This window comes from Phascolarctos cinereus, unplaced genomic scaffold, assembly GCF_003287225.1.
Source record: "Phascolarctos cinereus isolate Bilbo 61053 unplaced genomic scaffold, phaCin_HiC Scaffold_4;HRSCAF=312, whole genome shotgun sequence".
Lineage (NCBI taxonomy): Eukaryota > Metazoa > Chordata > Mammalia > Diprotodontia > Phascolarctidae > Phascolarctos > Phascolarctos cinereus.
The window spans coordinates 727,718,888-727,863,066 of NW_027555847.1; the positions used below are offsets into that span (position 1 = coordinate 727,718,888).

A 144,179-nucleotide genomic window follows, 5' to 3' on the forward strand; every position below is an offset into this window, starting at 1 on the left:
ATTTTATTGAAAGAATTCTGGCACTCAACATTCAGATGTACAGATGACCCTGAAAACCTGAAACAAGAAGAATGTTTAGCAAATGCTTCCTTGGAGACTTTGCCTTTACTTTACTTTGACATAACCATATCTGACTTGAGTTACACCATCTACAATGGTGTTTATGCTGTGGCTTGGACCAGCCATGAAATGTTCCTGATGAAATTAGAAAAAGGATCCATGGTAGAAGAAGAAAGCTGGGTTCCTCATCCGTGGCAAGTAATATTCCTTTAAAATTGTGTGTTTTCCATTGCCAGGCAATGGAAGTCTGACCAGAGTTTGCATAGGCTGGGATCCTCAAAGAGTATTTCAGTTAGGAATCATTCAGCCAACAATAACTTATTAAGTGCCTGCTATGAGTCAGGTACTGTGTTAAGGGCCTGGGATAAGAAGAGAGGTTAAAATAGTCTCTGATTTCTAGTATTTTAGCCCAATGGTGGATATTACTTGCAAAGAACTGTGTATAAGTAAGATACATACAACATAGACTTGAAATAATCAACAGAGGGAATGCATTAAATTCAGGGTGATTATGAAGTGCCCCCTACAGAAGGTGGAGTTTTAGCTTCGACTTGAAAGAATCCAGAAAATCCAGGAAGCATAGATGTGGAGCAACAATACTCCAGGCATAAAAGATAATGGGAAGGCCTAAAGCTAAGAGATGAAGTGTCTTTTTTTTTTTGAGAAAAAATGAGGATGCCAGTGTCACTGGATGCTGGAATATATTTTTGGAAAGTAGGGGGCAGGTTGTGGAGGACTCTGGAGTAAAACAGAGGATTTCATACTTGATGCTGCAGTTTATAATCATGTGAATTAATGTAATAGCTATTTATAAGATCAGATTTGAAATCTAGGAAAATTCCTTTGACAGCTGAGTGGAGAGAGAATAGTCAGAAATCTATAGTGGGGAAGACTTATGGAAGGCAGACCACCCATCACACTATTGGAAGAGTCCAGGTAGGCAGTGTTGAGGACATGAAACAGAGTTGTGGCAATGGATGCAGAGAGATGATGGCAAATATGTGATACGAAGTTATATCATCAATATTTGGTAATAGATTGGATATGAGAGGGTGAGAATGAGTGAGGAGTTAAGGATAATACTTCAGGGCCCGGGTGATTGGGAATAAAGTGGTACTCTCAACTGTAATAGGGAAGTTGAAAAGAAGGAAGGGTTTGGGAGAGGGAAGAAGACTCACATGGAGCCATACAAGGACACTCTCAAGGTCTCTCTGAAGAACATTGGTATTGATTGTGAGACAGGGGAGACATCTGCTTAAGGCTGCCCAGCATGGGATGCCAACATCAAAGAATGCATTGTGCTCTCTGAAGAAAGTATGATTGGCAATCGCGGTGGTTCAAAGGAAAGATGGTATGTGTAAATTTAAAGACATCTCCACTTCAAATGTTCATATGAACTATGCGCCTGATCTGTGATAGAACCTTTCAAACTTATGTTGCTCTAATTAGCCACAGCCAGACATAGTGATGTCATGTTGGTCCACTTTCAGCAGGAAACAACAATCTTACTAGTATTTTATTTAAAAATTTTCATTAATATTCATTAGAAAACAGGCCTACAATTTTCTTTCTTGGTTTTTGTTCTCTTTGGCTTAGGTATCAAAACCATATTTGGCTCATAAGAACAATTTTATGTGACTATTTTTTTAAAACCTATTTTTCCAAACAATTTATATAATATTGGAATTAATCATTCCTTAAATTTTTGATATAAATTCACTTGTAAATCCATCTGGTCCTATAGTTTTTCTCTCAGGGACATCATTCATGGCTTGTTCAAATGCTTTTTCTCAGATTGAGTTGTTTAACTATATCTTTTTTCTGTGGTTTTGGAAAATTTATGTTTTTTGAAATGTTCATCTAGTTCACTTAGATTGTTAGATTGTAGCACATAGTGGTTTAAAATTTTTGAATAATTGCCTTACGTTTTTTCTTCATTGGTGGTGAAATTGCCCTTTTCATTTTTTGAGACTGGTAATTTGCTTTTCTTCTTTATTTAAAAAAAAAGTTAGCTGATACTGTAGCAAGATGGTAGAATAGAAGCAGCAACCCAGATGAACGCCCCCAACATTCCCCTTCAAACGACTTTTAAATAACACCTTATTTCAAATTTTGGAGTGGAAGAGCCAACAAAATGTGAGTGAGACATTTTCCAGCCTAAGACAAATTTTGGAGATCAGCAACAGAAGGCTATGACACTGTGGTGGGGGTTTTCCCAGAGCACATGCAGCAGCAGCAGCACTAGCATCAGAGGCTGGCCTTGAAAGTGGGATGACAGCAGCAGATGCAAAGACATCCACTTGAAGTTTGAACCCTAGTGACAGTAAGGGGGAAAGACAACTCTTAATACAGAGATCACAAGGGGCCCTTTGCTAGCACTAGGTGCAGCTGGCATTGCTTAACATCTCTGAATAAACTAGAGATAGAGAGCACAGTTACAAAGGTTCTCTACAAATAAATGTAGCCAAGATCAGGGGGAAAGCAGAAAAGTGGGAAAACAAGTTTTATAGTCAGTTTATCAGACAAAGGTCTCATATAAAAATATTATTTAACCATCAAATCTATAAGAATACAAGTCATTTTATGGCCTTTTTTCAAAAAGGATTTCTTATTGTTCATCTCTTTCTATCACATCTAGACCCTCCTCTGATTTATGATGCCAATAATTATCTGGGGTTTTTTCTGTATTCTTCATGCTGTTAAATTTCTAATGTATCTATCTGTTCTGGGCTCTGCCCTCTAGGAACTTTCTGCCACTGCCTCATAGGGCTTACTCTCATATATTTCCCTCTTCCAGGGGTGGAGAACTTCTTCCACATGAAAGTCATTAAAATACTTGAAAAGATAGTCATCATGGCTCCTCTAAGCCTTCTCTTCCTGGAATAAACAGCCCCAGTTCTATCAAAATCACTCTTGTATTTTGAGGTTTAAATAGACCTCACAAGCATGGTTGTCCTTATCTGGACCATCTCTAGCTTGCTTATTCCCTTACTAAATTTTATGACTCATAAGTTATAATGACCAGAATTTGTTTAGCACAGCAAAGAGTACAAAGCACTTCAAATGCATTATTTCATTCCATCCTCAGGAGAACCATGACAGTCAGTTGCTATTATTATTCTGATGATGTAGATAAGGTAAGTGAGGCAGAGAAAGGTGGAAAAGGTTGCCCAGGTGACAGAGCCAGTTAGTGAATAAGGCAGGACAACAACTCAGGGCTTCCTGATTTTATCCTCAGTACTTTGTCCACAACATTACACTACCTCAGACCAAAGGCCCAGATTCACAACTGGTCCAAGCAGGGCAGAATGCACTGAGATGGCTCTCCATCATATTCAGGAAATGAACTATGGTATGTAAGTAGAAAATGTCTCATTCCAAGAACTTCCCAAAATAAGTGTAGCAGCAAAATCAGCTGGACCAGATTGTATCTAGAGACCTGAAGATGAGCAATGTCTGCATAAATATCCTGGAAGTGAACAAGTAGAATAAATCTGTTTTAACTCCAGTAATATTATCTGCCCATAGCTGAGAAGAATGACAATCAGTCAGTTTTTTAATCTGGGTAATTCAACAAAATATAAAGGAATTTTAAAATCTGAATCAATCCAGTTAATTTGGCAAAAATCAATTTTGGGCTTAAAATCTCAATAGATTTTTAAAATATTTCATTTTAGGTTATGTTTGCATGGAGACAGTATAGTCCTTAGTGTGAGGGGATGAAGATGACTTTGGGGAGTCATCCTAATATGCTGAAAAATTTTTCCCTCCCCCACATTATCCCAGTGACTGAAATTCCAGAATTACATTCACTATTTCAGGCTGTGAATTGTCTGTTTTTAAGGAATATGTATTTTTTAAAACTAATTTATTTTTAATTTTCAAAAATCACTTCCAGAAGCTTTTGAGTTTTACATTTTCTCCCTCTCTCTCTCCCCAAGATGACGCGCAAGCTGATATAGTCTCCACCTATACATTCCTATGAAAAATATTTTCACATTAGTCATGTTGTAAAGAAGAATGAGAATCAATAGGAGGAACCACGAGAAAGAAGGAACAAAACAAAACAGAAGAAAAAAAGAGAAAATAGTATGCTTTGATCTGCATTCCAATTCCATAGTTCTTTCTCTGGATGTACATAACATTTTCCATCACGAGACCTTTGGAGATGTCTTAGATCCTTGTATTGTTGGGAAGGATTAACTTTATCAATATTAGACATCACACAACATGGCTGTTATTGTGTACAATGCTCTCTTGGTTCTACTCATTTCACTCAGCATCAGACCATACAAGTCTTTCCAGGTTTCTCTGAAGTCAGCCTGTTCATCATTTCTTATAGCACAATAGCATTCAATTACATTCATATACCACAACTTGCTCAGCCATTCCCCAATTGATGGGCATCCTCTCCATTTCTAACTCTTTGCCACCACAAAAACACCTGCTATGAATATTTTTGTACACGTGGGTCCTTTTCCCATTTGTATAATCTCTTTGGGATTTAGCCCTAGAAGTGCCATTTCTGGGTCAAAGGGTTTGCATATTTTTATAGCCCTTTGGGCATAGTTCCAAATTGCTCTCCAAAATGGTTGGACCTGTTCACAACTCCACAACACTGTATTAGTGTTCCAAATTTTCCTGCATCTTCTCCAACATTTCTTATTTTGCTGCTTTGTCATGTTAGCCAATCTGATAGGTGTGACATGGTACCTCAGAGTTGCTTTGATTTGCATTTCTTTAATCAATAGTGATTTAGAGCATTTTTTATATGACTATAGACAGCTTTAATTTCTTCACTAAAAACTGCCTACTCATATCCTTTGAACATTTGTCAGTTGGGGAATGACTTGTATTCTTTATAAATTTCATTCAGTTCTCTCTCTCTCTCTCTCTCTCTCTCTCTCTCTCTCTCTCTCTCTCTCTCTCTCTCTCCATATATATATTAGAAGTGAGGTCCTTATCAGAGACACTGGCTGTAAAAATTCTTTCCCAGTTTTCTGCTTCCCTCCTAATCTTGGTTGCATTGGCTTGTTTATGCAAAACCTTTTCAATTTAATGTAATCAAAATTTGCCATTTTGCATTTCATAATGTTCACTTTGTTTCTTTGGTCACAAATTCTTTGTTTTCCACAAATCTGACAGGTAAACTATTCCGTGCTCTCCCGGTTTGATTATAGTTATCACCCTTTCTATCAAAATCATGTACTCATTTTGACTTTATTTTGGTATGTGGTATAGATTTTGGTCTGTGCCTAGTTTCTGCCATACTCTTTTCCAGTTTTCCCAGCATTTTGTCAAATAGTGAGTTCTTACCTCAGAAGCTGGGGTCTTTGGGTTTATCAAACAGTAGGTTACTTTAGTCATTGACTACTGTGTCTTGTGTACCTAACCTATTCCACTAATCCACCATTCTATTTCTTAGCCAGTACTAAGTAGTTTTCATGATGGCTACTAAGAACATATATTCTTGCCCATATCCTTTTCATTATTGTATTTGCCCTTCATTCTTCAAGAGGACCATGACACGAGTGATCTGATGACATGACTTGCAATTGACTTTGATTTCAGTGAGAGAGGGCTGTGCAAGATCACCAGCCTCACTTTCTCCTCCACAGCCATCTGAGCCCAGTGGCCAGATATTCATCAACAAGCCTGGAGTTGGCTCAGGATACAATAGGAGACTTTGGTCTAAGTTCTTTTCAGGTTCTCACTTTGAATGAGATAATGCCCATTCACTGAATTGGCCTCTTTAAGAAATGAGTCAAAGGATGGCCCTTTTAATAACAAAACTCAAACTGGGAGGGGAAGACCCTCAAGCTTGTTGACCAAAAGAGAAACACTTATTATTTACAGTCACTCTGAGCTTAGAAGGCCCAAAAGATAGACATTAAGTGGTGCTTGGGCAGAGACCTATTGTTGTCCAATAGCCTTAGGATCCAGCTGGCTATCATAATAGTTAAGTGAGATCTGTAGTTTGATGGGTTTAAAGCAGAAGTTTGTACTGACAAAAAGGAACTAATTTAGTAATATGGAGTAGTCCAATGAGTGCAGAGAAGTTTGAGGAGGTAAGCAAGACATGATGGCTTAAAGCAACATATCAATGAAGTCTGGGGCCATTTGTTCTGAGAACTCACAACAGCAGTGTGTGGAGCAGTAGGGCAGTACATTGACTAGACCTTTCCAGAGGCAATGATAGTGGTGATATAATTGCAGTTTTCAGAGCAAAACGTGGAAAATGCAGACGGGTTTGGGTTTGCAAGGCAGCAGGACAGAACAGTGCCAATGTGAAAAGGAGGCAAATGCTTTAAGAATGAATGCACTCTTCCTAAGAATTGAAGTGATAAATGGGAAAATAAAACCTCATCCCTACTTCAGGGGATAATGCTTTGTAACAGCTATTCCTATTATAACTATAGAGTAAATTCCCTTTTGTAAAAGTTAACTGATGTTAATACGTTAACTGTCATGGGACATTAATCACTGGTGGTTACCTTTGAGGAGGGCACAATAAAATAGAGGGACTTGAACTAATGGCACTGGAGAGAGAAACCAACAGCTCCTCAGCAACCTGCCTGGAAGCTTGAGGGGTAGATTTAGTCTTCTTAAGAACATGCAAGGATGGGAGTTTGGACAAAGCTTGTAGAGATGACTTCTGTTTTTATTTGCATGCATCTTCTCTCTCCAATTGGGATATAAGGTCCTTCAGAATAGAGAATCATTTTATATCCCTCTGTATTTCAATTTCTCCACATATGATGAAACAGTTATTAGATACTTAATTTAATCATTGTGACAATGGACTGACTTCCTGAACAACTCATAGGTCTTCATTCTGGAGATTACTGACCTTAAGCACCAGGCAGTGACTGAGATTTCTCTTCTCTTATAGCTCTACTCATTTCTAAAGAAGATCCAATTTAACAACAGTGCAGGTGATCAGGTGTTTATGGATGAGAACAGAAACCCTGAGGCTCAGTATAAAATCCTCAACAATGTAATGTTCAATAAGGATGCTGCAGCTCTACTGAAAGTTGGACAGTTTAACCCTAAGGCTCAGCCTGGTGAAGATTTTACCATCAATGAGGAGGCCACAGTATGGACCTAGACATATACCAGGGGCAGAAACAATTGCAATATCAACCTTACTCTCTAATCATGGCAACACATTTTACCCTCCTTAGCTCACTCCACATTCTTTTTTAGAGGTAGACAATCCTCCTGCATACTGATTTCATTTCCCTTTGTAGGAAACTGCTAGGTGGGAAAAAAAGTCAAATAGGCAATCTATCAGAAGATTTTAAACTTGGGATCATTAGCACTATTGGAGATAGTGGTGGAATGGACATTGAAGCTCATCTTGCTCAGCCCTGTCATTTCTCATAAATAAGACACTGAGACACACAAGGGTGGTGATTGGCCCAGTGTCCTCTGTTCCCAAGGTTTGTGCTTTCATCAAATATCTAGCATTTTTCTGAATGATGACACCCAACTGCTTATGTAAATTCAGTAAAAATAAGCTTACATTTAATCACTAAAGGACCTTACATTTATGGAGCTGAGCAACAAGTTTGACATCTAATTTCTGAAACTCATTGGATTTCTGAACCCAACAAATTCTTTCTCTATGGGATATGGAACTCACCTTTTCAATTATAATGAACAGTCTAATCAGTCTCATCTTTGAGTTACCTATGTCCTGCATCCTTCATGCAGACAGATTAAGTCTATTTCAGATAAGTCACTTCCATTTCCTTCAGTCACTTGGATCATAACTATTAAAAAGCCATAGCTGATACTGAGAATTACAAAATGCTAAAAAATAAGGACTGTGGGGTAGCATTGTATTCAAATTCCTCTGCTTAGAAATGACTAAAATCGACAAAATTTAAAAGGTTCAGTCAGTTTCCCACAGCTAGTGGCAGAAATGGGACTAGCACCCAGGTCTCTGTTTTCCACCCAGTGCTCCTTCTGCCTCATGCTCCATTGCCATATGAACAATTCTCTTATTTCTCTTACAAAATAAGATCACTTTGCCCCAAATCAGTATCATTCACCTTCTGATAATGACACACCATCCTCTCTCCTGTTTATTATGAGAGCCATCATGCTTTTTTACTCCCCTGTCACTAGGTTCCCTGTGCCACATGCAGTGAGAGCTGTCAGCCTGGATTCAGGCAAACCCCTCTGGAGGGATAGCCCATCTGCTGTTTCAACTGCTCCCTGTGCCCTGAGGGAGTGATTTGTAATCAGATGACTAAGTGCCTGCAGGTAGCTTTCCTCCTCCATCCCTTGAAGAGAATAAACTAATGTTGTACTCTAAGGTCACAAACAACCTCATCACTGTCTGTGCAATAGGATATCCAGGAGCAAGGTGAGTCAGCAATGAGTTCTGGCCAAGGACAAGTGGATTGGATTAATGATACATGGTTAAAACATGGTGTCCACCTTTACTGTACTATTAAAAATGGGACCTACAAAATAAAAAAGTAGTTACCTTGCACAATCTCTTGTAGAATGTTATTTTATGGTCTTTTTAGGGTTTCACATGCAATGGAATAGTGTTAGCTAGAGTGTGGAGGAGTATGTACTCTGCAAAATATGTGTGACAAAGGGAAGCTGAGTTCATATGTGTTGGATACATTCATTAGGAACTTTAGACAAGTGTTGGTTTGGGAGAACTCTTCCCAGAGGAAATGAGTACCCATGGTATATGGTGGATATTCTGTCATCCCAACCCCTTGCTGTATTTTAAAATTAAAATTTGATAAATGATCTAGAAAGGTAAGTCTACCATGAATTCTGTGGAAGAGACTCTGTATTCCCTCCAAGCCATCTGTCACAGAAGACCTTGACCTTCTTTTCAGAGTCAGTGTGGACTGGGTTACTTGGGTCATTGACTATGCAACTTCACTAGTGTGACACCCTATTATATATTTATAGACTGTGAAAGTGTCACACTCCAATACTAAAAACATTTAAGGTTTTAAACAATGTAAACAATCAGTGAAAGGTCACATGTTAGAATCATTTTGGCCTCTGCACACTAATGACTTCATAGTACTAAACCTCATGAGATGAGCACAGGATTAGAGGATGAGAGGGAAGGGTCCTCCACAGTGGATGGGAAATAATACACCTGGGAATGACTAATAGTTCAATGGGGAAATTTTTTCTTAAGTACTTGAGAAGGTTGGGGTAAGGAAACTCAATAATTCTACTGATATGACTTCAGTGGTTGCCACTGATATCTAGTACATTTCATGGGGCTAGATGGACTGACCAAGGTGTCAGCTCCCTTCTTCTGGGTTCAAACTCTTCCATTTTTCTTCCCATCTGTTGCATCTGTTTTTCTTGACTTACATTGATCCATAGAGAAGGCAAACAGTCCATGGAATACTAAAAGCAATTACAATTTTCTTTTCTTTTTCCTGTGGCAATCCAGGGTAAGTGACTTGCCAGGGTCACACAGCTAAAAAGTGTTGGAGGCCAGATTTGAACTCAGGTCTTCCTCATACCAGGGATGTTTACAAGATTCCCTGAGCCAAAGAAGGGAGAACTAGTCTGTGACCAAGTCTAGGACTCAACACTCTACTCTTGTGCAACCAATGCATGACATTGAAGAGGCTTATTTGGAATAGTCTCTCCTCTCTCCACTACCAAAAACGAGTTATTCTGAGCCCAACTATGGCCTTCAAATTGTACAGCTCCTGAAAATGAGGATAATCCCCTCAACAACCCCAATCCAGTGTCCTGTCTCATATAGAATGTTTCAAGGTGGAGCCAAGATGGCGGAGTGAAAGCAGTGACTTGCTTGAGCTCTCCCCCAAAGCCCTCCAAATACCTATAAAAAATGGCTCTAAAGAAATTCTCAAGCAGCAGAACCCACAAAAAGACAGAGTGAAGAAAATTTCCAGCCCAAGACAACCTGGATGGTTGATCAGAAAGGTATATAGCACAGGGATGGGAGAGGAGCTCAGTGTCGCATGGGTGTGCATAACATAGTGAACCTGGATCAGGACTCAGACAACTGAATCAGGGCGGCTGTGGCGGTTTCCAGACCTCTCAACCCAGGAAAACCAAAGATAACTTAGAAGGTCAGTGGGAAAAGGCTGTTTAGGAGGGGAGAGAGAAGGTAGGTCTCAGAGCCAGTTGCAGAGTGCAGAACACTGAGCACCAGTCCCTGGGCAGTGGCTGTGTCCTGAGCTTCCAGCCCACAGACTGAGGGGGAATCGAGTGGCTGATCAGAGGGGGACTGCAGGGATCTCTTTGCCAGTGCCGAGGCAGGAATCTCTTGCTTTGCTCATGCTTGGATCTGGGTCACAGTTCTGGCTGGCAGTCCTAGGGCAAGGCATGGTGCTGGCGTGGTGGACCTTGTAGTGGCTGCGGAGAGAAAACCATCCTCACAGGGAAAGGAGTGCTTCTGGTCACTAACAGACTAGACCATAGGCCAGGAAAAGAGTAAACACCTCATCCATTATCATACCACCTTGCAAGAACTGAAAATTTACAGGTCTCTACAAGTATCTCTGAAAACAGCTATACAAACCCCCGAAGCTTGGGACAGCACATTCTCCACATTGGAAGCAGACTCTTACCTTAACAAAGAGTTTATAACTCAAATAATTGGCCATGATCATGAGCAAGCAGTGCAAAAACAGTCAGACCATATTATCTTACTTTGGTGACAAAGAAGATTAAAACATACAACCAGAAGAAGGCAACGCAGTCAAAGCTCCTACATACAAAGCCTCCAAGAAAAATATGAATTGGTCCCAGGCCTTGGAAGAGCTCAAAAGGCATTTTAAGAAGCAAGTAAGAGAAGTAGAGGAAAAGTTGGGAAGACAAATGAGAGAGATGCAAGAAAATCATGAAAAACAAGTCAACAGCTTGCTAAAGGAGACCCAAAAAAATACTGAAGAAAATAACACCTTAAAAAATAGCCTAACTGTAATGGCAAAAGAGGTTCAAAAAGCCAATGAGGAGAAGAATGCTCTAAAAAGAAAAATTGGTCAAATGGAAAAGGAAGTCCAAAATAATACTAAAGAAAATACTTCCTTAAAAATTAGAATAGAGCAATTGGAAGCTAGAGACTTCATGAGAAATCAATATTGTAGAACAAATCCAAAAAAATGAAAAAATAGAAGACAATGTGAAATATCTCATTGGAAAAACAACTGACCTGGAAAATAGATCCAGGAGAGAGAATTTTTAAATTATTGGACTGTCTGAAAGCCATGATCAAAAAAAAAACAGAGCCTAGACATCATCTTTCAGGAAATTATCAAGGAAAACTGCCCTGATATTTTAGTACCAGAGGGCAAAATAGAAATCGAAAGAATCCATCAATCTCCTCCTGAAAGAGCTCCCCAAACGAAAACTCCTAGGAATATTGTAGCCAAATTACAGAGTTCCCAGGTCAAGGAGAACATACTACAAGCTGCCAGAAGGAAACAGTTCAAGTACTGTGGGAACACAATCAGGATAACACAAGATTTAGCAGCTTCTACATTGAAGGACCGCAGGGCATGGAATATAATATTCCGGAGGGCAAAGGAGATAGGATTACAGCCAAGAATCACCTACCCAGCAAAACTCAGTATAATACTTCAAGGGAAAAAATGGTCATTCATTGAAATAGAGGACTTTCAAGCATTCTTGATGAGAAGACCAGAGCTGAATAGAAAATTTCACTTTCAAATACAAGCTCAAGTGGAACACGAAGAGGTAAAAACAGGAAAGCGAAATCATAAGAGACTTATTAAGGTTGAACTTTTTACATTCCTGCATGGAAAGAAGATATTTATAACTCATGAGACCTTTGTCAGCATTAGGGTAGTTGGAGGGGAAAAATTACCATCATGTAGATAGATAGATAGATAGATAGATAGATAGATAGATAGATAGATAGATAGATAGACAGATGGCACAGGGTGAGTTGAAGATTAAGGGGTCATATCTGGAGAATAAAATTAAGGGATGAGAGAGGATTATAGTAGGACAAGAAGAAAGGAGGAGGCAGAATGGGGTAAATTATCTCACAAAAGAAAAGAAAAGGCTCTTACAGTGGAGGGAAATGGGGAAGATGAAAGAGAATGAGTGAATCTTATTCTCATAGGATTTGGCTTAAGGAGGGAATAACATACACATTCAATTGGGTATGGAAATCTATCTTACCCTACAGGAAAATAGGGGGAGAAGGGGACAAGACAGCAGGGGATGATAGAAAAGAGGGCAGATTGGGAAAGGGGTAACCAGAAGCAAATGCTTCTGAGGAGGGACAGGGTCAAAAGAAAGAATAGAATAAATGGGAGGGCAGGATAGGATTAAGGGAAATAGAGTTCGTTTTTCACAACATGTCTACTATGGAAGTGTTTTGCATAACTGCACATGTATAACCTATGTTGAGTTGCTTGCCTTTCCAATGAGGGTGGTGGGGAGGGAGGAAGGGAGAAAATTTGGAACCCAAAGTTTTAAAAACACGTTTAAAAAAATGTTTTCACATGCAACTGGGAAATAAGAAATACAGGAAATGGGGTACAGAAGTCTATCCTGCCCTACAAGAAAATAGAAGGGGAAGGGGCTAAGAGAAGGGGGGGAGAGATAGAAGAGAGGGCAGACTAGGGAAGGGATATTCAGAATGCATGCCATCTTGGGGTGGGGGGAGGGCGAGATGGGGTGAAAATTTAGAACTCAAAATCTTGTGGAAGTAAATGTAGAAAACTAAAAATAAATAAATTTATATTAAAAAGAAAGAAATGTTTCCATGCATCAATTACACCTAGTGAACAGTTGAGGTGTATTGTCACCAGATCAAGGAATCAGGGAGTAACTCATTATCATTTAATTTATTAAGGGTGGATAACTTGACTGATTTACTCATTTGGCTCCAACTTACACTGACATATGGAAATGAATAAATTCAGGAAAAGATGAGATGTTGTACATTACCTATATCCTATTAGAAGGTAAGGCCCCTATCTGTAGGTATTGCTTAATTCTTTGAGTTTACAACTAAATATCTGGCCCACAGCAGATACTGAACTGTTGATTTATAGCTTTGTATGTAGCAAACTTATCATACATCTCAATGTAGAGTTATTGCTATAACATAATGGAGTCAGAAAGAATTGAGAGAAGGAAGGGCTCCACTTTCTATGTCATTGTACTATAACAATAGACCCATAGGAAAAGCTTGTATTCAATTAGGAAATCTGAATACTAGAAAAACAAAGTCAAATTTAACACTAATGACTATAGATAGAATTAAGCCAGGACTGGGCACTAGGTTACTTTTCAATGACCATCTCCAGCACAGAAAGAGCTATTATGTTCTGAAAAGAAATAACTTTTTGAGCAATTTTACCTATTTTCTGTATATGGGGGTGGGAAACATTTGTTGCATTTAAAATCCTAAGACCTTGTTTGTCTCTTGCAGATATGAAGCATTGTGTGAAGTGCCCAGAAGATGATATCCAATAAGGAAAGAAATCAATGCTCCCCAAGGTATGACTTACCTGGACATTTCAGAACCTTTGGGGATAACTCTGATCTGTGTGGCTCTTTCCTTTTCTCTAATGACATCTTTAATTCTCTGGTTTGCCTGGATGAGCAATTTTGAAATTTAAAGACACCCCCATGTAAAAGCCAACAACCGGCTCTCAGCTACCTCCTCATCTCCCTCATCTTCTGTTTCCTCTGCTCCTGCTCTTCATTGGCCATCCTACTTCAGTCACCTGCCTCCTCTGACAAACAACATTTGGAGTTGTGTTTACTGTAGCCATGTCCTCCATTTTGGCCAAAACCATCACGGTTGTCTTGGCCTTTAGGGTTAAATACCAGGAGCAGGAGCAGGCTATAGGTGCAATCCAGGGTCTCTAACTCTGTTGCCATTATCTGTTCTGGGATTCAAGGGGTTCTCTGTGCCACCTAGCTGGGAACCTCTCCCCCTTTCCTGATGGACCCACACTCTGAACCTGGCCACATCATCATGAAGTGCAATGAGGGCTCTCACTTTGCCTTCTGCTCTGTCCTAGGCTACATGGATTCCTATCACTGTGCAGCTTCACAGTGGCTTTCCTGGCCTGGAGCCTGCCTGACACCTTCAATGAAGCCAAGTTCATCACATTCAGCATGTTGGTGTTCTGCAGTGTGTGGGTCTCCTTCCTCCCCACACATACCAGAGCCCAAGGGCAAGGCCACGGTTACTGTGGAAATCTTCTCCATCCTGGCACCCGGTGCTGGTTTACCGAACTGCATCTGTATTCCCAAGTGTTACATGATCCTGCAGAGGCCTGACAAAAACACCCAGGAAAGTATAAAGAATAAAGTAAGTTCCAGGGGCGGGAAACATTCTGGATCATTGTCTGCTAATGCCTCTCAGAGGTATAATCAATTTCCAGTATAAGCATCCAATATGAAAGGGTCCCTATGACATTTCACCTCTTCCCTGCTGTCTAGGACCTCAGAATTCTACACATGCCTTCTCTTTTCGTGCCTGCCTTCAAATGAGTTTTCTGACTCTTTCCAAGACATGGAAACCACAACTTATGATGAAATCACCATGGAACAATGACACTGACATTTCTAATCACCTGTCTTCTTTAGCAGACATCTTGCCATTCACTGATGTCCCTTCTAGACTATTAATAAAATGTTTTAGACACCTTCATCCTCTTTTTTTTTTAATAATATCACTTATACTGAAGTGCCAGGTTCCAAATACTACCCCCCCTCATCAATATCATATATTTCCTTCCTCACTGTCATCTTCCTCAATTCTCCCATCAATATCGACTCAATATTTGATACCCCATTCCCTGCATTCTTTGGAATGCCTGTTGCGTAACTTATAAAGTTTTTTCATCTTAAACTTCAAACTTCTCACTCTTTCCTGTTCTAACACTCACTAAGACCTACTTGCTTTCACATGAAACTTGTTCCTCCATAACATGTTCTAGTACAACCTACACTTTCTGTCATGTTCCCCCCTCCCCCAATGCCTCATTAATTTTTATAGTGGCTGTTTCAGAGTATTTTTTGCTCCACAGTGCTGCTCTTGGCTTTCTCGCAACATCTATCATTCAGCAATTTCTCTCTCTCTCTCTCTCTCTCTCTCTCTCTCTCTCTCTCTCTCTCTCTCTCTCTCTCTCTCTCTTCTCTCTCTCTCTCTCTCTCCTCTTGATGTCCATATTATCCAAAATCAGTCAGTGAATCTCCATTTCCCTGGCTGTTATATGACATTATCCCTGCCTTGAACATTTTCCCTTCTTCATTACTGAAATCCAGTGCTTCACTCACTTTTGTTTTTCTGCACCTCAATTCCTGATACTACCATTTGTTTCAAAAGACCTGTTGATAATTCCTTTAATGCCATAACTCATCAATTCCTCAATTTACATAGTCTGTTTCTAAACTCCACCTCACCTATAAAAAGAGACAGTAACTACTCCTGTCTTGCTGACATCCATAAGTTTTACACTCATTTGTGAACTGCAATTCCTTCATCTGAATGTATTCTTTTGGTTTTATTTGTACCACAAAGTTTAATTCCTTATTTTTAATCTTATTTTTATTTTCAGTTAAAAATTCACTTCTTCCCTCCATCCCTGCATGTATTGAGAAGGCAAAACATATTATCCTGTTATATCTATGAACCCACAAAAATATATTTTCACTTTAGCTGTATTCCAAAAAAGCAAGAATAATAACTAGGAAAAAAAATGCTTTAATCTATTTTCTGAATCTATATTTTCTCTATCCAGAGGTGGATAATCTTTTTTCTTTAACAGTCCTTTGCAATTGTGGTAAATTATTGCATTGCCCAGAGTTTTTAACTCTTTCAGGGTTATTATCTTTACAATATTGCTACTACTGTGTACTGTTCTGGTTCTTCTCACTTTTTTGCATCAATTCATACAAATCTAGGTTTTTCTGAAACCAGCCTTTCCTCATTTCTTATGGCATAAAAGTATTGTTCCAGAGTCTTCCAGTGCCAAGATGGAGGAGTGAGGAAGGAACCCTCTGGAGCCCTTCCAAATTCTCCTGCAAACAAGGAGAAAACCACCTCAGAATTGATGTAGGAGCAGGAACGCAGCTTAGCAGCATGGCAGGAAAGGTCTGTCTCACTGGTGTGGGAATGGAGCAAGGTCCAAGAGCAGCAACAGAAGACAGCCTCATAGTAGGGGACCTTCATCAAGGCGCCAAGCCTGAGGCAATCCACCAGGGATCCCCCATCTTCCTGCAAACCAGCAGCTCCCTAGGCTAGTGAGCAGTCTGTGCAGCATAGCATGTCCCCACCCTTGCAACACTACCCCCAGCTACTAGTGACGCTTTGACCCCACTGAAGTAGAGAAACCCTATCCTGGGGCTGGCCAACATCAAGACCCACCTCTGAGTTCAACCAGTATAGAGACCCTGGTTCCATAGCAACCTAGTGGCAGGCCCCATCCCTTGGGCACATCAGCAGCAAAATTACTTCTCAGGGCCAGCCACCAGAAAACTTTGTTATCACAGCACCCCAGCAGTAAGCTTGCAGCAGGCCAGCAGCTAAATCCTACCCTAGTGAGGCCAAAGGGATTTCCACACTCTATACAAGCAAATAGGGAAGCCTACCCTTCTCAGAGAAAGCAATCAGCTAAGCCTTAAGCCCAGTGAAAGCCAGCAGTAAGACACAGAACCCCAGCACAAAAAGCTTGGGTCAGTGCAAGACCAGAGCCCAACTTTCACATAAAAATACCAAGTCACAAAAAAAGGCAGAATACATGAGCAAAAAAGACCAAAGAAAGAAAGAGCTTGACTATAGAAAGTTACTATGGTGATACATAGGATCAAGGCATAAACTTAGAAGAAGACAATAGTGTCAAAATGGCTATATGTGAAACCTCAAAGAAAAATGTAATTTGGTCTCAGGCCAAAAACAGTTCTTGTAAGAGGTTAGAAAGCATCTAAAAAACAAATGAGTAAAGTGGAAGAAAAATTTGGGAAAGAAATGAAAATAATGGTCTAAAAACCAAGAAAAAACAGTCAACTTGTTGGTGCAGATTGAGACATGAGTAATGCCTCTAGAGGTGAACTAGTTGAATCATCTGTGTTCCTAATCGCTACCTGAGATCATCAGATTGACAGGCTGAGAGCAAGTGTCTGTAGCAACCAACAAGGGAACAACCGTGGCAGCATGAAGCAATATCTTGTGAAGACTGCTCTGGGCAGGATGCTGAGACCTAGATTGCAGCTCAAGTTTTAACGTGCTATTTACTACATACAAAGCTCCATACTCTGAACCTCAGTTTCCTAATTTGTAATATGAATAATAATTGCTCCTACCTCCCATGGTTGATGTGAGGATCAAGTGGGATTGTTTTCAACTGCTTTGCAAACAATAAAATGCTACCCCAGTGTGAGCTTTTATTATTGCCTCTTCATGCATATTCAGAGGTCTAAGGAAGGAAAGAGGCTCCTCCACATTATTTCCAAACAGAATTATAGAGCTCTGCATTTATGATTTTTAATAGCACATTTTTAATTAATAACACATTTCCCCTTGTTCTTTTAGAAAAATTGTGAATGTATCTCAAAACAAATGATCAGAACATTCTTCTTCCTTAGTATCAATGCCCTGTTCTCTGTGCATTGACCACCTCCCCTTTCAGAGTGAGTCACATTACCAGTTGTGAAACAGTAACAAATTCTTCACTTTGCCCCAGAATCTGTGAAGTAATATAATGAATGAAAAACATTTGTGAGACTCATTTTGTACTAAGCACAATGCTAAACACTTGCAATAGAAATACGAAAGTGATACTATTCATGTCCTCAAATTGTCATCATTCTAATAATAGTGGATGATGACACATAGAAGGGATATGCCTGTATGGAAGGCAGGTAAGGGAGTTTTGATCTGAGGAGTCACAAGAATGGGAAGTATATAAAGCAGTGGTTCTATAACATGCCCTTGAAAGGCAATAGTAGTGGGGAATTGATTGCATTTCTCAAGGAAGAAATGGAAGTCAGCAGAGGGATCCCAAAGCATTAGGGCAGAACACGGTGACAGTGAACACAAGGCTGCATGGTCCCAGAGAGTACCAAGCTCAGCCACCAATCTCTCCTCAGGCATGGCTCCTTGGGAGTTTGTGCCCTGAGCTTCCCTGTCAACACAGCTCCTTTTTATGGTCAGGTTTTCTTTTTGTGGCTGTTTTCTCATCTTTACAGCCAATTTTTGATTTTGGACTTTTAGTTAGAGGTGGGATCTGCTCACCTGGCTGGGGGGAGGAGTCACTGGCCTGAGCTTCAGACTTTTTCACCCTGATGTTTTCATAGTGAGCTCAGGAGGTCTGTAATTTTTTAGTACTTCTAAGGTAATATGATCCAGCTACAGTTGTGCTTACCACTCTTCTCACTTACACTCTTGTCCTTACCCAAGTATGGTCTCTACTCTCTGGTGAGCACCACTGCCCCTCCCCAGAAGTAGGACCTCTACTCAGATAGGGCCACTACACCCTTGGCACAGACCTATGACCCAGAACTCAGTAATGGGCAAAGTGACCAATGGCCACTGCGTCCAGCGTTAGCACAGGGACACCCCACAATCCCAATTGTTAATAGCCACGTGAAACCTGCTCGATATCACTAAGAACTACAGAAATGCAAATTAAAACAAGTAGGAGATACCACCTCATACCCACCATATTTGTCAAGTTGGCAAAAAAGATGATATGTGCTAGTGAGGTTGTGAGAAAATGGTACTAATGATGCACTTTTAATATAACTGTGAACTTGTCTATCTATTTTGGAAAGAATTTCAAACTACTCCTAAAAGCTATTGGAAACCTTAGACTCAGTGATACATTGGTATGTCTGAATAACAAAGAGATCAAAGAAAAATAAAAAAGAATCATAGGTACAGAAATATTTCTACCATTCTTTTTATGATGAAATAAAAATAGAAAATGAGGGATGATGGTCAATTGGGAGATGGCTGAACAAATTGTGGCACATCAATGTGGTGGAATATTATTGTGCTACAAGGAATAATGAAGGAGTTGGTGTAAGAGGAACCTGGAAAACCCATGTGAACTGATACAAAGTGAAGCAAACAGAACTGAACTCTGATGAACACAATGACAAACTGCAATTCTAGAGGACTCATGGTGAAACATCATGAAGCTTCAGATAGAGAGGTGGTGGACTGAGAGTAAAGATTTGGGCTTTTGTGGGTATAGGTAAATACACATATGAGTGTATGCAAGAATATGCATGTATGTGTATATACAGGCACATAAGCATATATATGTGTGTGTGTGTGTGTGTGTGTGTGTCAATACATACGTACATAATTCTGTGTGTCTATACATATGTACACTACTGTATGTGTGTGTGTGTGTCTCACATGGCCAATGTGCTAATTTGTGTTGCTTCATTGTCCATGTGTAGTGAGTTTTGTTTGTCTCTTTCTCAATGAGGGAAAGGAGGGGATTTGTAAAGAAGAGAATTTAAACTAGGAAATAAAATCAAATTCAATTTAAACAAGTACCATATGTTCCTGTACTATTCAGACTATGCTGTTAATGAGCCCGCTGTTGTGTTATCTTTAACGTGCACTAAATTCATTAATCCAATGAAAAGCATAAGTTTAAAAGTGAAACTTAGAGTTGACACATTCTCTTACATTTCATGCAGAGTCTAATGATCACTCCACCCCAGTACATACACCCTTCACATATACACACATTGTTTCTTAGAGATGCTTGTAAAGGAGAACTCGTTTCACTTTCACATTTATTGCCAGGACTAGTGCTGCCCAAACACACTTCGGAATTCCAAATACATTCTTGATGACTGGTTGATTGATGGTGCTTAAAGGTTTGCTGGGATATAATGTGTCCCAAAGGAAGAATCCAGGAAGATAAAACTGCAGTCCCTGACTAGAAGCAGGTCATTTGCAGAGACTGAGGTTATGTAGCAAAAAAAAGAGCAGAAAACTTTGGAGGGACAAGAGTCCTAGATGGTAGAACTTGGAGCAATGACTTCAAGGTGCAGAGATAGATTCCTGCATGACAGAAGGATAAAGCTCCTAACAGTTGGAGCCATATAAACAGTATAATGGACTGCTTTGGGACTCAGTTTGAGTATTGGAAAACTTTCACTGGGGCTTAAGTGCAAGTTTGTTTAAGATGTTCTGTCCACATTTACCCCTTCTATGCTTGAAAGGCACTTTGTAGATGACTAGATACATTGTTTTCCCTGTTCGAATGAAGGCTGCCTAAGAGGAGGGAATGTTTCATTTTTCTTTTTGTATCTCAAACACAGTGCATTGGCAAATAGCAGATACTTCTTAAACATTGTTGACTAAAACATTTATGTTAAAGGGGAAGTGTGAAGAAGCATGTATTAAACACTTACTGTATGCCAGGCACTGTGCTAAGACCTTTACAAATATTATACCATTATATTTTCAAAAACCCAGACAGATATGTACTATTTCTATAGCCATTTTTCGTTGAAAAACATGAGATAAACAGAAGTGTGGTGATTTGCCTATGGTCAGACAGCTGTTATCTGTGAGGTAGGATTTAAACTGAAGTCTTCCTGAGTCCAGGTCCACTGCTCTATCCACTGTACCACCTCGCTATTAAAGTTGTATATGTGCATATGTGTGAGTGTGTTTCATTGAAGTTTGCAGAGCTCTAATTATGATGAAGTGACCTGAGTGTTCTAGGGCTCCAAAAACCAGGGAGGGCATGCCTTCTTCTGCTAGCCCCTTTTACCTACTTGTTCAGTTTCCATTTCCCTGGCCTTGGCCCACCAAGGTTTCAATATCCCTTTACTCGTTACATCTGTGTCCAACGCCCTCTTTCTTCATAGATTTGCCTTGTCTGTAAGTCAACAATGCTTTCACTGATTTTGCTATAAGTTTTAATCCTGGAGTTCCCCTCTTCTACAGAGGACAGAAATGGGTTATAGGTACAAAGCAGAACCATTCTGAGAAGTAAATATACCTTTCTCTACAGGCAACAATAATGTAACAGATAATGTCAAATTTCAATTTCAGACTCCAAAGACTCAGGGAGACCTGTGTTCAAATCCTTCCTCACTGACTATGAGACCAAGGCCAAACACTGAAACTCTTTATAGCCTGTTTCCTTATCAGTTAAATGGTGATAATAATAGTACCCATCTCACAGGGATGTTGTGGGAATAAAATTTCGTAGAACATACATAAAGTGCTTTAAAACCTTAAGGCATGATATCAGTCCTCGGTAGCAATATTAGTAGATCGAGCTATTTCTTAACAATGTGACCTTAGTCAAATACTCTTGCTTTAGATTGCTTATCTCTAAAAAGCACATGTTGGACTAATTTAATCTTTAAGGTTCCCTTTCATTCCAAATCCAATAATCCTAGGATTTGGAGAAAAACATGCATTCCCGGTGCATGTCAGTATGGCAAGGTACGAGGGTACGGGGTCAAGAGAGCTGGGAATGTAGAAGGTGATTCTTTTCAGCCACCTCTTGGACTAAGAAGTCTCTGATGCCCCATTTTTGTTTTCTCGGGCTCTGTGATTCTAGGAAGCTCAGAATGGGGAGAGCCCGGGCTTGTGAGATCATCAAAGGCACAAGATGGATCCAGGCCATGAGTGCTGCAGACTCTCAGCCCCGCTGCCATCTATGAAATGGTGTTATCTTTTCTGTTCACATCAGATTCTACCTGAAGCAACATCTGCCAGACCCAGGAGTCTGCAGCCCTTTGGGGACACAGGGACACAAACCCTTCCTTGAGGACAGCTGTGCAGTGTCTCTGTGGTAACAAGGACAGAGATTTCCAAACATGTTTTTCCACTTGTGTTTTCCTTGGATGCAGGGACACAGCGGAGGAGTGGTCTCCAGAACTCCTCTGGACCTGCATGGCTCTGTGGAGACCATTGTCAGTGACTAACCACAAGGTCAGTGACAGACAGAAGACAGTTTAGGGGCCAAGGAAGCCTGTGATCACCCCCTTGATCTTACATCACTGGGCTTGTCCTGGATGTGGGCACAGCTAATGTCCCTTTGTGATTCCTCAGGTGTGGAGGGAGGACTAGACATGGCCATCTGCCCAGAACAAAACATTGTAGCTCCAGGATTTTTCTTCAGCAGGCAAAGCCTAAAACATTTGCCTTCACTCTTATTCTTACAGCTCTTGGGCTCCTGTCAGGCTTGGGGCTTTTTCCAATGTTCAGAGAATTGCAGCCTCTTATACGGAGAAAACTATCTCTGTTGTTTTCTGTCCTGCTCCTGTCACTGCTGCTGAAGCTTCCAGTCCCAGAGAAGCCACCCTGCCTCCCTCAAATGAGTCCCAGCCTTGTCAGAAATGGGGATCTTGTGATTGGGACTTTTCTCTCCATGTATTCAGTTGAAGTGAGCTGTGTCACAGGAGCAGAACTCTTTGGAAGTAAACCTGACAAGGATTGCTAGAATTCTAAGTGCCTGCCTGCCTGTGCCTCTGAGAGGGCTAATGCTTACAGAGGTCTTTATGAAGGGGCAGGCAGGAAGTTGGGCCCTTGCCTGCTGATTTCAGGGTCTCTTCTACCCTCTTCTGTGCCCATGGTCAGTTAACATCCACCTGGTTTTCTTTTAGAGCTAAGGAGTGAAAGGATTCTCTCAGTCTCTAACCTCCTCTATTTTTTCCCCATCTCTTCCTGTCTGTGTCTATGTCTGTATTATATCTCTCTCTATGTGTCTGTCTCATCTCTAACTGTTCACAAGCAGTGGAAATGTCAGGATCTTTGTCTTGGCTCTGCTCCTGTTGTGAACAACTCTAGTAAGCACAACAGGCCAGTATGTAGCAAGGAAACCTCAAACATAATCATTAAGTACCTTTACAAAAGAAAGGGGATTTAGACCCCCCACACACACACACACATTCCTTCTAGTGATATTCCTGCCTAATGCCACTGGGAGGCCCCTGAAAGCCATAGGTCTGACAAGGCGTTTGCAGTAATGGTTTTGGGAGATGAAGAATGGGACATGGAAGATGACAGTTCTGACTCCTCTGCATGTCTCTGTGTCTATGCATCTCTACTGCTTTTGAGTTCTTTCTACATTTTACATTGCTTTTGTGCCTTTCCTTTCCCTCCTCCATATTTTTTAATCTCCATTGGTCTAAAATAAGGAAATATTTTAACGATGGCTCACGTTTCTTGTATATTTTAAAATATTTCCAAGTTTTTTCTTTTTCGTCATCGTTACCACCTTGGTGAGTGGATGATAGCTGGCAAGAGGCATACAACTCACCATAGGAGTAGCATTGGGCAAAAGCCCATTGTGAACCAAATTTCTTCTTTGTTTCTAAGTAGCCTTTGCCAGACTTTTCCTTGAAAGCATGTTTCTTCATGTGGACAGGAAAATTCGGGTGTTTCCCTTCTACTTTTAGCAAGTGTGAATGAAGAAAGAATAGACAAAGGGTTTAACATTCTCAGAACACAGGCAGTGAATAGAAGGGAAGTACATTTGGCTGTTCATGATAGAGCAAATGAGAAGGCTTGAAGATTCCTTGTTCTTGCCTGCCACCTTCTGGAATACAGCTCTGAATTACCTTAAAGATGAGAACTGCTAGAGAAATATTTCTGGGTTTTAAATATTTTGGAGCATATTGACATGAATATGAGATCTATTTCACTATGACTTTGGATTAGTTGATTAAATTCTTGATAGTCATTTTTCTCTCTTTTTCCTTCTTTTCTCAGTCCCTACCATAGAAGGGAAATGGTGAGGACAGAAGTTGATAGGGCAGAGTGAATCCTCTAGATCTTCACCTTAATATTCTGAGGCAGCACCTGCTAACAGAGTCTGTGGGTACAAATTTGGAAAGCTTCCTATCCCTCAAACATGTTTCTGTGCCCTTGTACACTGGTGTCTCTCTCCTGCAGATCCTCATTTCCACCCATGAAAATCCCTGTTCTTCCTGGGCTATGATTTGCTTCATGATGTCTTCCTCTACAGGAAGGTGCTTCCCCCTGCTCAGCATTCCTAACTCTCTTGTACCAGTCACAGGCCATATATTCCCAGTGCCTTTTATTACAGGTCCGTGGGCCTATCATGCTTCCCTTATGTATCCTAAGCATTCTGGAGACAGGATATGCTTGGATAAGTTATGGGAGCATACCCCTCTCAGGTATTGTCCTAACAGCGAGTCAGGAACATCCATGATACCACCCAGGCAAGACAGCAATACTCCTTATCCCTCATTTTTATTGCTGGAGAAATGTTATGCTGTTCTGGATAAGATGCCTAGGTATAGCCATGGTGTCAAGGAAAAGGAAGGGGCCTGTGGCACTGGAGCACATGTTCCCAATTCATCTCTTGTTCTTTATGTTCCCTGACTCAGAAAGTTTAGGAAGGAAATGTAGATACTGAATTGTCAGTCACCCATACTTCTCAGAAGAGAACTCTACAACAATTGGCATGTCTGGAAGGCACAGCAGCATGGGACCGAACCAAAAGGAAGCAGAAATAGTGCAACTATAAGAGCATCAAGAGGATGCTCACAAAGGAACAGAGTGAGAAAAGGAGGTACACTTCAGGCTTCTGGGGTCTTTGATAGAGTTAGTTCTCTAAGGAACATAAGAAGCGATAGAGTTATATAGGGTTTTTGTCTGGGATGAGCAAAATTGGTCTTTGGGAGCAGAGACTATGGGAGCTCATACCTGGGTGTGGGCCACAGTTCAGGACTAGTGCTGTCTATAGCTCAGTGAGGGCAGTGGGAATTGGGAGCAGTTGATATTCAAACACAGCCTCCAAAAGAGAGTATGGCTTTTTGCAGTCACTTCTGGTCTTACTCTTGAAGGATAACTTATAAGGATTATTCTTAGTTTTTTGAACTTTCCAGGATCACTTGATTTATCTCTTACAGGAAGCTATTATATTCATTATAAGAAATGTTAGAGTACAGATCCCTTGTAAGAACATGTTACATTAGATGACTTCTAGTCTGTTTTCAAAATCTCAGACTCTATAATTCTGAAATGGTAAGTGTTCATTATATCTTTCTTAAAGGCATGAATGAATTAGTGAGTGAGTGATTGCATGAATGAATGAGTGAGTGCCTCTGCAGGCAGAGCAAACTAGGAACTCAAATGAATAGTTAAATATTCCAATCACAAGAAGGAAACAGCATATGAACAAAGGAGGCCATTATTAGTATACCAAAATGGCTACAGTCCTTAGGTCTAACCCTCACATGGCTTGAACATCCTCCTTCCTTAAGCACATTCTTTTTACAGACTTTGTAAATGGTTTCTGATTATCTCCATCTGAGGTGGCTGTATAAAAATTACTAACACCCTGACCCTAATGTTTGCTGTAGAGGAGATCAACAGGAACCTAACCTGTTGCCCAAGCTTACCCTGGGATTCCACCTCTACACAGTGATGAAAGGACCTTGGAGAGCTCCCTGCTGGTGGCTGTCAGGGCAGGGCAGCTCATCCTAACTACAGTTGCTGGGGGCAGCACAAGTCTGTGGCTCTTACTGGAGGAGCCACATCAGCTCTGTCTGTCCAGATGGAGACCCTGCTGGAGCTCTACAAGTATCCACAGGTGGGTGATAGTGACCCTGTCTCTTTCCGAGGCTTTCAGATCCTAGAGGCAGTGGATCAGGAGGCCCAAGGTAAAAAATCTACCTCCTCTACATAGTGGCTATGTGACCTTGGCTGAGCCCCTTAACCTCTCAGTACTCTAAAGCTACTCTCAGAGACAATACATTTCAAAGAAGGTAAAAACTTGGATTGGGAGAAGTTGCATCTTGCCTAGAAATTCCTACCACAATGACATCACCAGTATAATTTTGAAAACTTACTCATGGGAGAGAGTGGGCCTGCCCTTGAGCACTGCACCCCCTCTATTATCAAAGACATAGTCAATGTCATCTGACTTCTATTACTGAAGTAATCCTAGCGATTTTGCAGGTCTAATTTCCCACTAACCAGAGAAAGTGAGCATCAGGGGGATGAAACAGCTTCCCCAAAGTCTCAAGTAAAATTGATGGGTGGGCTGGGACTATAACCCACATGTGTTTCATACTTGTTCATTGCTTTAAGCACTATATCACATTATCTGTGTTTCATCCTTATGTGATATATTGTCTATGAATATTATTATCAGTTTTCTTTTCCCAAAAGATTCTTTTATCAATAGAAGGAATAGTGAGTGTTGATATGGAAAGTGCAGGTTCTAGGTAACAATGATTAGAGTGTCTTTTAATTGTTGGAGAGGGGAAAGGAAGGGCACCTTAATGAGATGACCTACTCCCTAAAAAAAGAAGAGCTTACTAATACAAATTTCCACTCTCCCTCACACTACTAAATGCATGACAATATGAATGTCTGATTATGCTCCTCAAATTCTACTTTGGCTTTCACTTCAAAGACCAATCACTGTAACATTGCCTTCAGGCTGCTGTGAAAGATTATGACTCACCCTTAACTCACAGCAAAATTAAAGTTTTCTATTAATACTCTCAAATGCTTCCCTGACTTGGAGAAATCTACTTAGTCATGGATAGGGAGAGAGATGAAAGAAACTTTTTATTTCTACGTTGAATACATAATGGGTATTTAAAAAAGACTGAAACACTGTTAGTGTTAAATTTGAAAATTGTAAAGCCTATTTAATGAAGAGAAATGTAACCAACTTTCAGAAGTACACAAATATCGCAATGGAGTTATTGAGGTAGATGCAGCCATGACACAGTTTGCATTGATTATTTTCCAAAACTTTATATCATAATATATTTTATTATGTATTTCATTATTATATAACACATTATAATATATCATATTATTTATTATATCATGATAATTTTCATAATACATAAATACTTTATAAATAATTCCTATTTAAAATTTTGAGTTCCAAATTTCCTCCCTCCCTTCTTATCCTCTCCCTAAAATGGTAAGCAATTTGTTATAGGTTATATATGTGCAGTCATGTACCACCTATTTCAATAGCTGTCACGTTGTGAAAGCAGAAATAGTCCAAAAGAAAAGAACCATAAAAGAGAAAGTGAAAACTGTATGCATTGATCTACATTCAGATTCCACCAGTTCTTTCTCTAGATGTGGATAGCATTTTCCACTATGATCACTGTGTTGCTGAGAAGAGCTAAGTCATTCATAGTTGATAATAGCACAATGTGGGTGATATTGTATATAATGTTCTCCTGGCTCTTCTCACTTCACTTTACATTAATTCATGTAATTCTTTCCAGGTTTTTCTGAAATCTGCCTTCTCATCATTTCTTATAGCCCAATAGTATTCCCTTATATTCGTTTACTACAATTTGTTTGGCCATTCTTCAGTTGATAGATGGGCATCTCCTCAATTTCTAATTCTTTCCCACCATAGAATCTATAGTAATGAGTAGAATTTATAGTAATAAATATGTTTGTACATCTAAGTCCTTTTCCCTTTTTTTGTGATCTCTTTGGAGTATAAACCTAGTGGTGGTATTGCTGGTTCAAAGAGTATGTATAATTTTACAGACCTTTGGGTTTAGTTCTAAATTGCTCTCAAGAATAGTTTGATCAGGGGGCAGCTAGGTGGTGCAATGGATAGAGCTCTAACCTTCGAGTCAAGAGAATTTGAGTTCAAATCCAACCACAGTCACTTGATACTTACCAGCTGTGTGACACTTGCCGACACTTAATCCCAACTGTCTCACCACAAACAAAACAAAACAAAAATGGAATAATTGGATTAGCTCACAACTCCACCAACAGTGCATTAATGTCTCAATTTTCAGACGTCCTCTCCAACATATATTATTTTCTTTTTCAGTAATATTGGCCAACTGTTAGGTGTCATTGTTTATTCTAAGAATATTTTATTTTCCCCCAGGTACATGTAAAACAAATTTTAACCCTCTTCTTAATTTTGTGTTTCAAATTCTATCCCTCTATACATCTTCTCCTCTCTCCCTGAGATGGCAAACAATTTAATATAGGTTATACATGTGCAATCATTTCTTCCTTCCTTCCTTCCTTCTTTCCTTTCTTTCTTTCTTTCTTTCTTTCTTTCTTTCTTTCTTTCTTTCTTTCTTTCTTTCTTTCTTTCTTTCTTCCTTTTTTCCTTTCTTTCTTTCTTCCTTTCTTCCTTCCTTTCTTTCTTTCTTTCTTTCTTTCTTTCTTTCTTTCTTTCTTTCTTTCTTTCTTTCTTTCTTTCTTTCTTCTTTTTCTTCTTCTTTCTTTCTCTTTCTTTCTTTCCAAATCTTCTTGGACAAAATGACTAATATTGGAAATGTATTAAATGATTCTGCTCACTTCACTTTGTATCAGTTCATGAAGTCTTTCCACATTTTTCTCATATCATCCTGCTTCTCATTTCTTATAGCACAATAATATTCCATTACAATCATTTACTATAACTTGTTCAGCTATCCCCCAGTCGATGCACATCCCCTCAATTTTTAATGCTTAGACACAACAAAAAGAGACATTACATTTTTTTTGTACAAATACATTTTCCCCTCCCCCATTTTAAAAATCTCTTTGGGATACAGCTCTAGTGGTATTTCTGGGTCAAAGGGTATGTATAATTTTATAGCCCTTTGAGCATAGTTGTATACTGGTCTCCAGAATGGCTTTGATTTATTTCTCTGAAAACTGTCTATTCATAATCTTTGACCTTATCAGTTGGGAAATAACATGTGTTCTAATAAATTTCATTCATTTATCTTTATGTTTCAGAAATTTCCTGCAATTGGAGATCACCTTGTCATAAGCATTTCACTCGGTTCTTTGGGGAGGTAGACAAGCTTGTAGACTAGATTAATTTTGCTTAAAACCTATACTGGATTCACAGTACTAGCCTTCAGTATGGCCACTCCAGGAAAAAAAAAATGTATCTAGCTCTTACTTCTGTAAGCTGGTTTTCATTTGCCAGCCTTATTTCACCCAGGACTGCTATTTTCATATGATACCTGCCGAGGTATCTCTCTCAATAAGAGGTATTTGTCTTTCATGTCTACTATGTTTCATATTGTCCATAGATATGCACACATTCCATGTACCAATAGCAAGTGGAAACATCTTCACAAAAGTTTTTGTACTTTTTCTTTTGTTTAGACCACAGAATGGGATCCCCACCTGCCATGGTAATTAGGCCAGAGTTAGGTTAGGGCAGGGGTGGGGAACCTGCAGCCTTGAGGACACATGTGACCTTCTAGATCATTTTGGATTCAGTCAGCAGGCTATCCTTAAGTATTTAGAAGGCCACATGTGGCCTCAAGGCCACAGGTTACCCATCCCAAGGTTAGGTGAAGCAGACAATTTTTAGGCAACCTTTTCTGCCCCTTCCTCATGCCAATGTCAACAGAGCAGTTCTTCTAAGAGGCTACTCAGACACCCAAGGGACTGCTGAATTGGACACCCCCTTCAGTCTAGTCAGATGACCACACTATGCCCTGGGCCACCTGTGGACATGGTTGTAACTACTGCTCCCATTCTATCCACAGCTATTGGTTCATCATTTGCTTATCAGCACAGGATTTTGAGGCAGGCAAAAATGGTAAAAATGGTATGAGTTATATCTTGTGCTTAAATTGGATATATATGCAACAATTATTTTAGGTCCTCAGCACCACTTTTTTTCCCAGTCATCAGATAAGACAAATATCAAGATGACTGGTGATGTCAGAGGATGTAGTGGATGACCTTGGTGTCTTTGATGGCTAATCAAACTCTGAGCACTCCCCATAGCCTTCATGCCCCATTACAACAAATTATTTCCATCTACCTATTGCACTAGGAGAAATCTTCACATGTTTAGGCTGGACATCCCTGTAACCTATTGAAAGGTTTGAGACAATTTTAGTTACTATCAATCTGGTTTAACTTCTCTGTAGAAATGGTTTACCAAGGTGTGGCCACTGGGCATGCTGCAGTTTCTTGGAGCCAAAGGTGAAAGTTAGATCAATCAGGCAGACACCAAAGTTGGAAAGCAGCCATGAAAAGGGCTCAGCAGCCCTCACAGCAGAGGTGCTAGTCTTCCCTGAATACACCTAAACCCCTTCCTTTAAATACGGCTTTGGCTGTATCCCATAAATTTTAGGTTTGTGTTTCATTGTTGTCATTCTCCTTAATGTAATTAATAATTGCATCTATGGTTTATTCTTTAACTCACTTACTGTTTAGGATTAGATTACTTTCCACTTAAATTGTAATATCTCTTTTCACTGTGCTTCATTGAAGGTAATTTTTATTGCATTATGATCTGAAAGGGATCTATTTAATATTTATGCTTTTCTCCATTTGGTTGTGAAGTTTTATTCTTTCATACATGCCCAATTTTTGTGTAGGTGCCATGTAACATTGTAAAAAAGTTTTATACCTTTCTATCCCCATTCCATTTTCTCCAGACATTTGTCATATAAAACATTTCTCAAATTCTATTCACCTCCCTAAATTCTTGTTTGTTTAATTTGTGGTTAGATTTATCTAGTTCTGGGAGGGGAAAGTTGAGGTCCTCAGTAGTATAGTTTTATTGTCTTTTTCCTCCTGTAACTCACTGAGCTTCTCTTTTAAGAATTTGGATGCTATCCTACTTGGCATATATATGTTTACTATTCACATTACTTCATTGTCTATGGTACCTTTGAGGAAGATGCAGTTTCCTTCCTTATCTCTTTTAATTGGATCTATTTTGGCTTTTGCTTTGGCTGAGATCAGGCTTGCTACCCCTGCTGTTTTTACTTTAGCTGAGGCATAATAGATCCTGCTCTAGCACTTTACCTTTATTCTGTGTGTGCCTCTTTGCATCAAGGGTGTTTCCTGTAAACAACGTATTGTAAGATTCGGTGTTTTAACCCACTCTGCTATCTGCTTCTGTTTTGTGGGAGAGTTCATTCCATTCATATTCACAGCCATAATTACTAACTGCAAATTTCTCTCCTTTCTCTTTTTTCCTCCTGTTTTTGCTTCTCTCTCCTTTCACCTGTTTCCTCCTTGTCACTGCTTTTCTTCTAACCACTGCCTCCTCCAATCTACCCTCCCTTCTGTCAGTTCCTTCTGCCTTTACTTAACTCCATCCCATCCTAATTCCCAGTAGGGCACGACAGATTTCTATCTCCAACTGATTGTCCCAGTTATTCCCTCTTTGAACCAATTATAATGAGAGTAGGGTTGAAGTGATGCCCACTCCACTCCCCTATCTTCTCCTCCACTGTAATAAGGTTTTTGCACCTCTTCATGTGAGATAATTTATCACATTCTATCTTCCCTTACCCTCTTCATCCAGTGCAATCTTCTTTTTCCCTCCTTAATTTTTTTATATCATCACATTACAGTAATTTCACACTCATACTGCCTGTCTTTGTAAACACCTTCTAATTCTCCTTACAGTGATAAAGTTGTTAAGAGTTACAAAGATCTAGGAAAATAACCAGTTTAACCTTATTGAATCTCTTATATTCTCTATTGTTTCTTTTATTTTTACCTTTTATGTTTCTCTTGGTTCTTGTATTTGAAAATCAGCTTTTTAAATGTACTTCTGGTCTTTTCATTAGGACTACTCGAAAGTCTCCTATTTTGTTATATGTCCAATATTTTCCTCCTGGAAGATTATACTCAGTTTTGTTGGGTAGGTGATTCTTGGTTGTAATCCTAACTTCTTTGCCCTTTGTAATATCATATTCCAAGCCATCTGGTTCTATAATGGAGAAGCGGCTAAATTCTCTGAAGAAAATAGTCTTGCTCTCAACGATTTCACTAGATAATGGGTTGGGCATGCAAACAATTATGGATAAAGTAGAGTGTGGAGATTATAAATTGGAGATGGCATCAGAGGGAAGGCACTTGCATCAATATGGACTTCAAGAGTCATGTGGTAAAAGGTGAGATTTTAGCTAGGAGTTGAAGGAAATCAAGGAAGTCAGACAATGGAAATAATTACAGAGAACATTCCAGAAATAATAACACAACAACTTCTTTTTCTCCTCCTACTCTTCCTCCTCCTTCTCCATCATTCCAGTGATGCATTTTCCCATACTTGACCAGTTTCACAATCTATTTGTTTCTAATATCAGATCACTTAATATTTTATTTTTTCAATCTTTGTATTGTTTTCTAATATTTTTTGCTCTCAGTGTCATTGACTTCTGATTGCTCTAATTTACTTTTCATGGATACTTACTTGGATAGGGAACGCCATTTTCTTTTCTAAGCTCTTTCTTTTTCTTTTAATTTCTTTTCCCAATGTTTCAATTTCTTTTATTTTTTTTAAAACTATTTCATTAGTTCTAGATGCTTTTTGTGGTCTGTGGGGAAATCTTCCCCCCATCCTACTCTGTATAACTTTTTTTGCAGTTGTTAGGGAGTTAATGTCTCTTTCATTTGGAGTCTCTCTGCACCACCAATAATTTTAATACTGCATTGTGTTTTCTTTCATTCCCTCATCTCTCCAGTCTTAGTTTTTTTAATTGAGCACTATACAAAAGACAATATCTTCTCCACTGTATACATATGGAAAGAGTGGTCAGCTCGGATTTATTTTGCCTAATTCTCCCCAGTTCTTCTGCTGAGCTTGACTTCCTCAGATTAGACACCCTTAAAAAATTATTAGGTGTCTAACTGTTATTACTCTCTCCTTCATAATTAAATTATTGTGTATATGCTTATCAACTTCCATGCTTTGTCTCTCCAATAGAAATTTGAGATGGGGACTTTTTCTATTTTATTTTCTTGTATCCCCAGGTACAAAGACTAAATAGGCAGTTAATATATGGATTTAGTTTGGTTTTCTTCCTAGAAACTTCATGGATCACAAAGTCCAACCTCATAGTGAGTAAAGCAATGGATCAATTAACAATCACTAATTAAATACCTGCTATGTTCCTCTGATTATGTTAGGGTTTGAGGAAACAAAGATGAAGTCTGCCCACAAGACAGAGACAATATAAATATATGTGTGTTCATATGTATTTGTATATGTACATGTGTGTCTTACACACACACTCACACACATACACATGCAATAGATTTGAGTATATATGGTAGGAAAGATGTAGCAACTCAGACAGTTTAGTAAAGACAACCACGAAAGGTGGGGTGCTGGGTATTTAGGGAAGATTAATACCACTATTTTCAAAGCTGTGAGACCTTTCCAGGGCTGCTTTCCACCTTTGGTGTCCAACTAATCACCCAATTGTCACCTGTGGCTCCAAGACACTATAGTACATATAGCGCCCACAATCTATTCAATTGTTTCAGCAGAAAGGCTAAACCAGGTTAAGGATACCTGAGGGACATTAAATCCATCAGTAAGTTAGGGGGATGTCTGCCCTAAGAATTCCACCACATCCTTTGTGGAATAAGTGGACGTGACCAATTTGTTGCAATGGTCCATGAAGGAGATGGAAGCAGGCACTATGGAGTGCCTAGAGCTTGGTTATACATTGAAGATGCCAAGGTCACCCAATGCACCTGCAGATAACAACAATTGTATTGATTTTTTCTTGCCACTGGATTGTGATGACTCTGGAAGAGAAAATGAGGCCAATGACTTCAAACAACTCTGTCTCACTTAAACCCAGTTTATACATGAGTCAAAACATGAACCCATACTATTTTACAATTTTTACCTAACTCTAAGTCCTCTGTTGAAGCAGCCATTGCAAAAACAATGGGAGCTGTAGTCACAACCATGCACATAGGTGACCTAGGGCAGAGGGTGGTCATCTCACTGGACTGAAGCAGCAGTGGGATTCTGAAGTCCCTTGGGTGTCTGAGCAGTATGAAGGACTACCTTGCTCACCTCTAGGCATTAGGAAGGGACTAGAAAAGGAGGCCTAAAAATTGTCTGCTTCACCTAACCTAACCCTGGCCTGCTTACCATGGCAGACCTTCACCTGTGGTCTAAATAGAATACACACACACACACACACACACACACACACACACACACACATACACACACAAACATATACACAAACTTTTGTCAACATGATTCTACTCATCATTGGTAGATGGAATGTGTGCATACTCACAGACAACATGAAATCCAGTAGATATGAAAGATGAAAGGCTCTTGTTGAGAGAGAATTCAGCAGGTGTCCCATCCAAATAGCAGCCCTGAGTGAAATAAGGCTGGCAAATGAAGGTTAGCTTACCAAAGTCAATACACATCTGGCCTCACTGATGAGGAGTGCCATAAATCTGGCATGGGTTTTGCAATGGAAACTAATCTAGTGAGCAAGCTTGTACGCCTCATCAAAAAAGTGAACGTCAGGCTCATGACAATGCAGTTACCACTTGTAGCAAAGTGTCACACCATCATCGTCAGCGTCTAATGGTCCCATGATGAACCCTGATGAGATCAAAGAAAAAAAAATATGAAGACCAGGTGACCTTCAGATAATCTTGTAATTCTGGGTGACTTTAAGGGCAGAGTAAGCATACACTATCAGACATGGCAAGGATGTCCCTGAAATTAATAGAGTCAAAATGAGCAACAGCCACGGTCACAATACTTTGACCCCAACATAGGGATGTTATTTGGGTCCTCTTGGAGCATGAAGGGCAAGAGCCAAAACCACCAGAATAAGGCTGCATTTGGCTTCAGCCTTGATGAAAACAAGAGAACCTAAGAGGCAGAGGTGAAAGGACAGAACATCTCAACTAGGGTGACAGCCACTGCAAAAGCCCAGAGATTGGAGATGGAATGTCACGTATGAGGAACAGAAAAGTCAGCTTGGTTGAACTTTCTTGTGCATGAAGGAAGTTATCTGTAAAAATTCTGGAGAAGTAGGGAGGGACAAAGTTGAGAAGGTGTTTAAATGCCAAGAAGATGTCTTAATACATGATCCTAGGGTAAAGAGTGAGACATGAGTTCATTGAACGAGAATGACATGTTCACAATGTGCTTCAGGAAATTAACTTTGGCAAGTGAAGCAAGGATACATCAGAGTGGGAGAAAGGTGAGACAGAGATAAATTAGAAGATGATTGTGCTGGTTCACGTGTGAAGTTGTGGGGGCCTGATCTAGAGTGAGGAACAGTGCACCACCAGCCGTTCTGGAAGTAGAAGCCATGTTGATATCGTTTTCAGTTGTTTCAGTCATGTCTGATTCTTTGTGACCCCATTTGGGGTTTTCTTGGCAAAGACACTGGACTGGTTTGCCATCTCTTTCTCCACCTTCTTCTACAGATGAGGAAACTGAGGCAAACAAGGTTAGGTGACTTGCTGAGAGTCACACAAATAGTAAGTATCCAAGTTGGGATCTGATATCAGGTCTTCCTGACCCCAGGACCAGTGCTCTGTCCACAGCACCCACTAGCTGCTCCTAAATACATACGTAATGACATTTGGCAATTGATTCAAGATAAGTAGTGACAAAGGTCGAGGGCTCAACGATGCCACCAGGGTTGAGAGCCTGGCTGTCTGGGATGATATTGATGCCTGTGACAGAAATAGGGAACTTTGAAAGACGAATGGATTTGTGCAGAGAGAGAATTCTGCTTTGGACATTTTAATTTTGGGACATCCAGTTCAAAGTGTTCAATACAGAGTTAAGGACATTTTCTAGTAATCATCCAGACCAGGCTGTGCCCTGATTACCCAGCATCCCTGGCACTCTTTCTAGTGCTGGCTGTACCTTCACTCATTTCCTTTGGCTCACTGGTTGAGATACAGGAGTTGGAAGAGTCTTTGCTCCCCTTTATGAAAGCAGAGAAAATCACATAATGGAAAATCAAGAGACTATTCTTATTGGGTTCACCACAAATTCATGTTAAACAGCCTCAGTTGCACCCTTCTACACTTCTCTTATCAGTACACTATCACACTCTCCACAGCAGCTCTTCCAAATCTTTTCATCTGTCCTCAAAGCTCCCATGATTCCTCTTTCTCTAACCTCTCAGATGAGAACATTACCTTATATTTTACCAAAAAAAGTTAAGACATTCACTGTGTGCTCCTTTTTCTCCTTCTCCTCATCCAAAACCATCACTGCCTTCTCCCACGATGTCCTCCACTCCTGTCTCACATTAAAAACTGCCCTACTCTTTCCTAAGGCAAACTCTGCTCTCCGCACAAGTGCATTCCCTTTCTTCTTCTACAGCACACTTCTCTTGCTGTTATTCCTACTCTCTAGCCCATTTGTCAATTTCTTCTTGTCTACTGGCTCCTTATCCACTTCCCTACAAACACGCACATATCTATCCCCTCCTCAAAATGCCCTTACTTCACCCTTCCATCTCAGAGTCCTATAAGTATTCTGCTCTTTGTGGCTAAACTGTTTGAGAAGCCCATCTGTTTCAGGTGCCTCCATTTTCTCTTCTCACACTCTTCTTTACTCACTACAATCTGGATTCTGACTTCATCATTCCTCTGAAATCTCTCCCTTCAAAGTTACCAGTGATTTCCTATTTGCGAGATCCAATGGCCTTTTCTCAGTCCTCATTTTTCTTCACCTCTTTATAGCCTTTGACATGGTTGATCACTCCATCCTTTCTGCTTCCTTTTTTCTGATTTTTAGGACATCAGTTTCTCTTGGTTCTTCTACCTATCAGAACACCCCTTCTCAGGATCCTTTATGGAATTCTCATACAAGGTCATGCCCTCCAATTGTAAGTGCCTTACAGGGGTCTGTCCTAGGTACTCTTTTCCCTCAATATTATTTCACTTTGGTGATGTCTTTAGCTCACAATAATTTAATTAATGACCTCTAATTATGCATCTCTAGCTACCTTTCAGATATCTTGGAGTGGATGTCCAATATTTCCAAAATTGAATTCATCAGCTTTTCCTCATTTATCTCTCTCCCTCCAAACTTCTTTATTACTGTATTGGGCAGGAGCATCCTCCCACTCCCTTAGGCTTGCAACCTTGACTCCTTGCCATTTCTCACCACCTACATCTTATCTGTTGCCAAGACTTGTAGGTTTCACTTTGCATCATTTCTCAAATATGCCCCCTTCTCTCCTCTGATACTGCTACTACCCTGATGCCACGACCTGCATCACCTCACACTTGGACAATTGTGGTAGCCTGCTGGTGCCTCCACCTGCCTCATGTCTCTCTCCACTTCAATTCATTATCCATTTAGCCACCAAGGTCATTTTCCCAAAACGTAGTTTTCCAATGTTATCCATCTACTCTGCAAACTGCAGTGGTCCATATCACCTCCAGGATGAAATCCAAAATCCTCTGTTTGCCTTTCAAAGTCTTTCATAACCTAGCCCTTTCTAGTACTTTTCCAGTCCTCTTATACCTTACTCCCTGTCAAATACTCTTCAATCCAGTGACACTGGGTTTCTTTGTGTTCCATGATGAAGACACTCCTTATCTTCTCTCCAGGCATTTTCTCTGGCTGGTTGTCTCACCTATCTGGCAGTGCATTGTCATCTCTTCTTACTGGCTTCCTTCAAGTAACAAGCACAAAACACTTTCTATAGGAAGTCTTCCCCAACCCCTTTTGATTCTAGAGCTTTTCCTTTTTAATTGTTTCCTATGTGTCTTGTGTATAGCTTGCTTGTATATATTTGCTTTCTTCATGTCTCCACCATTTATCTATGAGCTTCTCTAGGACAGAGACTGTCTTTTGATTCTTTTTATATCCTCAGTGATTCACATATAGGAGGTTCTTAATAAACGTTTTTTACCTCAATGACCTACTATATTAATCCATCATATAGTCATTCAGGAATTTCTTTATCCTTTCTGGAACGTGTACTTCCATTCTTTTTCAGGCAAACTTTCCACTGCTCTACACAGCTAATTTTGATTATGTTCATAATGAAGTTTTGTAGTAAATCTGCCTCCATGTAGCTTCCACTATTTCCTCCTAGTTCTGCCATCTAATATAATGCAGAACACGAGTAGGGCTTCTTTTATGTAGCAATCTATTTGATACTTGTGGACAGCCATTATTTCTTGCCAAAACTTTCTTTTCACAGGATTAAAGATTCTCAGGCAATGCACAATTTATGATATTAAAGGGATTTAAGTCTGCCCCACATCTGTGTTGCTCACTCCTGTACACATTCTATTTTGTTAAAGTCTTTCTGAAATCTGGAACTGAAATGCATACTGTAGATGTAAAACTGAGGTATTTTGTGAGACCATACTAGGGATTTCATTCTTATAGAGAATGTCCCTTGGGGGTGGGGGACTCTACCAGTGCAGGAAGGCAACTATTATTCAATTTAAAGTACTGAAGAGCTGACTATCACTGACAGATTAAGCAGTTTAGCCAGAGTCACCTCATGATTATATGTCAGAAGTGAGCCATTATCCTGAGTCTCTCTGATTCTAAGGCCAGCTCTCTCTCCTTTATACTAGACTGCCTCTCAGGTTCACAAAACAATGAAATTGTTAAGTCCAGTTGTCTAAAGATCTACAGGAATTAAATTAAAATATCGTTTAGGTCTTTATTTTAGAACATTGTAGTCAAGTAAAAACTCCAAAGGGTTTTCCCCATAAACCACTAATAAATACAGTTAATAAATATAGTTTCTCTCTCCTTCTGCCCAATCTGTTTGGCTTTACTTTTTTTCTTCAAATATTTTTCCTACACAATTTGAAATTCTTCCATTTTAAGTTTTATTTTAATAATCCTTGCTAGTAAACCTAGTTTGGGAATGACATTTTGATCATGATTTTTCCCTTTATCTGTGCCTTTATACAAGCCATGAATTAACATATTGATAGGGCAAGTACAATGAGGGAGTTCTATGGGCCTCTGTAGATATCATCTTCCAGGCTTATCTTCATCAAACAGCCAACAGATGTTAAATATGATTGTCCACCCAACAGTAAAAGTACAGGGTACCCACATCAATCCACCCTATTCCATCATTTCCCCAACAAGGATATAATGAAAAACTTCAGGAAATGTTTGTTGAAGTCAAGATAAACTACATCTATTACATTTCACTAATCCAGTAGTCAGATAATGTTATTTTTAAAGAAAGGAGAGGTTATTTGGACATGATTTATTACTAGTGAATGTTTACTGTTTCTCAGTGATCACAATATTCTTTTTAAGATGAGCACAAACCATCTCTATACCAATCCAAATGATTATATATATATATATATATATATATATATATATATATTATATTATATATATATATATATATATATATTTGAATGCATACATGAATCATTATGGGGTGTAGTTATTACATGATAGATACTAGCATTCACTGTGGAATCTACAATGTTCAGAGTTTAACGATATCTGTTGGAAATTAGAAAAAAATTGTGTTTTCTAATGGTAATAACCTGATTTCTCAAGCTCAGTAAAGGTCCAACACAATATGACATGCTTGTTGTAGTGGAATGTAACTTTGAAATTGAACACAAGATGGAATCATTGTCCAGTGTCCAGATACTCATGGATTTCTTAAATCGTTGGTTTAATATTTGGTGCTCAAGTACACACAGTCTGAGTACAAACACGGAAAGTAACATGTGAAGCATCATAACCACAGAATTTGAGTACACTCCACATTTCTACATTGACATTATTCCCAAGTGTCTTTGAATAAGGCATATTGTAATTTCAATGAAAAAATCATGGGACTGTCAGATGAAGCACAGAAGCTAAAGATAGCAAACATAGATATTATTGATCATGATGTTAGCCTCATCAAAATATAGAGACATCATGAATTTTTTTTTACATCTAAACATGATTACTCTTAACAATAAGGCAAAATCATAATAGTCTGACAATCAATCCTTCCGTAAGAACTATTATAAGGAGTAGCAACATAACCAGGTGTCTTTGAGAAGTAGGGTGGAAATACTGTCATGAAAGCCAAAATAACAGAAGAATTAAAGACTTTCTCCCTAAAGTAAAAGTTTTCTTAGCTCTCTCAGAAAAAGAGACAAATTTGGAGGTCTGAGGAAATTAAATTTTCCCATAACAATGAAAGTATCCTGAAATCCACACTCTTTCTTCAAACAAAAAGAGGATGATGGTGAGACTTTGTTGGTTTCTATAATTCATTTATAAAATTCTTTTACAATACTTGGCATCTTTAAGCCTACAAGGAAATATAATGGACACTAATCGACACATGATTTCTTCTTATTCAGTTTTAGGGAGTTTATTTAGATAAAACATTGTGAATTCAGTCACAATTTCAACAAGCCTCAATCTAGGAAAATTCCAAGGAAAAGTGCCTAACTTCACATTTATATCTATCTAGCTCTAGTTAACTTGAGTTCTTTTTGCTTGATGCAAAATTCTAATTTTTCAAGTTCAGTAAGTGTCAAACACATTGTGAATCAATTTTGGGGGGTAAGGAACTTTTGAACTGAATGTGAAATTGAACCCTTGCCCAGTTACTCATGGTTTTCTTAATAAGCTGGCTTAATATTTTGCATATGAGATCTGAATATAAATGCATAAGCCACTACTTTCAGAATCATAGTGATGCTATTTATATTAGTCTCAGATCTTCATGTACAGACTTTTTCCTAAATGTCTTATTAAGGAAAAATCTGTGTTCCACTGTCAATGAGAAAAACTGCCAGCCTGGACAACTCTCAGTGCAACACGTTGTTTTTCATTCATTTCATTCATGACTGACTCTTCGTGACCTTATTTTGGGTTTTCTTGCTAAAGATACTAGAGTGGTTTGCCATTTCCTTCTCCAGCTCAGTTTACAGATGAGGAAACTATGTCCAACAAGGTTAAATGACTTGCCCAGGATCACACAGCTAGTAAGTGTTTGAGGTTGGACTTGTACTCAGGTCTTCCAAACTCTTGACCTGCCATTCTACCCACTGTGCCACCTAGCTGTCCCAGTTCAACATTTAAACCCTGCAAATTTGCTTTGATATTAACCACGCTCTTTGTCTCATGAACATACACACACACACACATGCAAGCACAAACACATGTGCACATGCTGTTCAACTTTGTTTTGTTTTTTGCATACATATATCATACCCACTACAAGTAAAGTGTAACAATTTTATCCTGGGAATCTAGCATAGCAGAAAAACCAAGACAAGAACTAGGAATACACTCTCAGTGCCATTTGGCCTGCAGATGTAAAGCACCCGTTATAAAGCAGATAACATAGAAAAATCAAATTTTTCTTCAACACACAGTTGTCTTTTAGATAGCTCAGAGAAATGAATAAATACAAAGGTTTAGGGGAAACAAAATGCATTTGGTAACTCAGTGTATTCTGAATCTGCAGCCTTTCTCCTCATAAGGACAGAATGACATGAGCAGAATAGGGACTTTGACACACTTAATTTTTGCACCAATAAAATAATTGGTCTGTTTAAATGTTCCTGTGGTTTCTTCCTTTTCATTTTTTGAGTTTTATGAACAGCTATGATAAGCTAGTTACAATAGACAATAGTACCCAGTTCCAAAACAAATATTGATATATAGAAGTAAGTTGCCTAACATTACATTTATATTTAAATCTAGTTAACTTCTGGCCTCTTTATGGTTGAAGAAAATTTAGGCTTACTGAAAACCTTTGGGTAATGAAACAATACTTTATATTGTAGGTCTCTGGACAGACAGGTACATGAAGGGGTAGCAGACGAAAGAGCCAATATTTTCTTGGCATTTCCCACAGTGTGAGAACCTATGACTCTCCTTGATTTCCCTCTTTTTTTTTCTATGGCTCATTTTTGGCTTTGCATTGCAGAGGTTTGCTGACAATCACCCACTACAATTTCTAGAATTACTTTCTCCTCTGAGCTCCACTGACAACCTATAGATGATCTCTAGAGGCATGAACCCGTTCCCCAAGCTATCAAAATAGATTTCCTGTTTAGCCTTATTTCATTTCAATGATGTCAAAGATAATTCACAATTAGTCTAATGTTTTGATTGAGACATAGTCTGACCTAATTAAAATATCAAATCTAAAATAGAGTTGATTGGTTTCAATCCCACATTTACACTTACATCATGATCACATTCTTATATCGCAGAGTTTCCCATTTCTTTCACATCCAGATCACCTTTGGGCCATTTGATCCCATCCTGAGTGACAAGGTGCAGTTTCCTTCTCTTTACCAAATGACCCCTAGGGACTCTTCCCTACATACAAGTCTGGTCAGATTGATGACTCACTTTGAGTGGACATGGGTTGGTCTGGTGACAGTTGATGATCTGAGAGGTGAGGAATTCCTTCAGGAACTGACAATGGAGATGGCAAATAGTGGTGTCTGTGTGTCCTTCACAGAGAAGATCCCTGTCAGAGAGAGAAGACATGCAGAATCACACATGGCATTCATGCCCAGGGTCATGGCATCACCAACCAGAGTGATTTTCATTCATGGTGACAGAGATTCATTAATGATCTTGAGATATTCACAATTTCCTGTTCTTGCAAATTACAAGGTGTGGGTCACCACTTCTCACTGGGACATTACCATGAGACCCAGAGATATTGATGGATATTCCATGGGGCACTTACATTTTCACATCTCACAAGTGAAGTTCCTCGTTTTTTGTTGAATTTTCTCAGGACAGTGAGCCCTGCTAAGTACTCAGAGGACATTTTGTTGAAAGAATTCTGACACTCAACATTCAGAAGTACAGATGACCTTGAAAACCTGAAACAAGAAGAATGTTCACTAAATGCCTCCTTGAAGACCCTTGTCATTGCTTTACTCTGACATGACCATGTCTGACTTAAGTTATACCATCTAAAATGGTGTTTATGTTGTGGCTTGGACCCTCCATGAAATGTTCCTGATGAAATTAGAAAAAGGATCCATGGTAGAAGAAAAAGCTGGGTTCCTTATCCATGGCAGGTAATATTCCTTTAAAACTGTGTGTTTTGCATTGCTGGGAATGGAAGTCTGACCAGAGTTTGCATAGGCTGGGATCCTCAAAGAGTATTTGAGTCAGGAATCATTCAGCCAACAATTACTTATTAAGTGCCTGCTATGAGTCAGGTACTGTGTTAAGGGCCTGGGAGAAGAAAGGTAAAATAGTCTCTGATTTCTAGTATTTAATCCACTGGTAGATATTACTTGCAAAGAACTGTGTATAAGTAAGATACATAAGGCATACATTTGAAATAATCAGCAGAGGGAATACATTAAATTCAGGGTGATTGTGAAGTGCCTCCTACAGAAGGTGTAGTTTTAGATTCAGACTTCAAAGAATCCAAAAAATCCAGGAAGCAGAGATGTGGAGCAAGAATACTCCAGGCATAAAAGATAATGGGAAGGCCTAAAGCTAAGAGATGAAATGTCTTTTTTTTTTTTTGACAAACAATGAGGATGCCAGTGTCAATGGATGCTGGGATATCTTTTTGAAAAGTAGGGGGCAGGTTATGGAGGACTCTGGAGTAAAACAGAGGATTTCATACTTGATGCTGGAGTTCATAATCATGGGAATTTATGTAATAGCTGATTAGAAGATCAGATTTGAAATCTAGGAAAATTCCTTTGACAGCTGAGTGGAGAGAGAACTAGAGTCAGAAAGATCTATAGTGGGGAGAGACTTATGGAAGGCAGACCACCCATCACACTATTGGAAGAGTCCAGGTAGGCAGTGTTGAGGGCATGAAACAGAGTTGTGGCAATGGATGCAGAGAGATGATGGCAAATATGTGATACGAAGTTATATCATCAATATTTGGTAATAGATTGGATATGAGAGGGTGAGAATGAGTGAGGAGTTAAGGATAATACTTCAGGGCCCGGGTGATTGGGAATAAAGTGGTACTCTCAACCGTAATAGGGAAGTTGAAAAGAAGGAAGGGTTTGGGAGAGGGAAGAAGACTCACATGGAGCCATACAAGGACACTCTCAAGGTCTCTCTGAAGAACATTGGTATTGATTGTGAGACAGGGGAGACATCTGCTTAAGGCTGCCCAGCATGGGATGCCAACATCAAAGAATGCATTGTGCTCTCTGAAGAAAGTATGATTGGCAATTGCGGTGGTACAGAGGAAAGATAGTATGTGCAAATTTAAAGGCATCTCCACTTCAAATGTTCATATGCACTATTTGTGCCTAATCTGTGGTACAACCTTTCAAACTTATGTTGGTCTAATTAGCTACAGCCAGACATAGTGATGTCATTTTTGGTCCACTTTCAGCAGAAAACAACAATCTTACTAGTACTGTATTTAAAAATTTTCATTAATATTCATTAGAGAATATACCTGCAATTTTCTTTCTTGGTTTTTGTTCTCTTTGGCTTAGGTATCAAAACCATATTTGGCTCATAAGAACAATTTTATGTGACTATTTTTTTGAAACCTATTTTTTCAAACAAGTTATATAATGGCAGAATTAATTATTCCTTAAATTTTTGATATAAATTCACTTGTAAATCCATCTGGTCCTATGGTTTTTCTCTCAGGGGCATTATTCATGGCTTGTACAAAGGCTTTTTCTCAGATTGAGTTGTTTAAGTTTATCTTTCTGTTGTTTTGGAAAATTTATATTTTTTAAAATGTTCACCTAGTTCATTTAGATTGTTAGATTTTGGGATATAGTTGTTTAAAATTTCTGGATAATTGTTTTAAGTGTCTTTCTTGACCGATGGTGAAATTGCCCTTTACAATTTTTAAGACTGGTAACTTGGTTTTCTTTTGTATTAAAAAGCCCAAATTAGCTGGTAGTGAAGCCAAGATGGTGGAATACAGGCAGCAACCCAGATGAACCCCTAACATTCCCCTTCAAACAGCTTTAAGATAACACCTTATGTTCAACTGTCTGTTCATATCCTTTGACCATTTATCAATTGGAGAACGACTTGTATTCTTACACATTTCACTCAGTTCTCCATATATTTTAGAAATGAGGCCCTTATCAGAGACACTGGTTGTAAAATTTCTTTCCCAATTTTCTGTTGCCCTTCTAATCTTGGTTGCATTGTTTTGTTTGTGCAAAAACTTTTAATTTAATGTAATCAAAATTATCCATTTTGCATTTTATAATGTTCTCAATCTCTTCTTTGTTCATCAATTCTTCTGTCTTCCATAAATCTGACAAGTAAACTGTTCCTTGCTCTCCCAGTTTGATTATAGTATCAGTCTTTACATTGAAATCATGTCCCCATTTTGACTTTATTTTCATGCTTGGTATAAGCTACTGGTTTATGCCTACTGGTCTGCCATACTCTTTTCCAGTTTTCCCAGTAGTTTTTGTCAAATACTGAGTTCTTATCTCAGAAGCTGGGGTCTCTGGGTTTATCAAACAGTAGATTACTGTAGTCATTGACTACTGTGTCTTGTGTACCTAAACTATTCCCCTGATCCACCACTGTATTTCTTTAGCAGTACCAAGTAGTTCTGATGATTGCTACTAAGAACATATATTCTTACCAATATCCCTGTTATTGCTGTGCTTTTCCTTTGATCTTGAAGATCATGACATCAGAGGGGTGATGACGTGACTTGCAATTGACTTTGATTTGAGGGAGGAAGGGTTGTGCAAGGTCACCAGCCTCACTTTTTTCTTCAGAACCATCTGAGCCCAGTGGCCACATATTCATCAGGACGCCTGGAGTTGGCCCAGGATGCAACAGGAGACCTTGGCCCTGTTAAGCTAATCTCATTTTGAGTGAGGTAATGCCTATTCAGTCAAGGGATGGCCCCTTTAATAAAAAAAAAATCAAACTGGGAGGGGAAGCCCCTCGGTGTTGTTGGCCAAAAGAAAAACTGTTACTATTTACATTCACTTTGAGCTGGGAAGGCCCAAAAGATAGCCATCAGGTGGTGCTTGGGCAGGGAACTCTTGTTGTCCACCATCCTTAGGATCCAGCTGGCTATCATAATAATTAAGTGAGATCTGAAGTTTGATGGGTTTCAAGCAGGAGTTTGTAATGACAGAAAGAAACTAATTTAGTAATATGGGGTAGCGTAATGGAACTCCAATGGGTGCAGAGAGGACTGAGGAGATAAGTAAGACATGGTGGCTTAATTTAAAACATCAACAAAGTCTGAGCCCTTTTGCTCTGAGAACTCACAGGAGCAGTGTGTGGAGCAATAGGGCAGTACATTGACTAGACCTTTCCAGAGGTAATGATAGTGGTCACTTGACTGCAGTAGGACAGAACAATGCCAGTGTGAGGAGGAGGCAAACGCTTTAAGAATCAATGCACTCTTCCTAAGGATAGAAGTGATAAATGGGAAAACACAACCCCACACCTATTTCAGGGGGTAATGCTGTGTAACAGCTATTCCTATTATAACTGAAAAATTCCCTTTTGTAAAAGTTAACTGATGTTAATAAGTGTAATGGGACATTAATCGCTGGTGGTTACCTTTGGGAAGGCTTGAACTAATGGCAGTGGAGAGAGAAACCAACAGCTCCTCAGTAACCTGCCTGGAAGCTTGAGGGGAAGAGGTAGTCTTCTTAAGAACTTGACACACATGCAAGGATGGGAGTTTGGAAAAGGCTTATAGGAACTACATCTGTTTTTATTTAGGTATGTTCTCTCTCCAATTGGAATATAAGGCCTTGAGAATACAGGCTGATTTTAAGTCCTTTTGTATCTCAATTTCTTCACATAATGTGCAATATATTATAGGCACTTAATTGAATCTTAGTGACTATGGACTGACTTCCTGAACAACTCACAGGTCTTCATTCTGGGAGATTACTGACCTCAGTTTCTCTTCTCTTATAGTTCCTCTCATTTCTAAAGACAATGGAGTTTTAACAACACTGCAGGTGAACAGGGATTTGTGGATGAGAATAGAAACCCTGAGGCTCAGTATAAAATTGTCAACTACGTAATTTTCCAAAATGATGTTCAAGCTCTGGTGAAAGTCGGACAGTTCAACCCCAAGGCTCAGCCTGGTCAATATTTTACCATTAACGAGGAGGCCATAGTGTGGACCTGGACATATACCAAGGTTAGAAACAATTGTAATATCAACCTTACTATCTAATCATGAACACATTTTACCCCCCTTAGCTCACTCCATATTCCTTTTTCAAGGGTAGACAATCCTCTTGCACACTGATTTCATTTCCCTTTGTAGGAAATATCTGGGTAGAAAAAAGTCAAAAAGGCAAGCTATAATTTTAAACTTGGGATCATTAGTACCATTGGAGACAAAGCTAGAATGGACATTAAAGCTCATCTTACTCAGCCATGTCATTTCACATAAATAAACTAAGACACACAAAGGTGGTGACTGGCCCAGTGACCTCTGATCCTAAGGCCAGGAGTTTGGTCAGATATCCAGCATTTTTGTGGATGATGACACCCAAATGTTCATTTTATTTCAGTAAAAATAAAGCAATATTTAATCATTAAAGGACCTTACATTTATGGAGCTGAGCAACAAGTTTGACATTTAATTCCTGAAACTCACTGGACTGCTGAACTGAACAAATTGTTTCTCTGTAGGACGTGGAATTTTCCTTTTCAATTATACTGAATGCTGAATCAGTCTCATATTTGAGGTATCTATGTCCTGCATTCTTCATGCAGACAGATTAAGTGTATTCCAGATGAGTCACTTCCATTTCCTTCAGTCACTTGGATCATAACTATCAAAGAGACATAGCTGGTATTGAGAATTACAAAATGCTAGATGAATAAGGACAACAAGATAGCAGGGTGTTCAAATTGCTCTGCTTAGAAATGACTGAAGTCCACAAAGTTTAAAAGGTTCAGTCAGTTTCCCACAGCTAGTGGCAGAAATAAGACTAGCTCCCAGGTCTCTGTTTTCCACCCAGTGCTCCTTCTGCCTCAAGTTCCATTTATGCATGAACAGTTCTCTTATTTCTCTCACAGAATAAGCTCACTTTGCCCGAAAATCAATATCATTCACCTTCTGATTATATACCATCCTCTGTCTGGTTAATTATGAAAGCCATCATGCATTTTACTCCCTTGTCACTAGGTTCCCTGTGCCACACACAGTGAGAGCTGTGGTCCTGGATTGAGGCAAACACCTCTGGAAGGACAGCCCATCTGCTGTTTCAACTGCTCCCTGTGCCCTGAGGGAGAGATTTCCAATCAGATGACTCAGTGTCTGCAGGTAGCTTTCCTCCTACACTTACTGAACTGAGTGAACTCATGTGCTCTAGGATCACAAACAACTTCATCATTGTCTGAGCAAGACGATATCCAGGAGCAAGGTGAGTCAGCAACGAGTTCAGATCAGGACAAGTGGATTGAATTAATGATACACGGCTAAAATATTGTGTCCAACTTTATTATTCAAAATGAGACCTACAAAAAAAAAGTAACCTTGCCCTATCTGTTATACAATGTAATTTTATGGTCTTTTTAGGGTTTCACATGTAATGGGATAGGCTTCGCTAGAGTGAGGAGGAGTATGTACTCTGCACAATATTTGTGATAACGTGAGGTTGAGTTTATGTGTATCTTGGGTACAACATTCATCAAGAACTTTGGACTAGTGTTGGCTTGGGAGAATTACTCCCACTGGTAATAGGTACCCATGATATGTGGAGGATGTTCTGTCATCCCTATCCCCTGCTATATTTCAATTAAAATTTGATAAATGATCTAGAAAGGGAAGTCTACCATGAATTCTGTAGAAGAGCTTCTGTATTCCCTCCAAGCCATCTGTCACAGAAGACCTTGTTCTTCTTTTCAGAGTCAGTGTGGACTGGGTTACTTGGGTCATTGATTATGCAACTCCACAAGTGTGACACCCTATTATATATTTATAGACTGGGAAAGAGTCACACTCCAATAGTAAAAACATTTAAGATTGTAAACAATGTAAACAATCAGTGAAAAGTCACATATTAGAATCATTTTGGCCTCTGCACACTAATGACTTCATAGTACTAAACCTAATGAGATGGGTACAGGATTAGAGGATGAGAGGGAAGGGTCCTCCACAGTGGATGGGAAATAATACACCTGGGGATGCCTAATAGATAAATGGGGAAATTTTTTTTTAAATACTTGAGAAGGTTGGGGTAAGGAAACTCAATAATTCTACTGATATGATTTCAATGGTTGACTGAGATCTAGTACATTTCATGGGGCTAGATGTACTGACCAAGGTGTCAGCTCCCTTCTTGTGGGTTCAAACTCTTGCATTTTTCTTCCTATCTGTTGCATCTGTTTTTCTTCACTTAGATTATTCCATAGAGGAGGCAAACAGTCCCTGGAATACCAAAAGCAATTACAATTTTCTTTTCTTTTTCTTGAGGCAATCCAGGGTAAGTGACTTGCCAGGGTCACACAGCTAAAAAGGGTTGGAGGCCAGATTTGAACTCAGGTCTTCCTCATACCAGGGATGTTTACAAGGTTCCCTGAGCCAAAGAAGGGAGAGCTAGCCTGTGACCAAGTCTAGGACTCAACACTCTACTCTTGTGCAACCAATGCATGACATTGAAGAGGCTTATTTGGAATAGTCTCTCCTCTCTCCACAACCAAAAACGAGTTATTCTGAGCCCAACTATGGCCTTCAAATTGTACAGGCTCCTGAAAATGAGGATAATCCCCTCAACAACCCCAATCCAGTGTCCTGTCTCATATAGAATATTTCCATGCATGGATGACACCCAGTGAACAGTTGAGGTGGATGGTCACCAGATGAAGGAATCAGGGAGTTACTCATTGTCATTTAATTTAGTAAGGGTGGATGATTTGACCAATTTACTCATTTGGCTCCAACTTACACTCACGTATGGAAATGAATAAATTCAGGAAAAGACAAGATGTTGTAGCATTACTTATATCCTATTGGATGTAAGGCCTCTATGGGCAGATATTGCTTAATTCTTTGAGTTTGTAACTCAAGTATTAGGCCCACAGCAGACACTGAACTCTTCATTTATGGTTTACTATGTAGCAAACTTATCATACTATCTCCATGTACAGTAATTGCTATAACATAATGGAGTCAGAAAGGATTGAGACAAGGAAGGGCTCCAGTTTCTACATCACTGTACTATAACAATAGATCCATAGGAAAAGTTTGCATTCAATTAGGAAATCTGAATACTAGAAAAATAAAGTCAAATTTAACAATAATGAGTATATATAGAATTGACTGTATTGCACACTAGGTTACTTTTCAATGACCATCTCACAGCATAGAAACTGTTTTTATGCCTTCTGAAGTAAGAAATAACTTCTTTGAGCAATTTTACCTATTTTCTATGTATGAGGGTGGGGAAAATTTATTGCATTTAAAATCCTAAGAGCTTGTTTGTCTCTTGCAGATATGTAGCACTGTGTGAAGTGCCCAGAAGATGAATATCCAAATAAGGAAAGAAATCAATGGCTCCCCAAGGTTACGAATTTCCTGGATGTTTCAGAACCTTTGGGGATAACTCTGATCTGTGCAGCTCTTTCCTTTTCTCTGATGACAGCTCTGGTTCTTGGGTATTTGTGAAGTTTCAAGACACCCCATAGTGAAAGCCAACAACCAGGCTCTCAGCCCTACCCTCCTCATTTTCCTCATCTTCTGTTTCCTCTGCTCCTTACTCTTCATTGGCCATCCTACTTCAGTCACCTGTCTCCTCCAACAAACAACATTTGGAGCTCTGTTTACCATAGCCGTGTCCTCAACCTTGGCCAAAACCATCATGGTTGTTTTGGCGTTCAGGGTTACCAAACCAGGGAGCAGGGCAGGATATGGTTGCAATCCAGTGTGTCTAACTCTGTTGTCATTATCTGTTCTGGAATTCAAGGGGTTCTCTGTGCCATCTGGCTGGGAACCTCTCCCCCTTTCCTGACATGGACCCACACTCTGAACCTGGCCACTTCATCATGAAGTGCAATGAGGGCTCTCACTTTGCCTTCTGCTCTGTCCTGGTCTGCATGGAATTCCTTTCACTGTGCAGCTTCACAGTGGCCTTCCTGGCCAGGAGCATGCCTGACACCTTCAATGAAGCCAAGTTCATCACATTCAGCATGTTAGTGTTCTGCAATGTGTGGGTCTCCTTCCTCCCCACATACCAGAGTACCAAGGGCAAGGCCATGGTTACTGTGGAAATCTTCTCCATCCTAGCATCCAGTGCTGGCTTACAGAGTGTGATCCTGCTGAGGCCTGACAAAAACACCCAGGAAAATATCAAGAATACAGTGAGCTCCACGGGCAGGAACCTTTCTGGATCATTGCCTACTAATTCCTCCCAGAGGTATATTCAATTTTAAGTATATAAGCATACCAATAGAGAGGGGCCCTGGGAAATTTCACCTCTTGTCTGCTGTCTATGACCTTAGAATTCTACGCCATACCTTCTTCTATTTATGCCTGCCCTCAGATGAGTTTTCTGACCATTTCCAAGACATGGAAACCACAACTTATGATGAAGTCAGCATGGAACAATGACACTGATATTTCTAATTAACTATCTCCTTTACAGACATTGCCTATCACTGATGTCCTTTCTAGACTACTAATAAAATGTTTTAGACACCTTCATCCTCTTATTTTGATAATATACTTATATTGAAGTGCCAGCTTCCAAATAGTAACCCCCTCATCCATATCATATGTTTCCTTCCTCATTGTCATCTTCCTCAATTCTCACATCAATATCTACTCAATATTTGATACCACATTCCCTGCATTCTTTGGAATGCCTGCTGCATAAATTATAAACTTTCTTTCATCTTAAACTTCTAACTTCTCACTCCTTTACTGTTCTAACATTCACTAAGACCTACTTCCTTGCAGATGAACCTCATTCCTTCAGCACACGTTCTAGTACAATCTTCACTTTCTCTCAGGTTCATCCCTCCCCCCAAAACCTAATTAATTTTTGGAGTGGCTGTTTCAGAGTATTTTTTGCTCCACAGTGCTGCTCTTGGCTTTCTGTCAACATCTGTCATTCAGCAATTTCTCTCTCTCTCTCTCTCTCTCTCTCTCTCTCTCTCTCTCTCTCTCTCTCTCTCTCTCTCTCTCTCTCTCCTCTCATGTCCATGTTATCCAAAATTAGTCAGTGAGTCTTCATTTCCCTGGCTGTTATATGACATTATCCCTGCCTTGAACATTTTCTCTTCTTCATTACTAAATCCAGTGCTTCACTCACTTTTGTTTTTCCTGCACCTCAATTACTGATATTATTCCATTTGTTTTAAAAAGACCTGTTGATAATTCCTTTAATGCCATAACTCATCAATTCCTCAATTTACATAGTCTGTTTCTAAACTCCACCTCACCTAAAAAGAGACAGTAACTACTCCTGTCTTGCTGACATCCATAAGTTTTACACTCATTTGTGAACTGCAATTCCTTCATCTGAATGTATTCTTTTGGTTTTATTTGTACCACAAGTTTAATTCCTTATTTTAATCTTATTTTTATTTTCAGTTAAAAATTCACTTCTTCCCTCCATCCCTCCTGCTATTGAGAAGGCAAAACATATTATACCTGTTGTATCTATGAACCCATAAAAATATATTTTCACTTTAGCTGTATTCCAAAAAGCAAGAATAATAAATAGAAAAAAATATACTTTAATCTATTTTCTGAATCTATATTTTCTCTATCCAGAGGTGGATAATCTTTTTTTCTTTAACAGTCCTTTGCAATTGTGGTGAATTATTGCATTGCCCAGAGTTTTTAACTCTTTCAGGGTTTATTATCTTTACAATATTGCTGCTACTGTGTACACTGTTCTCCTGGTTCTTCTCACTTCATTTTGCATCAGTTCATAAATCTAGGTTTTTCTGAAACCATCTTTCCTCATTTCTTATGGCATAAAAGTATTGTTCCAGAGTCTTCCAGTGCCAAGATGAAGGAGTGAGGAAGGAACTCTCTGGAGCCCTTCCAAATTCTCCTGCAAACAAGGTGAAAACCACCTCAGAATTCATGTAGGAGCAGGAACACAGCTTAGCAGCATGGCAGGAAAGGTCTGTCTCACTGGTGTGGGAATGGAGCAAGGTCCAAGAGCAGCAACAGAAGACAGCCTCATAGTAGGGGACCTTCATCAAGGCGCCAAGCCTGAGGCAATCCACCAGGGATCCCCCATCTTCCTGCAAACCAGCAGCTCCCTAGGCTAGTGAGCAGTCTGTGCAGCATAGCATGTCCCCACCCTTGCAACACTACCCCCAGCTACTAGTGAGGCTTTGACCCCACTGAAGTAGAAAAACCCTATCCTGGGGCTGGCCAACATCAAGACCCACCTCTGAGTTCAACCAGTATAGAGACCCTGGTTCCATAGCAACCTAGTGGCAGGCCCCATCCATGGGCACATCAGCAGCAAAATTACTTCTTCAGGGCCAGCCACCAGAAACACTTTGTTATCACAGCACCCCAGCAGTAAGGCTCCACCCATGCAGCAGGCCAGCAGCTAAATCCTACACCTAAGTGAGGCCAAAGGGGATGTCCCACACTCTAGTACAAGCAAAAAGGGAAGCCTACCCTTCTCAGAGAAAGCAATCAGCTAAGCATGAAGCCCAGTGAAAGCCAGCAGTAAGACACAGAACCAGAGCCCAACTTACACATAAAAACTCCAAGTCACAAAAAAAGGGCACAATACATGAGCAAAAAAGACCGAAGAAAGAAAGAGCTTGACTGTAGAAAGTTACTATCGTGATACATAGGATCAAGGCATAAACTTAGAAGAAGACAATAATGTCAAAATGGCTATATGTGAAACCTCAAAGAAAAATGTAATTTGGTCTCAGGCCAAAAACAGTTCTTGGAAGAGGTTTGAAAGCATCTAAAAAACAAATGAATAAAGTGGAAGACAAATTTGGGAAAGAAATGAAAATAATGGACTGAAAATCAAGAAAAAAGAGTCAACTTGCTGGTACAGATTGAGACATGAGTAATGCCTCTAGAGGTGAACTAGTTGAATCATCTGTGTTCCTAATCGCTACCTGAGATCATCAGATTGACAGGCTGAGAGCAAGTGTCTGTAGCAACCAACAAGGGAACAACCGTGGCAGCATGAAGCAATATCTTGTGAAGACTGCTCTGGGCAGGATGCTGAGACCTAGATTGCAGCTCAAGTTTTAACGTGCTATTTACTACATACAAAGCTCTATACTCTGAACCTCAGTTTCCTAATTTGTAATATGAATATTAATTGCTTTTATTATTGCCTCTTCATGCATATTCAGAGGTCTAAGGCAGGAAAGAGGCTCCTCCACATTATTTCCAAACAGAATTATAGAGCTCTGCATTTATGATTTTTAATAGCACATTTTTAATTAATAACACATTTCCACTTGTTCTTTTAGAAAAATTGAATGTATCTCAAAACAAATGATCAGAACATTCTTCCTCCTTAGTGTATCAATGCCCTGTTCTCTGTGCATTGACCACCTCCCCTTTCAGAGTGAGTCACAGTTACCAGTTGTGAAACAGTAACAAATTCTTCACTTTGCCCCAGAATCTGTGAAGTAATATAATGAATAAAAAACATTTGTGAGACTCATTTTGTACTAAGCACAATGCTAAACACTTGCAATAGAAATACAAAAGTGATACTATTCATGTCCTCAAATTGTCATCATTCTAATAATAGTGGATGATGACACATGGAAGGAAGATATGCCTGTGGGAAGGCAGGTAAGGGAGTTTTGATCTGAGGAGTCACAAGAATGGGAAGTATAACAAAGCAGTGGTTCTATAACAAGCCCTTTGAAAGGCAAGAGTAGTGGGGAATTGATTGCATTTCTCAAGGAAGAAATGGAAGGGAGCAGATGGATCCCAAAGCATCAGGGCAGAACATGGTGACAGTGAACAGGAGGCTACATGGTCCCAGAGACTACCAAGCTCAGCCACCAATCTCTCCTCAGGCATGGCTCCTTGGGAGTTTGTGCCCTGAGCTTCCCTGTCAACACAGCTCCTTTTTTTTGGTCAGGTTTTCTTTTTGTGGCTGTTTTCTCATTTTTACAGCCATTTCTTGATTTTGGACTTTTAGTTAGAGGTGGGATCTGCTCACCTGGCTGGGGGGAGGAGTCACTGGCCTGAGCTTCAGACTTTTTCACCCTGATGTTTTCATAGCTAGCTCAGGAGATCTGTAATTTTTTAGTACTTCTAAGGTAATATGATCCAGCTACAGTTGTGCTTACCACTCTTCTCACTTACACTATTGTCCTTACCCAAGTATGGTCTCTACTCTCTGGTGAGCACCACTGCCCCTCCCCAGAAGTAGGACCTCTACTCAGGTAGCGCCACTACACCCTTGGCACAGACCTATGACCCAGAACTCAGTAATGGGCAAAGTGACCAATGGCCACTGCATCCAGCGTTAGCACAGGGACACCCCACAATCCCAATTGTTAATAGCCACATAAACCTGTCGATATCACTAATAACTACAGAAATGCAAATTAAAACAAGTACATACCACCTCACACTCATCATATTTGCAAGTTCGCAAAAAGATAAGTGCTAGTGAGGCTGTGAGAAAATGGTACTAATGATGCACTGCTGGTATAACTGTAACTTGTCTATCTATTTGGAAAGAATTTCAAACTACTCCTAAAAGCTATTGGAAACCTTAGACTCAGTGATACATGGTATGTCTGAATAACAAAGAGATCAAAGAAAATAAAAAAGAATCATAGTACAGAAATATTTCTACCATTCTTTTTATGATGAAATATAAATAGAAATGAGGGATGATTCAATTGGGAGATGCTGAACAAATTGTGCACGTGAATATGGTAGAATATTATTGTGCTACAAGGAATAATGAAAGTTGGTGTAAGAGGAACCTGGAAAACCCACATGAACTAGAAAGTGAAGCGAACAGAACTGAACTCTGATCAACACAATGACAAACTGCAATTCTAGACGACTCATGGTGAAACATCATGAAGCTTCAGATAGAGAGGATGAGAGTAAAGATTTGGCTTTCTCGTGTAGCAAATACACATATCAGTGAATGCAAGAACGTGCATGTATGTGTATATAAGGCATGTAAGTATATGGTGTGTGTGTGTGTGTGTCTATACATATGTACACCAATCTGTGTGTGTGTGTCTATACACATGTACACCACTGTATATATGTGTGTTGTGTTTGTGTGTGTGTTTGTGTTGTGTGTGTGTAAGAGTCTCACATGGCCAATGTGCTAATTTGTGTTGCTTCATTGCCCATGTGTAGTGAGTTTTGTTTGTCTCTTTCTCAATGAGGAATAGGAGGGGATTTGTAAAGAAGAGAATTTAAACTAGGAAATAAAATCAAATTCAATTTAAACAAGTACCATATGTTCCTGTACTATTCAGACTATGCTGTTAATGAGACCCCGCTGTTGTGTTATCTTTAACGTGCACTAAATTCATTAATCCAATGAAAAGCATAAGTTTAAAAGTGAAACTTAGAGTTGACACATTCTCTTACATTTCATGCAGAGTCTAATGATCACTCCACCCCAGTACATACACCCTTCACATATACACACATTGTTTCTTAGAGATGCTTGTAAAGGAAGAACTCGTTTCACTTTCACATTCATATTGCCAGGACCTAGTGCTGCCCAAACACACTTCGGAATTCCAAATACATTCTTGATGACTGGTTGATTGATGGTGCTTAAAGGTTTGCTGGATATAATGTGTCCCAAAGGAAGAATCCAGGAAGATAAAACTGCAGTCCCTGACTAGAAGCAGGTCATTTGCAGAGACTGAGGTTATGTAGCAAAAAAAAGAGCAGAAAACTTTGGAGGGACAAGAGTCCTAGATGGTAGAACTTGGAGCAATGACTTCAAGGTGCAGAGATAGATTCCTGCATGACAGAAGGATAAAGCTCCTAACAGTTGGAGCCATATAAACAGTATAATGGACTGCTTTGGGACTCAGTTTGAGTATTGGAAAACTTTCACTGGGCTTAAGGCATTTGTTTAAGATTCTGTCCACATTTACCCCTTCTATGCTTGAAAGGCACTTTGTAGATGACTAGATACATTGTTTTCCCTGTTCAATGAAGGCTGCCTAAGAGGAGGAATGTTTCATTTTTCTTTTTGTATCTCAAACACAGTGCATTGGCAAATAGCAGATACTTCTTAAACACTTGTTGACTAAAACATTTATGTTAAAGGGGAAGTGTGAAGAAGCATGTATTAAACACTTACTATATGCCAGGCACTGTGCTAAGACCTTTACAAATATTATACCATTATATTTTCAAAAACGCCAAACAGATATGTACTATTTCTATAGCCACTTTTCCGTTGAAAAACATGAGATAAACAGAAGTGTGGTGATTTGCCTATGGTCAGACAGCTGTTATCTGTGAGGTAGGATTTAAACTGAGGTCTTCCTGAGTCCAGGTCCACTGCTCTATCCACTGTACCACCTAGCTGTTAAAGTTGTATATGTGCATATGTGTGAGTGTGTTTCATTGAAATTTGCAGAGCTCTAATTATGATGAAGTGACCTGAGTGTTCTAGGGCTCCAAAAACCAGGGAGGGCATGCCTTCTTCTGCTAGCCCCTTTTACCTACCTATTCAGTTTCCATTTCCCTGGCCTTGGCCCACCAAGGTTTCAATATCCCTTTACTCGTTACATCTGAGTCCGACACCCTCTTTCTTCATACAGATTTGCCTTGTCTGTAAGTCAACAATGGCTTTCACTGATTTTGCTATAAGTTTTAATCCTGGAGTTCCCCTCTTCTACAGAGGACAGAAATGGGTTATAGGTACAAAGCAGAACCATTCTGAGAAGTAAATATACCTTTCTCTACAGGCAACAATAATGTAACAGATACTGTCAAATTTCAATTTCAGACTCCAAAGACTCAGGGAGACCTGTGTTCAAATCCTTCCTCACTGACTATGAGACCAAGGCCAAACACTGAAACTCTTTATAGCCTGTTTCCTTATCAGTTAAATGGTGATAATAATAGTACCCATCTCACAGGGATGTTGTGAGAATAAAATTTCGTAGAACATACATAAAGTGCTTTAAAACCTTAAGGCATGATATCAGTCCTCGGTAGCAATATTAGTAGATCGAGCTATTTCTTAACAATGTGACCTTAGTCAAATACTCTTGCTTTAGACTGCTTATCTCTAAAAAGCACATGTTGGACTAATTTAATCTTTAAGGTTCCCTTTCATTCCAAATCCAATAATCCTAGGATTTGGAGAAAAACATGCATTCCCAGTGCATGTCAGTATGGCAAGGTACGAGGGTACGGGTTCAAGAGAGCTGGGAATGTAGAAGGTGATTCTTTTCAGCCACCTCTTGGACTAGGAAGTCTCTGATGCCCCATTTTTGTTTTCTCGGGCTCTGTGATTCTAGGAAGCTCAGAATGGGGAGAGCCCGGGCTTGTGAGATCATCAAAGGCACAAGATGGATCCAGGCCATGAGTGCCGCAAACTCTCAGCCCCGCTGCCCTCTCTGAAAGGTTTTCATCTTTTCTGTTCACATCAGATTCTACCTGAAGCAACATCTGCCAGACCCAGGAGTCTGCAGCCCTTTGGGGACACAGGGACACAAACCCTTCCTTGAGGACAGCTGTGCATTGTCCTCTGTTGGTAACAAGGACAGAGATTTCCAAACATGTTTTTCCACTTGTGTTTTCCTTGGATGCAGGGACACAGCTGGAGGAGTGGTCTCCAGAACTCCTCCTGGACCTGCATGGCTCTGTGGAGACCATTGTCAGTCACTAACCACAAGGTCAGTGACAGACAGAAGACATTTTAGTGGCCAAGGAAGCCTGTGATCACCCCCTTGGTCTTACATCACTGTCCTTGTCCTGGATGTGGGCACAGCTAATGTCCCTTTGCGTTTCCTCAGGTGTGGAGGGAGGACTAGACATGGCCATCTGCCCAGAACAAAACATTGTAGCTCCAGGATTTTTCCTCAGCAGGCAAAGCCTAAAACATTTGCCTTCACTCTTATTCTTATGGCTTCTGGGCTCCTGTCAGGCTTGGGGCTTTTTCTAATGTTCAGAGAATTGCAGCCTCTTATACGGAGAAAACTATCTCTGTTGTTTTCTGTCCTGCTCCTGTCACTGCTGCTGAACTTCCAGTCCCAGAGAAGTAACCCTGCTTCCCTCAAATGAGCCCCAGCCTTGTCAGAAATGGGGATCTTGTGATTGGGACTTTTCTCTCCATGTATTCAGTTGAAGTGAGCTGTGTCACAGGAGCAGAACTCTTTGGAAGTAAACCTGACAAGGATTGTTGGAATTATAAGTGCCTGCCTGCCTGTGCCTCTGAGAGGGCTAATGCTTACAGAGGTCTTTACAGAAGGGGCAGGCAGGAAGTTGGGCCCTTGCCTGCTGATTTCAGGGTCTCTTCTACCCTCTCCTCTGTGCCCCATGGTCAGTTAACATCCACCTGGTTTTCTTTTAGAGCTAAGGAGTGAAAGGATTCTCTCAGTCTCTAACCTCCTCTTATTTTTTCCCCCCCATCTCTTCCTGTCTGTGTCTATGTCTGTATTTATCTCTCTCTATGTGTCTGTCTCATCTCTAACTGTTCACAAGGCAGTGGAAATGTCAGGATCTTTGTCTTGGCTCTGCTCCTGTTTTGAACAACTCTAGTAAGCACAACAGGCCAGTATGTAGCAAGGAAACCTCAAACATAACCATTAAGTATCTTTACAAAACAAAGTGGATTTAGACCCCCCCCCACACACACACACACATTCCTTCTAGTGATATTCCTGCCTAATGCCACTGGGAGGCCCCTGAAAGCCATAGGTCTGACAAGGCATTTGCAGCGATGCTTTTGGGAGATGAAGAATGGGACATGGAAGATGACAGTTCTGACTCCTCTGCATGTCGCTGTGTCTGTGCATCTCTACTGCGTTTGAGTTCTTTCTACATTTTACATTGCTTTTGTGCCTTTCCTTTCCCTCCTCCACATTTTTCAATCTCCATTGGTCTAAAATAAGGAAATATTTTAACGTTTGCTCACGTTTCTTGAATATTTTAAAATATTTCCAATTTTTTTCTATTTCGTCATCGTTCACCACCTTAGCTGAGTGGATGATAGCTGGGAAGAGGCATATCACCACATCAGTAGCATTGGGCAAAGAGCCCATTGTGAACGAAATTTCTTTCTTTGTTTCTAAGTAGCCTTTGCCAGACTTTTCCTTGAAAGCAGTGTTTCTTCATGTGGACAGGAGAATTCGGGTGTTTCCCTTCTATTCTTAGCAAGTGTGAATGAAGAAAGAATAGACAAAGGGTTTAACATTCTCAGAACACAGGCAGTGAATAGAAGGGAAGTACATTTGGCTGTTCATGATAGAGCAAATGAGAAGGCTTGAAGATTCCTTGTTCTTGCCTGCCACCTTCTGGAATACAGCTCTGAATTACCTTAAAGATGAGAACTGCTAGAGCAATATTTCTGGGTTTTAAATATTTTGGAGCATATTGACATGAATATGAGATCTATTTCACTATGACTTTGGATTAGTTGATTAAATTCTTGATAGTCATTTTCTCTCTCTTTTTCCTTCTTTTCTCAGTCCCTACCATAAAAGGGAAATGGTGGGTAGAGAAGATGATAGGGCAGAGTGAATCCTCTAGATCTTCACCTTAATATTCTGAGGCAGCACCTGCTAACAGAGTCTGTGGGTACAAATTTGGAAAGCTTCCTATCCCTCAAACATGTTTCTGTGCCCTTGTACACTGGTGTCTCTCTCCTGAGATCCTCATTTCACCCATGAAAATCCCTGTTCTTCCCGGGCTATGATTTGCTTCATGATGTCTTCCTCTGGGAAGGTGCCTCCCCCTGCTCAGCATTCCTAACTCTCTCTGTACCAGTCACAGGCCATATATTCCCCAGTGCCTTTTATTACAGGTCCGTGGGCCTATCATGCTTCCCTTGACTATATCCTAAGCATTCTGGGGACAGGAGATGCTTGGATAAGTTATGGGAGCATACCCCTGTCAGGAATTGTCCTAACATCGAGTCAGGATCATCCATGATACCACCCAGGCAAGATAGCAATACTCCTTATCCCTCATTTTTATTGCTGGAGAAATGTTATGCTGTTCTGAATAAGATGCCTAGGTATAGCCATGGTGTAGGAAAAGGAAGGGGCCTGTGGCACTGGAGCACATGTTCCCAATTCATCTCTTGTTCTTTATGTTCCCTGACTCAGAAAGTTTAGGAAGGAAATGTAGATACTGAATTGTCAGTCACCCATACTTCTCAGAAGAGAACTCTACAACAATTGGCATGTCTGGAAGGCACAGCAGCATGGGACCGAACCAAAAGGAAGCAGAAATAGTGCAACTATAAGAGCATCAAGAGGATGCTCACAAAGGAACAGAGTGAGAAAAGGAGGTACACTTCAGGCTTCTGGGGTCTTTGATAGAGTTAGTTCTCTAAGGAACATAAGAAGCGATAGAGTTATATAGGGTTTTTGTCTGGGATGAGCAAAATTGGTCTTTAGGAGCAGAGACTATGGGAGCTCATACCTGGGTGTGGGCCACAGTTCAGGACTAGTGCTGTCTATAGCTCAGTGAGGGCAGTGGGAATTGGGAGCAGTTGATATTCAAACACAGCCTCCAAAAGAGAGTATGGCTTTTTGCAGTCACTTCTGGTCTTACTCTTGAAGGATAACTTATAAGGATTATTCTTAGTTTTTTGAACTTTCCAGGATCACTTGATTTATCTCTTACAGGAAGCTATTATATTCATTATAAGAAATGTTAGAGTACAGATCCCTTGTAAGGACATGTTAGATTAGATGACTTCTGAGTTGTTTTCAAAATCTCAGACTCTATAATTCTGAAATGGTAAGTGTTCATTATATCTTTCTTAAATGCATGAATGAATTAGTGAGTGAGTGATTGCATGAATGAATGAGTGAGTGCCTCTGCCAGGCAGAGACAAACTAGGAACCCAAATGGAATACTCTTAAATATTCCAATCACAAGAAGGAAACAGCATATGAACAAAGGAGGCCATTATTAGTATAACCAAAATCGGCTACAGTCCTTAGGTTTAACCCTCACATGGCTTGAACATCCTCCTTCCTTAAGCACATTCTTTTTACAGACTTTGTAAATGGTTTCTGATTATCTCCATCTGAGGTGGCTGTATAAAAATTACCAACACGCCCTGACCCTAATGTTTGCTGTAGAGGAGATCAACAGGAACCCTAACCTGTTGCCCAAGCTTACCCTGGGATTCCACCTCTACAACACCTACCACAGTGATGAAAGGACCTTGGAGAGCTCCCCGTGGTGCCTGTTAGGGCAGGGCAAGCTCATCCCTAACTACAGTTGCTGGGGGCAGCACAAGTCTGTGGCTCTTACTGGAGGAGCCACATCAGCTCTGTCTGTCCAGATGGAGACCCTGCTGGAGCTCTACAATTATCCACAGGTGGGTGATATTGACGTTGTCTCTTTCCGAGGCTTTATCAGATCCTAGGAGGCAGTGGGATCAGGAGGCCCAAGGTAAAAAATCTACCTCCTCTACATAGTGGCTATGTGACCTTGGCTGAGCCCCTTAATCTCTCAGTACTCTAAAGCTACTCTCAGAGACAATACATTTCAAAGAAGGTAAAAACTTGGACTGGGAGAAGTTGCATCTTGCCCAGAAATTCCTACCACAATGACATCACCAGTATAATTTTGAAAACTTACTCATGGGAGAGAGTGGGCCTGCCCTTGAGCACTGCACCCCCTTTATTATCAAAGACACAGTCAATGTCATCTGACTTCTATCACTGAAGTAATCCTAGCGATTTTGCAGGTCTAATTTCCCACTAACCAGAGAAAGTGAGCATCAGGGGGATGAAACAGCTTCCCCAAAGTCTCAAGTAAAATTGATGGGTGGGCTGAGACTATAACCCATATGTGTGTCATACTTGTTCATTGCTTTAAGCACTACATCATATTATCGGTGTTTCATCCTTATGTGATATATTGTCTATGAATATTATTATCAGTTTTCTTTGCCCAAAAGATTCTTTTTTCAATGGAAGGAATAGTGAGCATTGATATGGAAAGTGCAGGTTCTAGGTAAGAATGATTACAGTGTCTTTTAATTGTTGGAGAGGGGAAAGGAAGGGCACCTTAATCAGATGACCTACTCACAAAAAAAAGGAGCTTACCAATACAAATTTCCACTCTCCCTCACACTATGAAATGCATGACAATATGAATGTCTGAAGTCACAGAGGTGGTTATGCTTCTCAAAGTCTACTTTGGCTTTCACTTCAAAGACCAATCACTGTACCATTGCCTCTAGGCTATTGTGAAAGACTGTGATTGACCCTTAACTCTCACAGCAAAATTAAAGTTTTTCTGTTCATACTCTCTAATGATTCTCTGACCTTTGCTATTATCAGCTGGGGAATATGTATTCTTATCATTTGATTAATTTTTTTCCTATTTGAGCAATTCCTGCAATTAGTGATCACATTATCATAAGCCTGTCATCCAATCGGTTTGGGAAGTCTACAGCTAGTGGGCTGGATTAATTTTGATTGCAAAACCTGTGCCACATTCACAGTGCTCCCCTTGACTATGGCCCCTCCAGTTCTGACTTCTGTAAGCTGACCTTCATTTGCCATCCTTCAGGGCTGGCACTCAGGGTTGCTATTTTAATGAATACCTGCTGAGTTCTCTCTAAATAAGAGCTGTTTGTCTCTCATATCTACTGGGTTTCATATTGTCCATAGGTGTGCACACATTGCATGTACCAATAGCAAGTGGAAATATCTTCACAAAAGTTTTTGTACATTTTTTTTTGTTTAGGCCACAGAATGAGATCCCCACCTGCCATGGTAATTAGGCCAGGGTCAGGTTAGGGCAGGGGTGGGGAACCTGAAGCCTTCAGGCCACATGTGACCTTCCAGATCATTTTGGATTCAGTCAAAAGGCTATCCTTAAGTATTTAGAAGCCCACATGAGGCCTCAAGGCCTCAGGTTACCTATCCCAGGGTCAGGTGAAGCAGACAATTTCTAGGCAACCTTTTCTGCCCCCTTCCTCTGCAGTCTTTCCAAAAGGCTGCTCAGACACCCAAGCGACTGCTGAATTGGACCCTCCCTTTGGTCCACTCAGATGACCACACTATGCCCCGGGCCACTTGTGGACATGGTTGTACCTTCTCCTTCCATTGTATCCACAACTATTGCTTCATCACTTGCCTGTCAGCACAGGATTTGGAGGTAGGCAAAAATGATAAAAATGGTATGAATTATATTTTGTGCTTAAATCGGATATATGTGAGACAGTTATTTGAAGTAATCAGCCTCATTTTTTTCCCCAGTCATCAGACATGACAAAAATCAAGATGATTGGTGACATCTGTCAATGCAGTGGATGACTGGTGTCTTTGATGGTTAATCAAGCTGTGAGCCGTCATGGCCCATTGGAACAAATTGTTTCCATCCACCCATTCCACTAGGGGCAATCTTCACATGTGTTGGCTGGACATCCCTGTAACTTATTGAAGGGTTTCAGACAACCTCAGTTACTCTCATCTGGTTTAGATCATCTGTAGAAATGGTTTACCAACGTGTGGCCACTGGGCATGCTGCAGTTTCTCGGAGCCAAAGGTGAAAGTTAGGTGAAACAGGCAGACACCAAAGTTGGAAAGCAGCCATGAAAAGGGTTCAGCAGCCCTCACAGCAGAGGTGCTAGTCTTCCCTGAATACACCCTAAACCCCTTCCTTTAAATACTGCTTTGGCTGTATCCCATAAATTTTAGTTTTCTGTTTCATTGCTGTCATTCCCTTTAATGCAATTAATAATTGTATCTATGGTTTATTCTTTGACTCACTCTTTAGGATTAGATTCCTTTCCAATTCAATTTAGTATATCTTTTCACTGTGCTTTATTGAATGTAATTTTTATTGCATTATGATCTGAAAGGGATCTATTGAATATTTATGCTTTTCTCCATTTGGTTATGAAGTTTTTATTCTTTAATACATGGCCAATTTTTGTGTAGGTGCCATGTAATACTGAGAAAAAGTTTTATGCCTTTCTATCCCCATTCCATTTTCTCCAGACATTTGTCATATAAAACATTTCTCAAATTCTATTCACCTCCTTAAATTCTTTTTTGTTTAGTTTCTGGTTAGATTTATCTAGTTCTGAGAGCAAAAAGTTGAGGAATCAGTAGTATAGTTTTATTGGCTATTTCCTCCTATAACTCACTTAACTTCTCCTTTAAGAATCTGGATGCTATACCACTTGTATATATGTTCAGTATTCACATTACTCATTGTCTATGGTACCTTTGTGGAAGCTGTAGTTTCCTTCCTTATCTCTTTTAATTAGATCTATTTTGCCTTTTGCTTTGTCTGAGATCAGGATTGCTATCCCTGCTGTTTTTACGTCAGCTGAGGTATATTAGATCCTGCTCCAGCACCTTATCTTTATTCTGTGTGTGCCTCTTTGCATCAAAGGTGTTTTCTGTGAACGACTTATTGTAGGATTCTGTTTTTTAATCCACTCTGTGATCTGCTTCCGTTTTATGGGAGAGTTCATCCCATTCACAATCACAGTTACAATTACTAACTGTGCATTTCTCTCCTTTCTATTTTTTCCTCCTGTTTATGCTTCTCTCTCCTGTCACCTTTTCCCTCCTTGGCAATGCTTTTCTTCCGAATACAGCCTCCCCCAATCTACCCTCCGTTCTGCCAGTTCCTTCTGCCTCTACTTACCCCATCCCATCCTAATTCCCAGCAGGGCAAGATAGATTTCTATCTCCAACTGACTGTCCCAGTTATTCCCTCTTTGAACCAATTGTAACGAGAGTAGGGCTCAAATGATGTCTCCTCCACATTCCTATCTTCCCCTCCACTGTAATAAGGTTTTTGCACCTTTTCATATGAGATAATTTACCACATTCTATCTTCCCCTTTCCTCTTCTTCCAGTGTAATCTTTCTCACTCCTTAATTTTATTTTTTTCTATATAATCCCATTAAAGTAATCTCACACTCATACCCTCTGTGTACACAACTTCTAATTGTCCTTATAGTGATAAAGTTTTTAAGAGTTACAAATCTTATTAAATCTCATATATTCGATTGTTTCTTTTTTTCACCTTTTCTGTTTCTCTTGGTTCTTGTATTTGAAAATGAATTTTTAAAATTTGGTTCTGGTCTTTTAATTAGGACCACTTGAAAGTCACCTATTTTGTTATATATCCACTTTTTTTTCCTCCTGAAAAATTATATGCAGTTTTTTCTGGGTAGGTGATTCTTGGTTGTAATCCTAACTTCTTTGCTCTTTGAAATATTACATTCCAAGCCCTTTGGTTCTCTAATGGAGAAGCTGCTAAATTCTCTGTAATCCTGACTCTGCTTCCAAGATATTCTTTTTTAAGATTTAAAATTTTTAAAATTTTTATTTTTAATATATGGAATGAAATAAGCATTTTTATAACATTGTACAAAAAAGGTGATTACATATGAAACTGCAAATCTACTATGCTCAAATTGCTATTTCTTTCGCATATACAACAGAATTATCTTCTAAATTTCTTTTTTTCTTTTCTCCCTCACCCCTGTCCCAGAGATGGCTACCACTAGGCACAAAGATGTACATATATATATGTAAAATTATTCTACATATATTTTCTCTTCATGCAGATAGCACCTTTCTTCATATGTCCTTTACAGTCAATCTGGGTATATATTATATTCAAAAAAAGCTCATTTGCTCAAAGTCTTTGTTAAAACAATATTGTTGTTAATGTATACAACGTTATTTTGGTTCTACTCATTTTGGTCTTCATTATTTCATTGAAATCCTTACATGTTTTTCTAAAAATCATTGAGTTCATGATTTCTTATACCACAGTAGTATTCCATCAAAATGATATAGCATAACTTGTTTAGCCATTCCCCAATTGCTGAGTATCCCTGCAAGTCCCAATTCTTTGCCACTACCAGTTAACTTGAGTTCTCTTTGTTTGATGCAAAAACCTAATTTTTCAAGTTCAGTAAGTGTCAAACACATTGTGAATCAATTTTGGGGGGTTAGGAACTTTTGAACTGAATGTGAAATTGAACCCTTCCCCAGTTACTCATGACTTTCTTAATAAGCTGGCTTAATATTTTGTGTTTAGGCATATGAGATCTGAACATGAATGCATAAGCTACCACTTTCAGAATCATAGTGATGATATTTATATTCATCTCACATCTTCATGTACAGACTTTTCTAAATGTCTTATTAAGGAAAAATCAGTGTTCCACTGTCAATGACAAAAACTGCCAGCCTGGACAACTCTGAGTGCAACATGTTGTTTTTCATACATTTTATTCATGACTGACTCTTCATGACCTTATTTTGGGTTTTCTTGCTAAAGATACTAGAGTGGTTTCCCATTTCCTTCTCCAGCTCAGTTTACAGATGAGGAAACTATGTCCAACAAGGTTAAATGACTTGCCCAGGATCACACAGCTAGTAAGTGTTTGAGACTGGATTTGAACTAAGGTCTTCCAGACTCTTGACCTGACATTCTACCCACTGTGCCACCTAGCTGTCCTAGTTCAACATTTAAACACTGCAAATTCACTTTGATATCAACCATGCTCTTTGTCTCATGAACATACACACACACATGCAAACACAAACACACGTGCACATGGTGTTCAATTTTGTTTTGTTATTTTGCATACATATATCATACCCACTACAAGTAAAGTACAATAATTTTAGCTGGGGAATCTACCATAGCAGGAAAAACAGGACAAGAAGTAGGAATATGTTCTCAGTGCCATTTGGGCTTGAGATGTAAAGCACACATTATGAAGCAGATAAAACAGAAAAATCAGATTGTTTTTCTATAATAAACAATTGTCTTCTAGATGGCTTGGGTAAATGAATAAATGCAAAGGTTTAGGGAAAGCAAAATGCATTAGGTATCTCAGTGAAATCCACAGCCTTTCTCCTAATATGGAAAAGATGCCATGGGGAGAATGGGGACTTTTACACACTTAATTTTTACACCATTAAAATAATTGGCCTGTTTAAGTGTCCCTGTGGTTCCTTCATTTTCATTTTTTGAGTTTTGTTGAAAGTTATGATAAGTTCAGTTACAATAAAAACATCTTGATATGTAAAGATAAGTTGTCTAACACTACATTTATATTTATCTCTAATCAACTTCTGGCTTCTTTATGGTTGAAGAAAACCTGGGCTTACCCTAAATGTTTGAGTAATGAAACAACAGGTTACATTGTAGGTCTCTGGATAGACAGGCACACGAAGGGGAAGCAGATGAAAGAGCCAATATTTTCTTGGCATTTCCCACAGTGTGAGAGCCTATGACTCTCCTTGATTTCTGTCTTTTTTTCTATGGCTCATTCTTGGCTTTGCATTGCAGAGGTTTGTTGACAGTCATCCACTACAATTTCTGGAATTACTTTCTCCTCTGAGCTCCACTGACAACCTATAGATGATCTCTAGAGGCACGAACCCATTTCCCAGGCTATTGAAATAGATATCCTGTTCACCCTCATTTTGCGCAATCAGTGACTTCAAAGAAAATTAATTTAAGGTTTTGATTCAGATGTAGTCTCACCCAATTAAAATATCAAATCTAAATGGAGTTGATTGGTTTCAATCCCACATTTACACTTACATCGTAATCACATTCTTAGATCGCAGATTTCCCAATACTTCTTTCACATCCAGATCACCTTTGGGCCATTTGATCCCATGCTGAGTGACAAGGTGCAGTTTCCTTCTCTTTACCAAATGGCCCCTAGGGACTCTTCCCTACATAAAGGTGTGGTCAGATTGACGACTCACTTTGAGTGGACATGGGTAGCCCTGATGACAGTAGATGATCTGAGAGGTGAGGAATTCCTTCACAAATTGACATTGGAGATGGCAAATAATGGTGTCTATGTGTACTTCACAGAGAAGATCCCTGTTAGTGAGAGAAGATACACAGAATCACACATGGCATTCATGCCCAAGATCATGGCATCACCAACCAGAGTGATTTTCATTCATGGTGACACAGCTTCATTAATGATCTTGAGATATTCACAATTTCCTTTTCTTGCAAATTACAAGGTGTGGGTCACCACTTCTCACTGGGACGTTACCATGAGACCCAGAGATATTGATGGATATAGTTTCCATGGGGCACTTACATTTTCACATCTCACGAGTGAAGTTCCTGGTTTTATGAATTTTCTCAGGACACTGAACCCTGCTAAGTACTCAGAGGACATTTTATTGAAAGAATTCTGGCTCTCAACATTCAGATGTACAGATGACCCTGAAAACCTGAAACAAGAAGAATGTTTAGCAAATGCTTCCTTGGAGACTTTGCCTTTACTTTACTTTGACATAACCATATCTGACTTGAGTTACACCATCTACAATGGTGTTTATGCTGTGGCTTGGACCAGCCATGAAATGTTCCTGATGAAATTAGAAAAAGGATCCATGGTAGAAGAAGAAAGCTGGGTTCCTCATCCGTGGCAAGTAATATTCCTTTAAAATTGTGTGTTTTCCATTGCCAGGCAATGGAAGTCTGACCAGAGTTTGCATAGGCTGGGATCCTCAAAGAGTATTTCAGTTAGGAATCATTCAGCCAACAATAACTTATTAAGTGCCTGCTATGAGTCAGGTACTGTGTTAAGGGCCTGGGATAAGAAGAGAGGTTAAAATGTCTCTGATTTCTAGTATTTTAGCCCAATGGTGGATATTACTTGCAAAGAACTGTGTATAACTAAGATACATACAACATAGACTTGAAATAATCAACAGAGGGAATGCATTAAATTCAGGGTGATTATGAAGTGCCCCCTACAGAAGGTGGAGTTTTAGCTTCGACTTGAAAGAATCCAGAAAATCCAGGAAGCATAGATGTGGAGCAACAATACTCCAGGCATAAAAGATAATGGGAAGGCCTAAAGCTAAGAGATGAAGTGTCTTTTTTTTTTTGAGAAAAAATGAGGATGCCAGTGTCACTGGATGCTGGAATATATTTTTGGAAAGTAGGGGGCAGGTTGTGGAGGACTCTGGAGTAAAACAGAGGATTTCATACTTGATGCTGCAGTTGTAATCATGTGAATTAATGTAATAGCTATTTATAAGATCAGATTTGAAATCTAGGAAAATTCCTTTGACAGCTGAGTGCAGAGAGAATTAGTCAGAAATATCTATAGTGGGAAGAAACTTATGGAAGGCAGACCACCCATCACACTATTGGAAGAGTCCAGGTAGGCAGTGTTGAGGGCATGAAACAGAGTTGTGGCAATGGATGCAGAGAGATGATGGCAAATATGTGATACGAAGTTATATCATCAATATTTGGTAATAGATTGGATATGAGAGGGTGAGAATGAGTGAGGAGTTAAGGATAATACTTCAGGGCCCGGGTGATTGGGAATAAAGTGGTACTCTCAACTGTAATAGGGAAGTTGAAAAGAAGGAAGGGTTTGGGAGAGGGAAGAAGACTCACATGGAGCCATACAAGGACACTCTCAAGGTCTCTCTGAAGAACATTGGTATTGATTGTGAGACAGGGGAGACATCTGCTTAAGGCTGCCCAGCATGGGATGCCAACATCAAAGAATGCATTGTGCTCTCTGAAGAAAGTATGATTGGCAATTGCGGTGGTACAAAGGAAAGATGGTATGTGCAAATTTAAAGACACCTCCACTTCAAATGTTCATATGAACTATGCGCCTGATCTGTGATAGAACCTTTCAAACTTATGTTGCTCTAATTAGCCACAGCCAGACATAGTGATGTCATGTTGGTCCACTTTCAGCAGGAAACAACAATCTTACTAGTATTTTATTTAAAAATTTTCATTAATATTCATTAGAAAACAGGCCTACAATTTTCTTTCTTGGTTTTTGTTCTCTTTGGCTTAGGTATCAAAACCATATTTGCGTCATATGAACAATTTTATGGGACTATTTTTTAAAACCTATTTTTCCAAACAATTTATATAATATTGGAATTAATCATTCCTTAAATTTTTGATATAAATTCACTTGTAAATCCATCTGGTCCTATAGTTTTTCTCTCAGGGACATCATTCATGGCTTGTTCAAATGCTTTTTCTCAGATTGAGTTGTTTAACTATATCTTTTTTCTGTGGTTTTGGAAAATTTATGTTTTTGAAATATGTTCATCTAGTTCACTTAGATTGTTAGATTGTAGCACATAGTGGTTTAAAATTTTTGAATAATTGCCTTACGTTTTTTTTCATTGGTGGTGAAATTGCCCTTTTCATTTTTTGAGACTGGTAATTTGCTTTTCTTCTTTATTTAAAAAAAAAGTTAGCTGATACTGTAGCAAGATGGTAGAATAGAAGCAGCAACCCAGATGAACGGCCCCAACATTCCCCTTCAAACGACTTTTAAATAACACCTTATTTCAAATTTTGGAGTGGAAGAGCCAACAAAATGTGAGTGAGACATTTTCCAGCCTAAGACAAATTTTGGAGATCAGCAACAGAAGGCTATGACACTGTGGTGGGGGTTTTCCCAGAGCACATGCAGCAGCAGCAGCACTAGCATCAGAGGCTGGCCTTGAAAGTGGGATGACAGCAGCAGATGCAAAGACATCCACTTGAAGTTTGAACCTAGTGACAGTAAGGGGGAAAGACAACTCTTAATACAGAGATCACAAGGGGCCCTTTGCTAGCACTAGGTGCAGCTGGCATTGCTTAACATCTCTGAATAAACTAGAGATAGAGAGCACAGTTACAAAGGTTCTCTACAAATAAATGTAGCCAAGATCAGGGGGAAAGCAGAAAAGTGGGAAAACAAGTTTTATAGTCAGTTTATCAGACAAAGGTCTCATATAAAAATATTATTTAACCATCAAATCTATAAGAATACAAGTCATTTTATGGCCTTTTTTCAAAAAGGATTTCTTATTGTTCATCTCTTTCTATCACATCTAGACCCTCCTCTGATTTATGATGCCAATAATTATCTGGGGTTTTTTTCTGTATTCTTCATGCTGTTAAATTTCTAATGTATCTATCTGTTCTGGGCTCTGCCCTCTAGGAACTTTCTGCCACTGCCTCATAGGGCTTACTCTCATATATTTCCCTCTTCCAGGGGTGGAGAACTTCTTCCACATGAAAGTCATTAAAATACTTGAAAAGATAGTCATCATGGCTCCTCTAAGCCTTCTCTTCCTGGAATTAAAAAAAAAATAAACAAAAAAATCACTCTTGTATTTTGAGGTTTAAATAGACCTCACAAGCATGGTTGTCCTTATCTGGACCATCTCTAGCTTGCTTATTCCCTTACTAAATTTTATGACTCATAAGTTATAATGACCAGAATTTGTTTAGCACAGCAAAGAGTACAAAGCACTTCAAATGCATTATTTCATTCCATCCTCAGGAGAACCATGACAGTCAGTTGCTATTATTATTCTGATGATGTAGATAAGGTAAGTGAGGCAGAGAAAGGTGGAAAAGGTTGCCCAGGTGACAGAGCCAGTTAGTGAATAAGGCAGGACAACAACTCAGGGCTTCCTGATTTTATCCTCAGTACTTTGTCCACAACATTACACTACCTCAGACCAAAGGCCCAGATTCACAACTGGTCCAAGCAGGGCAGAATGCACTGAGATGGCTCTCCATCATATTCAGGAAATGAACTATGGTATGTAAGTAGAAAATGTCTCATTCCAAGAACTTCCCAAAATAAGTGTAGCAGCAAAATCAGCTGGACCAGATTGTATCTAGAGACCTGAAGATGAGCAATGTCTGCATAAATATCCTGGAAGTGAACAAGTAGAATAAATCTGTTTTAACTCCAGTAATATTATCTGCCCATAGCTGAGAAGAATGACAATCAGTCAGTTTTTTAATCTGGGTAATTCAACAAAATATAAAGGAATTTTAAAATCTGAATCAATCCAGTTAATTTGGCAAAAATCAATTTTGGGCTTAAAATCTCAATAGATTTTTAAAATATTTCATTTTAGGTTATGTTTGCATGGAGACAGTATAGTCCTTAGTGTGAGGGGATGAAGATGACTTTGGGGAGTCATCCTAATATGCTGAAAAATTTTTCCCCCCCACATTATCCCAGTGACTGAAATTCCAGAATTACATTCACTATTTCAGGCTGTGAATTGTCTGTTTTTAAGGAATATGTATTTTTTAAAACTAATTTATTTTTAATTTTCAAAAATCACTTCCAGAAGCTTTTGAGTTTTACATTTTCTCCCTCTCTCTCTCCCCAAGATGACGCGCAAGCTGATATAGTCTCCACCTATACATTCCTATGAAAAATATTTTCACATTAGTCATGTTGTAAAGAAGAATGAGAATCAATAGGAGGAACCACGAGAAAGAAGGAACAAAACAAAACAGAAGAAAAAAAGAGAAAATAGTATGCTTTGATCTGCATTCCAATTCCATAGTTCTTTCTCTGGATGTACATAACATTTTCCATCACGAGACCTTTGGAGATGTCTTAGATCCTTGTATTGTTGGGAAGGATTAACTTTATCAATATTAGACATCACACAACATGGCTGTTATTGTGTACAACGCTCTCTTGGTTCTACTCATTTCACTCAGCATCAGACCACACAAGTCTTTCCAGGTTTCCTGAAGTCAGCCTGTTCATCATTTCTTATGATGAACTCCTCCTGGACCTGCATGGCTCTGTGGAGACCACTGCCAGCGACTAACCACAAGGTCACTGACAGACAGAAGACATTTTAGTGGCCAAGGAAGCCTGTGATCACCCCCTTGGTCTTACATCACTGTCCTTGTCCTGGATGTGGGCACAGCTATCGTCCCTTTGCAATTCCTCAGGTGTGGAGGGAGGACTAGACCTGGCCATCTGCCCAGAACAAAACATTGTAGCTCCAGGATTTTTCCTCAGCAGGCAAAGCCTAAAACATTTGCCTTCACTCTTATTCTTAAGGCTCCTGGGCTTCTGTCAGGCTTGGGGCTTTTTCTAATGTTCAGAGAATTGCAGCCTCTTATACGGAGAAAACTATCTCTGTTGTTTTCTGTCCTGCTCCTGTCACTGCTGCTGAAGCTTCCAGTCCAAGAAGGCCACCCTGCTTCCCTCAAATGAGCCCCAGCCTTGTCAGAAATGGGGATCTTGTGATTGGGACTTTTCTCTCCATGTATTCAGTTGAAGTGAGCTGTGTCACAGGAGCAGAACTCTTTGGAAGTAAACCTGACAAGGATTGCCAGAATTATAAGTGCCTGCCTGCCTGTGCCTCTGAGAGGGCTAATGCTTACAGAGGTCTTTACGGAAGGGGCAGGCAGGAAGCTGGGCCCTTGCCTGCTGATTTGAGGGTCTCTTCTACCCTGTCTTCTATGCCTCATGGTCAGTTAACATCCACCTGGTTTTCTTTTAGAGCTAAGGAGTGAAAGGATTCTCTCAGTCTCTAATCTCATCTGATTTTTTCCCCATCTCTTCCTGTCTATGTCATGTCTGTATCTATATCTCTGTCTATGTGTCTGTCTCATCTCTCACTGGTCACGAGGCAGTGAAAATGTCTGGATCTTTGTCTTGGCTCTGCTCCTGTTGTGAACTACTCTAGTAAGCACAACAGGCCAGTATGTACCAAGGAAACCTCAAACATAACCATTAAGTATCTTTACAAAAGAAAGTGGATTTAGACCCCCCCACACACACACACATTCCTTCTAGTGATATTCCTGCCTAACGCCACTGGGAGGCCCCTGAAAGCCATAGGTCTGACAAGGCATTTGCAGCGATGCTTTTGGGAGATGAAGAATGGGACATGGAAGATGACAGTTCTGACTCCTCTGCATGTCTGTGTCTCTACGCATATCTACTGCGTTTGAGTTCTTTCACATTTTACATTGCTTTTGTGCCTTTCCTTTCCCTCCTCCATATTTTTAATCTCCACTGGTCTAAAATAAGGAAATATTTTAACGTTTGCTCACGTTTCTTGAATATTTTAAAATATTTCCAAGTTTTTTCTGTTTCGTCATTGTTTACCACCTTGGGTGAGTGGATGATACTTGGCAAAGCCAGGTTAACAACTTCTCACCACAGGAGTACCATTGGGCAAAAAGCCCATTGTGAACCAAATTTCTGTCTTTGTTTCTAAGTAGCCTTTGCCAGACTTTTCCTTGAAAGCAGTGTTTCTTCATGTGGACAGGAAATTCGGGTGTTTCCCTTCTACTTTTAGCAAGTGTGAATGAAGAAAGAATAGACAAAGGGTTTAACATTCTCAGAACACAGGCAGTGAATAGAAGGGAAGTACATTTGGCTGTTCATGATAGAGCAAATGAGAAGGCTTGAAGATTCCTTGTTCTTGCCTGCCACCTTCTGGAATACAGCTCTGAATTACCTTAAAGATGAGAACTGCTAGAGCAATATTTCTGGGTTTTAAATATTTTGGAGCATATTGACATGAATATGAGATCTATTTCACTATGACTTTGGATTAGTTGATTAAATTCTTGATAGTCATTTTCTCTCTCTTTTTCCTTCTTTTCTCAGTCCCTACCATAAAAGGGAAATGGTGGGTAGAGAAGATGATAGGGCAGAGTGAATCCTCTAGATCTTCACCTTAATATTCTGAGGCAGCACCTGCTAACAGAGTCTGTGGGTACAAATTTGGAAAGCTTCCTATCCCTCAAACATGTTTCTGTGCCCTTGTACACTGGTGTCTCTCTCCTGGAGATCCTCATTTCCACCCATGAAAATCCCTGTTCTTCCCGGGCTATGATTTGCTTCATGATGTCTTCCTCTTTGGGAAGGTGCCTCCCCCTGCTCAGCATTCCTAACTCTCTCTGTACCAGTCACAGGCCATATATTACCCAGTGCCTTTTATTACAGGTCCGTGGGCCTATCATGCTTCCCTTCACTGTATCCTAAGCATTCTGGGGACAGGAGATGCTTGGATAAGTTATGGGAGCATACCCCTGTCATATTGTCCTAACAGCGAGTCAGGAACATCCATGATAACACCCAGGCAAGACAGCAGCACTCCTTATCCCTCATTTTTATTGCTGGGGAAGTGTTATGCTGTTCTGGATAAAATGCCAACATATAGCCATGGTGTCAAGGAAAAGGAAGGGGCCTGTGGCACTGGAGCACATGTTCCCAATTCACCCTTGTTCTTTATTTTCCCTGACTCAGAAAGTTTAGGAAGGAAATGTAGATACTGAATTGTCAGTCACCATACTTTCAGAAGAGAACTCTACAACAATTGGCATGTCTGGAAGGCACAGCGGCATGGGACCGAACCAAAAGGAAGCAGAAATAGTGCAACTATAAGAGCATCAAGAGGATGCTCACAAAGGCACAGAGTGAGAAATGGAGGCACACTTCAGGCTTCTGGGGTCTTTGATAGAGTTAGTTCTCTGAGGAACATAAGAAGGTTGGAGTTATATAGGGTTTTGTCTGTGATGAGCAAAGTTGGTCTTTGGAGCAGAGACTATGGGAGCTCATACCTGGGTGTGGGCCACAGTTCAGGACTAGTGCTGTCTATAGCTCAGTGAGGGCAGTGGGAATTGGGAGCAGTTGATATTCAAACACAGACTCCAAAAGAGAGTATGGCTTTTTGCAGTCACTTCTGGTCTTACTCTTGAAGATGATGTGGAGTATTCTTATTTTTTTGAACTTCCAGCACCACTGGATTTATCTCTTACAGCAAGCTATTATATTCATTATAAGAAATGTTAGAGTACAGATCCTTGTAAGAACATGTTAGATTAGATGACTTCTGGGCTGTTTTCAAAATCTCAAACTCTATAATTCTGAAATGGTAAGTGTTCATTATATCTTTCTTAACTGCATGAATGAATGAATTAGTGAGTGAGTGATTGCATGGATGAATGAGCGAGTGACTCTGGCAGGCAGAGACAAACTAGTAACTCAAATATAACAGTCTTAAATATTCCAATCAGAAGAAAGAAACAGCATATGAACAAAGGGCTGTTATTAGTATACCCAAAATGAGCTACAGTCCTTTAGGTCTAACCCTCACATGGCTTGAACATCCTCCTTCCTTAAGCACATTCTTTTTACAGACTTTGTAAATGGTTTCTGATTATCTCCATCTGAGGTGGCTGTATTAAAATTACCAACAAGCCCTGACCCTAATGTTTGCTGTACAGGAGATCAACAGGAACCTAACCTGTTGCCCAAGCTTACCCTGGGATTCCACCTCTACACAGTGATGAAGGGACCTTGGAGAGCTCCCTGCGGTGGCTGTCAGGGCAGGGCTAGCTCATCTCTAACTACAGTTGCTGGGGGCAGCACAAGTCTGTGGCTCTTACTGGAGGAGCCACATCAGCTCTGTCTGTCCAGATGGAGACCTTGCTGGAGCTCTACAAGTATCCACAGGTGAGTGACAGTGACCCTATCTCTTTCTGAGGCTTCATCAGATCCTTGAGAGACAGTGAGATCAGGAGTCCCAGGTAAAAAATCTACCTCCTCTACATAGTGGCTATGTGACCTTGGCTGAGCCCCTTAACCTCTCAGTACTCTAAAGCTACTCTCAGAGACAATACATTTCAACGAAGGGAAAAACTTGGATTGGGAGAAGTTGCATCTTGCCTAGAAATTCCTACCACAATGACATCACCAGTATAATTTTGAAAACTTACTCATGGGAGAGAGTGGGCCTGCCCTTGAGTACTGCACCCCCTTTATTATCACAGACATAGTCAATGTCACCTGACTTCTATTACTGAAGTAATCCTAGCGATTTTGCAGGTCTAATTTCCCACTAACCAGAGAAAGTGAGCATCAGGGGGATGAAACAGCTTCCCCAAAGTCTCAAGTAAAATTGATGGGTGGGCTGGGACTATAACCCACATGTGTGTCATACTTGTTCATTGCTTTAAGCACTATATCACATTATCTGTGTTTCATCCTTATGTGATATATTGTCTATGAATATTATTATCAGTTTTCTTTTCCCAAAGGATTCTTTTTTCAAGAGAAGGAATAGTGAGCATTGGTGTGGAAAGACAACTCTTAATACAGAGATCACAAGGGGCCCTTTGCTAGCACTAGGTGCAGCTGGCATTGCTTAACATCTCTGAATAAACTAGAGATAGAGAGCACAGTTACAAAGGTTCTCTACAAATAAATGTAGCCAAGATCAGGGGGAAAGCAGAAAAGTGGGAAAACAAGTTTTATAGTCAGTTTATCAGACAAAGGTCTCATATAAAAATATTATTTAACCATCAAATCTATAAGAATACAAGTCATTTTATGGCCTTTTTTCAAAAAGGATTTCTTATTGTTCATCTCTTTCTATCACATCTAGACCCTCCTCTGATTTATGATGCCAATAATTATCTGGGGTTTTTTTCTGTATTCTTCATGCTGTTAAATTTCTAATGTATCTATCTGTTCTGGGCTCTGCCCTCTAGGAACTTTCTGCCACTGCCTCATAGGGCTTACTCTCATATATTTCCCTCTTCCAGGGGTGGAGAACTTCTTCCACATGAAAGTCATTAAAATACTTGAAAAGATAGTCATCATGGCTCCTCTAAGCCTTCTCTTCCTGGAATAAACAGCCCCAGTTCTATCAAAATCACTCTTGTATTTTGAGGTTTAAATAGACCTCACAAGCATGGTTGTCCTTATCTGGACCATCTCTAGCTTGCTTATTCCCTTACTAAATTTTATGACTCATAAGTTATAATGACCAGAATTTGTTTAGCACAGCAAAGAGTACAAAGCACTTCAAATGCATTATTTCATTCCATCCTCAGGAGAACCATGACAGTCAGTTGCTATTATTATTCTGATGATGTAGATAAGGTAAGTGAGGCAGAGAAAGGTGGAAAAGGTTGCCCAGGTGACAGAGCCAGTTAGTGAATAAGGCAGGACAACAACTCAGGGCTTCCTGATTTTATCCTCAGTACTTTGTCCACAACATTACACTACCTCAGACCAAAGGCCCAGATTCACAACTGGTCCAAGCAGGGCAGAATGCACTGAGATGGCTCTCCATCATATTCAGGAAATGAACTATGGTATGTAAGTAGAAAATGTCTCATTCCAAGAACTTCCCAAAATAAGTGTAGCAGCAAAATCAGCTGGACCAGATTGTATCTAGAGACCTGAAGATGAGCAATGTCTGCATAAATATCCTGGAAGTGAACAAGTAGAATAAATCTGTTTTAACTCCAGTAATATTATCTGCCCATAGCTGAGAAGAATGACAATCAGTCAGTTTTTTAATCTGGGTAATTCAACAAAATATAAAGGAATTTTAAAATCTGAATCAATCCAGTTAATTTGGCAAAAATCAATTTTGGGCTTAAAATCTCAATAGATTTTTAAAATATTTCATTTTAGGTTATGTTTGCATGGAGACAGTATAGTCCTTAGTGTGAGGGGATGAAGATGACTTTGGGGAGTCATCCTAATATGCTGAAAAATTTTTCCCTCCCCCACATTATCCCAGTGACTGAAATTCCAGAATTACATTCACTATTTCAGGCTGTGAATTGTCTGTTTTTAAGGAATATGTATTTTTTAAAACTAATTTATTTTTAATTTTCAAAAATCACTTCCAGAAGCTTTTGAGTTTTACATTTTCTCCCTCTCTCTCTCCCCAAGATGACGCGCAAGCTGATATAGTCTCCACCTATACATTCCTATGAAAAATATTTTCACATTAGTCATGTTGTAAAGAAGAATGAGAATCAATAGGAGGAACCACGAGAAAGAAGGAACAAAACAAAACAGAAGAAAAAAAGAGAAAATAGTATGCTTTGATCTGCATTCCAATTCCATAGTTCTTTCTCTGGATGTACATAACATTTTCCATCACGAGACCTTTGGAGATGTCTTAGATCCTTGTATTGTTGGGAAGGATTAACTTTATCAATATTAGACATCACACAACATGGCTGTTATTGTGTACAACGCTCTCTTGGTTCTACTCATTTCACTCAGCATCAGACCACACAAGTCTTTCCAGGTTTCCCTGAAGTCAGCCTGTTCATCATTTCTTATGATGAACTCCTCCTGGACCTGCATGGCTCTGTGGAGACCACTGCCAGCGACTAACCACAAGGTCACTGACAGACAGAAGACATTTTAGGGCCAAGGAAGCCTGTGATCACCCCCTTGGTCTTACATCACTGTCCTTGTCCTGGATGTGGGCACAGCTATCGTCCCTTTGCAATTCCTCAGGTGTGGAGGGAGGACTAGACCTGGCCATCTGCCCAGAACAAAACATTGTAGCTCCAGGATTTTTCCTCAGCAGGCAAAGCCTAAAACATTTGCCTTCACTCTTATTCTTAAGGCTCCTGGGCTTCTGTCAGGCTTGGGGCTTTTTCTAATGTTCAGAGAATTGCAGCCTCTTATACGGAGAAAACTATCTCTGTTGTTTTCTGTCCTGCTCCTGTCACTGCTGCTGAAGCTTCCAGTCCAAGAGAGGCCACCCTGCTTCCCTCAAATGAGCCCCAGCCTTGTCAGAAATGGGGATCTTGTGATTGGGACTTTTCTCTCCATGCTTTCAGTTGAAGTGAGCTGTGTCACAGGAGCAGAACTCTTTGGAAGTAAACCTGACAAGGATTGCCAGAATTATAAGTGCCTGCCTGCCTGTGCCTCTGAGAGGGCTAATGCTTACAGAGGTCTTTACGGAAGGGGCAGGCAGGAAGCTGGGCCCTTGCCTGCTGATTTGAGGGTCTCTTCTACCCTCTCTTCTATGCCTCATGGTCAGTTAACATCCACCTGGTTTTCTTTTAGAGCTAAGGAGTGAAAGGATTCTCTCAGTCTCTAACCTCCTCTCATTTTTTTCCCCATCTCTTCCTGTCTATGTCCATGTCTGTATCTATATCTCTCTCTATGTGTCTGTCTCATCTCTCACTGGTCACGAGGCAGTGAAAATGTCTGGATCTTTGTCTTGGCTCTGCTCCTGTTGTGAACTACTCTAGTAAGCACAAGAGGCCAGTATGTACCAAGGAAACCTCAAACATAACCATTAAGTATCTTTACAAAAGAAAGTGGATTTAGACCCCCCCACACACACACACATTCCTTCTAGTGATATTCCTGCCTAACGCCACTGGGAGGCCCCTGAAAGCCATAGGTCTGACAAGGCATTTGCAGCGATGCTTTTGGGAGATGAAGAATGGGACATGGAAGTTGACAGTTCTGACTCCTCTGCATGTCTGTGTCTCTACGCATATCTACTGCGTTTGAGTTCTTTCCACATTTTACATTGCTTTTGTGCCTTTCCTTTCCCTCCTCCATATTTTTTAATCTCCACTGGTCTAAAATAAGGAAATATTTTAACGTTTGCTCACGTTTCTTGAATATTTTAAAATATTTCCAAGTTTTTTCTGTTTCGTCATTGTTTACCACCTTGGGTGAGTGGATGATACTTGGCAAGAGCCAGGTTAACAACTTCTCACCACAGGAGTACCATTGGGCAAAAAGCCCATTGTGAACCAAATTTCTGTCTTTGTTTCTAAGTAGCCTTTGCCAGACTTTTCCTTGAAAGCAGTGTTTCTTCATGTGGACAGGAAAATTCGGGTGTTTCCCTTCTACTTTTAGCAAGTGTGAATGAAGAAAGAATAGACAAAGGGTTTAACATTCTCAGAACACAGGCAGTGAATAGAAGGGAAGTACATTTGGCTGTTCATGATAGAGCAAATGAGAAGGCTTGAAGATTCCTTGTTCTTGCCTGCCACCTTCTGGAATACAGCTCTGAATTACCTTAAAGATGAGAACTGCTAGAGCAATATTTCTGGGTTTTAAATATTTTGGAGCATATTGACATGAATATGAGATCTATTTCACTATGACTTTGGATTAGTTGATTAAATTCTTGATAGTCATTTTCTCTCTCTTTTTCCTTCTTTTCTCAGTCCCTACCATAAAAGGGAAATGGTGGGTAGAGAAGATGATAGGGCAGAGTGAATCCTCTAGATCTTCATCTTAATATTCTGAGGCAGCACCTGCTAACAGAGTCTGTGGGTACAAATTTGGAAAGCTTCCTATCCCTCAAACATGTTTCTGTGCCCTTGTACACTGGTGTCTCTCTCCTGGAGATCCTCATTTCCACCCATGAAAATCCCTGTTCTTCCCGGGCTATGATTTGCTTCATGATGTCTTCCTCTTTGGAAGGTGCCTCCCCCTGCTCAGCATTCCTAACTCTCTCTGTACCAGTCACAGGCCATATATTACCCAGTGCCTTTTATTACAGGTCCGTGGGCCTATCATGCTTCCCTTCACTGTATCCTAAGCATTCTGGGGACAGGAGATGCTTGGATAAGTTATGGGAGCATACCCCTGTCAGGTATTGTCCTAACAGCGAGTCAGGAACATCCATGATAACATCCAGGCAAGACAGCAGCACTCCTTATCCCTCATTTTTATTGCTGGAGAAATGTTATGCTGTTCTGAATAAGATGCCTACATATAGCCATGGTGTCAGGGAAAAGGAAGGGGCCTGTGGCACTGGAGCACATGTTCCCAATTCAACCCTTGTTCTTTATTTTCCCTGACTCAGAAAGTTTAGGAAGGAAATGTAGATACTGAATTGTCAGTCACGCATACTTTTCAGAAGAGAACTCTACAACAATTGGCATGTCTGGAAGGCACAGCGGCATGGGACCGAACCAAAAGGAAGCAGAAATAGTGCAACTATAAGAGCATCAAGAGGATGCTCACAAAGCACAGAGTGAGAAATGGAGGCACACTTCAGGCTTCTGGGGTCTTTGATAGAGTTAGTTCTCTGAGGAACATAAGAAGGGTTGGAGTTATATAGGGTTATTGTCTGTGATGAGCAAAGTTGCTCTTTGGGAGCAGAGACTATGGGAGCTCATACCTGGGTGTGGGCCACAGTTCAGGACTAGTGCTGTCTATAGCTCAGTGAGGGCAGTGGGAATTGGGAGCAGTTGATATTCAAACACAGACTCCAAAAGAGAGTATGGCTTTTTGCAGTCACTTCTGGTCTTACTCTTGAAGTTTGACTGATGTGGAGTATTCTTATTTTTTTGAACTTCCAGCACCACTGGATTTATCTCTTACAGCAAGCTATTATATTCATTATAAGAAATGTTAGAGTACAGATCCCTTGTAAGAACATGTTAGATTAGATGACTTCTGGGCTGTTTTCAAAATCTCAAACTCTATAATTCTGAAATGGTAAGTGTTCATTATATCTTTCTTAACTGCATGAATGAATGAATTAGTGAGTGAGTGATTGCATGGATGAATGAGCGAGTGACTCTGGCAGGCAGAGACAAACTAGTAACTCAAATATAACAGTCTTAAATATTCCAATCAGAAGAAAGAAACAGCTTATGAACAAAGGACGCTGTTATTAGTATACCCAAAATGAGCTACAGTCTTTAGGTCTAACCCTCACATGGCTTGAACATCCTCCTTCCTTAAGCACATTCTTTTTACAGACTTTGTAAATGGTTTCTGATTATCTCCATCTGAGGTGGCTGTATTAAAATTACCAACAAGCCCTGACCCTAATGTTTGCTGTACAGGAGATCAACAGGAACCTAACCTGTTGCCCAAGCTTACCCTGGGATTCCACCTCTACACAGTGATGAAGGACCTTGGAGAGCTCCCTGCGGTGGCTGTCAGGCAGGGCTAGCTCATCTCTAACTACAGTTGCTGGGGGCAGCACAAGTCTGTGGCTCTTACTGGAGGAGCCACATCAGCTCTGTCTGTCCAGATGGAGACCTTGCTGGAGCTCTACAAGTATCCACAGGTGAGTGACAGTGACCCTATCTCTTTCTGAGGCTTCATCAGATCCTTGAGAGACAGTGAGATCAGGAGTCCCAAGGTAAAAAATCTACCTCCTCTACATAGTGGCTATGTGACCTTGGCTGAGCCCCTTAACCTCTCAGTACTCTAAAGCTACTCTCAGAGACAATACATTTCAACGAAGGGAAAAACTTGGATTGGGAGAAGTTGCATCTTGCCTAGAAATTCCTACCACAATGACATCACCAGTATAATTTTGAAAACTTACTCATGGGAGAGAGTGGGCCTGCCCTTGAGTACTGCACCCCCTTTATTATCACAGACATAGTCAATGTCACCTGACTTCTATTACTGAAGTAATCCTAGCGATTTTGCAGGTCTAATTTCCCACTAACCAGAGAAAGTGAGCATCAGGGGGATGAAACAGCTTCCCCAAAGTCTCAAGTAAAATTGATGGGTGGGCTGGGACTATAACCCACATGTGTGTCATACTTGTTCATTGCTTTAAGCACTATATCACATTATCTGTGTTTCATCCTTATGTGATATATTGTCTATGAATATTATTATCAGTTTTCTTTTCCCAAAGGATTCTTTTTTCAAGAGAAGGAATAGTGAGCATTGGTGTGGAAAGACAACTCTTAATACAGAGATCACAAGGGGCCTTTGCTAGCACTAGGTGCAGCTGGCATTGCTTAACATCTCTGAATAAACTAGAGATAGAGAGCACAGTTACAAAGGTTCTCTACAAATAAATGTAGCCAAGATCAGGGGGAAAGCAGAAAAGTGGGAAAACAAGTTTTATAGTCAGTTTATCAGACAAAGGTCTCATATAAAAATATTATTTAACCATCAAATCTATAAGAATACAAGTCATTTTGTGGCCTTTTTTCAAAAAGGATTTCTTATTGTTCATCTCTTTCTATCACATCTAGACCCTCCTCTGATTTATGATGCCAATAATTATCTGGGGTTTTTTTCTGTATTCTTCATGCTGTTAAATTTCTAATGTATCTATCTGTTCTGGGCTCTGCCCTCTAGGAACTTTCTGCCACTGCCTCATAGGGCTTACTCTCATATATTTCCCTCTTCCAGGGGTGGAGAACTTCTTCCACATGAAAGTCATTAAAATACTTGAAAAGATAGTCATCATGGCTCCTCTAAGCCTTCTCTTCCTGGAATAAACAGCCCCAGTTCTATCAAAATCACTCTTGTATTTTGAGGTTTAAATAGACCTCACAAGCATGGTTGTCCTTATCTGGACCATCTCTAGCTTGCTTATTCCCTTACTAAATTTTATGACTCATAAGTTATAATGACCAGAATTTGTTTAGCACAGCAAAGAGTACAAAGCACTTCAAATGCATTATTTCATTCCATCCTCAGGAGAACCATGACAGTCAGTTGCTATTATTATTCTGATGATGTAGATAAGGTAAGTGAGGCAGAGAAAGGTGGAAAAGGTTGCCCAGGTGACAGAGCCAGTTAGTGAATAAGGCAGGACAACAACTCAGGGCTTCCTGATTTTATCCTCAGTACTTTGTCCACAACATTACACTACCTCAGACCAAAGGCCCAGATTCACAACTGGTCCAAGCAGGGCAGAATGCACTGAGATGGCTCTCCATCATATTCAGGAAATGAACTATGGTATGTAAGTAGAAAATGTCTCATTCCAAGAACTTCCCAAAATAAGTGTAGCAGCAAAATCAGCTGGACCAGATTGTATCTAGAGACCTGAAGATGAGCAATGTCTGCATAAATATCCTGGAAGTGAACAAGTAGAATAAATCTGTTTTAACTCCAGTAATATTATCTGCCCATAGCTGAGAAGAATGACAATCAGTCAGTTTTTTAATCTGGGTAATTCAACAAAATATAAAGGAATTTTAAAATCTGAATCAATCCAGTTAATTTGGCAAAAATCAATTTTGGGCTTAAAATCTCAATAGATTTTTAAAATATTTCATTTTAGGTTATGTTTGCATGGAGACAGTATAGTCCTTAGTGTGAGGGGATGAAGATGACTTTGGGGAGTCATCCTAATATGCTGAAAAATTTTTCCCTCCCCCACATTATCCCAGTGACTGAAATTCCAGAATTACATTCACTATTTCAGGCTGTGAATTGTCTGTTTTTAAGGAATATGTATTTTTTAAAACTAATTTATTTTTAATTTTCAAAAATCACTTCCAGAAGCTTTTGAGTTTTACATTTTCTCCCTCTCTCTCTCCCAAGATGACGCGCAAGCTGATATAGTCTCCACCTATACATTCCTATGAAAAATATTTTCACATTAGTCATGTTGTAAAGAAGAATGAGAATCAATAGGAGGAACCACGAGAAAGAAGGAACAAAACAAAACAGAAGAAAAAAAGAGAAAATAGTATGCTTTGATCTGCATTCCAATTCCATAGTTCTTTCTCTGGATGTACATAACATTTTCCATCACGAGACCTTTGGAGATGTCTTAGATCCTTGTATTGTTGGGAAGGATTAACTTTATCAATATTAGACATCACACAACATGGCTGTTATTGTGTACAACGCTCTCTTGGTTCTACTCATTTCACTCAGCATCAGACCACACAAGTCTTTCCAGGTTTCCCTGAAGTCAGCCTGTTCATCATTTCTTATGATGAACTCCTCCTGGACCTGCATGGCTCTGTGGAGACCACTGCCAGCGACTAACCACAAGGTCACTGACAGACAGAAGACATTTTAGTGGCCAAGGAAGCCTGTGATCACCCCCTTGGTCTTACATCACTGTCCTTGTCCTGGATGTGGGCACAGCTATCGTCCCTTTGCAATTCCTCAGGTGTGGAGGGAGGACTAGACCTGGCCATCTGCCCAGAACAAAACATTGTAGCTCCAGGATTTTTCCTCAGCAGGCAAAGCCTAAAACATTTGCCTTCACTCTTATTCTTAAGGCTCCTGGGCTTCTGTCAGGCTTGGGGCTTTTTCTAATGTTCAGAGAATTGCAGCCTCTTATACGGAGAAAACTATCTCTGTTGTTTTCTGTCCTGCTCCTGTCACTGCTGCTGAAGCTTCCAGTCCAAGAGAGGCCACCCTGCTTCCCTCAAATGAGCCCCAGCCTTGTCAGAAATGGGGATCTTGTGATTGGGACTTTTCTCTCCATGCTTTCAGTTGAAGTGAGCTGTGTCACAGGAGCAGAACTCTTTGGAAGTAAACCTGACAAGGATTGCCAGAATTATAAGTGCCTGCCTGCCTGTGCCTCTGAGAGGGCTAATGCTTACAGAGGTCTTTACGGAAGGGGCAGGCAGGAAGCTGGGCCCTTGCCTGCTGATTTGAGGGTCTCTTCTACCCTCTCTTCTATGCCTCATGGTCAGTTAACATCCACCTGGTTTTCTTTTAGAGCTAAGGAGTGAAAGGATTCTCTCAGTCTCTAACCTCCTCTCATTTTTTTCCCCATCTCTTCCTGTCTATGTCCATGTCTGTATCTATATCTCTCTCTATGTGTCTGTCTCATCTCTCACTGGTCACGAGGCAGTGAAAATGTCTGGATCTTTGTCTTGGCTCTGCTCCTGTTGTGAACTACTCTAGTAAGCACAAGAGGCCAGTATGTACCAAGGAAACCTCAAACATAATCATTAAGTACCTTTACAAAAGAAAGGGGATTTAGACCCCCACACACACACACACACATTCCTTCTAGTGATATTCCTGCCTAATGCCACTGGGAGGCCCCTGAAAGCCATAGGTCTGACAAGGCATTTGCAGCGATGCTTTTGGGAGATGAAGAATGGGACATGGAAGTTGACAGTTCTGACTCCTCTGCATGTCTGTGTCTCTACGCATATCTACTGCGTTTGAGTTCTTTCCACATTTTACATTGCTTTTGTGCCTTTCCTTTCCCTCCTCCATATTTTTTAATCTCCACTGGTCTAAAATAAGGAAATATTTTAACGTTTGCTCACGTTTCTTGAATATTTTAAAATATTTCCAAGTTTTTTCTGTTTCGTCATTGTTTACCACCTTGGGTGAGTGGATGATACTTGGCAAGAGCCAGGTTAACAACTTCTCACCACAGGAGTACCATTGGGCAAAAAGCCCATTGTGAACCAAATTTCTGTCTTTGTTTCTAAGTAGCCTTTGCCAGACTTTTCCTTGAAAGCAGTGTTTCTTCATGTGGACAGGAAAATTCGGGTGTTTCCCTTCTACTTTTAGCAAGTGTGAATGAAGAAAGAATAGACAAAGGGTTTAACATTCTCAGAACACAGGCAGTGAATAGAAGGGAAGTACATTTGGCTGTTCATGATAGAGCAAATGAGAAGGCTTGAAGATTCCTTGTTCTTGCCTGCCACCTTCTGGAATACAGCTCTGAATTACCTTAAAGATGAGAACTGCTAGAGCAATATTTCTGGGTTTTAAATATTTTGGAGCATATTGACATGAATATGAGATCTATTTCACTATGACTTTGGATTAGTTGATTAAATTCTTGATAGTCATTTTCTCTCTCTTTTTCCTTCTTTTCTCAGTCCCTACCATAAAAGGGAAATGGTGGGTAGAGAAGATGATAGGGCAGAGTGAATCCTCTAGATCTTCATCTTAATATTCTGAGGCAGCACCTGCTAACAGAGTCTGTGGGTACAAATTTGGAAAGCTCCTATCCCTCAAACATGTTTCTGTGCCCTTGTACACTGGTGTCTCTCTCCTGGAGATCCTCATTTCCACCCATGAAAATCCCTGTTCTTCCCGGGCTATGATTTGCTTCATGATGTCTTCCTCTTTGGGAAGGTGCCTCCCCCTGCTCAGCATTCCTAACTCTCTCTGTACCAGTCACAGGCCATATATTACCCAGTGCCTTTTATTACAGGTCCGTGGGCCTATCATGCTTCCCTTCACTGTATCCTAAGCATTCTGGGGACAGGAGATGCTTGGATAAGTTATGGGAGCATACCCCTGTCAGGTATTGTCCTAACAGCGAGTCAGGAACATCCATGATACCACCCAGGCAAGACAGCAGCACTCCTTATCCCTCATTTTTATTGCTGGAGAAATGTTATGCTGTTCTGAATAAGATGCCTACATATAGCCATGGTGTCAGGGAAAAGGAAGGGGCCTGTGGCACTGGAGCACATGTTCCCAATTCAACCCTTGTTCTTTATTTTCCCTGACTCAGAAAGTTTAGGAAGGAAATGTAGATACTGAATTGTCAGTCACGCATACTTTTCAGAAGAGAACTCTACAACAATTGGCATGTCTGGAAGGCACAGCGGCATGGGACCGAACCAAAAGGAAGCAGAAATAGTGCAACTATAAGAGCATCAAGAGGATGCTCACAAAGGCACAGAGTGAGAAATGGAGGCACACTTCAGGCTTCTGGGGTCTTTGATAGAGTTAGTTCTCTGAGGAACATAAGAAGGGTTGGAGTTATATAGGGTTATTGTCTGTGATGAGCAAAGTTGCTCTTTGGGAGCAGAGACTATGGGAGCTCATACCTGGGTGTGGGCCACAGTTCAGGACTAGTGCTGTCTATAGCTCAGTGAGGGCAGTGGGAATTGGGAGCAGTTGATATTCAAACACAGACTCCAAAAGAGAGTATGGCTTTTTGCAGTCACTTCTGGTCTTACTCTTGAAGTTTGACTGATGTGGAGTATTCTTATTTTTTTGAACTTCCCAGCACCACTGGATTTATCTCTTACAGCAAGCTATTATATTCATTATAAGAAATGTTAGAGTACAGATCCCTTGTAAGAACATGTTAGATTAGATGACTTCTGGGCTGTTTTCAAAATCTCAAACTCTATAATTCTGAAATGGTAAGTGTTCATTATATCTTTCTTAACTGCATGAATGAATGAATTAGTGAGTGAGTGATTGCATGGATGAATGAGCGAGTGACTCTGGCAGGCAGAGACAAACTAGTAACTCAAATATAACAGTCTTAAATATTCCAATCAGAAGAAAGAAACAGCTTATGAACAAAGGACGCTGTTATTAGTATACCCAAAATGAGCTACAGTCTTTAGGTCTAACCCTCACATGGCTTGAACATCCTCCTTCCTTAAGCACATTCTTTTTACAGACTTTGTAAATGGTTTCTGATTATCTCCATCTGAGGTGGCTGTATTAAAATTACCAACAAGCCCTGACCCTAATGTTTGCTGTACAGGAGATCAACAGGAACCTAACCTGTTGCCCAAGCTTACCCTGGGATTCCACCTCTACACAGTGATGAAGGGACCTTGGAGAGCTCCCTGCGGTGGCTGTCAGGGCAGGGCTAGCTCATCTCTAACTACAGTTGCTGGGGGCAGCACAAGTCTGTGGCTCTTACTGGAGGAGCCACATCAGCTCTGTCTGTCCAGATGGAGACCTTGCTGGAGCTCTACAAGTATCCACAGGTGAGTGACAGTGACCCTATCTCTTTCTGAGGCTTCATCAGATCCTTGAGAGACAGTGAGATCAGGAGTCCCAAGGTAAAAAATCTACCTCCTCTACATAGTGGCTATGTGACCTTGGCTGAGCCCCTTAACCTCTCAGTACTCTAAAGCTACTCTCAGAGACAATACATTTCAACGAAGGGAAAAACTTGGATTGGGAGAAGTTGCATCTTGCCTAGAAATTCCTACCACAATGACATCACCAGTATAATTTTGAAAACTTACTCATGGGAGAGAGTGGGCCTGCCCTTGAGTACTGCACCCCCTTTATTATCACAGACATAGTCAATGTCACCTGACTTCTATTACTGAAGTAATCCTAGCGATTTTGCAGGTCTAATTTCCCACTAACCAGAGAAAGTGAGCATCAGGGGGATGAAACAGCTTCCCCAAAGTCTCAAGTAAAATTGATGGGTGGGCTGGGACTATAACCCACATGTGTGTCATACTTGTTCATTGCTTTAAGCACTATATCACATTATCTGTGTTTCATCCTTATGTGATATATTGTCTATGAATATTATTATCAGTTTTCTTTTCCCAAAGGATTCTTTTTTCAAGAGAAGGAATAGTGAGCATTGGTGTGGAAAGACAACTCTTAATACAGAGATCACAAGGGGCCCTTTGCTAGCACTAGGTGCAGCTGGCATTGCTTAACATCTCTGAATAAACTAGAGATAGAGAGCACAGTTACAAAGGTTCTCTACAAATAAATGTAGCCAAGATCAGGGGGAAAGCAGAAAAGTGGGAAAACAAGTTTTATAGTCAGTTTATCAGACAAAGGTCTCATATAAAAATATTATTTAACCATCAAATCTATAAGAATACAAGTCATTTTATGGCCTTTTTTCAAAAAGGATTTCTTATTGTTCATCTCTTTCTATCACATCTAGACCCTCCTCTGATTTATGATGCCAATAATTATCTGGGGTTTTTTTCTGTATTCTTCATGCTGTTAAATTTCTAATGTATCTATCTGTTCTGGGCTCTGCCCTCTAGGAACTTTCTGCCACTGCCTCATAGGGCTTACTCTCATATATTTCCCTCTTCCAGGGGTGGAGAACTTCTTCCACATGAAAGTCATTAAAATACTTGAAAAGATAGTCATCATGGCTCCTCTAAGCCTTCTCTTCCTGGAATAAACAGCCCCAGTTCTATCAAAATCACTCTTGTATTTTGAGGTTTAAATAGACCTCACAAGCATGGTTGTCCTTATCTGGACCATCTCTAGCTTGCTTATTCCCTTACTAAATTTTATGACTCATAAGTTATAATGACCAGAATTTGTTTAGCACAGCAAAGAGTACAAAGCACTTCAAATGCATTATTTCATTCCATCCTCAGGAGAACCATGACAGTCAGTTGCTATTATTATTCTGATGATGTAGATAAGGTAAGTGAGGCAGAGAAAGGTGGAAAAGGTTGCCCAGGTGACAGAGCCAGTTAGTGAATAAGGCAGGACAACAACTCAGGGCTTCCTGATTTTATCCTCAGTACTTTGTCCACAACATTACACTACCTCAGACCAAAGGCCCAGATTCACAACTGGTCCAAGCAGGGCAGAATGCACTGAGATGGCTCTCCATCATATTCAGGAAATGAACTATGGTATGTAAGTAGAAAATGTCTCATTCCAAGAACTTCCCAAAATAAGTGTAGCAGCAAAATCAGCTGGACCAGATTGTATCTAGAGACCTGAAGATGAGCAATGTCTGCATAAATATCCTGGAAGTGAACAAGTAGAATAAATCTGTTTTAACTCCAGTAATATTATCTGCCCATAGCTGAGAAGAATGACAATCAGTCAGTTTTTTAATCTGGGTAATTCAACAAAATATAAAGGAATTTTAAAATCTGAATCAATCCAGTTAATTTGGCAAAAATCAATTTTGGGCTTAAAATCTCAATAGATTTTTAAAATATTTCATTTTAGGTTATGTTTGCATGGAGACAGTATAGTCCTTAGTGTGAGGGGATGAAGATGACTTTGGGGAGTCATCCTAATATGCTGAAAAATTTTTCCCTCCCCCACATTATCCCAGTGACTGAAATTCCAGAATTACATTCACTATTTCAGGCTGTGAATTGTCTGTTTTTAAGGAATATGTTTTTTTAAAACTAATTTATTTTTAATTTTCAAAAATCACTTCCAGAAGCTTTTGAGTTTTACATTTTCTCCCTCTCTCTCTCCCCAAGATGACGCGCAAGCTGATATAGTCTCCACCTATACATTCCTATGAAAAATATTTTCACATTAGTCATGTTGTAAAGAAGAATGAGAATCAATAGGAGGAACCACGAGAAAGAAGGAACAAAACAAAACAGAAGAAAAAAAGAGAAAATAGTATGCTTTGATCTGCATTCCAATTCCATAGTTCTTTCTCTGGATGTACATAACATTTTCCATCACGAGACCTTTGGAGATGTCTTAGATCCTTGTATTGTTGGGAAGGATTAACTTTATCAATATTAGACATCACACAACATGGCTGTTATTGTGTACAACGCTCTCTTGGTTCTACTCATTTCACTCAGCATCAGACCACACAAGTCTTTCCAGGTTTCCTGAAGTCAGCCTGTTCATCATTTCTTATGATGAACTCCTCCTGGACCTGCATGGCTCTGTGGAGACCACTGCCAGCGACTAACCACAAGGTCACTGACAGACAGAAGACATTTTAGGGGACAAGGAAGCCTGTGATCACCCCCTTGGTCTTACATCACTGTCCTTGTCCTGGATGTGGGCACAGCTATCGTCCCTTTGCAATTCCTCAGGTGTGGAGGGAGGACTAGACCTGGCCATCTGCCCAGAACAAAACATTGTAGCTCCAGGATTTTTCCTCAGCAGGCAAAGCCTAAAACATTTGCCTTCACTCTTATTCTTAAGGCTCCTGGGCTTCTGTCAGGCTTGGGGCTTTTTCTAATGTTCAGAGAATTGCAGCCTCTTATACGGAGAAAACTATCTCTGTTGTTTTCTGTCCTGCTCCTGTCACTGCTGCTGAAGCTTCCAGTCCAAGAGAGGCCACCCTGCTTCCCTCAAATGAGCCCCAGCCTTGTCAGAAATGGGGATCTTGTGATTGGGACTTTTCTCTCCATGCTTTCAGTTGAAGTGAGCTGTGTCACAGGAGCAGAACTCTTTGGAAGTAAACCTGACAAGGATTGCCAGAATTATAAGTGCCTGCCTGCCTGTGCCTCTGAGAGGGCTAATGCTTACAGAGGTCTTTACGGAAGGGGCAGGCAGGAAGCTGGGCCCTTGCCTGCTGATTTGAGGGTCTCTTCTACCCTCTCTTCTATGCCTCATGGTCAGTTAACATCCACCTGGTTTTCTTTTAGAGCTAAGGAGTGAAAGGATTCTCTCAGTCTCTAACCTCCTCTCATTTTTTTCCCCATCTCTTCCTGTCTATGTCCATGTCTGTATCTATATCTCTCTCTATGTGTCTGTCTCATCTCTCACTGGTCACGAGGCAGTGAAAATGTCTGGATCTTTGTCTTGGCTCTGCTCCTGTTGTGAACTACTCTAGTAAGCACAAGAGGCCAGTATGTACCAAGGAAACCTCAAACATAACCATTAAGTATCTTTACAAAAGAAAGTGGATTTAGACCCCCCCACACACACACACATTCCTTCTAGTGATATTCCTGCCTAACGCCACTGGGAGGCCCCTGAAAGCCATAGGTCTGACAAGGCATTTGCAGCGATGCTTTTGGGAGATGAAGAATGGGACATGGAAGTTGACAGTTCTGACTCCTCTGCATGTCTGTGTCTCTACGCATATCTACTGCGTTTGAGTTCTTTCCACATTTTACATTGCTTTTGTGCCTTTCCTTTCCCTCCTCCATATTTTTTAATCTCCACTGGTCTAAAATAAGGAAATATTTTAACGTTTGCTCACGTTTCTTGAATATTTTAAAATATTTCCAAGTTTTTTCTGTTTCGTCATTGTTTACCACCTTGGGTGAGTGGATGATACTTGGCAAGAGCCAGGTTAACAACTTCTCACCACAGGAGTACCATTGGGCAAAAAGCCCATTGTGAACCAAATTTCTGTCTTTGTTTCTAAGTAGCCTTTGCCAGACTTTTCCTTGAAAGCAGTGTTTCTTCATGTGGACAGGAAAATTCGGGTGTTTCCCTTCTACTTTTAGCAAGTGTGAATGAAGAAAGAATAGACAAAGGGTTTAACATTCTCAGAACACAGGCAGTGAATAGAAGGGAAGTACATTTGGCTGTTCATGATAGAGCAAATGAGAAGGCTTGAAGATTCCTTGTTCTTGCCTGCCACCTTCTGGAATACAGCTCTGAATTACCTTAAAGATGAGAACTGCTAGAGCAATATTTCTGGGTTTTAAATATTTTGGAGCATATTGACATGAATATGAGATCTATTTCACTATGACTTTGGATTAGTTGATTAAATTCTTGATAGTCATTTTCTCTCTCTTTTTCCTTCTTTTCTCAGTCCCTACCATAAAAGGGAAATGGTGGGTAGAGAAGATGATAGGGCAGAGTGAATCCTCTAGATCTTCATCTTAATATTCTGAGGCAGCACCTGCTAACAGAGTCTGTGGGTACAAATTTGGAAAGCCTCCTATCCCTCAAACATGTTTCTGTGCCCTTGTACACTGGTGTCTCTCTCCTGGAGATCCTCATTTCCACCCATGAAAATCCCTGTTCTTCCCGGGCTATGATTTGCTTCATGATGTCTTCCTCTTTGGGAAGGTGCCTCCCCCTGCTCAGCATTCCTAACTCTCTCTGTACCAGTCACAGGCCATATATTACCCAGTGCCTTTTATTACAGGTCCGTGGGCCTATCATGCTTCCCTTCACTGTATCCTAAGCATTCTGGGGACAGGAGATGCTTGGATAAGTTATGGGAGCATACCCCTGTCAGGTATTGTCCTAACAGCGAGTCAGGAACATCCATGATACCACCCAGGCAAGACAGCAGCACTCCTTATCCCTCATTTTTATTGCTGGAGAAATGTTATGCTGTTCTGAATAAGATGCCTACATATAGCCATGGTGTCAGGGAAAAGGAAGGGGCCTGTGGCACTGGAGCACATGTTCCCAATTCAACCCTTGTTCTTTATTTTCCCTGACTCAGAAAGTTTAGGAAGGAAATGTAGATACTGAATTGTCAGTCACGCATACTTTTCAGAAGAGAACTCTACAACAATTGGCATGTCTGGAAGGCACAGCGGCATGGGACCGAACCAAAAGGAAGCAGAAATAGTGCAACTATAAGAGCATCAAGAGGATGCTCACAAAGGCACAGAGTGAGAAATGGAGGCACACTTCAGGCTTCTGGGGTCTTTGATAGAGTTAGTTCTCTGAGGAACATAAGAAGGGTTGGAGTTATATAGGGTTATTTCTGTGATGAGCAAAGTTGCTCTTTGGGAGCAGAGACTATGGGAGCTCATACCTGGGTGTGGGCCACAGTTCAGGACTAGTGCTGTCTATAGCTCAGTGAGGGCAGTGGGAATTGGGAGCAGTTGATATTCAAACACAGACTCCAAAAGAGAGTATGGCTTTTTGCAGTCACTTCTGGTCTTACTCTTGAAGTTTGACTGATGTGGAGTATTCTTATTTTTTTGAACTTCCCAGCACCACTGGATTTATCTCTTACAGCAAGCTATTATATTCATTATAAGAAATGTTAGAGTACAGATCCCTTGTAAGAACATGTTAGATTAGATGACTTCTGGGCTGTTTTCAAAATCTCAAACTCTATAATTCTGAAATGGTAAGTGTTCATTATATCTTTCTTAACTGCATGAATGAATGAATTAGTGAGTGAGTGATTGCATGGATGAATGAGCGAGTGACTCTGGCAGGCAGAGACAAACTAGTAACTCAAATATAACAGTCTTAAATATTCCAATCAGAAGAAAGAAACAGCATATGAACAAAGGACGCTGTTATTAGTATACCCAAAATGAGCTACAGTCTTTAGGTCTAACCCTCACATGGCTTGAACATCCTCCTTCCTTAAGCACATTCTTTTTACAGACTTTGTAAATGGTTTCTGATTATCTCCATCTGAGGTGGCTGTATTAAAATTACCAACAAGCCCTGACCCTAATGTTTGCTGTACAGGAGATCAACAGGAACCTAACCTGTTGCCCAAGCTTACCCTGGGATTCCACCTCTACACAGTGATGAAGGACCTTGGAGAGCTCCCTGCGGTGGCTGTCAGGGCAGGGCTAGCTCATCTCTAACTACAGTTGCTGGGGGCAGCACAAGTCTGTGGCTCTTACTGGAGGAGCCACATCAGCTCTGTCTGTCCAGATGGAGACCTTGCTGGAGCTCTACAAGTATCCACAGGTGAGTGACAGTGACCCTGTCTCTTTCTGAGGCTTCATCAGATCCTTGAGAGACAGTGAGATCAGGAGTCCCAAGGTAAAAAATCTACCTCCTCTACATAGTGGCTATGTGACCTTGGCTGAGCCCCTTAACCTCTCAGTACTCTAAAGCTACTCTCAGAGACAATACATTTCAAACGAAGGGAAAAACTTGGATTGGGAGAAGTTGCATCTTGCCTAGAAATTCCTACCACAATGACATCACCAGTATAATTTTGAAAACTTACTCATGGGAGAGAGTGGGCCTGCCCTTGAGTACTGCACCCCCTTTATTATCACAGACATAGTCAATGTCACCTGACTTCTATTACTGAAGTAATCCTAGCGATTTTGCAGGTCTAATTTCCCACTAACCAGAGAAAGTGAGCATCAGGGGGATGAAACAGCTTCCCCAAAGTCTCAAGTAAAATTGATGGGTGGGCTGGGACTATAACCCACATGTGTGTCATACTTGTTCATTGCTTTAAGCACTATATCACATTATCTGTGTTTCATCCTTATGTGATATATTGTCTATGAATATTATTATCAGTTTTCTTTTCCCAAAGGATTCTTTTTTCAAGAGAAGGAATAGTGAGCATTGGTGTGGAAAGACAACTCTTAATACAGAGATCACAAGGGGCCCTTTGCTAGCACTAGGTGCAGCTGGCATTGCTTAACATCTCTGAATAAACTAGAGATAGAGAGCACAGTTACAAAGGTTCTCTACAAATAAATGTAGCCAAGATCAGGGGGAAAGCAGAAAAGTGGGAAAACAAGTTTTATAGTCAGTTTATCAGACAAAGGTCTCATATAAAAATATTATTTAACCATCAAATCTATAAGAATACAAGTCATTTTATGGCCTTTTTTCAAAAAGGATTTCTTATTGTTCATCTCTTTCTATCACATCTAGACCCTCCTCTGATTTATGATGCCAATAATTATCTGGGGTTTTTTTCTGTATTCTTCATGCTGTTAAATTTCTAATGTATCTATCTGTTCTGGGCTCTGCCCTCTAGGAACTTTCTGCCACTGCCTCATAGGGCTTACTCTCATATATTTCCCTCTTCCAGGGGTGGAGAACTTCTTCCACATGAAAGTCATTAAAATACTTGAAAAGATAGTCATCATGGCTCCTCTAAGCCTTCTCTTCCTGGAATAAACAGCCCCAGTTCTATCAAAATCACTCTTGTATTTTGAGGTTTAAATAGACCTCACAAGCATGGTTGTCCTTATCTGGACCATCTCTAGCTTGCTTATTCCCTTACTAAATTTTATGACTCATAAGTTATAATGACCAGAATTTGTTTAGCACAGCAAAGAGTACAAAGCACTTCAAATGCATTATTTCATTCCATCCTCAGGAGAACCATGACAGTCAGTTGCTATTATTATTCTGATGATGTAGATAAGGTAAGTGAGGCAGAGAAAGGTGGAAAAGGTTGCCCAGGTGACAGAGCCAGTTAGTGAATAAGGCAGGACAACAACTCAGGGCTTCCTGATTTTATCCTCAGTACTTTGTCCACAACATTACACTACCTCAGACCAAAGGCCCAGATTCACAACTGGTCCAAGCAGGGCAGAATGCACTGAGATGGCTCTCCATCATATTCAGGAAATGAACTATGGTATGTAAGTAGAAAATGTCTCATTCCAAGAACTTCCCAAAATAAGTGTAGCAGCAAAATCAGCTGGACCAGATTGTATCTAGAGACCTGAAGATGAGCAATGTCTGCATAAATATCCTGGAAGTGAACAAGTAGAATAAATCTGTTTTAACTCCAGTAATATTATCTGCCCATAGCTGAGAAGAATGACAATCAGTCAGTTTTTTAATCTGGGTAATTCAACAAAATATAAAGGAATTTTAAAATCTGAATCAATCCAGTTAATTTGGCAAAAATCAATTTTGGGCTTAAAATCTCAATAGATTTTTAAAATATTTCATTTTAGGTTATGTTTGCATGGAGACAGTATAGTCCTTAGTGTGAGGGGATGAAGATGACTTTGGGGAGTCATCCTAATATGCTGAAAAATTTTTCCCTCCCCCACATTATCCCAGTGACTGAAATTCCAGAATTACATTCACTATTTCAGGCTGTGAATTGTCTGTTTTTAAGGAATATGTATTTTTTAAAACTAATTTATTTTTAATTTTCAAAAATCACTTCCAGAAGCTTTTGAGTTTTACATTTTCTCCCTCTCTCTCTCCCCAAGATGACGCGCAAGCTGATATAGTCTCCACCTATACATTCCTATGAAAAATATTTTCACATTAGTCATGTTGTAAAGAAGAATGAGAATCAATAGGAGGAACCACGAGAAAGAAGGAACAAAACAAAACAGAAGAAAAAAAGAGAAAATAGTATGCTTTGATCTGCATTCCAATTCCATAGTTCTTTCTCTGGATGTACATAACATTTTCCATCACGAGACCTTTGGAGATGTCTTAGATCCTTGTATTGTTGGGAAGGATTAACTTTATCAATATTAGACATCACACAACATGGCTGTTATTGTGTACAATGCTCTCTTGGTTCTACTCATTTCACTCAGCATCAGACCATACAAGTCTTTCCAGGTTTCTCTGAAGTCAGCCTGTTCATCATTTCTTATAGCACAATAGCATTCAATTACATTCATATACCACAACTTGCTCAGCCATTCCCCAATTGATGGGCATCCTCTCCATTTCTAACTCTTTGCCACCACAAAAACACCTGCTATGAATATTTTTGTACACGTGGGTCCTTTTCCCATTTGTATAATCTCTTTGGGATTTAGCCCTAGAAGTGCCATTTCTGGGTCAAAGGGTTTGCATATTTTTATAGCCCTTTGGGCATAGTTCCAAATTGCTCTCCAAAATGGTTGGACCTGTTCACAACTCCACAACACTGTATTAGTGTTCCAATTTTCCTGCATCTTCTCCAACATTTCTTATTTTGCTGCTTTGTCATGTTAGCCAATCTGATAGGTGTGACATGGTACCTCAGAGTTGCTTTGATTTGCATTTCTTTAATCAATAGTGATTTAGAGCATTTTTTATATGACTATAGACAGCTTTAATTTCTTCACTAAAAACTGCCTACTCATATCCTTTGAACATTTGTCAGTTGGGGAATGACTTGTATTCTTTATAAATTTCATTCAGTTCTCATTCTCTCTCTCTCTCTCTCTCTCTCTCTCTCTCTCTCTCTCTCTCTCTCTCTCTCTCTCTCTCCATATATATATTAGAAGTGAGGTCCTTATCAGAGACACTGGCTGTAAAAATTCTTTCCCAGTTTTCTGCTTCCCTCCTAATCTTGGTTGCATTGGCTTGTTTATGCAAAACCTTTTCAATTTAATGTAATCAAAATTTGCCATTTTGCATTTCATAATGTTCACTTTGTTTTCTTTGGTCACAAATTCTTTGTTTTCCACAAATCTGACAGGTAAACTATTCCGTGCTCTCCCGGTCTGATTATAGTTATCACCCTTTCTATCAAAATCATGTACTCATTTTGACTTTATTTTGGTATGTGGTATAGATTTTGGTCTGTGCCTAGTTTCTGCCATACTCTTTTCCAGTTTTCCCAGCAGTTTTTGTCAAATAGTGAGTTCTTATCTCAGAAGCTGGGGTCTTTGGGTTTATCAAACAGTAGGTTACTTTAGTCATTGACTACTGTGTCTTGTGTACCTAACCTATTCCACTAATCCACCATTCTATTTCTTAGCCAGTACTAAGTAGTTTTCATGATGGCTATAAGAACATATATTCTTGCCCATATCCTTTTCATTATTGTATTTGCCCTTCATTCTTCAAGAGGACCATGATACGAGTGATCTGATGACATCACTTGCAATTGACTTTGATTTCAGTGAGAGAGGGCTGTGCAAGATCACCAGCCTCACTTTCTCCTCCACAGCCATCTGAGCCCAGTGGCCAGATATTCATCAACAAGCCTGGAGTTGGCTCAGGATACAATAGGAGACTTTGGTCTAAGTTCTTTTCAGGTTCTCACTTTGAATGAGATAATGCCCATTCACTGAATTGGCCTCTTTAAGAAATGAGTCAAAGGATGGCCCTTTTAATAACAAAACTCAAACTGGGAGGGGAAGACCCTCAAGCTTGTTGACCAAAAGAGAAACACTTATTATTTACAGTCACTCTGAGCTTAGAAGGCCCAAAAGATAGACATTAAGTGGTGCTTGGGCAGAGACCTATTGTTGTCCAATAGCCTTAGGATCCAGCTGGCTATCATAATAGTTAAGTGAGATCTGTAGTTTGATGGGTTTAAAGCAGAAGTTTGTACTGACAAAAAGGAACTAATTTAGTAATATGGAGTAGTCCAATGAGTGCAGAGAAGTTTGAGGAGGTAAGCAAGACATGATGGCTTAAAGCAACATATCAATGAAGTCTGGGGCCATTTGTTCTGAGAACTCACAACAGCAGTGTGTGGAGCAGTAGGGCAGTACATTGACTAGACCTTTCCAGAGGCAATGATAGTGGTGATATAATTGCAGTTTTCAGAGCAAAACGTGGAAAATGCAGACGGGTTTGGGTTTGCAAGGCAGCAGGACAGAACAGTGCCAATGTGAAAAGGAGGCAAATGCTTTAAGAATGAATGCACTCTTCCTAAGAATTGAAGTGATAAATGGGAAAATAAAACCTCATCCCTACTTCAGGGGATAATGCTTTGTAACAGCTATTCCTATTATAACTATGAGTAAATTCCCTTTTGTAAAAGTTAACTGATGTTAATACGTTAACTGTCATGGGACATTAATCACTGGTGGTTACCTTTGAGGAGGGCACAATAAAATAGAGGGACTTGAACTAATGGCACTGGAGAGAGAAACCAACAGCTCCTCAGCAACCTGCCTGGAAGCTTGAGGGGTAGATTTAGTCTTCTTAAGAACATGCAAGGATGGGAGTTTGGACAAAGCTTGTAGAGATGACTTCTGTTTTTATTTGCATGCATCTTCTCTCTCCAATTGGGATATAAGGTCCTTCAGAATAGAGAATCATTTTATATCCCTCTGTATTTCAATTTCTCCACATATGATGAAACAGTTATTAGATACTTAATTTAATCATTGTGACAATGGACTGACTTCCTGAACAACTCATAGGTCTTCATTCTGGAGATTACTGACCTTAAGCACCAGGCAGTGACTGAGATTTCTCTTCTCTTATAGCTCTACTCATTTCTAAAGAAGATCCAATTTAACAACAGTGCAGGTGATCAGGTGTTTATGGATGAGAACAGAAACCCTGAGGCTCAGTATAAAATCCTCAACAATGTAATGTTCAATAAGGATGCTGCAGCTCTACTGAAAGTTGGACAGTTTAACCCTAAGGCTCAGCCTGGTGAAGATTTTACCATCAATGAGGAGGCCACAGTATGGACCTAGACATATACCAGGGGCAGAAACAATGTTAATATCAACCTTACTATCTAATCATGGTAACACATTTTATCCTCCTTAGCTCACTCCACATTCTTTTTTAGAGTAGACAATCCTCCTGCATACTGATTTCATTTCCCTTTGTAGGAAACTGCTAGGTGGGAAAAAAAGTCAAATAGGCAATCTATCAGAAGATTTTAAACTTGGGATTATTAGCACTATTGGAGATAGTGGTGGAATGGACATTGAAGCTCATCTTGCTCAGCCCTGTCATTTCTCATAAATAAGACACTGAGACACACAAGGGTGGTGATTGGCCCAGTGTCCTCTGTTCCCAAGGTTTGTGTTTTTGTGTCAAATATCTAGCATTTTTGTGAATGATGACACCCAACTGCTTATGTAAATTCAGTAAAAATAAGCTTATATTTAATCACTAAAGGACCTTACATTTATGGAGCTGAGCAACAAGTTTGACATCTAATTTCTGAAACTCATTGGATTTCTGAACCCAACAAATTCTTTCTCTATGGGATATGGAACTCACCTTTTCAATTATAATGAACAGTCTAATCAGTCTCATCTTTGAGTTACCTATGTCCTGCATCCTTCATGCAGACAGATTAAGTCTATTTCAGATAAGTCACTTCCATTTCCTTCAGTCACTTGGATCATAACTATTAAAAAGCCATAGCTGATACTGAGAATTACAAAATGCTAAAAAATAAGGACTGTGGGGTAGCATTGTATTCAAATTCCTCTGCTTAGAAATGACTAAAATCGACAAAATTTAAAAGGTTCAGTCAGTTTCCCACAGCTAGTGGCAGAAATGGGACTAGCACCCAGGTCTCTGTTTTCCACCCAGTGCTCCTTCTGCCTCATGCTCCATTGCCATATGAACAATTCTCTTATTTCTCTTATAAAATAAGATCACTTTGCCCCAAATCAGTATCATTCACCTTCTGATAATGACACACCATCCTCTCTCCTGTTTATTATGAGAGCCATCATGCCTTTTTACTCCCCTGTCACTAGGTTCCCTGTGCCACATGCAGTGAGAGCTGTCAGCCTGGATTCAGGCAAACCCCTCTGGAGGGATAGCCCATCTGCTGTTTCAACTGCTCCCTGTGCCCTGAGGGAGTGATTTGTAATCAGATGACTAAGTGCCTGCAGGTAGCTTTCCTCCTCCATCCCTTGAAGAGAATAAACTAATGTTGTACTCTAAGGTCACAAACAACCTCATCACTGTCTGTGCAATAGGATATCCAGGAGCAAGGTGAGTCAGCAATGAGTTCTGGCCAAGGACAAGTGGATTGGATTAATGATACATGGTTAAAACATGGTGTCCACCTTTACTGTACTATTAAAAATGGGACCTACAAAATAAAAAAGTAGTTACCTTGCACTATCTCTTGTAGAATGTTATTTTATGGTCTTTTTAGGGTTTCACATGCAATGGAATAGTGTTAGCTAGAGTGCGGAGGAGTATGTACTCTGCAAAATATGTGTGACGAAGGGAAGCTGAGTTCATATGTGTTGGATACATTCATTAGGAACTTTAGACAAGTGTTGGTTTGGGAGGAAATGAGTACCCATGGTATATGGTGGATATTCTGTCATCCCAACCCCTTGCTGTATTTTAAAATTAAAATTTGATAAATGATCTAGAAAGGGAAGTCTATCATGAATTCTGTGGAAGAGACTCTGTATTCCCTCCAAGCCATCTGTCACAGAAGACCTTGACCTTCTTTTCAGAGTCAGTGTGGACTGGGTTACCTGGGTCATTGACTATGCAACTTCACTAGTGTGACACCCTATTATATATTTATAGACTGTGAAAGTGTCACACTCCAATACTAAAAACATTTAAGATTTTAAACAATGTAAACAATCAGTGAAAGGTCACATGTTAGAATCATTTTGGCCTCTGCACACTAATGACTTCATAGTACTAAACCTCATGAGATGAGCACAGGATTAGAGGATGAGAGGGAAGGGTCCTCCACAGTGGATGGGAAATAATACACCTGGGAATGACTAATAGTTCAATGGGGAAATTTTTTCTTAAGTACTTGAGAAGGTTGGGGTAAGGAAACTCAATAATTCTACTGATATGACTTCAGTGGTTGCCACTGATATCTAGTACATTTCATGGGGCTAGATGGACTGACCAAGGTGTCAGCTCCCTTCTTCTGGGTTCAAACTCTTCCATTTTTCTTCCCATCTGTTGCATCTGTTTTTCTTGACTTACATTGATCCATAGAGGAGGCAAACAGTCCATGGAATACTAAAAGCAATTACAATTTTCTTTACTTTTTCTTGTGGCAATCCAGGGTAAGTGACTTGCCAGGGTCACACAGCTAAAAAGTGTTGGAGGCCAGATTTGAACTCAGGTCTTCCTCATACCAGGGATGTTTACAAGATTCCCTGAGCCAAAGAAGGGAGAACTAGTCTGTGACCAAGTCTAGGACTCAACACTCTACTCTTGTGCAACCAATGCATGACATTGAAGAGGCTTATTTGGAATAGTCTCTCCTCTCTCCACTACCAAAAACGAGTTATTCTGAGCCCAACTATGGCATTCAAATTGTACCAGCTCCTGAAAATGAGGATAATCCCCTCAACAACCCCAATCCAGTGTCCTGTCTCATATAGAATGTTTCAAGGTGGAGCCAAGATGGCGGAGTGAAAGCAGTGACTTGCTTGAGCTCTCCCCCAAAGCCCTCCAAATACCTATAAAAAATGGCTCTAAAGAAATTCTCAAGCAGCAGAACCCACAAAAAGACAGAGTGAAGAAAATTTCCAGCCCAAGACAACCTAGATGGTTGATCAGAAAGGTATATAGCACAGGGATGGGAGAGGAGCTCAGTGTCGCATGGGTGTGCATAACATAGTGAACCTGGATCAGGCCTCAGACGACTGAATCAGGGCGGCTGTGGTGGTTTCCAGACCTCTCAACCCAGGAAAACCAAAGATAACTTAGAAGGTCAGTGGGAAAAGGCTGTTTAGGAGGGGGGAGAGAAGGTAGGTCTCAGAGCCAGTTGCAGAGTGCAGAACACTGAGCACCAGTCCCTGGGCAGTGGCTGTGTCCTGAGCTTCCAGCCCACAGACTGAGGGGGAATCGAGTGGCTGATCAGAGGGGGACTGCAGGGATCTCTTTGCCAGTGCCGAGGCAGGAATCTCTTGCTTTGCTCATGCTTGGATCTGGGTCACAGTTCTGGCTGGCAGTCCTAGGGCAAGGCATGGTGCTGGCGTGGTGGACCTTGTCGTGACTGCAGAAAGAAAACCATCCTCACAGGGACAAGGAGTGCTTCTGGTCACTAACAGACTAGACCATAGGCCAGGAAAAGAGTAAACACCTCATCCATTATCATACCACCTTGCAAGAACTGAAAATTTACAGGTCTCTACAAGTATCTCTGAAAACAGCTATACAAACCCCCGAAGCTTGGGACAGCACATTCTCCACATTGGAAGCAGACTCTTACCTTAACAAAGAGTTTATAACTCAAATAATTGGCCGTGATCATGAGCAAGCAGTGCAAAAACAGTCAGACCATATTATCTTACTTTGGTGACAAAGAAGATTAAAACATACAACCAGAAGAAGGCAACGCAGTCAAAGCTCCTACATACAAAGCCTCCAAGAAAAATATGAATTGGTCCCAGGCCTTGGAAGAGCTCAAAAGGCATTTTAAGAAGCAAGTAAGAGAAGTAGAGGAAAAGTTGGGAAGACAAATGAGAGAGATGCAAGAAAATCATGAAAAACAAGTCAACAGCTTGCTAAAGGAGACCCAAAAAAATACTGAAGAAAATAACACCTTAAAAAATAGCCTAACTCAAATGGCAAAAGAGGTTCAAAAAGCCAATGAGGAGAAGAATGCCCTAAAAAGAAAAATTGGTCAAATGGAAAAGGAAGTCCAAAATAATACTAAAGAAAATACTTCCTTAAAAATTAGAATAGAGCAATTGGAAGCTAGAGACTTTATGAGCAATCAATATTATAGAACAAATCCAAAAAAATGAAAAAATAGAAGACAATGTGAAATATCTCATTGGAAAAACAACTGACCTGGAAAATAGATCCAGGAGAGAGAATTTTTAAATTATTGGACTGTCTGAAAGCCATGATCAAAAAAAAAACAGAGCCTAGACATCATCTTTCAGGAAATTATCAAGGAAAACTGCCCTGATATTTTAGTACCAGAGGGCAAAATAGAAATCGAAAGAATCCATCAATCTCCTCCTGAAAGAGCTCCCCAAACGAAAACTCCTAGGAATATTGTAGCCAAATTACAGAGTTCCCAGGTCAAGGAGAACATACTACAAGCTGCCAGAAGGAAACAGTTCAAGTACTGTGGGAACACAATCAGGATAACACAAGATTTAGCAGCTTCTACATTGAAGGACCGCAGGGCATGGAATATAATATTCCGGAGGGCAAAGGAGATAGGATTACAGCCAAGAATCACCTACCCAGCAAAACTCAGTATAATACTTCAAGGGAAAAAATGGTCATTCATTGAAATAGAGGACTTTCAAGCATTCTTGATGAGAAGACCAGAGCTGAATAGAAAATTTCACTTTCAAATACAAGCTCAAGTGGAACACGAAGAGGTAAACAGGAAAGCGAAATCATAAGAGACTTATTAAGGTTGAACTTTTTACATTCCTGCATGGAAAGAAGATATTTATAACTCATGAGACCTTTGTCAGCATTAGGGTAGTTGGAGGGGGAAAAATTACATCTATGTAGATAGATAGATAGATAGATAGATAGATAGATAGACAGACAGACAGACAGACAGACAGACAGACAGACAGACAGACAGACAGATAGATAGATAGATAGATAGATAGATAGATAGATAGATAGATAGATAGATAGACAGATGGCACAGGGTGAGTTGAAGATTAAGGGGTCATATCTGGAGAATAAAATTAAGGGATGAGAGAGGATTATAGTAGGACAAGAAGAAAGGAGGAGGCAGAATGGGGTAAATTATCTCACAAAAGAAAAGGAAAGGGTCTTACAGTGGAGGGGAAATGGGGGAAGATGAAAGAGAATGAGTGAATCTTATTCTCATAGGATTTGGCTTAAGGAGGGAATAACATACACATTCAATTGGGTATGGAAATCTATCTTACCCTACAGGAAAATAGGGGGAGAAGGGGACAAGACAGCAGGGGGATGACAGAAAAGAGGGCAGATTGGGAAAGGGGGTAACCAGAAGCAAATGCTTCTGAGGAGGGACAGGGTCAAAAGAAAGAATAGAATAAATGGGAGGGCAGGATAGGATTAAGGGAAATAGAGTTCGTTTTTCACAACATGTCTACTATGGAAGTGTTTTGCATAACTGCACATGTATAACCTATGTTGAGTTGCTTGCCTTTCCAATGAGGGTGGGTGGGGAGGGAGGAAGGGAGAAAATTTGGAACCCAAAGTTTTAAAAACACATGTTTAAAAAAATGTTTTCACATGCAACTGGGAAATAAGAAATACAGGAAATGGGGTACAGAAGTCTATCCTGCCCTACAAGAAAATAGAAGGGGAAGGGGCTAAGAGAAGGGGGGGAGAGATAGAAGAGAGGGCAGACTAGGGGAAGGGATATTCAGAATGCATGCCATCTTGGGGTGGGGGGGGGCGAGACGGGGTGAAAATTTAGAACTCAAAATCTTGTGGAAGTAAATGTAGAAAACTAAAAATAAATAAATTTATATTAAAAAGAAAGAAATGTTTCCATGCATCAATTACACCTAGTGAACAGTTGAGGTGTATTGTCACCAGATCAAGGAATCAGGGAGTAACTCATTATCATTTAATTTATTAAGGGTGGATAACTTGACTGATTTACTCATTTGGCTCCAACTTACACTGACATATGGAAATGAATAAATTCAGGAAAAGATGAGATGTTGTACTATTACCTATATCCTATTAGAAGGTAAGGCCCCTATCTGCAGGTATCACTTAATTCTTTCAGTTTACAACTTAAATATCTGGCCCACAGCAGATACTGAACTGTTGATTTATAGCTTTGTATGTAGCAAACTTATCATACCATCTCAATGTAGAGTTATTGCTATAACATAATGGAGTCAGAAAGAATTGAGAGAAGGAAGGGCTCCACTTTCTATGTCATTGTACTATAACAATAGACCCATAGGAAAAGCTTGTATTCAATTAGGAAATCTGAATACTAGAAAAACAAAGTCAAATTTAACATAATGAGTATAGATAGAATAAGCCAGGATTGGACACTAGGTTACTTTTCAATGACCATCTCCTAGCACAGAAAGAGCTATTATGTGTTCTGAAAAAAGAAATAACTTCTTTGAGCAATTTTACCTATTTTCTGTATATAGGGGTGGGAAACATTTGTTACATTTAAAATCCTAAGAGCTTATTTGTCTCTTGCAGATATGAAGCATTGTGTGAAGTGCCCAGAAGATGAGTATTCCAATAAGGAAAGAAATCAATGCCTCCCCAAGGTTATGACTTTCCTGGATGTTTCAGAACCTTTGGGGATGACTCTGATCTGTGTGGCTCTTTTCTTTTCTCTAATGAGATCTCTAATTCTCTGGGTATTTCTGAAATTTAAAGACATCACCATTGTAAACGCCAACAACGGGCTCTCAGCTATACTCTCCTCATCTCCCTCATCTTCTGTTTCCTCTGCTCCCTGCTCTTCATTGGCCGTCCTACTTCAGTCACCTGCCTCCTCTGACAAACGACATTTGGAGTTGTGTTTACTGTAGCCATGTCCTCCATTTTGGCCAAAACCATCACGTTTGTCTTGGCCTTTAGGGTTACAATACCAGTGAGCAGGAGCAGGCTATGGGTGCAATCCAGGGTCTCTAACTCTGTTGTCATTATCTGTTCTGGGATTCAAGGGGTTCTCTGTGCCACCTAGCTGGGAACCTCTCCCCCCTTTCCTGACATGGACCCACACTCTGAACCTGGCCACATCATCATGAAGTGCAATGAGGGCTCTGACTTTGCCTTCTATTCTGTCCTGGGCTACATGGGATTCCTATCACTGTGCAGCTTCACGATGGCTTTCCTGGCCAGGAGCCTGCCTGACACCTTCAATGAAGCCAACTTCATCACATTCAGCATGTTGGTGTTCTGCAGTGTCTGGGTCTCCTCCCTCCCAACATACCAGAGCACCAAGGGCAAGGCCATGCTTACTGTAGAAATCTCCACCCTGGCATCCGGTGCTGGCTTACTGAATGGCATCTTTATTCCCAAGTGTTACATGAACTTGCTGAGGCCTGACAAAAACACCCAGGAAAGTATAAAGAACAAAGTAAGTTCCAGGGGCAGGAAACATTCTGGATCACTGTCTGCCAATTTTTACCAGAGGCATAATCAATTTTAAGCATATGTATACTAATATGGAAGGGGCGTTGAGACATTCTACCTCTTGTCTGCTGTCCAGGACCTCAGAATTCCACACCTTACCTTCTGTTTGTGCCTGCTCTCAGATGAGTTTTCTGGCACTTCAGAAGACATGGAAACCACACCTTAATGTCAAGTCAGCACTGGACAATGATATTGACATTTCCAATCACCTGTTTCCCTTGCACAACTCTTGCTGTTCACTGATATCCTTCCTAGGCTACTAACAAAATGTTTTGGACGCCATCATCCTATTTTGTTCTAACAATCGAAGTTATACTGAACCTCCAGCTTCCAAATATTACTCCTCTCATCAACATCATTCCCATCTACCTCAATAGTCCACCAATGTCCTACTAAACATTCCATATCCCCTTCTACTACATTCTTTGGAATGTCTGCTGCATAAATTACAAGCTGTCTTTCATTTCAAACGTCTTACCTTCTCACTCCTTGCATGTTCTTACACTCACTGAAACCTACTTCTCTCCAGATGAAACTTGTTCCTTCATCACACTTTCCAGTACAGGCTACACTGTCTGTCATGTCCCCCCTCCCCCATCACTTAATTAATTTCTTGGAGTGGGGTTTTCAGAATATTTTTTGATCCACATAGCTACTCCCTGTCTTTCTCTCAACATCCATCATTCAGCAACCTCTCTCTCTTTGTTGTTCATGTTATCCAAAATCAGTCAGCTAATTTCCCCTGCCCTGGCTATTATATGACATCATACCCACCTTGAACATTTTCCCTCCTTCATAACTTTCTCCAGTGCTTGACTCACAGGTTTTTTTTCTGCATCTCAGTTATTGATATTTTTCTATTTGATGTCAAAAGGCCTATTGATGTTTCCTCTAATGCCATAACTTACCAATTCCTCAATTTACACCATTTATTCCTCAAGTCCACTTCACCTATGAAAATAGACAGTAATTACCCCCAGTCTTCCTTAAACCTACAAGTTTTCCATAATATTGATGAACTGCAATTCCTTCATGTAGATGTATTCTTTTTTATTGTACCAGCAAGTTTAATTTTTATATTTTTAATATATTTTTTTAAATTGTCAGTTCCAAATTTACTTCTTTTCTCCTATCTCCCTCACATATTAAGAAGACCAAAATATGATACCTATGAAGTCACAAAATATATTTTCACTTTAGCTATGTTCCAAAAAAAGCAAGAAAAATAAAGAAAAAAATATGCTTCAATGTATATTTTGAGTTCATGTTTTTCTCTCTGGTGATGGATCTCCTTTTTCTTTCTAAGTTCTTTGCAACTGTGGTGAATTATTGCATTCCTGAAAATTGGTAAGTTATTCACAGTTGATCATTGAACAATATAGCTTTTACTGTGTACAAAGTTCTGGTTCTGCTTGCTTTACTCAGTATGGGTTCATGTTTTTCTGAAACCATCCTGCTTGACATTTCTTATTGCACAGTAGTATTCCATCACAATCCTAGGCCCCAAGTTGTTCAGCCATTTACCATTTGATGGGCATCCACTCAATTTTCAGTTCTATGCCACCACAAAAAGACCTACTTTGCATAATTTTGCACATATTTTTCTTTTTACTTTTTTAAAAATCTTTTTAGGATACATACCCAGTAGTGGTATTGCTGGGTGTGCATGGTTTTATATCCCTTTGGACACTGTTCCAGTTTACCCTCCAGAATGACTGAATCAGTTTACAACTCCACTAACAATGCATTTGTGTACCAATTTTCCCATATTCCCTCCAAAATCTGTCATTTTTCTTTTATGTAATATTAGTCAATCTGATAGGTGTGTGGTGGTAACACAGACTTGTTTTAATATATGTTTCTCTAATTAATAGAGATTTATAGTAGTTTTTCACATGACTATAGATAGCTTTGATTATTTCATCTGAAAATTTCCTGTTTATATCCATTAACTATATTTCAATTGGGAAAAATACTTGTATTCTTATACATTTGACTTAGTTCTGTATATATTTGAAAGTGAGACCTCTATTTGAGAAATTGCTGTAATTTTTTCACAATTGTGATTACTATGTATTACCCTCCATTCTATTCCCCTTCACGTTTATCACACTCTATGTCTTTTTACCCTGTCCATCCTCAGAAGTGTTTTGCTTCTGACTACCACCTTCCCCAATCCATCCTCTAGTCTATCAACTTCTCTCTTCTCTTATCCCTTTCCTTCTGCTTTCCTGTAGTATAAGATAGATTTCTACATGCAACTGAGTCTGCATGTTATTTTCTCTTTAATTCTAATGGGAGTAAGGTTCAAGCACCTCTCCAGCCCCTATCTTACTGTTTCATGTAAAAGTCCTTTTATATCTCTTTTATGTAAGATAATATATATCATTCTACCTCCCACTTTCCTCTTCTCTCAATGAATTTCTTGGGGTAGCTAGGTGGCACAGTGGATAGAGCACCAGCCCTGGAGTTAGGAAGACCTGAGTTCAAATCCAACCTCAGACACATATCACTCACTAGCTGTGTGACTCTGGGCAAGTCACTTAACCCCAATTGCCTCACATTAAAAAAAATACAAATCAATGAATTTCTCTTTCTTATCCTCTAATTTAACTATTTTAGATATCATCCCACTATATTCAACTCACACTCATACACTATCTATGTATATTCCTCCTCATTTTCCTAACACCGATAACACTCTTAAGAGTTACAACTTTCAGCTTCCCATTTTGAAATGTAAACAGTTTTATCTTATTTCACAAAAAAGTGAAGGAGCTGATATAAGTTAGGGTACACTGAGGGAGAGGGAAGTCAAAAGAAAAACTCTAGAGAGTAGGAAAAAGGGGAAAGGAGAGAGAAATGCATAAATGGGGTGGGGGAAATAGGATGAACAGAAAGACACAGATTGTAATCATAAATGTGAATGTGAATGAGACAAACTGTCCCATAAAACAGAAGCAGATAGAAGAGTGGATTAACAAGTATAATCCTACAATATGTTGTTTTCAAGAAACACATTTGAAGCAGAGGGATATACACAGAACAAAGATAAAAGGCTGGAGTAATTATATTATGCTTCAGCTGAAGTAAAAAAGGCAGGAGTAGCAATCCTGATCTCTGACAAAGCAAAACCAAAAATAGATCTAATGAAAAAAGATAAGGAAGGAAACTACATCCTAGTAAAAGGTACCATAGACAATGAAGTAATATCATTGCTAAACACACATGTACCAAGTGGTATAGCATCTAAATTCTTAGGGGAGAAGTCAAAGGAGTTAAAGGAAGAAATAAACAACAAAACTATACTAGTGGGGGACCTCAACCTCCCTCTCTCTGAATTAGATAAATCTAACTACAAAATGAGCAACAAAGAAGTTAAATAGACAAATACATTTTTAGAAAAGTTAGATATGGTAGACCTCTGGAAAAATCTGAATAGGGATAGGAAAGAATATACCTTTTTCTCAGTACTACACGGCACCAACACAAAAATTAACGATGTATTAGGGCATAAAACCTCACAATCCAATGCAGAAAGGCAAAAATATTAAAATCACCCTTTTCAGATAATGATGAAATAAACATTATATGGTAATAAAGGGCCATGGAAAGATAGACTAAAATTAATTTGAAAATAAATAATTTCATCCTAAATAATGAGTGTGTCAAACAACAAATCATACAATCAATGACTTCATCCAAGAAAATAACAATAGTGAGACAACGTACCAAAACTTATGGGATGCAGTGAAAGTGATTCTTAGGGAAAGTTTTATACCTCTAAATGCTTACATGAATAAAACAAAGAAAGAGGAGATCAACGAATTGGCATGAACTAAAAAAGCTAGAAAAAAGAACAAATTAAAAATCCCCAATTAAACACTAAATTAGGAACACTGAAAACCAAAAGAGAGATTAATAAAATTGAAATTAAGAAAACTATTGAACTAATAAATAAAACTTAGAGTTGGTTTTATGAAAAAACAATAAAATAGATAAAGCTTTGGCTAATTTCACTGAAAAAGAAAGATGAAAACCAAATTACCATTATCAAATATGAAAAAGGTGAATTCACCACCAATGAAGAGGAAATTAGAATAATAATTAGGAGCTATTTTGCCCTACAGTATGCCAATAAATTTGACAATCTTAGTGAAATGGAGGAATATTTACAAAAATATAAATTGCCTAGATTAACAGAAGAGGAAATAAAATATTTAAATAATCCCATATCAGAAGAAGAAATTGAATAAACCATCAATGAACTCTCTAGAAAAAATCTCCAACGGCCAGATGGATTTACAAGTGAATTTTATCAAATGTTTAAAGAACAATTAATTCCAATACTTCTTAAACTATTTGAGAAAATAAGAGAAGAAGCAGTATTACCAAATTCTTTGTTTTATAGAAATATGGTGCTGATATCTATACCAGGAAGAGTCAAAATGAGAAAGAAAATTGTAGACCAAATTCTCTAATGAATATTGATGAAAAAAATTAAATAAAATATTAGCAAAGAGATCAGAGCAACTTATAATGTGAATAATACACTATGAACAGGTAAGATTTATACCAGGTATGCAAGTCTGGTCAATATTAGGAAAACCATCAGTATAATTAGCTGTATCAATAACAAAATTAACAGAAATTGTTTGATTATCTCAATAGATGCAGAAAAATTTTTTGACAAAATGCAACAACAATTCTTATTGAAAACACTATGGTGCATAGGAATAAATGGTGTCTTTGTTAAAATGATAGGCAGCATCTATCTAACACTATCAGCAAGCATTATATGCAATACGGATAAACTAGAAGCATTTCCAATAAGAGCATGAGATGGGGGGATGAAACAAGGAGGCCCATTATCACCACTCTTATTCAACATTGTACTAGAAATGTTAGCTTTAGCAATAAGAGAAGAAAAAGAAATTGAAGGAATTAGAATAGGCAAAGAAGAAATAAAGCTATCACTCTTTGTAGATGATATGATGTTATACTTAGAAAATTCTACAGAATCAAGTTAAAAACTATTTGAAACAACAAAAAAAGAACTTTAGCCAAGTTTCAGGATATGAAATAAACCCATATAAATCATTAGCATTTCTATATATTACCTACAAAGCCCAACAGCCGGAGATTGAAAGAGGAAATCCATTTAAAGTTACTGTAAACATTATAAAATATTTGGGAATCTACCTGCCAAAACAAACCCAATGTATGAACACAATTACAAAACACTTTTCACACAAATAAAGTCAGATCTAAATAACTGGAAAAACATCAGTTGCTCATTGGTAGGGCTAGCAAATATAATAAAAATGACAATTCTACGTAAATTAATTTACTTATTCAGTGTCATACCAATCAAACTACCAAATATTATTTTATAGAGAAATAAAAATAATATCAAAATTTATGTGGAATAACCAAAAGTCTAGAATATCAAGGGAATTAATGAAAAGAAATGCAAGGGAAGGTGGCCTAGCTGTACCAGATCTTAAATAGTATTACAAAGCATTAATCATCAAAACTACTTGGTACTGGCTAAGAAATAGAGGTAGATCAGTGGAATAGGTTAGGTACTCACCACAGTGGTCAATGATTATAATAATTTACTGCTTGATAAACCCAAAGACTCCAGCTTCTAAGATTAAAAACTCACTATTTGACAAAAACTACTGGGAAAACTGGAAGAGTATGGCAGAAACTATGCACAGACCAACATCTTACACCCTATACCAAGATAAAGTCAAAATGGGTTCTTGATTTAGATATAAAGGCTGATACTATTAGCAAACTGGGAGAGCAAGGAATAGTTTACATGTCAGATCTATGGAGAAGGGAAGAATTTATGACCAAACAGAACACAGAGAACAATATAAAATGAAAAATGGATAATTTTGACTACATTAAATTGAAAAAAAAATTGCACAAACTAAGCCAATGTAACCAAGACGAGAAGGGAAGCAGAAAGCTGGAAAACAATTTCTCTCTGATAAAGTCCCCATTTCTAAAATATATAGATAATTGAGTAAAATTTATAAGAATACAAGTCATTCCTCAGTTGATAAATGGTCAAAGGATATAAACAGGTGGTTTTCAGGTGAAGAAATTAAAGATATATATAGTCATATAAAAAAATGATCTAAATAACTATTGACTAGAGAAATGCAAATCAAAACAACTCTGAAGTACTACATCACATCTATCAGATTGGACAACATGACGAAACAGGACAATGCTAAATGTCAGAGATGTAGGAAAATTGAAACACTAATACATTGTTGGTGGAGTTGTAAACTGATCCAACCATTCTGGAGAGTAATTTGGAACTATGCCCAAAGGGTTATAAAATTGTGCATATCCTTTTGCCCAGCAATACCACTTCTTTGCCTGCATCCCAAAAAAGGTCATAAAAATGGGAAATAACCCACACGTACAAAGACATGTATAGCAGCTCCTTTTATGGTAGCAAAAAACTGGAATTTGAGGGGACGCCCATCAACTGGGGAATGCCTGAACAAGTTGCGGTACATGAATGTAATGGAATACTATTTTACTATAAGATATGATGAGGAGGCAGACTTCAGAAAAAAACTGAAAAGACTTGTATGAAATGATGCTGAGTGAAGTGGGCAGAACTAGGAGAACATTGTACACAATAATAGTCCCAATGTGTGATGATTAATTTCTGTAGACTTGGCTCTTCTCAGCAATGCAGTGATCCAAGACAACTCCAAAAGACTCATGATGGAACATGCTCTCCACATCCACAGAAAGAACTATGGAGTCTGACTGCAGATGGAAGCAGACTATTTGCTTTCTCTTTTTGTTGCTGTTGTTTTGTTTTCTTTTGCTCCTCGTTTCTCTTGGGTCCTCTTATTGGTTCCTCTTTACAACATGACTAATGTGAAAATATGTTTCATATGAATGCATACGTAGTGCTTATATCAGATTTCACACTGTCTTGGGGAGGGCGTAGAGGAGGGAGGAGGAGAAAATTTAAAATTCAAAAGCTTATACAAATGATTGTTCAAAAAATAATTAATTAATTAATTGAAATACTAAAAAATATAAGAAAAGCAAAATTTCAATTCAGCTCTGGTCTTTTCATCAGGAATGCTTGAAAGTCCTCTGTATCACTGAATGTCCATTCCTCTCCCCCCGCTGCCCCCAAAACGGATTATATTTAACTTGCTGGGTAGGTGATTTTAGGCTATAATTCTAGCTCCCCTGCCCTCTGGGATACCATATTCCAAGCCCTCTGATCCTTTCATATAGAAGCTGCTAATTTTTTTCCCCCTAACTGTGGCTCCATGATATCTGAAATACTTCTTTATCTCATCTTTTAGTATCTTCTCCTTTAACTTGGAGCTCTGGAAATTGGCCAATTTGGCATTGTTCCAAATTGCTATCCATAATGGTTGTATCATTTCACAACTCCACCAACAGTGCATTAGTATTCCAGTTTCTCCAATCCCTTCCAACATTTATTGTTTTCCTTTTCTGTCATGTTAGACAATCTGATAGGTGTAAGGTGGTATATCAGAGTTGTTTTAATTTGCGTTTCTCTAAACATTAGAGATTTAGAGCATTTTAATATGAATATAGGTAGGTTTGATTTCTTCATCTGAAAACTGCCTGTTCATATACTTTAACCACTTATCATTTGGAAAATGACTTGTATTCTTATAAATTTGTCTCAGTTCTCTATATATTTGAGAAATGATGCTTGTATCAGATATATCTTGCTGTAACCACCCCCACCCTGACCCACTTAGTTTTCTGCTTTCCTTCTAATGTCAGTTGCTTTGGGTTTGTTGTGCAAAAGTTTTTAATTTAATACAATCAAAATTACCCATTTTACATTTCATAGTCTCCTCTATCTCTTCTTGGCTCGTAAATCCTCCCTTTCTCCATAGATTTGACAGGTAAACTATTCTTTGCTCTCCTAATTTGCTAATGGTATCACCTTTATTTCTAAATCATGTAGCTGTTTTGACCTTAGCTTGGTGTATGGTGTCAGATGTAGGTCTATACATAATTTCTGCCATACTGTTTTCTAGTTTTCCCAGCAATTTTTGTCAAACAGCAACTTCTTATCACAAAAGCTTGGATCTTTGGGTTCATTAAATAATGAATTGCTATGGTCATTTACTACCAAGTGCTGTCAATCTACCAAGTGTTGTCTATTTAGTCTATTTCACTGATCCACCATTCTAATTCTTAGTCAGTACCAGGTTGTTTTGATGATTACCAATTTATAATATAATTTGATATGTAGTACAGCAAAGCCACCTTCCTTCACATTTTTTCTTTCATTGATTCACTTGATATTCTTGACCTTTTGTTCTGTAAGATGAAATCTGCTATTTTTCTACCTCTATACAATAATTCTTTAATAGTTTCTTATGACACTGAATTAGTAGATTAATTTAGGTAGAATTATCATTTTTAGTATATTGGTTCAGCCTTGTTATGGGCAATTAATACTTTTTCGTGTTGTTTTGATGTGACTTTATTTGTGTAAAAAGTGTTTTGCTATTGTGTTCTTAGACTTCCTGGGTTTGTCTTGCTTCATAGACTCCCAAGTACTTATACTGTCTACAGTTTTTTTTATTTTAAAAGGAATTTCCCTTTCTGTCTCTTACTGCTGGACTTTGTTGGCTATATATAGAAATGCTGATGATTAATGTGGGTTTTTTTATATCCTGTAACTTGGCTAAAGGTGTTAATTATTTCAACTAGTATTTTATTTCACTCTCTAAGCATACCATCATATCATCTACAAAGATTACTTATTCTATTTCTTCACATTGCTATAGCTAGCATATCTAATATAATATTAAATAGTAATGGTGATCACAGTCAACGTTGTTTTACCCCTGATCTTACTGGGTAGGCTTCTAGCTAATCCGTGTCATGGATAATGCGTGTTGACAGTTTTATTTAGATATTACCTATCATTTTAAGGAACATTCCTTTATTCCTATGTTCTCTAGTGTTTTTCATTGGAACAGGTTAAACTGAATAAAACAGTAGGGAAGATGGCAGAGTAGGTTAGAAATTTCCAGGCTCTTCAGTTTTCCTCCAGAAACAGATAGAAAATTGCCATAAAATTAATATAGAACTGCAAAAATAAAGGGGTAAAATAGTTATTCTCCTAAGACAACTTGAGAACAGCTCAGAAAAACTCCAGGGGCCAAGATTTTATGTGAGTGAAATATAAATATCTCCAAGCCAACTTTACAGAATCAACAAACATTAGGCCCTAAGGGATGCAGACTAGGCCTATGGGAAATTTTGCCTCAACTTTCACCTCACTGACAGCCTGAAGAAATTTCACCTCAGGAACTCTCACCTCAGTAACATTTACCTCACAAACTTTCATCTCAGGAACAGCAGATGGATTAATTACGTTAATGTGCGACCTAGCTATTAAAATGTGTGTGTGTGTGTGTGTGTGTGTGTGTGTGTGTGTGTGTGTGTATCTGTCTTGTTGAATTTAGCACAGGTATTAATGATGATGTGCTCTCCTGAGCTTTTTAGGGCTCCAATAATCCAGGGGGGTTTGCTTTCTTTTTAGGCTTTGTTGCCTACAAGTTCAGTTTTCACTACCCTGTCCCACCAATATTTCAAAGTCACAACTTCCACTTCCGGGAGCAAAGATGGCAGAGTAACAAGTAAGTTGCTCTTACCTTCTCTTATTAACCTCTGAAAGCCCAGAAAATATCACCCCAGGAAAAAGCCTGGAACAACTGAATCAGGAGAAAGATGGGGTGCAGCAGTCCAGTAGCCCAGGTAGCTTGAGGGATTAACAGGAAAGGCCCCTCTTGCCCTGAGGGAAGGGGAGCAGTACAGAACAGGAGGTACCCAGCAAGCTAGTGGAAAACCCCACCTCAGCATACCAGGAAGAGATCCTGAAACCTAGGTGGTAGAGCAGGCAAACACCAACACCTGGACCCCTGAGTATCTCAGTGAGAGAGGGAACCAGTGGAAATCAGCTTGGAAAACCACCAGGTGCCTCAGCATTCTACATTCCATAGCAACCTGCTCTCCCAGTGCCTCAGCAAGACAAAGAGAAGCATGACTCCAAGGGGCCCTAGACAGATAAACATCCTGCAACATCCATCTGAAAAGAGCTGAAGAAAGTGAAAGGAAGGAAAGACCCAGGTGAGCAGGAAATCTCCAGGAGCCACACTACCCAATCCTACTCCTAGAGTTCCAGGGTTGCTCATTCCAGCCCAACACCAGGTAAACACCCAGCACTCTACAGCCTCCAACTGCCAGCATCAGAAGTCCCAGAACACAAAGCCATTGACCAGGCCCTAGGCTCACAACACAAGAAGCTTGGGTCAGTGCCCTCTGTTCTCCAGCAGGAGAGTTCAATCTCTTAAAAGGCCAGGAAACAAGCAAACACCATGAGCAAAAAGAAACTTATCATAGATTCTTATTATGGCAAGAGTGAAGATCAAGGCAGAAATTCTGAAAAGGAAACATTGTCAACAAACCCCCATCTGGAACCTCAAAAGGGAATATAAACTGATCTGAAGCCCATAAAGCCTTCTTAGAAGAGCTCAAAAAGGATTTTAAAAGTCAAATGAGAGAGGTAGAAGAAAAAGTGGGAAAAGAAATGAGAGGTATGCAAGAGAGAGTCAATAGCTTGGAAAAGAAAGGACAAAAATTAACTGTAGAAAACAAGTCCTTAAAAATATAATTGGCCAACTGGGAAAAAAGTACACTGAAGAAAACAATTCCCTAAAAAAATACAATTGGCCAAATGGGAAGGAGGAACAAAATCTAATAGAAGAAAACAATTTGTTAAAAATTAGAATTGGGCAAATGGAAGCTAATGACTCTATGAGAGACCAAGAATCAGCCAAACAAAAACAAAAGAATGAAAAAAGAGCCTGGATAGTATCTTTCAGGAAACCATAAAGGAAAACTGACCTGAGGTCCTAGAACCAGAGGGTAAAATAGCCATAGAAAGAATCCACCAATCACCTTCTGAAAGAGATCTCAAATTGAAAACACCAAGGAATATAGTAGCCAAATTCCAAAATTACCAGGTCAAAGAGAAAATACTACAAGCAGCCAGAAAGAAACAATTTAAATGTCATGGAACCACAGTCAGGATTACACAGGACTTTGCAGCTTCTACATTAAAAGACTTGAGGAGGGGGGTGAATTATTCCATAAGGCAAAGGAGCTTGGATTACAACCAAGGATCAACTACCCAGTGAAAATGAGCGTGATCTTTCAGGAGAGGAGATGGATATTCAACAAAATAGGAGACTTCCAAACCTTCCTGATAAAAAGACCAGAGCTCAAGAGAAAATTTGATTTTCAAATACAAGACTCAAGAGAGACATTAAAAGGTAAACGGGACAGAAAGAAACATGTTATTAATAAGGGCAAACTGTTTACATCCCTATAAGAGAAGAGAACACTTGTAACTCTTGAGAACTGTATTGTTATTACACCATTTTAAAGGGGGCATACATAAATGGGGTGGATATAAGTTGACTTTGATGTAATAATAATAAAAAATCTAACCAAGTGGGTTAAATGGATCCAAGTAAGTGGATTATTATGATCTATCTAAGAAAATGTACTGAGAGAAAAGGAAAGAAGGAGGCAGACAAGGGTAAATTACATTACAGGAAAAGGCACAAAAACCTATTATAGCAGAGGGATAGAAGGGAGGGAGATGACCATTGTTTGAACCTTACTCTCATCAGATTTGGCTCAAGAAGGAAATAACATAATCAGTTAGGTACTAATATTGACAGACTTAATCCTTCTCAGCAATACAGGGATCTAAGACATCTCCAAAGGCCTCATGATGGAAAATGCTATCCACATTCAAAGAAAGAACTACAGAGTTTGAATGAAGATTGAAGCATGCTATTTGCTATTTTTTTTTCTTCTGTTGTGTTTTGTTTTCTCTCTCTGGTGGTTCCTCCTATTCATTCTAATTCTTACTTGCAACATCACTAATGTGAAAATATGTTTAATAGGAATGCATATATATATATATATATATATATATATATATATATATATATATATATATATATATATATAGCCTATATCAGATTGTGTGCCATCTTGGGGAAGGAGATGGGGAAGGAGGGGGAGAAAAATTTAAAACTCAAAAGCTTATGGAAGTGATTGTTGATAAATCAAAATAAATTAATTACAAAAAGAAAGCAAAACACACAAGGTTTACTATTTCAAAGTGTACGTTTCCTGACTACAAGCATCAATGAAACCAGATTCTTTTAGTATCTACACTGCCCCCTGAATCTAAGGTGCTTTTAGAGATGCATAGATTCTTTAAGGAATCCTGGTGGCTTTTAAAACAGTTTTCATCTCACAGTGAACATTTAATTATGATCAAAGTTGATGGTAATGCAGATCTAGTGCCCTAAAAATGATTTTCTACATAAAGCAAGGCTGAAATATAGGTTACCAAGCCATTTGGCCTAGATGGTAAGTTTGGTGAGTCATTCTTAGATCTGGCCCAGGTAACAGATGGAAGAAAATAATAATTAACAATGACAACAATGACAATAATCCTATTCAGGACTTATTTAGCTCTTTAAAGGCTACAAATTGCTGCTATAAACATATGCTCAAAAAAACCAAAAAAACCCAACTCAGGCATCACCTCACACCTATCAGAATGACTAATGTGACAAAAAAAAAAGAAAAACTTTGGATGTTGAGGGGGATGTGGGAAAACTGAGACACTAAAGCATTGTTGATAGAGTTGTGAACTGATCCAACCATTCTGGAGAGCAATTTGGAACTATGCCCAAAGGCAAGCAAACTGTGCATACCCTTTGATCCAGCAATACCACTGCTAGGTCTGTATCCCAAAGAGATCATAAAACATGGAAAAGGACCCACATGTACAAAAATATTTATAGCAGCTCTTTTTGTGGTGGCAAAGAATTGGAAATTGAAGGGATGATTGTGGTATATGATTGTATATGATTGTAATAGAATATTTTTGTGCTGTAAGGAATGACAAGCAGGATGATTTCAGAAAAACCTGGAAAGGCTTGCATGAACTGATGCACAGTGAAGTGAACAGAGCCAGGAGAAAGTTATCCACAGTAACAGCAATATTGTTCAATGAAGAACTGTGAATAATTTAGCTATTCACAGCAATACAGTGATCCAAGACAATCCAAAAGGACTAAGAATGAAGCATACTACCTGTCTCCAGAAAAAGAAATTATATTGATTGAATACAGACTGAAGCATGCTATTTTTCACTTTCTTTTTTTCCTTTTATTCTTCTTGTAAAAAATGACTAATGTGGAAATGTTTCACGATTGCATATGTATAACACATATCTGATGACTTGCTGTCTCAGGGAGGGGGTACTGAAGGGTGTGAGGGGAGGGATAGAATTTGGAACTCAAAACTTTAAATAAAAATGTTAAAACATAAAAAAAGATTTCAAGGTCACCTTAGTCATTACACCCCTGTCCAAGGCCCTTTTACTTCACATTGATTTCCTTCATCTGTAAGCCAACAACAGCTTTTCACTAACTTTGCTATAAATTTTACACCCTGAATTTCCCTGCCTCTACACAATACAAAAGTGGATATAGATTCGAAGAGGAACCATTGTGAGAGGTGAAATATGCTTATGGTTTTCTGCAGATGCAACAGTAACGTAATGGATGGGGTCAGATTCAGGATCACGCAGACCTGAATTTGAATCCTTCCTCAGATATATATATGGACTACGAGCTTTTAGTCAAAACATGGGAGCTTTTCTCCAGTCTGTTTCCTCATTAGTAAAATGCTGATACTAGTAGTACCTATCTGACAGGTTTGTTGTTAGTATGAAATTTGATGAAATATGTAAAATGCTTTATAAACCTTAAGGCATTATATAAATGCAAGCTACTATTACTAGTGGACTGAGCTACTTATTAATAATATGGCCTGAATCGTGATGGAAAATGCTATCCACATCCAAAGAAAGAACTATGGAAGTTGAATTGCTATCTTTTTTTTCCTCTTCTGTTGAGTTTTGTTTCTTCTTTCTGATGGTTCCTCCTACTGATTTTAATTTTTACTTACAACACCACTAATGTGAAAATATGTTCAATAAGAATGTAAATGTATAGCCTATATCAGATTGTGTGCCATCTTGGGGAGGGAACGGGGAGAAAAATTTTAAACTCAAAAGCATATGGAAGTGATTATTGATAAATCAAAATAAATTAATAGAATTTAAAAAATAATAATAATAATAATATGGCCTGAAGCAATCCATTTCTTTTCTCTAAAAAAGCACATATTGGATTGATTTATTTTTAGGTTCTTACTGATTCTAAATCCCACAATCCTTGGATTCTTTAGAAACTATGCATTTCCAGAGCATATCAGCATGGCAATATATCAGGTTATGGTGGCCAGTAAAACTGGGAATTGTACATGTTAATTTTTTTCTGGCAGCAATTAGACTCTCTGTTGTCCCATTTTTGATCCTTGAATCTCTGCCAAAGTAGCCTGGACTCGTAAGTCCATCTGAGGACAAAATGGATCCTGGCTCTGAAATCAGTGGCTATCATAAGCATGAGTCCTATAGACTCTCAGCTCAGGTGTGCTCTCTGAAACATTTTATCTAATTTGTTCATATGAAACTCTCTGATGCAACCTCTGTAAGCTCTAGGATTCTGCAGCCCCTGGGTCACAGAAATTTACTAATTGATTATATTTCTGTGTTCAGTAATTCGAATATGACTAAAAAGCTGCTCTAAGTACTTCAAACATGTGAGACCTCTTTCTCTTTCCTTGGTTTATTTAGCTGAAATGAGGCAGTTGGAATGGACCTGTCCACCATTGCCACTCCCAGACTGCCCTTCTCCAGCAAACACTCTTATTTGGATCATTTGAAAATTCCTTTCAAAGTTCACTCAATCAGTATTTACCTCCAATCAAGATTCTAATATGTGTTATCTACCGACCTCCAGGACACACTCCTTCTTCAATGACATCAGTGCCTGACTCAGTCTATCTTTTCTATTCCACTTTTACGCTAGGCAGTGTCAGTAAACATACACCTTCAAACATCTTACTTACTCATTTCCAGTGACCTTTTCCTTTCTCACCTCAGCTGCACCCAAACAAGGTCACACTATCTACCTTGCCATCACTCAAAAATTTTCCTTTTCTATCTTCATAAACTTAGAAATTCCATTATTTGGTGACAATCTATCATGATTCTACAACTCCCTCTGCAACCCCTGTCCTTCATCTTTATCATGATCTAAAATCACTTCAGCCTCCAAGGTCATTAACCTGTATGACTTCCACCTTTCCTCATCTTGACCCCAACATGAACCAGTCCAATTCTATACTATTCTCTTTTTTACTCTTTTTTTAAAAAAAATATTTATTTATTTTTAGTTTTCAACATTCACTTCCATAAACTTTTGAGTTTAAAATTTTTCCCCCTCCCTCCTCACTTTCCTCCCAAAGATAGCATGCAATCTGATATAGGCTCCACATATACATTCCTATTTAACGTATTTTCACATTAGTCATGTTGTAAAGAAGAATTAGAACCAATAGGAGAAACCACAAGAAAGAAGAAAGAACAACCAAAAAAAAAAAGCAGAAGAAAACAGAGTAAATAATATACTTTGATCTGCATTCAAACTTCAAAGTTCTTTCTCTATATGTGGTTAGCATTTTCCATCATGAGGCCTTTGGAGATATCTTAGATCCTTGTGTTACTATGAGGGGCTAAGTCTATCAAAGTTAGTCATCACACAATGTGGCTTTTACTGTGTACAATGTTCTCCTGGTTCTGCTCACTTCACTCAACATCAGTCCATACAAGTCTTTTCAGGTTTTTCTGAAATCAGACTGTTCATCATTTCTTATAGCACAATGGTATTCCATTACATTCATATACCACAACTTGTTCAGCCATTCCCCAACTGATAGGCATTCTCTCAATTTCCAATTCTTTGCCACTACAAAAAGAGCTGCTATAAATATTTTTGTACATGTGGGTCATTTACCCATTTGTATGATCTCTTTGGGATACAGCCCTAGAAGTGCTATTGCTAGGTCAAAGGGGATGCACATTTTTATAGTCCTTTGGGCATAGTTCCAAATTGCTTTCCAAAGTGGTTGGATCTTTTTGCAATTCCACCATCAATGCATTAATGTTCCAATTTGCCCACATCTTTTCCAACATTCGTTATTTTCCTGTTTTGTCATGTTAGCCAATCTGTTATCTGTGACGCAGTACATCAGAGTCATTTTGATTTGCATTTCTCTAATTAATAGTGGTTTGGAGCATTTTTTCATATGACTATAGACAGTTTTAATTGCTTCATCTGGAAACTGCCTGTTCACATCCTTTGACCATTTATCAATTGGGCAATGACTTGTATTCTTACAAATTTGACTCCGTTCTTCATATATTTTAGAAATGAAGCCCTTATTAGAGACACTGGTCATAAAAATCCCTTCCCAATTTTCTGCTTCCCTCCTAATCTTGGTTAAATTGACTTTGTGCAAAAACAATAAAAATTATCCATTTTGCATTTCATAATGTTCTGTATCTCTCGTTTGGTCATAAATTCTTCTGTTTTCTATAAATCTGACAGGTAAACTACTCCCTGCTGTTCCAATTTGCTTATTGTATCAGCCTTGATATCTAAATCTTTATCTTAGTATAAGGCATAAGATGTTGGTCTATACCTAGTTTCAGGCATACTCTTTTCCAGTTTTCCCTGCAGATTTTTGGCAAATACTGAGCTCTTATTCCAGGAGCTGGGGTCTTTGGGTTTATCAAACAGTAGATTACTGTAGTCATTGACTACTATGTCTTGTGTACCTAACCTATTCCACTTATCCACCTCTCTATTTCTTAGCTAGTACCAACTAGTTTCGATAATTGCTGCTTTATACTACAATTTTACATCTAGTATGTCTAGGCCACCTTCCCTAGCTTTTCTTTTTATTAGTTCCCTTGACATTCTGGACATTTTGTTCTTCCAGATGAATCTTGTTATTATTTTTCCTAGTTCTATAAAATGATTTTTTGGTAGCTTGATTGGTATGGCACTGAATTAGCAAATTAACTTAGGTACAATAGTCATTTTTATTATATTAGCCCAGCCTACCCATGAGCAACTGATGTTTTTCCAGTTATTTAGATCTGACTTTATTTGTGTGAAAAGTGTTTCGTAAATGTGTTCATATATAATTTTGGGTTTGTTTTGGCAGGTAGATTCCCAAATAGTTTATAATGTCTACAGTAACTTTAAATGGAATTTCTCCTTCTATCTCTTGCTGTTGGGCTTTGTTGGTAAGATATAGAAATGCCGATGATTTATGTGGGTTTATTTTATATCCTGCAAATTTGTTAAGGTTGTTTATTATTTCAAGTAGTTTTTTACTTGATTCTCTAGGATTCTCTAAGCATATCATTATATCACCTGCAAAGAGTGATAGTTTTGTTTCTTCTTTGCCTATTCTAATACCTTCAATTTCTTTTTCTTCTCTTATTGCTAACATTAATGTTTCTAGTACCATATTGAACAAAAGTGCTGATAATGGACATCCGTGTTTCACTTATGATCTTATTGGAAATGCTTCTAATTATCTCCATTACATATGATCCTTGCTAAAGGTTTTAGATAGATGTTACTTATTATTTCAAGGAAGAATCCATTTATTCCTATGCTCTCTAGTTTTTTTAAATAGAAATGGGTGTTGTATTTTTTCAAAAGCGTTTTCTGCATCTATTGAGATAATTATGTGGTTTCTATCAGTTTTGTTGTTGATATGGTCAATTATGCTGATAATTTTCCTAATATTGAACCAGCCCTGCATTCCTGGTATAAATCCTACCTGGTCATAGTATATTATTCTTGTGATAAGTTGTTGTAATATTTTTGGTAATATTTTATTTAAAATTTTTGTATCTATATTCATTAGGGAAATTGGTCTATGGTTTTCTTTCTCTGTTTTGACTCTTCCCAGTGTAGGTATCAGCACCATATTTGTACCATAAAAAGAATTTGGTAAGACTCCTTCTTTGCCTATTTTCCCAAATAGTGCAATTAATTGGAATTAATTGTTCTTTAAATGTTTGATAGAATTCACTTGTCAATTCATCTGGCGCTGGAGATTTTTTACTAGGGAGTTCACTGATGGCTTGTTAAAGTCCTTTTTCTGAGACGGGGTTATTTAAGTATTTTATTTTCTCTTCTGTTAATCTGGGCAATTTTTTTTTATAAGTATTCATCCATTTCATTAAGATTGTCAAATTTATTGGCCTACAGTTGGGCAAAATAGTTCCTAATTATTGTTTTAATTTCCTCTTCATTGGGGGTAAATTCACTCTTTTCATTTTTGATACCCATAATTTGGTTTTCTTCTACCTTTTTTTAAATCAAATTAACCAAAGGTTTATCTATTTTATTGTGGTTTTTTTTCATAAAACCAGCTCTTATATTTTTTCTTAGTTCAACAGTTTTCTTAATTTCAATTTTATTAGTCTCTCCTTTGGTTTTTAGCATTCCTAATTTGGTTTTTAATTGGGTATTTTTGATTTGTTATTTTTTAAGGTTTTTTTTGTTGTATGTCCAATTCATTGATCTCCTCTTTCTATACTTTATGCATGTAAGCATTTAGAGATATAAAACTTTCCCTAGGAACCGCTTTCACTGTATCCCATAAGTTTTGGTATGTTTTCTCATTATTGTCATTTTCTTGGATGAAGTAATTGTCTATACTATTCTCTTGAGTCCCTTGTTTGCTATAATAATACTGTCCTGATATGTACCTTTACTGTATTATTCCCACCATCCAATGCCTTCCCTCTTATATTCACACTGCTTAAAGAATCTGGAGAAAATCATGAAATCATGTTGACTGGATCCAGTACAATTTTATATTACATAATGTCAACAGCATCCTCACTGCAGCAAGGGAATTTTGCTTGTGTTCTCTGTCCTTTTTACACACACCCCAATTGACTTACAAAGGCATTCAACACAGTGACTTCCCAAAACTTTTAATACCTCAAACTTCCTCTAGTGTTCCCCTTCCTGCCAACTCTTTTAATTGAGAAATTTCCTTCAGATTAATTGAATGAGGCCATTTGCTGAGATCTCCCTCTTATCCTCAGCTTTACCTATATATGACAGAAATAAGAATACATGCCAAAATTTGAAAGATATAGCTAAATATATAGCTTACAGGATAAAGATATAGATCTTCTATATAAAGACATAGCTTAGAGGGAAAGTAGACCCCTGAACTATTTCTTTAACAAAAGAGAAAGAGAGCAAAGGGGAGAAGGAAGGAGGGAGGGAGAGAGAGGGAGAGAAAGCACAAATCATAGAAAAGCAAAGTACAAGAACAAACATATCAATGACCTGGGAACACACACACACATGCATGGGGAGCTTGGCGGTGCAGTGGATAGAGTCCTGGGTCTAAAGTCTGGAAGACTCATGTTCTAGAATTCAAGTCTGGCCTTAGAGCCCTGCTAGCTCTGCGATGCTGTGCACACCACTTCACGTTTTTTTTGCCACAGTCACTCACCTGTGAAATGAACTGGAAAAGGAAATGGGGACCATTCCATTATCTTTGTCAAGAAACCCAACTGGAGTCAAAAGAATCGAATGTGACTGAAACAACCGAACCACAAAGTACATGCATACGCGCCCGTACACACACAAACACACACACACACACACACACACACACACACTTCTGTATCTCTATCTCTCTATCTCCCTGAATGCGCAGGTCATTGATCAGGTTTTTCCCTTATTTTTTTTTTGAAAAATTAATGCAGAGGTATAGAATTTTCTTTAATTTATCTATATCTTATAAATACTGGCATGTTGGCTCATTTCTGTCATCTTTAATTACATTTTCTATGGTGTCTAAAATTTGCTCATTGGCCCAGGAAATCCATAAAAATCACCAAAATTTTTTTTCACTTTAATAGTATTTTTTCCCAAATAAATGTAAATTGTTTTAACCTTCATTTTTTAACATTTTCAGTTCCAAATTTTCTCCCTCCCTTCCTATTCCCTCCCTAGGATGGTACCCAATTTGTTATAGCTATGTATGTGCAATCATGTAAAACATATTTCCATATTAGTCATGTTGTGAAAGAAGAAATAGGCCAAAAGAAAAGAATCACAAAAATATAGAGAAAATAATATGCCCTCTAATGGCCCTCTCCAGCTGTCTGTCTTCTGCAGGTCCTAAGTTCATGTATCCTGAGATATTCACAATTTCCCTTTAGTCCAAAGTGGAAATTGTTTATCACCACATCTCATTTGGACCTTAAAATGAGATCATAGTATGTTGTGCTGTTAGATAGCCATGTGGGTAGAGTGTTCGGCCTGAACTCAGGAAGACTCATTTTCTTGAGTTCAAATCTGGCCTCAGACACTTGCTGGCTATATGACCTTGCACAAGTCACTTCACCATGTTTGCCTCAGTACCTCATCTGTAAAGTAGGCTGGAGAAGGAAGTGGCAAACCACTCTAGTAACTTTTGCCAAGAAAACCCCAAATAGGTCGTGAAGAGTCAGAAACAATGGAAATGAATGCAGAACAATAAGAGAGGTATATTGCTGGTTATAATTTTTGTGGGATTCTTACATTTTCACATCTGATAAGTGAAGTTTCTGGTTCTCTGCCTTTTCTAGAGATGGTGAAGTCTTCTAAATACCCAGAGGGTATTTTTTCTAAAATTATTCTGCAATTCAGCATTTACATTTCCCTATGAACCTAAGAAGCTAGAGAAAGAAGTCTTTGCAAAATAGCTTTGGGGAAGATCTCACTCTGTACTTCCTTGACTTGACCCTGTCTACCCAGAGCTATACCATTTATAATGCTATGTATGCCTTAGTATGTACCGTCCATGAAATACTACTGATGAAATAAGAGGGAGAATCAATGGGAGAAGGAGCGAGCTGGATGCTTCACCCATAGCAGGTAAAATTCCCCTAAAATTAGTTGTTACTATTCCTGATTGTTGAGACCCTTCCTGTGTGGTCCGGACTTCTTGAACAAAATCCCTAACTTGGGAATGACCTCAGACCCCTTCCAGTCCATCATAAATTTGGACAGGGCTCCTTTCCGAAGGAACCCTGACAAGTATTCATGGAAGGCATTCATCCAAGCCCCAGGTGTGGGAGTATGTGGGGGCTATGCGGGGGACTCAACACCTCGTAATGCAGCCCATTCCATTTATGGAGTGCTCTAATTTTTAGCAACATTTTCTGTACTTCAGTTCTCACTCTGACTTACCATATCTTCTATCCCTTACTTCTAGTCGTGATCCCCCCCCAATAAATCCAAAACTACCATTCTTGTTCCGTATCAACACAATTCAATTCCTTGAAAATACAGTTATTCTACCCTTAAACTTTTTCTTTTTTAGACAAAACATCTGCAGGCTCTATAAAAAGTATCATTGGATTTCACAGTCTAAATGGTCCTCAACATCATAGTTGTTCTCTGGACCATCTCTAGGTTTTCTAGGCACTTGCTAAACTGTGTGACTTAGAATAATGCTAATTTTAAATAGCACTTTAAGATTTGCAAAGCACTTTGTATAAACTGTCTTGTTTCATCCTCATCACAGTAATGAGAAGTTTATTCTGCTCTTGTCCTTACAGCCTTACAGTGACACAGGAGGTCACTGAGGCTGAGACAGGTTGAGGGGGTTGCCGTGGATGTCCCATAAGTATGTTCCCAAGTCAGGGCAATCCCAGGGCTTCCTGATTTGGGACATGGGAGTCTGTCCACAAAATCACACTGCCTTAGAAGTAACCACAATGCTCTAAGTAGTCTGAGCAGGGCAGGACCCACCAAGACTATAATCTTTGATGATCCTGAAACCAACACTAGAATCAAACCAGAAAAGCACATTCTAGGAGATTCCCAAACTAACGGGAGCAATAAAAACACCTGGAACTAATTGAATCTGGAGGCTTGGCTTTGAGCTGGGCCAGTGTAAATATCAGAGAAATGAACAAAATTCTATCACAGCTGTGTTTCCTTCCAAAGCTAAGAGGAAAAATGAAAGACAGTTGAGGCAGACCTTTCTCTGGATAATTCTGGAAAATATAAGGGAAAATAGCAATTCTTTCAACAGCCTCGCTTATTTCATTGAACTCAGACATTGAGCCTGAAGTATTAATCTATTCACCATAATTTGTCACGCAGGTTGGCCTGTGAATAGAGAAGGGCTGTCTTCAGAAGGCAGAGATGCCTTTGTGGAGTGATCCAATGGTTGACAAAAGGTCCTCATTAAGTGCAAAACACTTAGTGCCTGACGTGACATAATTAGAGTCATTTTGTGGGGCCAAGCAAGTGCCATTTTCTAACATACATATTCCTTTTGCAGCATCCTGGGCATGTCAGTGGACATGAGTAATACCTATAGGTGTGAACTGGTTAAATCATCTGTGTTCCTAATAGCTATCTGAGATCATCAGATTGACAGGCTGAGAGTGAGTGTCTGTAGCAACAGAAGGGAAAAAACATGGCGGTATGGAGTGATATCTTGTGAAGACCAGTCTGGGCAGGAGGCTGAGACCTAGATTCCAGCTCAAGTATATTAATGGACTGCTTACTATTTGTAAAATTCTATACTCTCAGCCTCAGTTTCCTAAATTATAAAACAGGAATAATAACAGCTCCAACCTCCCAGGGTTTTTGTGAGGATCAAGTGGGACTGATTTCATCAACTGCTTTGCCAACCATAAAATGCTGCACAAGTGTGAGCTTCTGTTATCATTACTTCTTGGTGCAGATTCAGAACTCTGCAGAAGGAAAGAGGCTTTTCCATATCATTTCCAAACAAAGACTTACGGGACTCTGGGTTTATAATTTTTAACAGCACATTTTTAATTAATAGCACATTTCTACTTGTTCTTTCAGAAAAAAAGATTGTATTTCCAAACAAAGGAGTTGAGCATTTTTTTCTTCCTTAATGTATTAATGTCCTGCAGCCTCCCCTTTCAAGCTGTGTCATAATTACCATCTGTAAACTCGCAACAGATTCTTCTTTTTCCCTCAGAACCTGTGAAGGAATAAAATGAGTGAAAAACATTTGGCAGACTCTCATTTGTATGAAGCACAGTGCTAACACTGGCAACGGAAACCCATGTCCTCAAGTTGCCACCATTCTAATAGGGGATGATGATACACAGAAGGAGAATATGCCTCTGTGGGGGCAGGTAAGGGAGTTTTAATCTGTGAAGTCACAGGAATGGGAAGCATAATAAAACAGTAGTTCTATAACACACCCTTTCAGAGGGCAATAGCAGAGGGGATTTGATTGCATTTCTCAGGGAAGACAATGAAAGGAGCAGAGGGCATAATAAAACAGTAGTTCTATAACACACCCTTTCAGAGGGCAATAGCAGAGGGGATTTGATTGCATTTCTCAGGGAAGACAATGAAAGGAGCAGAGGGTTCCCAAAGCACCAGGGCAGAACATGGTGACAGGGCAAAGGAGGCTGCATGGTCCCAGAGAGTACCAAGCTCAGCCACCAATCTCTCCCCAGGCATGGCTTCTTGGCAGTTTGTGCCTTGAGCTTCCCTGTCAACACAGCTGCTTTTCATGGTCAGGTTTTTCTTGGCTGTTTTCTCAATTGTACAGCATATTTCCTGATTTTGGACTTTATGTATAAAGTGGGCTCTGCTGTACCAAGGCAGGGCCACTTCTCCCTTGCCAGAGACCACAAGTGTTCCTCTCCACCCTGGAACTGGGACCACAAATTCAGTAATGGACAAAAAAGTGGCCAAATGGCACTTGGCCCTGCAGCCAGTGTTAGCACAGAGATGCCTTCCAATCCAGATTATTAATAACCATGTGAAAATGCTCGATATCACTAATAACTAGAGCAGTGCAAATTAAAACAAGTATGAGATACCACCTCACACCCATCATATTTGCAACGTTGGCAAACAAAGTTGATGATAAATGCCAGTGGGGTTGTGAGAAAATGGGTATTAATAATGCACTGTTGCTATAACCGTGAACTTGGCCAGCCATTTTGGAAACAATTTGAAACTATTCTTAAAGACTTTAAAAACCCATGGACTCAGTGATACATGAGTATCTCTGAATAACACAGAGTTCAAATAAAGATGAAAAGGAGCCATATGTACAAAAATATTTGTATCCCTCTTTTATGATGAAAAATAAATAGAACCTGAGGAGGTGAGGATCAATTGGGAAGTGGCTGAAAAATTGTGGCATATAAATGTGATGCAATATTATTGTGCTATAAGGAATTATGAAGTAGGTGGTATTAGAGGAACCTGGGAAACCCATATGGACTGATGCAAAGTGAAGCGAACAGAACTGAACTCTGATCAACACAATGACCGATTGCAATTCTAGAGGACTCGTGATGAAATATCATGAAGCTTCACATACAGAGGTGGTGGACTAAGGGTAAAGATTTGGGCTTTTGTGTGTGTAGGTACATAGACATATATGTATACGAAAGTAAAAGTATGTATATGCATATACATGTGCATATGTGTGTGTGTGTAAACACATTTACAGCAGTTTGTGTGTGTGTGTGTCTGACATGGCCAATGAGGTAATATCTGCTGCTTCACTATCCATGTAGTTTTGTTTTTGGCTTTCTCAATGAAGGGAGAGGAGGGGATTTGTAAGAAGAGAATTCAAAGTTGAAAATAAAATAAAATGGAATTTTACTAAGTATTATATGTTCCTGCACTATTCAGACTATACTGTTATGAGCCCCCACTGGTGTGTTACCTTTAAGGGGCACTAAATACATTAACTCAATGAAAAGCATAAGTTTAAAAGTTCCCCCCATAAACTTAGAGTTGACACATTCTCTTGCATTTCATGCAGAGTCTAATGATCACTCCCACCCCAGTACATACACCTTCACATATATACACATCGTTTCTTAGAGAAGCTTGTAAAAGGAGAACTTGTTTCACTTTCATATTCATATTGCCAGGACCTAGTGCAGCCCAAACACACTCAGGAATTCTGAATAAATTCTTGATGACTGATTGATTGATGGTGCTTAAAGGTTTGCTGGGATATAAGGTGTCCCAAAGGAAGAATCCAGGAAGATAAAACTGCAGTCCCTGACTAGAAGCAGGTCATTGGCAGATATTGAGATCATATAGCAAAAAAGAGCAACAACTCTGGGGGGGACAAGATAAGGATCCTAGACGGTAGAACTTGGAGCAATGACATCAAGGTGCAGACATACATTCCTGCATGACATAAAGTTAAAGTTCCTAACAGTTGGGACTTTACAAAGAGTACAATGGACTGCTTGGAGACTCAGTTTGATTACTGGAAAACTTCCACTGGGGCTTAAGTGGACATTTTTTAAGATGTCCTATTCATGTTTACCGCTTATATACCTTACAGGTGTTTTGTAGATAACTAGACACATCTTCCCATTAGAATGAAGGTTGCCTAAGAGGAGCGAATGTTTCATTTTTCTTTTTGTATCCCAAACACTGTGCATTGGCAAATAGCAGATACTTATTAAACACTTGCTGGCTTCATGTAAAGGTGGGATTTATGTTAAAGGGAAAGGGTGAACAAGCACATATTAAGTGCCTACTATATCCCAAGCACTGTGCTAAGGCTTCACAAATATTCTACTGTTAGATCTTCAAAAAACATGAGAAATAGATGCTATTTATATACCCATTTTTGAGATGAGGAACTGCGGTTGACAGAAGGGAAGTGACTTGCCTATAGTCATACAGCTAGTGTCTGTGAGATAGAATTTAAATTGAAGTCTTCCTGATTCCAGGTCCACTGCTCTATCCACTGTACCACCTAGCTATTAAAGTTGTATATGTGCATATGTGTGAGTGTGTTTCATTGAATTTTGCAGAGCTTTAATGATAATGAAGTGACCTGACCTTTCTAGGGCTCCATTAACCAGGGAGGGCATGCCTCCTTCTGCTAGTGCCTTTTGCCTACCTATTCAGTCTCCACTCCCCTGGGCCTGGCCCACCAAACTTTCAAGATCCCTTTAGTCATTACACCTCTATCCAAGGCCCTCTTTCTTCACGTAGATTTGCCTTCTCTGTAAGCCAACAATTGCTTTCCACTGATTTTGCTATAAGTTTTAAATCCTAGGTTTCCCCTCCTCTACAGAAGACAAAAATGGATATAGGTCCAAAGCAGAACCATTTTGAGAAGTAAATATACCTTTGCTTTTATCTAGAGGCCACAATAATGTAACGGGTAATATCAAATTTAAATTTTAGACTCCAAAATAGTCGGGAAGACCTGAGTTCAAATCCTTCCTCACTGACTGTGAGACCCAAGGCCAAAGAATGAACTGTCTCTAGCCTGTTTCCTCATCAGTTAAATGGTGATAACAATAGTACCACTCTCACAGGGATGTTTTGAAAATAAAATTTGATAGAACATATGTAAAGTACTTTATAAACCTTAAGGCATTATATTAGTCCTAGGTAGCAATATTGGTGCATTGAGCTATTTATTAACAATGTAACCTTAGTCAAATAATCTTGCTTTAGATTTCTTCTTTCTACAAAGGACATATTGGATTAACTTTATTTGTAAGGTTCCCTTTGGTTCCAAATTCAATAATCCTAGGATTTAGAGAAAAACATGCATTCCCAGTGCATGTCAGTATGGCAAGGTACCAGGGTATGGGGTCAGGAAAGCTGGGAATCTAGAAGGCGATTCTTTTCAGGCACCACTTGGACTAGGAAGTCTCTGATGCCCCATTTTTGTTCTCTTGGGCTCTGTGATTCTAGGATGCTGAGAATGGGGAGAGCCCGGGCTTCTGAGTTCACCAAAGGCACAAGATGGATCCAGGTCATGAGCCCTGCAGACTCTCAGCCCTGCTGCCCTCTCTGAAAGGTTTCTGTCTTGTCTGTTCACATCAGTTTCTACATGAAGTGACACCCAGGAGTCTGCAGTTCTCTGAGGGACACAGGGACACAAATCCTTCCTTGAGGACAGCTGTGCAGTATTCTCTGTTGGTAACAAGGACAGAGATTTCCAAACATGTTTTTCCATGTGTGTTTTTGCTTTGGATGCAGGGACACAGCTGCGGATGCCTGAGGCAGTAACGGTCCCCAGAACTCCTCGTGGACCTGCATGTCTCTGTGGAGATCATTGTCAGTGACTAACCACAAGATCACTGACAGACAGAAGACATTTTAGGGGCCAAGGAACCCTGTGATCACCCCCTTGGTCTTACATCACTGTGCTTGTGCTGGATGTGGGCACAGCTAACGTCCCTTTGTGATTCCTCAGGTGTGGAGGGAGGACTAGACCTGGCCATCTGCCCAGAACAAAACACTGTAGCTCCAGGATTTTTGCTCAGTAGGCAAAGCCTAAAACATTTGCCTTTGTTCTTATTCTTACAGCTCCTTGGCTCCTGTCAGACTTGGGGCTTTATCTAATATTCAGAGATATGTGGCCTCTTGTTCAGAGAAAGATTTCTCTGTGGTTTTCTGTCCTGCTCTTGTCACTGCTGCTAAAGCTTCCAGTCCCAGAGAAGCCACCCTGCTTCCCTCAAATGAGCCCCAGCCTTGTCAGAAATGGGGATCTTGTGATTGAGACTTTTCTCTCCATGTATTCAGTTGAGGTGAGCAGTGTCACTGGAGCAGGACTCTTTAGAAGCAAACCTGACAAAGACTGTAGGAATTATAAGTAAGTGTCAGCCTGCCTGTGCCTCTGAGAGGGCTGATGATTACAGAGGTCTTTATGGAAAGGGCAGGCATGAAAGTGGGCCCTTGCCTGCAGATCTGAGGGTCTCTTCAATCCTCTCTTCTCTGATTTTGTTAGTCATGGTCAATTTCCATCCATCTGATTTTCTTTCAGAGCTAAGCAGTGGAATTATTCTCTCTTTCTCTCACCCTGTCTCTGATTTTTTCTGTCTCTTCCTGTCTCTGTGTATGTATTTACATCTCTGTCCATTGTGTTTGTCTCTTCTTCCCCTGATCTTGAGGCAGTCAACTCTAGTAAGCACAAGAGGCCAGAATCTAGCCATGAAGCCTCAAATATAAGCAATGAGTATCTTTATTGTAGAAATGGGATTTAGACAACACACACACACCCATGCAGATTCCTTCCAGTGATATCCCCACCCAATTTCACTGCAAGGCTCCTTGAAAGCCATAGGCCTGACAAGACATTTGCAGGGATGGTTTTGGGAGATGAAGACTGGGACATGGAAGATGACAGTTCTGACTCCTCTGTTTGTCTCTGTATCTGTACATCTCCACTGCTTTTGAGTTCTTTCTATATTTTACACTCCATTTGTGCCTTTCCTTTCCCTCCTCCATATTTTTAATCTCTGCTGGTCTAAAGTAAGGAAATATCTTAATGTTTGCTTATATTTCTTGAATATTTTAAAATATCCCCAATTCTTTTTCCTATTCTGTGATCATTCACCACCTAGGCTGAGTGGATGATAAATGGCAGGAGGCGGGTAAATATGCTGTCATATAGAATTGGTTAAAAAAAAGAGGGGGCCATTGCAAACAAAATTTCCTTTTTGGTTTCTATGCAGCCTTTGCCAGATTTTTCCTGGAGAACAGTATTTGTCCACGTGGACAGAAGAACTGGGTTCTTTTCTCACTTATACTAATTGTAGCAAGTGTGAATGAAAAAAGAATGGACAAAAGGTTTTAAATTTTCAGAAAATAGGCAGTTAATAGAGAGAAAGTTAGTTTGGTCGTTAATGACAGAGTGAATGAGAAGGCCTGAAATCCCTTGTATTTGCCTTCTGGACCACATGTGTGGATTACCTTAAAGTTGAGAGTTTCTGGAGAAATATTTCTGGATTGTAAACATTTTGGAGCAAATTGACATGAATATGAGATCTATTTGACTATGAGTTTGGCGCTGGGTGATTAAATTATTGATAGCAAATTTACTCTTTTTTAAATTTCTGGCTTTTCTCAGTCCCTACCATAAAAGGGAAAAGGTGAGGAAAGAAGATTATAGGGCAGACTGAACCCTCCAGATCTTGACCCTAATTCACTTAGCACCTGCTAGCAGATTCTGCGGGTACAAATTTAGAATGCATCCTATCCCTCAAATATGTTTCTGTGTCCTTATCCACTGGTGTCTCTCTCCTGGAGATCCTCATTTTCATCCATGAAAATCCCCATCCTTCCAGGGCTATGCTTTATTTCATGAAGTCTTCCTCTTTTGGAATGTGCCTTATCATGCCCCATATCCCTCACTATCTCTGTCAGTCACAGGTCAAATATTCCCCACTGCCTTATCTTACAGATTTGTGGGCTTATCAAGTTTCCACTGACTGTATTCTAAAATTCTGGGGACATGGATTGTTCTTTGGTTAACTTATGGGAACATACACCTGTCAGGTATTGTCTTAATAAAGAGGCAGGAACCAGAATTCCACCCAGGATCAATATCCATTATCTCCCACTTTTATTGCTGGGGGAAAGCTATGCAATTCTAGATAAGACCCCTAGACATAGCCCTAGTCTCAGGGAAAAATAGGGGGCCAGTGTCACTGAGGCACCAGGTTCTTAATTCTTCCCTTGCTTTCTATATTCCCCGAGTCACAAAACTTGGGAAAGAGGTGCAGATACTGAATTGTTAGTCACACATGCTTCCAAGAGGAGAAATCTACAAGGACTGGCATTGCTAGAAGGTGCGGCAGTATTGGACAGAACCAAAAGGAAGCAGAAATAGAAAGAGTATTGCAAGGAAGATTTCTGGGGGGATCAGGGAGATGCTCACAAAGGTGCAGGGTGAGAAAGGAGGAGAGACACACTTGAGTCTTCTGGGGTCCTGAACAGAACTAGTTGTCTGAGGAGGGTAAGATGGGATAGAGTTATATGGGACTATTATCAGGGACAAGCAGAATTAGTCTTTAGGAACAGGGACCCTGGGAGATCATACCTGGAATGTGGGTAAAGGTTCAGGTCTAATGTTGGCTAAAGCTTAGTGAGAATGGGGGGAAATTGTGAGTGAACTGACATTGAAACAAAGACTCCCAAAGGGAATATGGGTTTTGACAGTCACTTCTGCTCTTACAGGATGACTGAGGATTTTTTTTAACTTCCCAGAAATTCTTTACTTATATCTTATGGGAGGCTTCTTTATTCCTGACAGGAATGTTGTTGTCGGGATTCCTTTGGAGAACAAATTGCATTAGTTGATTTCTGGACTGCTTTCAAAATCTCTCTGTGATTCTGAAATGGCAGGTGTTCATTACATGTTTGTTAAATAAATGGATTAACAAGTGGGCAAGTCAGTGAGTGAGTGACTCTGGCAGGCAGAAACATACTAGGAACTCAAAGCAAACAATCTTCAACATCTGAGGAATCACAAGAGAGAAGCAGTATAGGAACAAGGGAGGATGTTATTAATATGCTCAAAATGAGTGACAGTTCTTAGAGTTAACCCTCACATGGGTGGAACATCCTTCTTCCTTAAATGAATTCTTTTCACAGGCTTTGTTAACAGTTTCTGATTCTCTCCCTGTAGGTAGTTATACAAAAATCACCAACAAGCCCTGGCCCTAATGCTTGCTGTAGAGGAGATCAACAAGGACCCTAACCTGTTGCCCAAGCTTACCCTGGGATTCCACCTCTACAACGCCTACCACAGTGATGAGAGGACCTTGGAGAGCTCCCTGAGGTGGCTGTCTGGGCAGGGCCAGCTTACCCCTAACTACAGCTGCTGGGAGCAGGACAAGTCTGTGGCTGTTATTGGAGGAGCCACATCAGCTCTGTCTGTCCAGATGGAGACCCTGCTGGAGCTCTACAAGTATCCACAGGTGAGTAATATTGACCCTGACACCTTCTGAAGCTTCATCAGACCCTTGAGAGGCAGTGGAGTCAGGAGGCCTAAGTCAAAAAAGCTACCTCTGTTACATACTGGCTGTGTGACTCTGGCTAAGTCCTTTTGCCTCTCAGTACTCTGAGCAACTCTCAGAGACTATGAATTTCAGAGAAGTTGCTAAAGTGCACTAGTAAAAATTATGTCTTGGGGCAGCTAGGTGGTATAGTGGATAGAGCACTGACCCTGGAGTCAGGAGAACCTGAGCTCGAGTCTGGCCTCAGACCCTTGACACTAGCTGTGTGACCCTGGGCAAGTCACTTAACGCCAACTGCCTCACATAAACAAACAAAAAAAATGGGGCAGCTAGGTGGTGCAGTGAATAGGGCTCTGGCCTTGGAGTCAGGAGGACCTGAGTTCAAATACAAACTCAGACACTTAACACTTACTAGCTGTGTGACCCTGGGCAAGTCACTTAACTCCAACTGCCTCACCAAAAACAAACAAAAAAAAACAAAAAAAAAATAATTGTCTTGCCTGGAAATTCCTCCACCAATGACATCATTGGTACAATTTTAAAAACCTCCACATGAAGAAAGTAGGCCTGCCCTTGAGCACTGCCTCTCCCCTTTATTGTATAGCAAGGACAAAATCAGTGTCACCTAACTTCTATCACATGAAGGAATCCCAGAGATTTTGCAGGCCTACTTCCCCATTATCCAGAGAAAGTCCTCAAGGATCATGGGATGAAACAACTTCTCCAAAGTCTCAAATGTAATTGATTAAGGAGTTACTTATTCATTTTTCTAAGAACTACATAACACTAACTGTGTTTCATCCTCAAATGATACACAGTCTTTGAATATTACCATTACTTTTCTTTCCCAAAGCTTCTTTCAATAAAAGGAATGCTGAGCATTGGCAGGGGGTGGGGCGGAACGGAGGTTCTGAGGAGCAATGGTGTGAGTGTCTTTTAATCATCAGAGAGGAGGTCACCAACCAAAAACTTCCTAATACAGATTTCCACTGTCCCTTAATCTATTTAATGGAAACATGACAATATAAATGTCTTAAGTCATAGAGGTAATTATTCTTCTTAAAGTCTGCTTTGGCATTGACTTCAAAGATCAATCACTCACATGTCCTCTAGGCCACAGTCAATAGAAGAAAGAACATGACTCAACCTTAACTCTCACAGCAAAAATATGGCTTTTCTATGCATGGTCTCAAATGCTTCCTCGACTTAGAGAAAAATACTTACTTATGGATAGGGAGGGACATAAAACAGCTTTTTTTATTTCTACACTGAATGTCTGATGGGTATTAAAAAGAGACTGATGAACTGTAAGTGTTAAATTAGAAATTTTTATCTTTTTTTTTCTAGGCAACTGGGGTTAAGTGACTTACCCAGGGTCACACAACTAGTAAGTGTCAAGTGTTTGGTCTGAGGCCAGATTTGAACTCAGGTCCTCCTAACTTCACGGCAGGTGCTCCATCCACTGCACCACCTAGCTGCCCCTAAATTGGAAATTTTTAAAGCAAACTTAATGAAGTACAATGTAGGGAATTTTCAGAAGTACGCAAATACACTGATGGAGTTAATGAAGTACATGCAGCCATGACCCAGTCTAAAATGGATTACTTTCCCAATTTATCATCATTCCCAGCAACCAGAGTTGGCTGCTATGAACTCTTAAAGGTCTTGTGGCTTTCAAGGTTATTTTTATATAAAATGTTGGTTTTGTATCAATTTTACTCCTGGCTCTGTTCACTTCATTTGCTATCAGGTAATACAATTCTTCCCAGGTATTTCTGAATCTTTTATCACTTGTTAGTAATGATATTCCAAAGAATTTTTTCTACTTTTTGGGGTTTTTTAACATTGTAATTTATTATTTAGTAACATTCTTTTTCTTTTTTACTTTCTGAATTCCCAATTCTTTTCCTTTACACCATCCCTCCCCCTTCCACTGAATAGGCAATATAACATCAATTATACATGTGAAATCATGCAAAATATATTTCCATATTAGCTATATTTTAGACAAAATCAAGAAAAATAATGAAAGTGAGAGAATCATACTTTAATTTGCACTTAGATGAACTAGTTCATTTGTTCTCTCCTTGGAGGTGGAAAGTATTTTTTTCATCATGAGTCTCTGGAATTGTCCTGGATAATTGTATTGATCAAAGCAGCCAAGTCTTTCACAGATTTGGGTTTTGTGTTTTGGGTTTTTTTATATTTTATAAAATTTTTTTTTGGAAGTAAAAAAAAATCAAACTATTTTTTAATCAAACCACTAGGAAAATATGATGTTGCTTTGAAACCCTGAACAGGAAGGCTATGTTAATTATATTCAGTAAGAACTTGGTATAAACAGAACAAGATCTTTTTCAACACAATGTTGCTCAAAGTTTTAATCAACAGTGATAACTGGAAAATTGATGCTAGCTGCCTCCTGTGCTCTGGGGTGGGAAAAAGCTCTCCCTTGCAACCTGCTTAGAAGTTTAAATTGTCTTCCTACCTTTTCCTGTCCTAAGAGGGCCCTCTCAACAAGTTGTTTCTGTTGAAGAAGGCAAATGAGCAGGACCAGGGTCGGGTGTCATATCTCTTTCTGCTTTGGGAAAACTAACTTTCCCTCAAACCAAGCATCTACCATTTCATTAAATGAGAGACTTAAGACTGTTCTGCAAAGTTCCAAGCATGGCCAATTGATTAGCAAAGCTAGCAGCTGACAATGAATTGAGATCCCAAGACCTTTAATGGCCAGGGATACAATTACCTATCAAACCAGACTATCATAAAGTTGGTTTCATAAGTCCCATGATGCAAACTAAACTAAGACTGTAGTCAGTCTATAAACAAAGGCAAAGGGTGGACTCTACTTTTTGATAAGTCAATCCCATTTCCAAGAGGGGGTCTCCAGAATCCACAGCAATGGGGCAAATACAGAGCTGAACAACATTCTCTGGAAAGTCACGTGCTAGACACCACTTAATATCAGAGAGACCTAACCCCAGGCAAAATATCTGCTGAGCAGCTTGATCATTTACTGCTCATCTTCCTTCTCCCCTTTAAGAGAGAGGACCAACTAATAGCCCTTAAAATTAGAGTGCCTAAACTCTCACAAATTCTACTACTGAGGTCTATACAAGTAAATTCAAATCTTATCCATAGATATTGATTCCAGGGATTATTAAAATTCTTACCCTTTGATAATAAATAATCTTAGTTTACACGCCCCCCCTTTGATTCAATGTAGCCATGTCTCCACTGAATCACCATCTACAAGCCAAATTGATATGATCAGGCATGACTGGCGTCCATTGGTACTAAATTAGTAATGAGGTAATGGAAAGTGATAATGACAAGGTTCTGCATTTTATACAGGGCCAGCCACGAGAGGTTTTATTATTACCGGTGCTGGCTGACTGCTCCAAATGGCATAGTAAGAGGTAATATCTCTCACGCTTTTCTCATCTGCATGTTGGGATGACTAGACAGGAATCAGCTTCCATGACTAGGGAGTGCTTTGGTATTAGAGCCTTACTTCCTATGGCCAGCACATTGACAAAATCCATTAGGGGCAATGCCCTTTGGTAAGTTGGCCTTACAGAGAAAATGACACATGGGAAAGGTAGAATTTACATGTCCTCCAGGTAATACAATAATCAAATGTCACCACATCCTAGCAGCCCACTCCCAATAGCCATTTAATATCCAATTACATTCCAGATGTCAAGGGTATTCTTGTGGTCCCTGGAAACAACTTCTTATTGTCCCATTCAGGAGTGGGTCTCAGTTGATAGCAGCTCTGAAGGGGGGGCTTCACAGAAGAGCTTGTCACTTGCAAAGGTTCCTAGGTGTTTCTGCTATATTCCTTTTACAAAGCAGAACTGAATACAATTTAATAACCAATTGATGTGCTGAGCATGTCAAATCAGGATTCCATACCTAAAACTTCAGTGAATTGAAGCCCTAAATGTCTCTTGCTATTTTTATAACTTTGTACCCTATATAAACATTACTATTAATTCTGAAAGAAATGTATGAGGGCCTGAGTTGCAAAATGAGCCCTTCCTATGGTTCAGTCTTTATTTTAGAACTAAATTTCACAAAAGGAAAAGATTAAACCTTTAAAACCTGAGAATAGGCCAACAGGGCAATATCTATGAAAGTCATTTGTATTTGAGAGCCAATGGGGTGCACACATATAACCTGGTGTTTCTCAAAACTGTATGCTCTACTTAATTTAAAATAATTATATTCATCTTTGTCTATCTTTATCTAAATGTTATTCCA

The 144,179-nt window shown here is 39.4% G+C and overlaps 1 long non-coding RNA gene and 3 pseudogenes across 1 annotated transcript; 3 read left to right on the forward strand and 1 right to left on the reverse strand.

The window, feature by feature from the left end:
• LOC110203598 (vomeronasal type-2 receptor 26-like) overlaps positions 1-14,467 on the forward strand; it is a 21,551-nt pseudogene extending 7,084 nt beyond the window's left edge.
• A 10,921-nt stretch (positions 14,468-25,388) lies between these two features.
• LOC110203597 (vomeronasal type-2 receptor 26-like) lies at positions 25,389-51,318 on the forward strand (annotated as a pseudogene).
• Positions 51,319-58,937: 7,619 nt separating this feature from the next.
• On the forward strand, positions 58,938-109,034 carry LOC110203600 (vomeronasal type-2 receptor 26-like; annotated as a pseudogene).
• Positions 109,035-131,933: 22,899 nt separating this feature from the next.
• Positions 131,934-141,478, reverse strand: LOC144457169 (uncharacterized). The gene is made up of 2 exons (XR_013486535.1): positions 141,284-141,478; positions 131,934-132,133 (listed from the first exon to the last, which is right to left on the reverse strand). It is a non-coding gene; the product is annotated as an uncharacterized LOC144457169 (long non-coding RNA).
• Positions 141,479-144,179: the final 2,701 nt, after the last annotated feature.